The 144,179-nt window shown below is 37.1% G+C and overlaps 4 protein-coding genes and 1 long non-coding RNA gene across 12 annotated transcripts; 2 read left to right on the top strand and 3 right to left on the bottom strand.

Moving 5' to 3' along the window:
- Window positions 1-14,298: 14,298 nt before the first annotated feature.
- On the bottom strand, window positions 14,299-21,949 carry fbxo8 (F-box protein 8). 2 transcript variants are annotated; one of them, XM_067441327.1, is made up of 6 exons: window positions 21,810-21,949; window positions 19,184-19,532; window positions 18,571-18,697; window positions 17,897-18,015; window positions 17,376-17,572; window positions 14,299-15,860 (listed from the first exon to the last, which is right to left on the bottom strand). In XM_067441327.1, the coding sequence occupies exons 2-6, from the start codon at window positions 19,522-19,524 to the stop codon at window positions 15,673-15,675; spliced, it is 972 nt and encodes a 323-aa protein (XP_067297428.1). In that variant the 5' UTR covers window positions 19,525-19,532; window positions 21,810-21,949; the 3' UTR covers window positions 14,299-15,672. The 2 variants fall into 2 exon arrangements, with proteins under 2 accessions (XP_067297428.1, XP_067297429.1); XM_067441328.1 differs by lacking the exon at window positions 21,810-21,949 and adding an exon at window positions 21,594-21,717.
- On the top strand, window positions 21,824-32,928 carry cep44 (centrosomal protein 44). 4 transcript variants are annotated; one of them, XM_067441324.1, is made up of 11 exons: window positions 21,824-21,950; window positions 22,611-22,701; window positions 26,678-26,825; window positions 28,234-28,380; window positions 29,744-29,860; window positions 29,949-30,107; window positions 30,995-31,207; window positions 31,646-31,706; window positions 31,800-31,894; window positions 32,051-32,085; window positions 32,193-32,928. In XM_067441324.1, exons 2-11 carry the CDS (start codon window positions 22,613-22,615, stop codon window positions 32,239-32,241), a joined length of 1,113 nt encoding a protein of 370 aa, XP_067297425.1. In that variant the 5' UTR covers window positions 21,824-21,950; window positions 22,611-22,612; the 3' UTR covers window positions 32,242-32,928. The 4 variants fall into 4 exon arrangements, with proteins under 4 accessions (XP_067297425.1, XP_067297426.1, XP_067297423.1 ...); XM_067441325.1 differs by lacking the exon at window positions 21,824-21,950 and adding an exon at window positions 22,300-22,425 and having other exon boundaries at window positions 29,762-29,860; XM_067441322.1 differs by lacking the exon at window positions 21,824-21,950 and adding an exon at window positions 22,300-22,425.
- Window positions 32,929-55,108: 22,180 nt separating this feature from the next.
- hpgd (15-hydroxyprostaglandin dehydrogenase) lies at window positions 55,109-64,956 on the bottom strand. Of its 2 annotated transcripts, XM_067441320.1 has the most exons (7): window positions 64,812-64,956; window positions 64,483-64,606; window positions 63,823-63,929; window positions 63,284-63,380; window positions 56,830-56,906; window positions 56,398-56,561; window positions 55,109-55,659 (listed from the first exon to the last, which is right to left on the bottom strand). In XM_067441320.1, exons 1-7 carry the CDS (start codon window positions 64,902-64,904, stop codon window positions 55,536-55,538), a joined length of 786 nt encoding a protein of 261 aa, XP_067297421.1. In that variant the 5' UTR covers window positions 64,905-64,956; the 3' UTR covers window positions 55,109-55,535. The 2 variants fall into 2 exon arrangements, with proteins under 2 accessions (XP_067297421.1, XP_067297422.1); XM_067441321.1 differs by lacking the exon at window positions 55,109-55,659 and having other exon boundaries at window positions 56,403-56,596.
- Window positions 64,957-65,175: 219 nt separating this feature from the next.
- glra3 (glycine receptor, alpha 3) lies at window positions 65,176-132,772 on the bottom strand. 3 transcript variants are annotated; one of them, XM_067441334.1, is made up of 10 exons: window positions 132,338-132,772; window positions 100,327-100,454; window positions 98,902-98,969; window positions 86,250-86,473; window positions 85,270-85,352; window positions 81,586-81,723; window positions 72,080-72,294; window positions 71,470-71,619; window positions 69,296-69,412; window positions 65,176-68,469 (listed from the first exon to the last, which is right to left on the bottom strand). In XM_067441334.1, the coding sequence occupies exons 1-10, from the start codon at window positions 132,406-132,408 to the stop codon at window positions 68,194-68,196; spliced, it is 1,470 nt and encodes a 489-aa protein (XP_067297435.1). In that variant the 5' UTR covers window positions 132,409-132,772; the 3' UTR covers window positions 65,176-68,193. The 3 variants fall into 3 exon arrangements, with proteins under 3 accessions (XP_067297435.1, XP_067297436.1, XP_067297437.1); XM_067441335.1 differs by lacking the exon at window positions 69,296-69,412 and having other exon boundaries at window positions 132,338-132,771; XM_067441336.1 differs by lacking the exons at window positions 98,902-98,969; window positions 100,327-100,454; window positions 132,338-132,772 and adding an exon at window positions 86,745-86,874.
- Window positions 86,999-89,852, top strand: LOC137073141 (uncharacterized). Its single transcript, XR_010904736.1, has 3 exons — window positions 86,999-87,100; window positions 87,250-87,392; window positions 88,665-89,852. It is a non-coding gene; the product is annotated as an uncharacterized lncRNA (long non-coding RNA).
- Window positions 132,773-144,179: the final 11,407 nt, after the last annotated feature.

The following is a 144,179-nucleotide window of genomic DNA, read 5'->3' as shown; positions in this document are numbered from 1 at the left end:
CCATATGGACTACTTTGATCATGTTTGTATTACCTTTCTGGACATGGACTGTAAAGTGTGCATAGACTGTCGGACTAAATATAAAATATCTTAAACTGTGTTCAGAATGGAGGTCTTATGGGTGTGGAACAACATTAGGGTGAGTCATTAATGGCATAAATTTCATTTTTGGGTGAATTAACCCTTTAACGTTAGCAGTAGCAAGCAACAGTTTTGCATGTCAGACTAGTGTGTATTTTTACATAGAAAAACAATGGAATAGTAGTGCAGTTGAATGAAGAAGCGTGCTATGAACAAAAAGTTCAATATGAAAAAAATGATTTAGTTCATATTTTCACACTGTTTGTGTACTGTTGTTTAGGGAGGTTTTAATAAACAAACAGACACCTATTGCTCTAGTGGTCAGCGAAACCAAATTATCTAAACACACCATAGTGGCTACATCATATGCTCCATAGATAAATCAAGTTATACGTGATATTGAAGATGTTTCCTTGAGGTGCACTTACCTGATTAACAACAAAAAGAGATTTGAAGCAATTTTACTCACCGCCTGCTGTTCTACCGCATGACCGTGAACCTCCATGGAACCGCTCCACCTTTCAGCATTTGAGGAGCTACAAATCTGGCGTCGAACTGGGCCTTGTGCAGCCGCAAGCACTACATTGCGTACATTTGCTCTCTCGCATGCTCTTCCAGAAGTCCTCGTATGGCCATTCCTTCCAAGGACATTCATACTATGGATAACCAAATTACTCAAAATGAAATAATTAAATAAATACTGAAATCAATAAAACAACAATTAAATGTAGCTGTTTATTCTGAAATAATAAAATAATTAATTAATTTAATAATTAATTTAATTTAATATTTAAAAAGTAATAATAAATAAATAAATGTATCTATTTATTTTGCAAAATTACATGAAATTGTTTAATATAATTCACAATAACCTCTTCCACACACACTATTGCTATGTTTAAAAATAATTTATTTCATTATTTAACGTCCTTTTTCAAAAAGACGTTTTTCATAATACTATGCTGCATTTATAAATGACGCCTATTTGACGAATTATGCATTTCCAAAGCACCATTTTCCCAAAGATTTTTTTCATAATAATAGAGCACATTTCTAGCCTGACAAGCCAGACCCACATCAAGATGTTTGGTCTGGAAAACTCACCATAGGGTTCAATCTGAGGGGCGGATAAACAGTTGTCTTTCAAACTCCCTCTGCAGGCGATAGGATAGCGCTACACCAACCAGAGAACGAAGGTGAAACAGAGCTTGTTGATAGATTAAACATACACCTTATCGACAAAACTCTGAACACATCTTCCCTTTTTAAGAATGACTTCAGTGTCGCTCTTTGTTCTTTTCTCAGAGAAAAGCTTAACTCCAAGTCTTCCAGAATCGCGGTCAAAGCTGATTCGAAAGACCGCCGCCGTTCACCAGTTTTTGTGTTTACTAGACAACAGAAGCACGCAAGCAACTCGGCAGTCGTCATTATGGCCCGGCCCACCGACTCTATACACGATGTGATTGGCCCAGCCAGATTGTGAGGAATACAGCTCAGAAGGGTATTGAGAGTTCCTAGACGACACTTGCGGGCAGATTAAATTTGCTGCCGCTAGGGTGCGTCTAGATTTCTAGGCTAGAACATTTCACAAATGCCAACCAACCGGCAGTGGGCGGAGCTTGTCTCTGATTGGTTTGAAGTTGAAGAGCATGACAGAACGATCTGTGTGAGGTGTGGTGACATCACGCCACACCAAGGGTGCTTCTCATTTCTTATTTATGACTAAAAATGTATTTTGACTCTATTGTTTTTTCTAAAAATCTGAAAACTATGAGAACTGTGGCTGTGTTTAGGCTGTGTTTTTATCTTGAGCAATTCCTACCGCCATATTCATTTTCAATCAATTTCCCAATTTTCCCCTTTGCCCCTTGCCAGACCCAGACAGAAAAAAGTAATCAATCTGAAAGGATTGAACAATCAGAGCCAAGCTCCACCCACTGACTGTTGATTGGCATTTGTAAAATGTCCTTTATTATTATGAAAAAAAATCTTTGAGAAAATCTTGCTTTGGAAATGCATGATTCGTCAAATAGGCCTATGCTTCATTCGTAAATGCACGTAAATGCATTATGAAAAACGTCTTTTTGAAAATGCACATTAAATAATGAAAAAATAGATTTTTAAACATAGCAATGGTGTGTGTGGAAGAGGTAATTGTGAAATATATTAAACAATTTCATGTAATTTTACAAAATAAACAGATTTATTTAATTATTTATTTAATTAATTTAATTAATAATTTAATTAATAATTTAATTATTTCAGAATAAACTGTTACATTTGATTGTTGTTTAATTGAATTCATTATTTATTTAATTATTTCATTTTGAGTAATTTGGTCCTCCATATGGTTTGAGTGTGCAGAGTACGTTTACATGACAGCGGTGTACTAAACTTTGCATACAGATGACAAGATCACCAAGATATCCTGGCTTAATCCCTTATCCTAGTTTTGTGCAATAGGCCCCAGGGTGACAAGTGCATGAGTTTAGTTTGAGAACATATGTGTATTATATTGCCGTCCTCATTCAGTAAAGAGCTATGCTAGGCTAATGCTACCAAAGCATTGTGCAGCCAGTTAGCAAGGTGGCATTTATTGAATTAGCTAGTTAAAGTCAGGTTTCCACTACTAAAATTATAATTTTTAAAATTAATTTATTATAATTTTAATTCTAAAATTAAAATTTTAATGTATGAATCAGTCAATGCTATCTCAGGACCAATTCGAAGGTATTTTGTGAGGTAAATGTGTACGACCGAATTTGTACGTTTTGTCTAAACCCCAGTGATGGGTAGGTTTAGGGGCGGGGTTAGGGGGAGGTCATTCGTATGAATTCATATGAATTGGGCAACTTGTAAAATATAAATTGCTGTGAGATCGGGTTGAATTACTCAAATATTCAATGTACAGAGCAATTAAAATAGATGATTACAAAACAGAAATCTGCAAGTTCTGCTTTCTTAAACTTGAAATTTCTTAACTTACAAAATTTGAGACAACTGATTGCTTCAATTAGTTTGAATTTTGCCAATTTATTTGGGTTCACAGTGCATGATTATGGTCCAAGGTCTAATGATTTCAATTGATTTCCATTCTATGTTCCACAGAAGAAAGAAAGTATTCTGATATATGAGAGAGTAAATGATAACAGAATGTTTTTGTTGTTTTTTGGGGAGAATTATCCCTTTTTCATGTTTGAAAGTCAAAGCTAAGACATAAACTTATACCTGCTTTATTATTGCAAAGGCAGGTTAAAAATGCCCTGGCCTCACTCGTTCAAATGCTTGGATGGGTTTTATTTCAGCTAATGAGGTGTGAAGCCTTACCCAGAGTGTGTGTGTGTGTGGTGCCCATAAACCAAAAGTGAGAAACAGCTTGTTTGGTAGGAATTAGGGGTTTATGTTTTCCTTTTTCCACTCACTGAAGGCTTGTCCATGTCTTCTAATGTAAAACTATGCAGAGTGAATTTGACGCACAAATGGTTTTTCAAATATACCATTGCAGTTTTGAGTTACATATGTTACATTAAGACTATCAAAACAAAATGTAATGGAATTCCAAAGTTTTTTTTTTTTATATGTCTATTATAAGAAGGTATCGCTCTCGCTCTCGGTGGTTGATTAGTTGCCTGGGCCTCTCTTATTGTCATCTCATTCCTGTCTGTGTCTCGCAGACATGGGGCCCCTTTGCAATGCAGCCATTAACTAAGGTCATTACAGAGAGAGGTTTGTCATTAAGACCACATGGGTTCTCTTAGAGTCATGCTAATGACTTTTTGCATTTTGCATTTAGTGCATTGATTTATTCTGTATCTCCATTACTAGTGATTTTCTACATGCATGGGTTTAGACAAATTTGAAGTGAACAAAGTATCACCTTCAAGTGCCTGGAGAGGTGTCTAGGTCAATGGCATCCTCTCTTTTAGCGGCCCTTTCAATAAGACATGGCTATTGTTCTGTATTGACAGCACACACTTGGACCTGTCAGTTAAAGTGTCACAAAGGGCGTATTGACGAACATGAGGTTGCGTTATCACTGAGAGCAATAAATCTGATGCAGTTTAATGCGGTGCATTTCAAGTATTTTTACAGCTATGTAATCGGTGTGACAGAAACTGCCAGAGCTGTTATGACATGGGAAAGTTGCCTTACCACCCAGGTGCTAACACCCTTTTGAGCAGCTCTGCTTAGCATTGGCGTCTCCTCCAAAGCTTTCAACAATACCGTTATACTTTACAGACTCGCAAAGACCTCTGGGAGATGTAGTCCTTCAGAGCCTTTCGGAAACCCAATGGATGCAGATCGGCTTCATTCACAAGAACCGAAGAATCTGTCTCGCATAAAATGTTGCTGTTGTGTTCAGAGTTTAGCCTTGAGCACAATCACAGGCTGAAAAACACAACAGATCCCTCTCGTTCATTGTAGCCGAGCTGGTAAATGCAAGTCAGCATCTGTTTTTTTTCAGTGAATGCCAAAAGTAACCCAAGGGGATGGGCGAAGCCTGTGACTGGGTCGGCACCCTGTTGCTTCAGAGGCCTGGTCTCTGTATCAAACAACGCCATGCTGGAGGAAAGACCCATGGCACAGGGGATACTGTTATGGAGGTAGTGACCTGGATGTGTGTCAGTAGGGAGTGTGGTTTATCTCCTCTCTATTTGTCATTTGTTCTTTTCCTTTTTCTATCACTCCTCCCCCATTTCAGAAGGGCCGTTTTGTTTCCCTTCTCTACTCCTTCTTGTTTCCCCTCTGTTTTTCCATGAAATCACCCGTCTGTCACCAGATCCTAGCCATCGTACGCAATTCAATTGTCTCGGCGGACGTCGCACAATGAGTTCCTTGTCCTCTTCGATGCTTTTGTCTCGCACGAGGCTCAAGACCGTTTGTTTTATTTTAGTCTGAATTGAAAGTTGACCCAAGTCTCGTTCATATAGCGCCATAAAACGGACCCATGGACTCCCGGATTTACAACTCATGGTGTTCCCCCAGGGTCTTGGAGGCCATACCTGACTCAACTGATCCCCCCCCCCCCCCCCCCCACCACCACCACCACACAAAAAAAAAAATTAAACCCAATGCATTCTAAGCCACTAGGCGGTCAAGGCCCATAAAAGCCTAACAGTCTCTGCTGTGGCTGTTGGTGGTCTGTCTTGTTCTTTGGCCTTTAGATGGCAGAAGGGGCCTTTTTGACTGTCTGTGTGTAAGTGTGTGTGTAAGTATGTCTTTTAGTGGGACGTCTGAGAGAGAAAAACATCAAAAGGCAACATAATCCAGGTACAGGACTTCACTTTTAACTTTTCAGCAGCTAGTGTCTGAAGCAGCTATAAAACTGTGGCCAATGGGACGAAAAACGTGATTGATGCTGAGCACAGCTTGATTACTAAGAGATTTAGCTGCCTGTTCATAATATGCTGAAAATATAGGGGCTTTGGGCAGTGCTGAGACTTATTCACAGCTGTATCTCCATAACTCAGCTAGCCGTTCACACACATTGGTGTTTTGAACTGACCATGGATATATTTGAGGTTGTATACAAGTTGCTGTTGCAGCTTGCATCTCTTCATCTCTTCCTTTTTGAATTTTTATTAACGTTTTAACAACATTTTATTAACTTTTCTTTTTCAGTTATACATTGTACATTCCAAACAGGTGGGGGACTGCAGCTGGTTAGACTTCAGTTGACCACCTGGGTTCTTCTCTTCCAGAGCACCCATATAGAGGTCTGGGTGAATGAGGGCTCCTTGGAATAACTTTTCCTGTAAGTATGCAAGTCTTGTTGGAAAACATCGAGGGAGCTGTGGGGGGGGGGGGGGGGGGGGGGAAGAGTTACACTTTGGAGGTTTCTCAGGCACTGTCATAATCTTTATTGCATGATGTGATAGAAAATGAATGTCTCTGGATCATTGAGATTGACGTGCCAGGGGAGCAGCTTACAGTTTAAGGGTATATGACTGCATAACATCCAGTTTTATTTTTCTCTTTCAGTGTCATTCACATGTATGTGGTTTTATGGTGACCTGGTTTTATTTCGATCCAGTCTAGAGGCATGGTTAAGACAGGCACTTGAAAGACTTCCACTAAACCATATGGTTGAAGGGGTTTTTATCTCCACCTAGCGGTTTACTGGTCTTAGTGCTACAGGTGAAAGATTAACTGTGAAACTTCTGTTATACTGCGTCAGTGCATGCTCTCGAAATGCATTTATATACATTATGTAAATTCAAAAGTAAAATTATATACACTGACACTGAAGAAAAAAAAATGTTAAAACATAAAATTTGTGCAAGAAGAAAGTCAACTCAAGCTTTGTGTATACTTATGTACTTATGTATATATATATATATCTATATATATATATATATATATATATATATATATATATATATGTATATATGTATATATATATATATATATATATATATATATATATATATATATATATATATATATATATATATAATATATATATATATATATATATATATATATATATATATATATATATATACACACACACACACACACACACACACACACACACACATACACGCACACACACATATGGATTTAAGATGTTACGTCCAAGATTATATATTTCATATGTAGCCTATACATTTTATTCATCCTCATTAAGGGTCAAGTAAATGCTATTTATGTGTTTCTTCGGGATTCCCTTCCCAAGCGCTAGTGCATGGATATAATAATTCAAATACATTAAAATAAAATAATAATAGTCTACTGCTACGATTACAGATTCTAGAACCAAGGACTTTATGCTTGCAAACAAAACGAAAATACAAAATGATATAAAGTTATCACAAAAACACGTTTTTTTTATAACAAACTTTTTTAATGTACTCAAAACCAATGTGCTAATGCAATAGCATATTTTACAAATAATTCAGCACAAATCAACATATAGCCTAGCCAATAAATATCGATCTAAAGAAAATGTTCCTTTTCACGACATGGAATTGCTTTATTGCTTTTTTTAATTTATTTTTTCCCCGTCTATCACGAATTCACGGACTATGCGAAACCTAATACATAAAGGGCATTTATGTAATAATTTCCACTAATATCCTGCTCCCGCTCGGGATATTATGTAGGCTACAGGCAATATGTTTTATTTTGTCGCGTTTTCCCCCCATATTGTTAAACCTTAAGAAAATTGCACGGCCACGCATATATTGCTCACATTCATGAAACAATAAAAATATGATTAAATCAGTTTGACATTTACAGAAAGAAAGAAAGAAAGAAAGAAAAGAAAAAGAAAGAAAGAAAGAAGAAGAAAGAAAGAAAGAAGAAAGAAGAAAGAAAGAAGAAAGAAAGAAAGAAAGAAAGAAAGAAAGAAAGAAAGAAAGAAAGAAAGAAAGAAAGAAAGAAAGAAAGAAAGAAAGAAAGAAAAAGTTGTAGTCTCTTTATTGGATCTCCAATTACTTAAGCCTATATTTTATTACAATGTTAATATTGTAATATTGTAGCAAATCAGTTGAATGCGGTGATCTTGCGATGATCTTGTAGTCTTCATCTTTGGTGATAAATGTTTTAGACAAGGCACTCTTGACATTCTTACTCAATATCCTCGATGAATCCATAAAGGAGAGCGCTGGAGCTGCAGCAGGACCTGTTCTTTCTCAATGCACATCTGAGTCACTCTCACTTCACGATGATGGATTTCCACTGCAAACTTATTCACTTCACATTGCGTCCCAAATATAGATTTGCAGGTGTACAAAAATATAGGGCAAATATGATCAGATCGCAATTACTAGCTAATTATGTGGTTCACCACAAAATGAAGGCTATGTATAAACCATTTATGACGTAATATTTTGAGTAGCCAATATAAACGAAAGACAGAGCGACTTGATTGTTTTGCGAAAGCCTTTTTTTATTTTTTTATTTTAATTATATATTTTAAGCTATTTTATATAGCCTATATTATAAACAAAATAGGCTATAGTGTATATAGGCTATTGTTAAATATGAACGCACGAAATAATAACCCAACGCATACTATTAATTTTTTCCCCTTTTTGTGTCAGTTTAACAATGATAAACACCATGACAATTTTTCTGTCTAATAAGTAGCACATAACATGATTATTACTAGCTAGGCTACGTTTATTTTGAACAGGATGACAGTAATCGCGATCAAACGTGAAAGAGAAATGGCTTTAAGAGCCATGTGCCGTTATTGGCGCTCTGTCCTCTGAAGTCATTATGAACGTGCGCTTTCCGTGTATAATGCACACACACCTCTGAGTTTTATTAACTTGGTTTCTTATTTTACAACGTAATAATGTGTGAAAATAGGGAGGGTTCATAGTCAATTAAGACTTGAAGCAAATCTCCACAGTGCATACGAAAAAAACTGACGAAGATAATAATAATAATAATAATAATAATAATAATAATAATAATAATAATAATAATAATAATAATAATAATAATAATAAAACCATCACACCTAAAACAAACGACACCGAAAACCTTGGAACTGCCTAATTGAAATCCGTGCACTGATAGCAGATTAGATAAGCATAATTGTGATAATCAGCTTGAGGAGAAAATTGGTTAGGCTATAATATCAAATCCTAATTAGATGAACAAAGTTAAAGACTGCGATTGAGCAGATAAAATAGAAAACAATGATGCATCAGTAGTTGGTCATGTGCGCAATTTAGGGTCAAAAATATCTAACAATAACAACAAACGTGCAATACTGGCCATACAGTATCAAATCATACGGCTGTAGCCTACTCAACAATATAGCTGCGGAGGTTTTCCAAACAGTGGACTTGCGAATGTAGTATGTTTCTCCAGCAGTGTTGCCACCAGAGATCAAACAGTTTGACACTGGCGCAATGAGCGCAGCTTATGAAGGGGATCCGAGTGCTGTGTTGGGTGCTGGCTGGGGAAATGTTATGATCTTGTAATTACGGGTCTTGGACAGATGCATTATCCAGGCTCAGCGTTGGAGCCACTGGATATTATTGTAGCCAGGGAGCCGGAGGGCCAGACACCTACCATCGGGGAGAGGGGCTGACCCTGCTGGCCCTACGGCTCCTGCGCCATATTGCACATTTAAGCACCAGGGTTTTCCAAGTTCACCGGCGTTGTTGATTAACAGGCCAGCATTGAGGGGAGATGATGTCTGCATTCTCCAAACGGGTTCCCAACAATCCACACGCGGTGAGGTCATGCTGATCTAGGGCGTGGGTTACTGGGAATGGCAGACATATATAGGCTATTAACCCGCTTTGTTTCATGTTGGTCCTTTAGCATATCATTTATTTAGATGCCACTTTGTATTGTTTCTTTATTTCTTTATTTTTATTTAGGCTATTATTATTCATTCTGCCATTTAAAATATATGCTAGGGCTTGAGAAAAATAAAACATTATTTTATTCGTTTTTCTTTCTTCTGATCTGATAGTGTTGCAATATTTTTTGTTTTAACATCTGTTTTGTGCTCTTTCTTCAAAATTCGATGTAACTAATATTCCCATATTGTCTGCAACATAATTTAGAAATATTACATTCGCTTAAACGTCGGATATATCTGTCATATTACTGAGTAGGCTAGTAACACCAATCAAAACATATTTAATGTTACGAGTGTCTCGTGGTAATTAAATCTACGTTAAAAAATAACTGTCATTTCACACCAAATAAAATCTAAAGAAAGTATATCCTGTTTTGTGCATTCTTGCGGTTCCAGAATTGAAACATTAAAAAGTGCTGCAACCTTCCCCTTGGTCAGTTCGTTGTATTTCATTTTTTTTTTCGAATAAAATGTTTACTACATGCAGATGAAAAGCTTATATAATTACATACAGTCTACCAAATTATTTAAGAGAACCCACTGGCCGATATAATTTAACATAATCTACAAATCAAAAATACAACTCAAATTGTATACGCCTAAATGAGAGCGATATCTGATATATGAGGGTGATTGTGATCTTTGGGTTAAAAAAAATGACCAAAAAAAACAAAACAAAAAACTCTCTCTGGATATCTTCAGGGCAAGGCCCTATAAAAAAATATGGGTTAAATATAAGAGTTATGTGGATTCATTTGAGAAGTACATAAACATTTTTAATCACACACCCTTATCAAGGACTGTACGGGATTCCTTGTCAATCCCGAGCAGATGATGATGGAGCTATCAATTAAAATCCACAAAACACGAAGCGGTTCGGCAGTTCGTGCAGTGGTTGGCTTTAGGCCTACAGAAGATGACATGTTGTCTTCCATCGGCTCTGCGGTCCTGGAATAACTCTTTTCTTAATCCCACAAGTGTCAGACACCCGCAAACGGCAAGCATGGCAAGATGTGACAGTGGACAGCCCCTGTCAAAGAGATACGGCCTCGTGCACAAACAAACCATAAAACAAGCCTATGCGATCACGACCGTGGTAATATTTAAGACGGGGTTCAATAACTCTACGTGCTTGTGAAGGACGTCAGTCCGACTCCGTGCCTCATCTCGGACAGGTAAAGAAACGGCTCTCAGGGCGCGTTTGATGCTCCTCGGCTGGTTTTGGCACAAGCTCACAGCTGTGGCACACCTGTGCCGTTTATAGTGTGAATGACAGAAGACTCTATCTGCGCATCACGGGCAACAGGAAGCTCATATCCATTCTACTGATATCTTAGATCTGATCTTATGATGTGCGCTCATAAATAAGAATAGGCTACTTTTGATCAAAGGAACACAATGTTAAACACACGAGCAAACACGAATGAGATGCAGTCCTGTAGCCTTTGATATGCTTTTATAAAAAGTCGAACGTTCTGTCAAAAAGGCCTCCTGTTAAGTCAAACGTGAATTACTCACTATGCTGTTTTCACTGATTTTCAACATTATTTAGAGAGATCAATTTAAACTGCGCAGGGTTAGGATCAACTATCATGCACATTATGTATATTATATAGGCTACATAAACACACATAAATAATAATAGGTGTAATTGCCATATTTATGTTTTTTGTGTTTTTTGTTTTGTTATTGTTTACCTGGATATGAATGCCTGTTGACCTTATTTAGGATATTTTTTACGAGGGATATATATGCAGAGTCTGTTTAAGGTTAATTTAATGCAGCATCATGCACGCAAAAGGAAATGCTGCAGTTAAATGCGCGTCCATCATCAGCACCAGTTGATTTCATACTGGCCTAAATTCCTGCATCCAAAATGAGCATATCTATGAAAACACGGGGTCAAGACATTTTAGTAAACTAAATTATAGCCTATATTAAATCCTTCTCTGTATGATTTTTAGAAACGTCACACTGTTGATGAAAAAACACACAAGGAGCCTATATGCTGGCTGGTCTCACAGGTCTCAAACATGGTTAAATAGGCCAATCAGCCAGACTAAACTGATGTTCAAAAGTCATCTAGCAGGTCTCAAAATCTGACGCCCTAAAAGTGCCCCAAACCTTTGTAAACCCAGCCTGACATGTGGCGCGTTTCCCATTCCCAAACGCAAGTTCCGTCTTTATCCGCAATGGAACGACCACGGCACTATGCTTTTGGGAAATGCACCCCAGGTTGGGAAATCAGCAGACCAAACTGCATTGCAAACTTTGTTCAGCACAGGAAAAAAATAATTAATGGCATTGTCTCAACGATGACACATGACTGAGGAAGCCAATCAACCTAAATAATCACTCACTCAGAAATTCTTGATTATTTAGTACAGAAACCTTGCGTTTGAGGCGGTGGTCGCTGGGTGATGGTGGGGGTGGTTTGCAGGAAACAATTATAGGAACAGGGGCACTCCCGTCCTCAAGCGCAGGGTCTGGGTTATACCCGCGTTATAGAGGAGGACACCTAGAAAGAGGACCAGCCTAAACAACCTGCCGTCATTACACAGAGCAGCTAGAGGACTAGGCTACCTCCACATCCATACCCTACTTGTTTCAAAACTCAGTGACTAGTGCGAGATCATTAAGACATGCAGTAAAGACATATCCAGAATAGCTTTTTGATATTGTTTATCGAAATGTTTAAAATCAAACTCATTTATTCGAAAAATTAAAATAAATAGACGTATATCAGGGCAAAGCCGGGGAAAAAGACACTCATTGCGACCCTGTCCCCATTGATTCTGCATGGCCCTGTCTTTTAACACAGAAAATACACAATTTATCGACTTCAAAGCAGCATATGTCTTCTCCATGGCCCATAAAACGTTAATATTAAAGTAAAACCAAAAAGTCCAATTACTCGAGTCATTTCTATAAAAGCGCAGACCTTTGGGTTGGCAGTTGTGGTTCAATTTTTATTTATTATTATTTTTTTGAGCATCATGACGTTTGGCATCTGCTTGGCTTTCATGTCGACGTATGAGCTGCGTGAGAGTAACACTGTTAAAATAACCCAAAGCACTTTCCCAGGAGAAGAAGCATATCCAAAATAATTATAAGAGAGCATTTGTGATCTGTTATTCCTCTTAATGTCGTGCAGATCAGCTCCTGCTTCCGATATAGGCATATTTCCTTCATCTTTTTTTATCAACTCCATAGCTATTTCATTTATTGTAGCCTACGGTTAATAGCGAAAATAAAGTGAATGTATAGTCGCATCTTTTATATATTTAAATTATATTGTATTTATATATATATATATATATATATATATATATATATATATATATATATATATATATATATATATATATATATATATATATATATATATATATATATATATATATAAAGGCTATAGTGAATGTAGTCGCATCTTTTATATATTTAAATTATATTGTATTTAAAAAAAAAAAAAAAAAAAAAAAAATATATATATATATATATATATATATATATATATATATATATATATATATATATATATATATATATATATATATATATATATATATATATATATATATAAAGGCTATAGTTCCCATCTCTGTCATCACAGTATTGTCAAAATCACAAGGCCTTTGCATTTTCTCTGGGTGTCAGGTAGACCAGACGCAATTTCAGGCGTCAGAGAGGCTCGCGCTGTTGTTAAGCAGTTGTATTGATGAAATGCAGCCATAGCGAAGGCAAGGACTTCATCAATCATGCCAAATTATAGCCAAAACTCTGCCATTAGACCTGAGAAACATAACGTCACCTCAGATAAACAGCATTTTAACGACATGCCTTTGATAAATCCATGGACAAAAAAAAAAAAAAAAAAAAGCAAGAAAAGTAGGACATGGGTTATAGCTATACTTGCAAAAATGACATGTATTTTGACTGAATAAAACATTTATTGTTTTCACCACTGACTTTGTTGATGACATATTAGAGGTCGAGCAAAGTAATAAAATGAATCACATGTAGTTTATTTTATTATAGAAGAAGGGGGAAACCGAGACCAGTTGTCACTTTTTACACCAGTCAGAGTAGGTTTATTTTTAAAGATAATTTATGGGCGCATATACATTAAAGGGTTGGCTACAAATACAGCTACTGTTCCTTTTTTATTATCCTAATATATTGCACACTGCACACTAAATGTAGTCAGCATTTTAAAAAACAAGAACAAATTGCTCCAACCTGAGTTTTAAACTAGAAAACTAAATCTAAATCTTATTTTGTGTTCACTTTGTTTAATCAGATATCGTACCCAAAAATAATAAGTCATTGGAATTTTTATTTGGATACAGTTTTGATTTGGATACATTTCACACCAATTTTATTTTATAGTTAGTGAGTTGCAAACTTGTTGTTTGTGACAACAACTAAAGCCGTCTACTGACTTTTTAAAGAACCCACATACGGTCAGATTCAATTTCAAGTAAAAATGTGTAGCAACTTCCATCAAAAGTAGATCCTAATCTTTTCATTTGCCCGCCATAGGAAACGATAATTCTTGCGAAGACACTTGCAGCGTCTTTCTCATTCATTTTGAAACCATTAGCCTATATTTGAAACGATGGTATTTAACCTGAGAACATTTTTATTTTGTCTGTCCAGTAAATGTTTGCTCTCTAATTTCTAGAAATGCACCAGCATTATTATTAATAGCTTTGTTTTGAAATCGCACAATTTATACAAATTCCGCATTACAAAACATCCTTCCTGTTAGAATTAAGGCATAATCTTGGTTGTTCAATCAAATGTCACATTTAAACAAATGCATTGTTTTTTTTTTAATGTTTAAGATCAGCCAGTGAACACACATGCACACGTGACTATGCAAACAGTGATTTTCAAAGTTTTATTTTTGATACAATCTATAAGTGCATTAGCCCAGTGTAATCATTCTGAAAACTATTAAACAGATTATTTCTGCTGTTTGACCAAAATAGTTGAACGTATAGTAAAAATAAATACCAAAAGAACCAGGGAAAATGAGCTGTAATCTATTATTAAAATTACAGTTAATTCAGCACTGGATAGCAATGTTCAGAATTATCATGGTAAATGCCAAAAAGTGCAAACAAGATTTCAATCTTTTAATTGAGAGAAAAACCACAACTCTTTGTTAAAATACTCCAAAATAAAATTTAATGGTTATAAATCTCTATACTTAAATATATACATTATGTGCAAATTAAATGTTCAACATTAAATTAAGCAGAGCGTATGAATAATAATATTGTTCCTTATTATTGTGTATATGTGGTTTAGTAATTATTCCTCTTTATTGGCACCCTATTGTAGAAAATCTGAATAAAAGAAAGAAAAAAATACCAATTTTTATGAACTGGCAGTAAATACTTAACTAAAAGAGATTCTCTCGATGAATGTATTCAGATTTTCTGATGATAGCTGATTTCTTTTGCTTGTATATGAAGTATTTGCATGTATATAATTTATATAGGATGGGAAATTGGTCAAAATGAATTTGGTATATATATATATATATATATAAAAAAATAAAAGAAAGGAAGATGACCAAAAAAAAGGTACCAAACCCATGACCATATATAATAAAAATTCAGTGCATACAATGTCTCACGGTTTTACTTTTCTCAAGGAAGATGAGACATATGTGCCAATGCAAAAACAAAGCCTCCTTAAACAATAAAGTAGACAGAAAAAAAAAAAAAAAGCTTTTGTTCATTTTCATTAGTTCTGCTGTTTTAGTCTGCTGTTTAATCTGATATCACAGTGACTCGACTGAACGTCTTAGACTTGCCTGGATTTTGTAGATATGGCAAAAAAAGCTGACATTCATTTGATTTAAGATATTATGAGGAAGAAAATAGATGTCTTTGTAAATATGAGCCCCGTTAAGTCTACATTCAGCTGTAACTGACTTCAGCTTATCTCATAATCTTCATGTAGCTACATAGTTTTGCATGTTTAAGCAGTTTATTGTGGGTAAACCTTGTTGCTACCATTGCTAGCCTGCTAACAACTGACTTGCTTCGCTGATTCTTCACATTGTGGCTGTCCTCCACGTCTTTGTAATGCAGCACATCATAACAAGAGCTTAACTCATAGCTTCATTCAGTTTAAAATGAGTTCTGACAGTGTTTCTTCCAGCTTCAAGCGTAATCCTTTCTAGTGCATTCGCTAATGTTTTTTTACGTGGCCAGCTCTCTCTGACGTATCAAGCGCTGTAGTGCCTAGGCCGCCACGTGGCCGATTAGATAGATGTTGTCATAGAGGTGGCCAACAAAGTCCTCGCTGATGTTCTGAGCAGCCCGCCGTGTGTTTCGGATAAACTCTCTCTTGGACATCTTGTTCTTTACGTGAGGGCTGGTCAGATCGATGGAGAGAAGGATGAGGGAGTAGCACAGCACGTACACCGCATCTGCAAAACCGCAAGAGATAGAGAGGTGTGTTATGTCATTTTTCATTGTAACGTTGTAATCCCCCCATCTTAAATAAAAATGTTTGCATTATGCAAAAATGCATTTCATTTGTTACGTAATTTATTTGAGCAAAAATACAGTCAAAAACATAATATTGTGACATATTATTAGATTTTAAAATAACTGTTTTCTGTTTGAAAATATAAAAAGAAAATGTAATTAGTCCTGTGATCAAAGCTGAATTTTCAGCATCATCACTCCAGTCTTCAGTGTCACATGATCCTTCAGAAATAATTCTAATATGTTGATTTGGTGTTGAATTATTAATAATGGTTCGTATTATTATCAATGTTGAAAACTTTTTTGCTGCTTTATATTTTGTTAATATATATGTTTTTAAACTGTGATATATTTACTGCATTTATTTGAAAGAGAATTATACATGTCTTTATTGCCACCTTAATCAAATTTAATTTATCCATGTTAAATTAAAGTATTAATTTATATATTTTTAAAAAAGATTTTAATTATCTCAAATTTTTAAATAATCATATATAATAAATAGTAATACAATATTACTGTATTATAATAGTGTATGTTTCCACAAAATATTAAGTAGCACAACTGTTTTCAGCAATAATAATAATAATAATAATAATAATAATAATAATAATAATAATAATAATAATAATAATAATAATAATAATAATAATAATAATAAGAGAAAACGTTTTTTAAAGCAATAAATCAGCACATTAGAATGATTTCTGAAGGATCATGTGACACTGAAGAGTAATGGTTGCTGGAAATTCAGATTTGCCATCATAGGAATACATTTTTAAAATACATTCAAACGGAAAACAGTATAAATTATAATAGTCATGATAGTTTACATTATTGTTGCTTTTACTGATTTTGACATGTATTTGTACATGTATTTTTAATTCATTATTAATGAATTATCCCAAACTTTTGACTGCCAATATGGAATAATGTGAGAAAAGCACAACTTGGCTTGAAGAGTGAGCTCTGTCAGTAATTTATAATAAATCTTCCTGCTTGTACAGTAGCACACATGCACTACAAGTCACATGTTATTGCAGGCGGTAACTCTGATTGGTTGGACTTGACACAGGGTCCTCTTTTGCTAACACTTTAAGCCAGTGGGCTTAGTTCGGCTTTAGAAGCAAACGGCAGTGTTAGTACAAAGGATTTCTCACATGTTGTTCTATACAAAGACAAGATCATGCAGATCTGCACCTAATAAAAGATGGTCGACCTAAATCAATACACGATAATACTAATCCTGCAATTTGTGATTTGAATTTACCATAAATAGAGCCAGTACTTCAACTTTAATCTTTGCCTATGGCAAAAAATCTGTGAACGTCATTTGTGACCAGCTGTACATGCTTGACACCCAGCAAAGCAAACCACCTTGATCTTGATGTCGAAATTACACACTAGATCACATCGTAGTATAAGTGCCGTTCTGGTATCTGTAGTTCACTTACCAGGACTTAAGCCCACATCCTGGACCAAAGTGGGGTTGCAGGCACAGAAACGATGAGAAAACTTAGTGATGAGGGTCTCCAGGTACTCGCCCCTCTCCTCCGGGGCATGAATGTGCCTGAAGAAGTCCCTCAGAGCATTGGGGAGGAACTGGTTACTAAAATTATGAAGTGTGACCAGCTCATCCAGGACATCTCGCCTGCAACACAATAAACTTAAATCAACATTTCCATTTTTTATCAGCAGTGGAATATTATATACATTGAGATTTGCATGTACACACACACACACACACACACACACACACACACACACACACACACACACACACACACACACACACACACACGTATGTATGTGTGTGTATATATATATATATATTTAAATTGTGCCCACAATTGTTTCCCTGCAAATATGACTATGGTTCATGGTATTGATAAACGCAATGATGTAGCTTGGTATAAACTAAAAAAAATTGTCTTGTACAATATTAAAAGGAAATGAAAAAAATGAAGAAACGAACCGTTCATCAAGGTAAATCCGCAGCATCTTCCAGTTAAGCATTCTGGTATAGAATATAAACTTGGCAATTTCCTTCGGGTGGTCCACAAGAATACCTCTGGACATGAAGTAACTGATACCCTGAATGAAAGAACCCACATAAAACAGGGTGTGGGGATTAGGGGAAAAAGTGAAGGAGGGGGCGAGCTTTTTTTGCCAGACACCGCGGTTTAGTCCGGAGCAAGGCTATCGCATGTCCTTTAAGTGGACAGCTAAAGCTTTGCTAATCTAACCTAAGACACGAGCGAGGGGGAGTCAAGACATTCAAATGCATCTTTGAACAGAAATTATGTTTTAAGAGCAGCTTGCATGAGAGAAAAGCCATTCATTTCGTTTTAGTCCGGGTTATGGTCTAAAAGCCTATGTCATGCACCATTATTCATTCTAGGTGAGCTTGTAAAAATAATATATTTAGTCTGCAGTATGAGCATTGCTGGGTTATGCGGGAATTTACAGGGTGGAGGAGGAAACCGTCATATTAATCATAGCTAAGGCTGTTCAGAATTGTGTTTCCAAAGCACACTGTGGTTATGATTATTTCTCAATTTTTTGCATGTTTAAACATTAAATGGCTTGGCCTCTAATTACAGAGATATTATTGTGGCGAGACAGAACAAAAGCTTGTATTTTTTGTACCTCTTGCGGGTTGGCGTTGAAGGTTAGACTTCCTTCATCTAATTCCATGTAGAGCTTTCTATAGGAAAATCCATAAGGAAGCCTTCGATTGTATATGGAACAGTGACCCCAAGTGGACTTACACAGGCTAGAGGGCAGACGAAGAAAAACAAGCAGTTGAATAGGAGGAATGCTAAAATACAAAACATTTTCTTCATTAGTGGAAAATAGATAATATTTATATACGGACGTATATATCAGAAAAGTAGGAAATCCAAGAGCTGAAATAATGAATACACTTTAGTTTGCATCAAATCCATTGAAAGAAACAGTATCCCCGGTTTCACAGAAGCTTAAGCTAGACCCACACTTTAATGTTGAACTGTTTTACCTGAAACTTTCCCTGACATGTATTAAATTAAGTTAAATGATGCCATTGTTTTATCAAAAGAAGCATAGTAATGTTTATAAATTAAATTTAAATGTCCTTATTGAACTACGGCCTAATCCTGGCTTAATCTAAGCCCTGTCTCTGAAACCGGGTTTATGTTTCCTTCCTCCTTTATATATTTTCTCAATTATTACTGAGAAACTACTGGGACGATATTTTATATAAAGCTAAACACATACTAACCCCTGCCACAGGTACTCATCATTGCCCAAGTCCTGCCACACACAGGAGGCCAGGCACAGGTCGGTAGCATTCAGGTAGGAGAGGATGGTGATGCTGAGTTCGGGCGGCAGCATCTCAAGATCGATGAAGCCCTGCTCCTCTTTGTCCCTGCGGACACGCAGCAGGTGGCTGATGTCGCTGCCGGGGACCTGGCACTGCGGTGTGCGGCGCTGCTGCAGCGGATCAACCAGTGGGGGCCCCAGCCTCCGGCCCCGCTCTCTGTCCCGCTGGAGAAAGTACTGTTCACTGTACTGCTGCTGCAGCTGCTGGTTCCTCACCACCCTCCACAGACCCTGACCCATCTGCAGATCTGAAAAAATTTAAATAAAAAATTAAAATGTACATACATATTTACATACACATTTTATATATATATATATATATATATATATATATATATATATATATATATATATATATATATATATGTGTGTGTGTGTGTGTGTGTGTGTGTATGTAAATATGTATGTATATACTTTAAACTACATGACTTTTTAGCAGCCATTCCTCAAGTCTTCAGTCACATGATCCTTCAGAAATTATTGTAATTTTCTGACTTGCTGCATAAACACTAACAATTTTTTCAATGTTAAAAACAATTGTGCTATTTAAAACAATTGTGGAAACCATGATACACAACAATTTAAAAGAGTTTAGGGTAAGGTTTAAAAAAAATATATAGATTGTTTTATTCAGCAAGGTCATTAAGTGACAGTAAAACATTTGTTAGTTAAAGACCTCTTTTTCAAATAAATTAACTATGAACTTTCTATCCTGAAAGAAAATACATCACTGATTCCACAAATAAGCAGCAGAATTAGTTTTCAACATGATAATAATAACAACAATAAATCTGTCATTAATAATTAAGTGCCAATATTTGAGCACCATCCTTGATTTCTGAATGATGTCACTCAAGACTTTTCCATCACAGGTAATACATTTTAAAATATATTACAATATATTACACAAGTAACATTTTATAATATTAAAATCGAAAAGTTATTTTTATTAAATTGTAATAATATTTTTCAATATTGCAGTTTTTAATCTATTTCAAACTTTTGTTCAGTAGTGAAAAAACATGTTTTTCAACTGTAAATTCCAGTTTGAAATTGAGTCAAATAATGCTGTAGTGATGCTGTGACCATCAAAAAAACAGAAGTATGTTATACATACAACAGATTTTGATTGCTGAGAGTTCTGGTCTTAGATCAGTTTCTGTTTTTGTTTGCATATACATTAACAGACATTTGATACAGACAAACTGCTTTTATTTCCAGTTTTACTGAGAGCTTTGGTAAATCATATAATCTATTATTGTATTTATTTATTATTAAGGGAAAGCTTTGTGCATTAAGCCTTTTATCTCTCTGTCTTCTGTTCCTACAAACTAAACCAGAGTAATCTAGAAGCCTCAAGCTCTCAGCACTTTATTTTTGATTTAGATAATTTTTTGTTAGGTCCCAAAATCATCCAGCAGAGGAAAACAGCACAAAGGAAACTGTTTTTAGTGCTAGTGTGCAGTGGTCAGATGGGAAATAAAACCCCTGATGGCAGCTTTATCTCCACTGCAGTAGCACTAATCCTCTCCCGGAGATATGCATTAAGCCTTTTTATGTAGCTCTGTCTGACTCCCTCCAAGGGCCTCCCTCTCTAAAACATATCTCACTCTATAAGAAGCATTGTTATTCTTGTCTTTAGTGGCCTTTTCAATGCTCTCTGGTCGCTCTATGTCACAGGGTCTCTAGCATGACAGCTTTTCTCATATGATCTTGACATACTTGATCAGGACTGGCGCAATGCTCTTTGGCATTCTGTAGGAGGAGCTTGGGAATTCTTAGACCTGCTTAAAACATGGAACGGAAATATGAACAAGGTCAATGAACTCTTACAAGCAATTTCCCTCTGCTTTGCCTAAGGGCAGTACAGCCTATGAATCATTAAAAAAACATGCACTTATGTAGTTATATTATAAAAATTCTTATGGTGTATAAGCTCATCTAACGCTTGACTTTTAATTAAAAGTGAGAGTAAACAGGCCTGGAAACTGCATGTTCTGATTGTGTTACTCTTAACAACAAACAAGACAATACAAGGACAAGCTGGGCAGAACTGCTATATAAGAATACCACAAAATCATAATTTTCAGTCTGTAAAATATCTATTTTTGGTCAATTTTAAGTACTTAAAACGTAGTTTAACTCTGACCTATTTTTCCTGCCTTTATTTGCATATCAGTAGCCTTTCAGATTTCTGCCCTAACAAAGAAGAACTCATCTGACACATTATAGAAGTATAAAAAACATTAGCTCAAGCTCTCAGACTTTATAAATTATATAATTATATATTATTAAGTGTGATGACTTACATACAAATCGAGGTTTTCAACAGTTTATATTTTAAGCTATGGGTCTTCCATCATGTTTGGCTGAAGCACAGCGTCCCGCCTCGCTCTAAAACTATTGGTTGGAATACCAAAGTGACACATAAACCCGATCTCTGATTGGCTGTTCAGCAAAGTGACGCATCGAATGCTTCTGTTTTTATTTTTCCAGGGTCAATCGCTCAAAGCAGCACCACCCACCTCTGTGTATATGAAGTACTTCTACCGCCGCCGCGACGAAATGAGTTGCTGATCTGCCAGTGTTTCACGGATGAAATTATCTCAGACTTTTAACAAGAGCCCAGGACAGCCATCTTGACAGCTCCAACGCTGCAGATCGAGGTGAGACAAGTCCTGTGACACTATCATTCATCAGTCCACTCGCCCCTCCTGGCTGTCTCTCCGCCTCCTCGAACACTCTGGTCAAACTGACGTTTCTTGTTATTGGTGGAAGTGACGCAACTCGCTTAACGTAAATCAATCACAGGTACATACAGTTGCACTTTCGATCGACAAGTTATCCGTTTTGTTTTTATGCTTATATAAAATAAAATAAAATACATAAAATTAATGAAAAATAAATACAAACGTGAAGGAAAGACAATACAAAAGTAAATGAATCAATGCATTAAATTGCATTACCGAATTTGTAAATATGTGCAGGCTAAGACATGAATGTGTAGAAGTGAAACAATGGTTGAACTGTCGTATTGGTGCATAGAAACCAATCAAAACAAATCCGGATATTTCAGCGGCAAAAACAAAACGGGGGAATTAACAATAACGCTAGCTGTTTAACTATAAAATACATCCATCGGTAAGACAGTTCATACTGTATTACAAACGCAAATATGTGGTAATAATAATAAATTAATACAAAGGACTTGTTGCACGAGCATTTTACATTGTATGATCTATGAATGCTAAATTGACAATGATATATATTGAAACACAGTAATACAAATGTAAGTTAACTCCTGATGCAATCCTCTGAAATTACAGAGATGGCCACTGGTGATCTGAAAGGATGTCTGAGAAAGCTGGAAGCCTCACTCCGTTCTCTAAAGTATCCAAGAGATGTGGACTACCAACGGTAACGTTATGAAATATGATGAATCTGAAACCAGTTGTTCAATTTAACAATCCTTGCATTATATATCGGGTTGGGCAATGAAACTGAAACATTGGCCAATATAGTGTTGGAGGTTTCACGACCTGGTGGCCAATCTTCACTGATTTTACATCTGTAAAAGCAGAGTGTGAAGATTAAATTAGCAGAGAAACTGGCTTTGAGGAGTTGGAATAAGAACATAAATGTAAATATTAGTAAGTCAGAAGCTAAAGTGGTGATTAAAGGACAAATAAAAAAGTTGTGGCAAAATCAATGAAAGTAAAGGAAGATATCTATTCAAAACAATCCATTAGTTAGGAGTAACGTTACAGGGTGTTGAGGACGAAATAGAATAGAGGAGAAGGTTATTACAAGAATAAGGAATGGGCATACGGGGTTAAACATTTCTCTCTACATGATTGGAAAACATAATGGGAAGTGTGAATATTGTGGAGAGCAAGAAACAGTGGATCATCTTTTATTATATTGTCAGAAGTATGAATCAGAGAGAGAATTTTTAAAACATGCTCTAAGAGAAAATGGAGAGGAAAATATCAGTAATAGTAGGTGACAAGGGTTGGAAACTTCTTCTAGAGTATTTAGGATCAACAAGATTAATAAATACAATTTGAGATTTAGAATTATATTTATTTATATTTGTTTATGTGTTATTATTTTATTTATAGGTGTTTTTTTATTTTATTTTTATCTCTTTTAAAATGTAGTTCTCTTTGTCCTTATAAATTGGGTGTTTAGATCATTAGTCCATACTCCAGATCAGTGGGTGGGGTAATGCATCTGAAAGTTGTTTGCTAACCACCAATAAAAACAAAATAATAATAATAAGAAATTAGCAGAGAATTAGCACATGGCAAAGCATTATCGAACCATTCTGGGGGACCATGTGCACCTAACGACTCAAACATTGTACCCTAAAGCTTGATAATGCACCAAATACACACAGCAAGACTTGTGACAGAATGGTATGACGAACATTAAAGTGAGGTTAAACATCTCCCATGACCTGCACAGTTACTAGATCTGATTATTATTATTTTTATCCACTTTGTGATATTTTGTGGGACCAAGTCCGAAAACGTTTTCCTCCACCAGTATCACTTAGTGACTGGGCCATTGTCCTGGAAGAGGAATGGCTCAAAATCCCAATGGCCACTGTGCTGGAGGACTTGTATCTGTCATTCCTAAGTCAAATTGATTCTGTATTGGCTGCAAAACGAGGCCCTGCCTACATGCACCATACTATATAATATAATATAATATAATATAATATAATATAATATAATATAATATAATATAATATAATATAATATAATATAATATATTATAGTGTGTGTGTGTGTGTGTGTAATGTTCATATGCTTGACTTGGTTGTCTCAGGTTTATTAAAAATTTAGAAATGCATCCAATGACTAAACATTAATACAATTCAGTTGTCAAATTATTAAGGAATGATGGAAATCCTTGTTCAGGTGACCATTGTGTTTAAGATATTATCCTAAATCATTTACATGACACTGATCACACCTATGTAGTAAAAGAAAAAAAAGAAAATTGTGCACTATGGCAGAGTGAGCATTTTATAAAAGCCCATTCTTTGTACTGCATGCATGTTAGCACATAATAAAGATCAGTGTTTGCTTTAAATCTCATCTTTTAAGTCACCATGAAAGCAAGTCTTATTTTTTCATGGAACATTGCTGTATTTATGATAAATTATTTTATGTGCGCATCATTTATAAAATAAATAAATAATGTGCCCTCGTAACCTTTATTCAAAATAATTCCTCTTGCAAAGACATCTGTTCTCTTCTCTGATGATGTCTTTACTGGCCCTGGGGCGGGATACTTATCACTCACATGAGATCACAGCAATAGTGAACCACAACCATCCAATCAAATCCTGATGGACAAAATCAAGTTCTGCCCTACATTTTTACTTTGAAGCTGTAGTATTCTCACTTCCAGCTATGATCTATCTTACAATTCCACATTAATTAAACAAGTCTCTTCCTCTTTTGGTCGTCTGATGTGACGGAGTTCCTAAATCATAACTTGACTTTTGACTTTGTCAACCAAGATTAAAGTGAACAAAGCAATTTACTTATCTGCTCTTTTGGGCGGCTGCAAAACCCTATCGCCAACCCTATCGCTTGGAAGTCCACCGGTCTTGATGCCCAGGAAGTGGCCATCTTTTGTGTACATTACGTTTACATTTAGGTCTCTGGCAGACACTTTTATTTAAAGCAACTTTTATTTAGAGCAATCAAAATGCAGCAAATCACCTTTTGAAATGAACATGGCACTTCAAATAACACGTATTTGTTTCATAGCCAAAAGTGCCGAAAAGTGACTGTTAAAAAGTGTATTTGTCAGTTGAAAATGTATGTGCTATTTACTTAAAAAAATTATCGTAGGTAACAATATTACACATAATATTTTTGAGGAGTTTTTTTAACGCTTGGTTCTTTAATGCAATCTACATAAATCATGTAAAATCACCTAAATTATTTAATTTTGAAACATTTAATTTCATATTTTTGGTGAAATGTGCTAGTTTATTTTAAGTTGACTTTAAAAAAATGGTTTACATTAGGAAATTACCTTTTTATATTTGAATTTGAGTTTAATTTGTAATTATATGTTGTATAATTAATAGTTTATGTTGCTAGCTCAACATATAATTATATGTTGTATAATTAATAGTTTATGTTGCTAGCTCAGTACAAGCAGAAACAAACTTGTTACACTGGCATTAGCAAAGTTATTACTCATTGAACAACATGCATCATAATATTAGTCTGCAGTTATCCCCAACTTAACCATAAGATATACTCTTCTGCACAATAGTAATGATAAACTTCAACATAACAGAAACGCTTTCAAAAGTGAAACATAACTGATCATTAAACATTAACAGATGTTTCCCTTCATTCAGAAACGCATAAAAAAAACACTTAATTTCAACATTAACTCTCCATTTCCAGCCATATGCAAAGCATGCTGGGAACCAACAATGGTGTCTCTAATAAAACTGCACAATTGAGCCAATAAAAATATATAGGTTGCCTTTCCCCCTTAATTTTATCAGCTTAATCGGTCCCTTAATTCAAGCTTCAATATTTCTAACATTTCCTTTCAAAAATGTGGAAAATGTAACTCGTAAAAATGGTTTTATTAGTGAAATGTTCTCAATATTTTCTATACAAAACTGAACCACATTTTTTTTAGGAAAATATACACACTATTTTTAATTATCACCTTCAATTATTTTGTGAAAATTACAAGACCCATGATCATTTCGAACCTCAATCAAGTACAAAAAGTCCTCCTGTAGTAAAATGTGACCACATTGACAAAAACTTTATGAATGCATAGCTCTTCTGAATTCAGGTTTCACATGCCGTCAGCAGAGATGATATATGCGGGATGTAATTCATTAGACATTAACGTCCTCCAATTCCACCCCCACTTTTTTGGCCTGGGCTTTAAACATCTTGACTCATATAAACATTCAAAATGGGGGTCTGCCAGTGTTTCATGTCCCATATTTTGTTTTGAAGTTTTGAAAGTTGAAGACTTGTCCCAAGCCTATCCAATACTGAGCTATTTTGTAAACAGGCTTTACAAAAACCAGCTCCGATCCTCTACCAGGATCTCAAGCTGCACATCAGATGCTCAGTGAAGAGGTTTTGATGTGAGATGCATCAAACACAACATTCTTCTCAGAAAGACAGATCTGTTTGGCTAGTATATGCTGGACATGATCCAGAAAGATGACTTAATTTGTCTCCAGCACGATACTCAAAATGGCTTACAGACATGTTATGAAACTTTATTTGATTTAAAACCTTTATGGTGTTGCATTTGTGACACTTTTTAATGAGTTGCTTGTTAGTACAAGTGCTTTATAATTTGATGTTGTGTTTTACTCTTCCAGATTGGCTGTGGGAGATCCATCAGCGTGTCTTCCTATCGTGAGCTTTACCTTCACGTCCTTTTCACCCTCACTTACAGAGCACCTGGTCGATTATGGTGTGGAACTAACCGGAATGAATGACTTACGATTTATTGAGAATGTTTACAAGGTGAATCTTATGAACGTAGCTTATTATATGTTATTTTTAATGTATATTATACTGTATTCACAATGGTTGTTATTGAATAGGATTAATATATTTTAAAGGGATAATTCATTAAATATTATAACATATTATAAATATATTATACATATTCATAACTTATTTTAAGTTAGTGGTCACGAAAACTGGCTACCAATATTCTTCAAAATATCTTATTTTCCATTCAGCAGAAAAAAAAATGCATATAGTTTGAAACGTCATGATTGCGAGTAAATAATTGTTATTTTGGGTGAATTATCCTTTTAAACCCATGTGTTTAAATAACTGATTCATAGTTAAAAGGCTATGTAATAATATACTGCTAATATGGTTTATGAATGATGGCATTAGATATTAGATAATTTTCATTGAAATCAACAACAGACCCCTTTAATTTGAATTTTATAAACTGCTGTTTTTTTTTTCAAGAGCTAGTGGTTTTGAGTTTTATTTTAAATGGAGTTATTTTAAATGAATCAAAGTTGTTGCAATTGCATTATTTCAGTTATGAGGACAGAACATTCATTTTTGAGGTCAAAAATAATAGTTTAGAGCTACAACCGAGTCAATTTTAATAATGTTTTTCACATTGTGAAAATTTAATGAGGTGGATTTTTTTTATTTTTTGTAAAGCAATTTTACATGTAATGACATTTAAAAAGCCATGCTCTATAATAGCCATTTTATTGGCACTGTCCCTGATCTCAGAGGGTTTTAACCCCCAAATCAGAAACGTAGGTTTCTTCCAGAGCTCTGTGATTTGGAGCATCTGTAGGCCCATTCTCCTGCATTCAGATGTTCAACTGGCAGCTCTTCTCCACCAAGTCATGAGAAATTAAAATCCTCTGCTAGCCTTCATGTTGGTCCAAGTCATCTGATCTCTGATTAACTCAAAGCCAATTCTGTACCTTTATCCATGCTCTGCCTTTCGACACGTCATCCTATGCATTGACCTTTCATGCAGTTTTAAAAGTTCTGGCCTACGTCCCAGGATCATCTGCAGCTCACGTGAAATATTCTGGGGGGAATTAGTGGTCCCAGTATTTTACCTTGAGGGCCTCGATGGCATTTGCTAAAAATTAGAGTTGTTGTAACAGGAAAGTAGTGTTTCTGTTTAACAGTTATATCATATTTTTCCAGTCGTCATTTTCCCCTTTGCTCTACAGCTCATTGTTTACATCTGGCTTAGTCCTCCTGTGATTAGTCTTGGTGGCTCTTCTGGAGTTACTCTTGTAACAGAGATTCTACAAATCAAATTTTTGTTTGTGATTTTAATCCGCTTGGGGGGTAATTTCCTTCGAATTCATTTAATATGTTAAACCCCTCAAGTTTTTGTTGTGTATGCATTTTCATGGGAACGTCTCTTAAAATGTAGGTCTTGCGGGATGTGTTCAGCTTTAAGCCATTGTTGACCAAACAGCAGTTTCTTCAGTTTGGCTTTGCTGAGAGGAAAGTCACCATTCTCTGTGATATCATTGGCCTTGTTCTCAACAAGCACAAAGAACTCACTAAAGCAAATAAGGTATCTCAAAGATGTACCCACATACGTTTTTTCGCTAACACTTTACAGTAAGTGTTTTTTATTAGTTAACTACATTAGTTAACATGAATTAATAATCAACTGCATGTATAAAGCATTTACTAATACTTTATTAACATCTTGTTAACATTAGTTAATGCACTGTGAACTAACTTGAACAAACGGTATTTTTTTTAACTATCGTTATCAAAAATGAACAAATACAGTAACAAATGTACGGCCCATGGTTAGTTTATGTTAGTTAATACATTAATTAATGTTAACTAATGAAACCTTATTGTAAAGTGTTAATGTTTTTTTCTTATATAGAGATTTTGTTCCACTCAGTTATCAGCCAGTATTAGAGATTGTTTTATTTAAAGTGTTAGTTCACCGAAAAATGAACTCACCCTCATGTCGTTCCAAACCCGTTAGACTTTTGTTAATCTTTTCAACACAAATTAAGATATTTTTAATGAAATGAGAGATTTCAGTTTTTTGATGCTTCAAAAAAGTCATAAAGAGATTCTAAAACGAATCTATATTGAGCGGTTCAGTCCACATTTTCTGAAGAGGCTTGATTGTTGTGAATAATGAACAGATTCACATATAAACATTGATGAGCTATAAACAGAAGCTCAACGAACTTGCTTGACGTGTGAGAACAAAACTCATTGGTTCCTGCGGAAGCTCAAACGTGTTTTGCGTAACTCGAGAATGAACCTCATTGGTTCCTCTTTGATAAACCTTCGAACTTGCTCCATGTTTACTATTTCTGATGTGTGCAATGATCCCTAGGAATCGAACCCATGACCATGGCGTTGCTAACACCACACTCTACTGGTTGAGCTACAGGAAAGCTATGTTTTATATGTGAATACAAGCCCAACTTCAATCTGTTTATCATATAAACTGATTCACAAAATTTGGGCTATTCAATTAGAATAGTCTAGGAGATTAGATTTCATTTAAAACATCTTAAATTGTGTTCCGAAAATGAACGGAAGTATTAATGGTTTGAAACGACGTGAGTGTGAGTAAATTATGAAAAACTTTGGGCAAACTAACTCTTTAAATGTGATCATGAATATGCATTGTCATTTCCCCTTTTTTACATTGACGTTTTTACATTTGCTGTCACCTATCACTTAAGTTCATTTTTATTAAATAACACTGTTAAATATAATCTTTAGCTAATCTCAAAATGATTATTTATTTTTCATACTTTACATAATGTTGTGCTGCTTAAATTTACTTGATATATTATTTGACATCTCACTTGACATTTATTGGTTATTGGCCATATTGCATTTATTTATATGTATTATTATGTATACTATATATAATATGTTAATTGAATTAACAGTTTACAGTTGTCTTACAGCATGTCAATAAGCCAAAGAGACGGCCTCAGTTGAAGAGCTGCATCAAAAATGAGATCCCTTCTGCTGAGAGTAACTCACTGGTGTTAACAGCCCTGACAGTGAGTGTTCATGGACATCTCTTGTTTTATAAAATAAAGCTCATTGATTTAATAATAATATTCATTATATCTGCTTCTTTCCTCTTAGGTACCTCAGAAGCAGCCACTGGTAGAAAGGCATCTTGGCTCAGCACCAACTCAGATCAGACGCTCCTCAGATGAGCAGCCACAACAGGAAGAGGAAACAGAAAAGGAGGAGTTAGACAGTGAACATTTTGAGGATTCGCCTCTACCTACAGATTCCACTGTGAGAATGCGCATCCACACAGTGAGGTGGATGAGTAATGGACATCATTTAATGGTCAAAAGAATGTGTAAAGTGCTATGAGAAACTTGGCTGCTTATCATAGCAGTAGCAGTGCTATTTTCTCCACAGCTTATTTTCCACTTATTTTTAGAAAGTTGACTTTTTTGTGTATATTTTTTAGAAAATGTAGGTTGTTAATGGTAGATTTTTTAAACCATTATTGAAGATAATAAATATATGGTGATTAAAACAAAATATACATTTTACATACACTACAGTTCAAAAGTTTAGTGGTCAGTAAGATTTTTGAATGTGTTTGAAATAAGTCTATGTTGACCAAGGCTGCATTTTAGGATCAAAAATACAGTAAAACTAATATGGTAAGCAATATTGTAAAATATTTGTACAATTTAAAATTTTCATTCATAATAAATTGAGATAATATTTATTCAGGTAATTTATTCCTGTAATGGCAAAGCTGAATTTTCAGCAACATTACTTCATTCTTCAGTGTCACATAGAAATTATTCTAAAATGCTGATTTGGTGCTCAGGTAATTCATTTTTTGTGTGTGTTCAGCATTATACAGGTTTTCAATACAACAGCACTGTCAATACAACTTTCCTTTCATTTTTGAATGCATCCTTGCTGAATAAAAGTATTAATTTATCATGTATTATTATTTTTAAATCTTGCTGACCCCAAACTTTTCAATGGTAGTGTACATCATACACGTAACTTTCATTAAAAAATGTTGGGTAGTAATTTTATTCTAAGTTGTAAAACTAAACTACACAACTACTCAAATTGCCAATTCCTAGTACACAAAATCTTCTGCAAAATTCTGCACTTGTTCAATCCACTCTAATGCACTCTTGTCTCTTTAGGAGTGTGTGTTAGAGAGCCGGCTGAGGGGCGTGGAGGTAAGTCTTCTGGAGAGTGTTGGCAGACTAGAGCAGCGATTGGCCCTCATGGAACACAGGATACATGCTCTGGAGAAAAGCTTGGCTGGCAAGATTATCATCGAGAGCAACCAGTGGGAGAACTTGGAGAGTCGTGTGCTGCTGCTGGAGACCAGGCTGGCACTGACTTCAGCACAGGTAGTGGAGTTTAACATCTGTTTGGAACTGTACATTTTAATTTCTATTGCAATTGTGGCATAAATGCTACTTTCTCCTAAAATTCGCTTTGATGATCAAGCTTGTGTTACATGATGAAAAGCAGTGACAGTCAGCACAGATACACACACTAGCGAAGCTCTCAAGTGTGTCAGTTTCGAAGTCGGAAAATTCATATGGAAAGTGCGCTGTTTTATGAAGACTGCAAACCTATTTAGAGCTCAGATGTTGGTATATAGCAACTGATTTGTTCAGGAAAACAGAATTTTGGAGAAATGTAATATCCTAACAGTTCATGAGTGTTATTTTGTTTTGTGATTTGTTTTAAAATAGCAAGTTGGCTTTGCATCTCTTGATAAGTAATGAATATTAACAAATGTGTTATATTGTGCTCTCAAAAAGTTTTCTTTACTTCTAAAGGGGCTAACTTCACAAGATGGGGTATTCAACTCAGGCAAGGTTAATTTTAAAGAGAACACAGGTACGTTGCATCGTTTTAGCTTTTTAATGTTTAAATAAACAAAACATTTATAAAATCTAAAATGGTTAGATTTTCAATTTGTATCTGTTAAAGTATCTGCAAGTGGCTTTTCTACTGTGATTCAACCACCATCTGATATTAGTGACAATGGGCATCTTCTAGCCAGTTCTCCTCCCACAGATACCCAGGTGAGCATCCATCCATCCATCCATCCATCCATCCATCCATCCATCCATCCATCCATCCATCCATCCATCCATCCATCCATCCATCCATCCATCCAATTATTTTTAAGAGAAATTTATGTTTAATAACTACTATATATTTTTCTTCCAATTTCTTAGAATTTTAAAGAAAGGCTGGACAGAATAGTTTGCATGTAAGTGTTATTTTGTTTTATATAAATTAATAAATAATTTAATATTTCGTCACTTAGGCAAAGACTGCAGTGCACATCATTACATTTTTGTTCCTTTCCCATTTCAGGATGAAGGATACATCTAACATTCTGCAAAATATAGAACCGACAATGTGAATTTGAACAAGTTTAATACATAAAAAAAAAAAAACTGTCCTTATTTAATCACCCTCATATTGTTCCAAACCTGAACAGAGTAATTGCTGTTTTTCAATTTTCTGAGATACAAGAAAATACAATTTGAAAATAAAAATAAAACGTTTGCTTGGCTCTTTCTATATATAAACCCATATAGTGATCAAAGGTGGTCAAACTCCAAAAAGGGGAAAAATATCATAATAACCATGTGACTTGTGTGCTTATTTTTTTTAACTTTCTGGCAGACTTTATATAATCAACAGAACAAAATTTTAATTTATTGAAAATCTCGCCCAACAATAGCTTTCAAATCAAATATGGCAACTTAACATCACTTCAGATTGGATGTCAATGACATCATCAGTGACACTGTTTCCGTGAGTCTTGTGAACAAATGTCATTAGTCTCCATTTGTCACCATATTTGATTGAGGATTTGATTTGAGAATTTAGATTTTCAATGTAAAACACCTTAATGTCAGTCCGTTCCTCATACAAAGGTTTTATTTTATTTTTTATTATACTATTTTTGTCCATTTTGGAGCTCGACTTACATGGTCACTTTAAACAGTATGGAAAAGAGCTGTGTGAAGTGCTCCACTAAAAACAACAACAACGACATGAAAGACTGGAATGAGTAAAGGGTGAGGAAATTATTATTTATTGGAAGAACTTTCAATATATATTTATTGGGGGTGGCAGTGGCTCAGTGGTTCATGTAGGTTGTCTACAAACCAGAAGGTTGGTGGTTCAATCCCCGGTTCCACCTGACCAAGTGTCGAGGTGTCCATGAGCAAGACACCTAACCCCAGCTGCTCCCGACGAGCTGGATGGCGCCTTACATGGCTGACATCGCCGTCGGTGTATGAATGGGTGAATGTGAGGCAAAAATGTAAAGCGCTTTGGATAAAAGCGCTATATAAATGCAGTCCATTTACCATTTACCAAGAACAATATTTTACTTTAATGCCTGCCAACTGATCCTACAGTTGCATTGAGTGTCTTGTCCTCTAGATGTCACTGCAACCCAAGTAAAATCTAATGGTGAATTAGTCAATGGCGCCCTCTGTGGTCAGTTTTTCTGTAATTGCACTGTGTGAAAGCAACATCAGTCCATTGCCACAAAACAGTTGTGCATTCACTTAAATATCAGATAAAGTAAAGGTGTATAACTACTGGGCTATCTAACTGTGCATTAATATTAATGGCATGACATTTGTTATGATTATTTCTTTAGTACATGCTTTGAAAAAAGAGAAATAAAATCTGAATGTATGACGTATAGTTTTCCTATGAATTTTTACACTTACACATTCCTTTACACTCCCAAATTCTCCACCCCCCAACACACACACACACACACACACACACACACACACACACACACACACACACACACACACACACACTCACACACTCACACACTTAAGTACTTAGCCAACAATTAGGTAATTCTGGGTTTAGGCTAATGTGTATGATTTTTCCACAATGTAAAGGATTATTAGGAACACCATACTACTACTACTGTGTTTGACCCCCTTTCACCTTCAGAACTGCCTTAATTATACATGGCATTGATTCAACAAGGGGCTGAAAGCATACTTTAGAAATGTTGGCCCATATTGATAGGATAGCTTCTTGCAGTTGATTTAGATTTGTGTGATGAACATCCAGGGCACGAAGATCCCATTCCACCACATCCTAAAGATGCTCTATTGGGTTGAGATCTGTGACTGTGGGGGCCATTTTAGTAGAGTGAACTCATTGTCATGTTCAAGAAACCAATTTTAAATGATTTGAGCTTTGTGACATGGTGCAATATCCTGCTGGAAGTAGCCATCAGAGGATGGGTACATGGTGGTCATAAAGGGATTGACATGGTTAGAAACAATGCTCAGGTAGGCCGTGGCATTTAAGTGATGCCCAATTGGCTCTAAGAGGCCTAAAGTGTGCCAAGAAAACATCCCCCACACCCAGGGGCGGATTAAGGTGGTCAGGGGCCCCTAGGCTGCTCTTTGTGTGAGGCCCCCCTTAATCATTATGTTTTACTGGAAAATTGTATTTAGTGCCATACATGGTCCATACACATATGGTGTTATAATGTGGCGAGGGCTAGTCCTAGGGGGGTCCGGGGGTATGCTCCCCCGTGAATTTTTTTTGGTAAAATAAATAATTAAATGGCACTTTCTGGAGAGTTTTGTGCAAAGAAATGGAGAAATTGAGTCTTACATGATATGTGAATAACTGAAACAGGCCAATCAGGATGCATGCGCTTCATGAGGCACGCGCACTAACGCGCAAGGTCTCTCGCTTATGGCGAGTATCTTGTCTCGCATACGTGCATGATCGTTCGCATTAGATTTCGGGAGATTTTAACTAATTTTGCGGGCATCAGGGATCTGCCCACTTTCAATATGCGGGAGACTCCCGGAACTTCTGGGAGACTTGGGATGTCTGCAGTAGGCAACTGACTGCTGGCACATCAGGACACAAATGAGTAGGCTTATGTGCCTGAGAGCTCCGGTCCAATTTAACCACTAAACTGGCATACACACACATTGAGACGCCTATTATACTACCATGTTTTAAAGGAGCTCGTGGGCTGCCTGTTTCCTCACGTGTATCTGTGATTATCTCAGAAGTGATTTACTGCGCATGCAAGCATCATTTGTGTGCTCCAGAATTAATGGCATTTAAAAACGGGATTCAATATTATCCAGTAGAATGCGTGTAGTGATTATGCTACGTTTTTGTGCTCAACTATCGTACTTTAGCAATAGTGATATAAATGAAAACCAGCAGCTGATTGGACAGATGCACAGACCCAAGTCACATATATCCAATCACCTGCTTTTTTATTTTTCTTATGGGCCAATGAGGGTCTTTTTTTGTTCGCGCTGAAGTAAATACATATCCTAGTAAAAAAAAAAAAGGTCTGGCCAATCCGGGGCCCCCTCTACACGTGGGGCCCCTAGGCTGCAGCCTAGGCAAGCCTGTGCGTTAATCCGTGCCTGCCCACACCATTACACCACCACCACCAGCAGCCTGCACAGTGGTAACAAGGCATGATGGATCCATGTTCTCATTCTGTTTACGCCAAATTCTGACTCTACCATCTGAATGTCTCAACAGAAATCGAGACTCTTCAGACCAGGCAATATTTTTCCAGTTTTTAACTGTCCAGTTTTGGTGAGCTTGTGCAAATTGTAGCCTCTTTTTCCTATTTGTAGTGGAGATGAGTGGTACCCAGTGGGGTCTTCTGCTGTTGTAGCCCATCCGCCTCAAGGTTGTGCGTGTTGTGGCTTCACAAATGCTTTGCTGCATACCTCGGTTGTAACAAGTGGTTATTTCAGTCAAAGTTGCTCTTCTATCAGCTTGAATCAGTCGGCCCATTCTCCTCTGACCTCTAGCATCAACAAGGCATTTTCGCCCACAGGACTGCCGCATACTGGATGTTTTTCCCTTTTCACACCATTCTTTTTAAACCCTAGAAATGGTTGTGCGTGAAAATCCCAGTAACTGAGCTGATTGTGAAATACTCAGACCGGCCCGCCTGGCACCAACAACCATGCCATGCTAAAAATAGCTTAAATCACCTTTCTTTCCCATTCTGACATTCAGTTTGGAGTTCAGGAGATTGTCTTGACCAGGACCACAACCCCTAAATTCATTGAAGCAACTGTCATGTGATTGGTTGATTAGATAATTGCATTAATGAAAAATTGAACAGGTGTTACTAATAATCCTTTAGGTGAGTGTATATACACATTATTAGTATAGTGTTTTTTTTTGTTTGAAAATCCGGACCAGTTTGCAACATAGTCTCAACCAATGGCACTAGTTTGGGACGTTACTCTCTTGTTCGACCAACTTAAGATGAGGGAGTGTTTGAACTTGACTTTGAGGAAATGTGAGAACTTTTCTGTTTGGTGATGTTATTAGCACAGAAATAGTTAACCTGACAGTCCATCCCATAATTCAAGATTCCTATACTCCTGGTATAGGACAAGCAGTTTTAATAACAGTTTCCATATTAATGTTTGGCAGTAATTTGAGCATGTCCAGTTGACCTTTGGATGGTCTCCTGGTATTAAGCGGACGTCATTGCACAACTTTTCACATTCATCAGATTTCAGTTTGCGTTAAAAAAAACATGAAAGATCTGGCGTTGACCTAGCAATGTCTCACAACAAGACATCAGAGGTCTGACTTGTTGCTCTCACAAGACAGCTTTACCCTTCTCACATTTCTTCTTCTTGGCAAGGGTGTAAAACTAAAACTGTTTTTCATCAGTGGATTTTCTCTCTGCAGTTGACAACATTTGGTCACTGACCTGGTTGTTCTTCCAGACATTCCCTTCATTGCCTTATATGCAGACACAATGAGAATTACTCTGTTGAGATCAATCGAACACAAAGCAGTCATGGAGAGGAAAAGAAAGTTCTGATAAACGCTGTAATTATGTTTAAGGAGAGTTTGTGTATTTGGTCAGCATGGCTGTGACTTTCTTGTGTGTGTTTGTGTGCGCGCGTGTGTTTTGAATAGCAGTTAGAGTTGGAAGAGATGCTCAGATTTTTTTGGGAACTGATGGACTGATGTGTGTCCATCTGGAGAGTTTGAGCTCTCTAAACTGAAGGAGATGCACACTGTCTCTAGACACAATAGAGGGTTCTTGTGCTGTCTTCATTTGAACACACTGCATTGCTTTTTATTAATATTTGATTAGTCAGATAAGTCAGCTTTTGACAACTTTTTTAAAACCAAACATTAAAAGAACTTGACAGACAGATACATTTGTAAAAGTTTTATTTTCATTAGGTTATGTCATTGACCCATATACGAACTCTGCTATATAACATCATAACCTGGGCCCCAGAAACTCCATGTGTCAACAGGCAAGGGGCCAGATGTGAATGGAAAAGATTTTTTTATTTTTTTGACTTTTACGCTGCTTTTTCTCAGTAGCATGCAAGTATCTCAGTAGCCACAGCAAGTAGAGGTTTTTAGATATTTAGCGTTTTTTTTTTATTTTTATTTTTTTACTAGAGACCGGAATTATAGAGTGACTGCTTTTGGGAAAAAAGTGTTCTTTGAGCCACTTAAGCCTCGTTTAGACAGTCAGTTCAAATACTATTTTTGTGCATACCTAATCCAATCGTATTTAGCAAGTGTGAACGTAAAAAAATAAAAACATTCACATGAAATTTTTACAAATCCGTTTTGAGCTACAAGCATATGTGGTTTGAAATACTTTTCAAATCACATTTCTGGAAATATTTTCCAGTCTGATGGCTCTGACAGGATTTTGCATGTTTTATATCACTTTCTCACACCACGTTAAACATAAACATGTCGGACGTTATAGGAAACATGCTGAAAGTCACTGCAGAGAGGTTGTGTTGTTGAAAAGTGATGCTCAAGCAGACAATCATAATATAATGGAGACATGTTGAATTTTAAAAGTGGTGGAGATTGCAACACGGAATAAAGTCGTGCACACCAGCCTGCTACATTTCGTCCAGCGTGGTGGCTACACATTGCCTTGTTGTAAAAAGTCTGTGTTGCAAGCCCCTCCATGTTGCTGTCGTTGTTGTTTTTGGCGCATGCCTACTAACGCAACATTGCTGGCATACAAAAAAACAATGCAGATATTCCGGGAAATGAAAGGGCTCCATGGGACACAAAAACACGAAAATCAATAATTTAGATCAGATTCCAGTCGGATACACAAATAATCTGATTTGGACTGACTGTGTAAACAGAACAAGGAGCAAGTTAACTTTTTAGATTTATTTATTAAAGAACTTTTGCTTTTGAGCGAACAGATTTTTTCTTTACATTTTCAACTGGGGTTGGGCACTTTACTTTCAAAGTTTGCGGTCAGTATTTTAAATTAATACTTTTATTCAGAGAGAACACATTGATCAGTGACAGTAAATGCATGTATAATGTTACAAAAGATTTAGTCCAAATAAATCAAATTTTCTTTTCTTTTTAACTTTCCATTCATCAGAGAATCCTGAAAAAAATGTATCAGTTTCCACAAAAATATTAACTGTATCCCACATTGATAATAAGAGAGGTTTCTTGAGCACCAAATCATAAAATTACAACTATTTATTTTTGCAGTATTTTCATCAATAAATGCAGCCTTGCTGAGAAACTTTTGAATGGTAGTGTGCAGTTACAGTTCGCTACATGTCGGTTAGGAGTTCTCATACTGTATAAGAAGATGATTCTTGGCCAAAACAAGATGCACTATAAACCAGAACTTGGGTAATTTGTTCAATGGTCTTTATGTGGAACTGAAAATGAATGAATCTCATCTTATTTTAGTAGGCTCATCAAATCTCCATGGAGGGGTCATTCAGAATTCAGCAGTTTGGTCTCAGCTTTATATCGGCATCAAATCAACCTCAAAACTAATATCTAATCGTAAAGACAAAGCAATTAATCAAGCAAAATTAAATAAAATCTGTTTAGTCATTTTGACGCAAAGATTTAATGTGGAATGTGTAGTGTCCCACAACATTCAAGACTAGTCTTTAAAACTGAGAAGCTTGCTTTGCTTTTTGACTGTAACTGGATAGTTTGGACCTGGACCCTGATATACTGTAATGTGTTGCAATGATAGATCCTAGATGAACTAGACCAGTTCTGATGATTGCAATAATAATCCTGCTCAGGTCTTTATTTAAAAAAAAGGAAATGGTGAATGAAAGATGAGAACAGGGATCCATTCATAATGAATGTGTCATTAGGTTCTGTTGATTGGCCATTGAGCGCACGGCTCTGTTGCTCTCCAGTGCTGCTGTAATCCCCTGCTCTCATTAATCATTGTCCTGAAAGTGGGGTGGGGGAGATGAGAGAAAATACTTGGTGAGAGGGAGCACTTTTTGCATTCCTCTTTCTTAAAGCGTGTATGTTTATGCAAGGTCCCCTCATTTCTTCCCACCAGCCTCTGCATTTCATATCCCTCCACATTAGGTTCATTTTCACTCCTAATTAGCAGGACCTCATGCATGTCTATGAACTCTTTACCTTCCTGATTGGTTTGTCGCGGACATGCTGGCATCTGCACCTCTCGAGCAGCACAAGGCTAATTGAGCTAATCACTCAAGTTAATGAGAGCATTTTTAAAGGTTGGAGGGCATAAGTAAATGAGATGAAGAAAGTGAAATGAGAAAGAGATATAATTAGAATCACAGATGAGTTTACATGACTTTCAGCCATGAAGCTGAAATGAGTTTTTAATAAATTAAAAAGCTACCCAGCAAACATGGAACTTCTCAGAATTTTAGCTAACATTCTGGCTAGGCACTCTCAAAGTTCTGAACAAAACGTTCTTCCAGTAATGTTAAGAGAAAATTTGGCTGGACTTTAAAGGGATAGTTCACCCAAAAATTAAAATGTGATGTTTATCTGCTTACCCAGTGCATCCAAGATATATAGGTGACTTTTTTCTATAGTAGAACACAAGTTAAAGCTGCAGTCTGTAACTTTTTGCACTCTGGTGGTTAATAAACAGAACTGCATGCGTCTTGCGGAAGAACATTGCAGCCGGAGCTACTCTCTGTTCATCTCTATGGGCGAGTCACGCAGCGGCTGTGCTCCTCCGCAGCGGAACCTACCAGTCTGACCTGAAATAGTCCCAATATAAACACTTATTATAAGCGTACCATTATTATTCAGGGTAAGACAAAAACACGGTTTGGAAAATTGATTGATGTGGTACACTCTCATTATATATTTTATATACATTATATATCATTATATATACAGCAGCTTTAAGATTTTTAATTCCAATGGTTGCTGTCTGTCAGTCGAATAATGCATGTGAATGGTAGCAAAATCTATCATAGTAAAAAACAAACAAACATGCACATCATACAAATCCATATTAAACCCTGCGGCTTGTGACGACACATTGATGTCTTAAGTATATAAATATAAATATTATATAAATATAAATATAAATATTTTTTGGTTTCTCACACAAAACGATCGTTTTGTAAGACAAGACATCAATGTGTCGTCACAAGCCGCAGGGTTTAATATGGATTTGTATGTGCATGTTTTTTTACTCTCATAGTTCTTCTAATCTCATGTGTTACCATTCACATGCGTTATACGACTGGCAGACTGCAACGGTCTGAACTGAGTTCAGTCCAGAACTGATTTAGATGTTTTTCTTGCCCAGCAATTTTCAATGCTGCCAATACCAGATGCACCAATTTAGATTTAAGGTGTACAGGTTCCCAATCCACCGTAATACTATACCTAACAATACTTTCTGAGTTTATTAAAACAACAACATAATCTTGTTAACCCCAAGCTGAGTATTTAGTGAGAGTTTAGATTACAATATTCACATCTAAAATGAATAACATTTAAAATATCACTAATATAAAACTAATTGCATTATGTATGTTGCCTCATGGGCTAAATATTTGTTCTCTGTGAGTCTCTTTTGCTAACCTCTTAAATAAGCGTTCATTTTATTTCAGTGTTTTTTTCCGAAAAGAATTTCCTCAGAGTCTCTTGATTACAAATTTACACCACTCTCAATGCTTATTTTCTTTGCCAATAGGAGCCGAGTTATTATCCTTGGCTAGCCGCCAAGACCTCATTGCCTGCCAGTCAAAACAGTTTTCACATGCTCATGGGAAGCCCTACAATAACATCTTATCATTAGAAACGAGCACATAGGCAAGTATTTGGGCCACTTGGCTCGCCTGATTTAAAATAAACATAAGGGCACTCGGTTAACCTGTGAGCTGATTGAGTCTTAAGTCCTTAGCAACACCAATGGGAATGTTCACAATGATACTATCCACAAGTCGCTCTCTCTGCTGTATATGTCTTATTTTGTATCTGTGAAAAGCGTCTTTTAGAATTGTTTGTCGCCTTCACCTGCGTATATAGATCTCAGATATGCTTTGTTCAAATGTCCGGAGTATTTGGCAATGTGTGCAAATGCAGCAGAGTTTACAATGCCTACAGACACAATCCCAAGAGACTGTCCCTGCTGTGTTTACATTGAAGATATCTCCTGTATGCACTACTGGAACTGGCAGAAAATAGAATATTGTGTTCGATTTTCCCACCATAGTTCGTAAAGAAACTAAACACCTCTTGCTTATCTCAGATTTGTCTTCCTCTCTGCCAACAAAAATGGCCTGTTTGCACATTTCCTCTTCCCTCTGACCAGGGAGGACACTTTTGGGTCATCTAGATTTTGGCTTCTGAGGAATCATTTATGTTTGTTCAGCTATTTTTGCGACTTTTCACCTAAAACCTTTTTACCCTTTTTTTGTATGTGTGTATATATATGTATATATATATATATATATATATATATATACACACACACACACACACACACACACACACACACACACACACACACACACACACACACACACACACACACACACACACACACACACACACACACACACACATACAAATATATATACTCCGGACATTTGAACAAAGCATATCTGAGATCTATATACGCAGGTGAAGGCGACAAACAGTTCTAAATATATATGTATGTGTGTGTATATATATATATATATATATATATATATATATATATATATATATATATATATGTGTGTGTGTGTGTGTGTGTGTGTGTGTGTGTGTGTGTGTGTGTGTGTGTGTGTGTGTGTGTGTGTGTGTGTGTGTGTGTGTGTGTGTGTGTGTGTGTGTGTGTGTGTGTGTGTGCTTATTAGGAGCACCATAACACTCTTGAATGATTCAAAGCCAACAGTTAATTGATTGTGTTATTTCACTATTCCTTTTTTAATCCTTTCCTGTCCTACAGATTGCTTCATACTGTGACAGGCTTTGCTCTCGGTAAGAACCGAGCTAGAAACCTACAATTAACTGGACGGGTGACTCAAGGGAGTGAGGCATTCTAGAGACTATGCAGGCCGGCCTGCATGGCTTCATGTATACCATTTAATCATAAGTGAAGGGGTTGTCTTTTATAACCATTTAGCCTTGCTTTGATGCAAATACTCCATTCTATTTTTGTTTTACATTGGACCAAGGTCAACAGGACCCAAAAATGAGATTCTTGAGAGAGAGAGAGAGAGAGAGAGAGAGAGAGAGAGAGAGAGAGAGAGAGAGAGAGAGAGAGAGAGAGAGAGAGAGAGAGAGAGGTGGAACATGAGTCATAGTGATTAACGCATTTAATCTGTAATTTCGAAGAAATTATGTGAGAAGTTTATATGTAAGCCTATAGTGTGTGACAGTCAGAGGCTGAAGACACTGCAGTTTCAAGATTTGGTCTAAATGATATAGGAAATAACATTGCATTGCTTGCTGCAATACATTTTTCAGAAGGCACATTTAATGCTGCCACATTGTTTATTAGTCTATTTCAACTTTTTAATTGGTTTATTTCTTGGTGTAAGGCGACTTAGTCCACCATGGGCCTCTTAACTTATAGTCAGAGACCTTGGTGTACTATAGCGCCCTTGGCCCAGTCTGTAATCTGTCCTGGGTGACAGTTGCTTGTAGTTGTCAACGATGTTTGAAACACTTAAGCCCCTCCAGGACTGCCGATGAATTACACACAAAGCATCTAGGCAAATAAACAGTAAAGTAGTAGGTCTAGACAGCTGCACAATATGAAACTCCCAAAGAGATGCATTGTAAGAGATCATTACATTTTGTTGCTTTGGCAACTTCCACAATAAAGTTTATGGCTTTTTTTTGCATTTAAAAGCACAAACAGAAGGCATATTTAAAATGCAAAAGTGAATTATTATTGTTATTATTAATTTAATAATATTGAATAAAAACTGTGGAGTTTGAATGCTTAGTTGGTTCTGTACTAAACAAACGTTCACAGATGTCGTTGAATACAGAATGCAATACTGTCCAGATGACCACACAGAAGGTGGGAATCAATATGACGCAATGGTATTTGCATTAGGCACATTTTCACGGTTTCTGAGGTTCTTTCTGTTTTGATTTGATCCAAAGTAGCCTACTTCAAAGTATCTCTACGAGAACTTAGAGATTTGTTTGGAGAATTATTTAATGGTTCTTTACCTTTTGAATTTAGTTGTTAGACAGCTTAAGGCATCTACTAAGAATATAACGAGAGAAATGCCAATGCCATAAGTCATATACCTCTTGCAGAATCTGTGAAAATGTGAATAATTACCTAAATAAGAGATCATACATAATTTTTGATTTTTTTAGTACTGTTCTTGTTGTTTTGTTATGGTTGTTCTTGAGTCCCTTGTTTGTCCCGAACAGGTAAACTGATCAGTGTTTTTCAGAAAAAATCCTCCAGGTCCTACATATTCTTCAGTTTACCCGCTTCTTTTGCATATTTCAACCCTTTCCAGCAGTGAATGTTGAGATCCATCTTTTTACTCTGTGGGCGATTGGAAACATGATGCATTAAGAGGCAGGGGGTGAAAACTTATTGAATTTTGAAGATCAAGGTAAATTGTACTTAATTTGTCTTCCAGGAAACATCATCTGTCTTCAAGTATCTTCTATTGTTTCTGAAGGGCTGTGCTAAATAAAAAAAATGATAATAATAATAATAATAATAATTACACACACACACACACACACACACACACACACACACACACACACACACACACACACACACACACACTTCAGAACTGCCTAAATTCTACGTGGCTTTGATTCAACATGAAATGTTGGCCCGTATTGATAGGATAGCATCTTGCAGTTGATGGAGATTTGTGGTATGCACATCCAGGACACGAAGCTCCTGTTCCACCACATCCTAAAGATGCTCTATTGGGTTGAGATCTGTGACTGTGGGGGCCATTTTAGTAGAGTGAACTCATTGTCATGTTCAAGAAACCAATTTGAAATGATTCAAGCTTTGTGACATGGTGTATTATCCAGCTGGAAATAGCCATCAGAGGATGGGTACATGGTGGTCATAAAGGGATGGACATGGTCATAAACGATACTCAGGTAGGCTGTGGCATTGTTTAAATTGGCAGTAAAGGGCCCTAAAGTGGGCCTAGAAAACATCCCCCACACCATTACACCACCACCACCACCAGCCTGCACAGTGGTAACAAGGAATGATAGATCCATGTTCTCATTCTGTTTATGCCAAATACTGAATGTCTAAACAGAAATCAAGACTCATCAGACCAGGCAACATTTTTCCCCATCTTCAACTGTCAAATTTTGGTGAGCTTGTGCAAACTGTAACCTCTTTTTCCTATTTGTAGTGGAGATGAGTGGTACCCGGGGTCTTCTGCTGTTGTAGCCCATCCGCCTCAAGGTTGTGCGTGTTGTGGCTTCACAAATGCTTTGCTGCATACCTCGGTTGTAACAAGTGGTTATTTCAGACAAAGTTGCTCTTCTATCAGCTTGAATCAGTCGGCTCATTCTCCTCTGACCTCTAGCATCAACAAGGCATTTTCGGCCACAGGACTGCCACATACTGGAAGTTTTTTTTTTCCTTTTCACACCATTCTTTTTAAACCCTAGAAATGGGTATGCGTGAAAATCCCAGTAACTGAGGTGATTGTGGAATACTCAGACTGGCCCGTCTGGCACCAACAACCATGCCATGCTCAAAAGTTCAGGAAATTTTCTTGACCAGGACCACAACCCCTAAATGCATTGAAGCAACTGCCATGTGATTGGTTCATTAGATATATAAAATATATATATATATATATATATATATATATATATATATATAGAGAGAGAGAGAGAGAGAGAGAGAGAGAGAGAGAGAGAGAGAGAGAGAGAGAGAGAGAGAGAGAGAGAGAGAGAGAGAGAGAGAGAGAGAGAGAGAGAGAGAGAGAGACTAAACTCAGAGAAGGAGAGTAACTAAAATCAGAGAAGGAGAGAGCGCAACATAGGGAGCATTGTGTGTATGTGTTTGGGGGGGCCTAAACTCCAACTAAGTTTGTCCTGAGGGGGGCGCCAATAAACTACCGACACGTTGTCAAAGATAAAGACATGCATAATCATGGTTTGCAGGAGTTGTCGTGATTCCAGCTTTTAAGGAAACTGGAAGAGTGACAGACTGACAGAGCCACAAAATCTCTCACACTTGCTGTTTAATCACAATGATAAATCCCCCTACCCACTTTTTTGAACGTTATAATAATAATAATAATAATAATAATAGCTGTGTAAATTCAATAAACGTTTATATAAATTGCCAAACTATTCATAATTAGGGATGCCCCGAAAAAAGTGCATTTTCAGTTTTAATAAACTGGCCACAAATATGAAATGAAAATTTATGCCACCCTGCCCCCCAGTTTTTAGTGCTCAAGTTTCAGTCAATATTCCACTCTATGCACGGGCGCGGGCGGAGCTCAGTTTCTCATGGCACATGCGAACAGTCCGCTTATATGCCACTCATGCTCACTGGAAAAGCAAAGTCCGCTCAAATAACGACATAAAATGTCTATAGTAGTATATTTGTTTTCCCCATCTGTCAGTCACTATATCAACTGAAAATTGGGGTCTCACTTAGGACCCCCAATCACCTCCGAGTTTAGAAAAAAACTACTAATGGAATTGGGGAGTGGAATTTGCATGCTGAACCACTCCCCTGTACATATGGGTATATAAGATGACAGCACGCATCCACTCTTTCAATTTCTTGCCTCGGAGCCGAGTGGTTTCACAACGATCACTCTTTCAATCAACAAGCAATGAGTGTTCTACGGAGATCATGCCACGCTGGTAGAGAGAACGCATTCGGTGGTGTCGCCATTGTAAAAGAGCAGTGCACAGTTAAGTAAAGTGGAATTCCCTTGGGAGCTTCAGTGCAAAGAACAGATTTCCTTAAAAGACCATGCATGGTCAGCGAGTATCTTTCCATCTGTGTGTTTCCGGATATGGTCATTTCCTCTCTCAATTTAATCACGGTCTCACATGTCTGGTGCGAGAGCATACTGAGGCGGGGTTCATGGATGGTTCATGCCATCACTGCGAGGGCATGTTAACACTGCGGTCATGACTCTTCTTCCTCGTGAAGGCTGGAGTCCCCTCTGCTATGCCCCAGCATACTGCCTCTGTACAATATAGAGTCACAGGCATGGTTAGTTCACCCAAAAATGAAATTTATGTCATTAATGACTCACACTAATGTCGTTCCACACCCGCAAGACCTATTTAGTCCAAGAGCTTTTCTGTTTCTTCAATGAAAGTGTATGCACACTATACTGTCCATATCCAGAAAGGGAATAAAAACATAATCAAAGTACTCCATATGTGACATCAGTTGGTTAATTAGAATCTCTTGAAGCATCCAAAATACATTTTTGTCCAAAAATAACAAAAACTACGACTTTATTTAGCATTGTCTTCTCTTCCACTTTTGTTTTTAGTCCTCAAATAAAGATTTTAACGGTCACGAATCAGCTTATTAATTCATGATTTGGATCGTGTGTCAAACTGCCAAACTGCTGAAATCACGTGACAGTGGTGACCGAATCATGAATCAATACGCTGATTCATAATTGTTTGAATCTTTATTTGAGGTTTGAAAACAAGCCCGGAAGAGAAGACAATGCTGAATAAAGTCAAAGTTTTTGTTATATTTGGACCAAGTTCCGAAGATGAACGGAGGTCTTACAGGTGTGGAACGACATAGGGTGAGTCATTAATGACATACATTTCATTTTTGGGTGAACTAACCCATTGGTAGCATTTCAGCTAGGCCAGTGCAGACCACTGCAACGTCCATGTCTGATTGAATGCAAAGGACTTAAGTTGCCTACCACCAGCAGAGGACACTATCACTCAAGTAAGAGTTCCCTCTACAAAGTCAAGCTTTGAAGTGGAGTCTGATTGCTGAGTGGTGCTCTTCCCATCAAGAAGACCCCCGGAGATGGCTGATGCTTTCCTTCTTGCAAGATGGGTTGCAGTGAAGTCTGTCCCCTCCCCCTTGGAGGTGTATATTGCTGCCATTGCAGCCAGGTGGTGACCTTGCAAGCACTGTCCCGGGAGGAGACCAGCCCTGCTGTTGCTGTGTCCCATTTATGCTCTGTGTGTTTACATGTACTGCACGCGTAGCATCAGAAGCTCTAAGCAGCTCTTTGTCTTGGGTGACACCTAATACATAAGATTCTACAATTTGGAGCCAGTTTCTCCCTGTGTGTTGGGTACAAACAGCTAATGTGCTGGAAGGTTATTCCCGCAGAGTTATTTCCATATGTAACACTGCCCCATGGCTCAGTCCAAATGTGTGTTTCCACATGTTTCTCGGGTAGGATGTGGCCCCCTATAGCGTCCCTCTCCATTGCACTAGATATGCATTCCAAGCATTCATAACACTGGTTATGGCAAAAAAAAAGGGTATTGAGAACAATGCTCTCTTCCTGTAAATAATGTAAAAGACACAGCAGCTATGAGCGGCAGTCTTCATGGTAAGTCCCGTCCCTTCCATCCCGTTGGCATGGAGGACTATCATTCTGGACTTACGTAGGGTGCTGAGTAGGTTACGACTCAACAGGAATAGTTGCTAAAAGGGCAAACTACTGCTTGCCCGCATCTGCATCTCCATCACTCCAACTCAGTTCAGTGGTTGTGCCGTTTTGCATAGGGACCCCATCTGTCATTTGGCTGTTTTTACTAAAACTCAGGGGATTGGGGCTCCCAAGTGAGACCCCATTTGTTAGTTGACATAATGTCTCTGTTCCCTCCATCAGGAATTGATGGTTGCTTCAGTAACCAAAACATTCTGTTTGCAATAGCCCTACTGTGCAGAAACTTGATATGGTATAGCCTTGCTGGGCGACGCTGGTAAAATTATGCTACCCCCTCGTTCACTGATTTGTTCACTGCTGCTCTGCTGACATGCTCTGATAATAATAGATTTGTAGGACTAAATAAATATGTTAAATCTGGTGCATAGAACCAAATAAAGAATAATATATACATATAGGGTCATATAATTAGTTGTTAGTCAACTAGTTAATTAGTCATATAAAAAGTTGATTCATTAGACATTAATTAATTCAAAAAGGGAAACTTGTGTATTGCATTCATTCATTACACACTGTGGCAAGCAGCGAGGCGAGGGACCATGAGAGCGGGCCGGTGGCGAGTGATAAGCGCCAGCTGCGCGACACAACGGTCTCGTCTCACCATGGCGGAGTGACGGGAGTACAAAAGGAGGAGCAAAGTCAGTGGAAGACGAGAGAGGACCAGGCCTTTATGTTGAGTTTTGTTTATGGTTTGTTATGTGCGTGCGGGCAGTCGTCCGTGAGGGGCTGCCCGCGGTTTATTTTCGTTTTGTTTATTTAATAAAAGTTGTTGAATGTTCGCTGGTTCCCGCCTCCTTCCTTCCCATCTAAGAACTTAATTACACACACACATATATTTTTAAATGTTTATTTCTTTTCATTTTAATTATTATAAGGAAAATCCCAAATTTAGTATCTCAGAAAATTAGTATATTACTTAAGACCAATACAAAGTAAAGGGTTTTTAGAACTCTTGGCCAACTGAAATGTATGAACATGAAAAGTATGAGCATGTACAGCACTCAATACTTAGTTGGGGCTGCTTTTATCTGAATTACTGCAGCAATGTGTCATGGCATGGAGTCGATCAGTCTGCAGCACTGCTCGGGTGTTACGAGAGCCCAGGTTGCTCTGATGGTGGCCTTCAGCTCTTCTGCATCGTTGGGTCTGGCATGTCGCATCTTACTCTTCACAATACCCCATAGATTTCCTATGGGATTAAGGTCGAGAGTTTGCTGGCCAATTAAGAACAGGGATACCATGGTCCTTAAACCAGATGCTGGTTGCTTCGGCACTGTTTGCAGGTTCCAAGTCCTGTTAAAAAATTAAATTTCCATAAAGTTGGTAAAATCCATAAAGCATGAAGTGCTCTAAAACTTCCTGGTATACGGTTGCGTTGACCTTTGACCTCAAAAAACACAGTTGAACCAACACCAGCAGGTGACATGACACCCCAAACCATCACTGACTGTGGAAACTTTACACTGGACCTCAAGCAACGTTGATTGTGTGTCTCTCCCCTCTTCCTCCAGACTCTGGGACCCTGATTTCCCAAAGGAAATGTAAACTTTACTTCCATCAAAGAATATAACTTTGGACCACTCAGCAGTCCTTTTTGTCTTTAGCCCAGACAAGACGCTTCTATGCCCTTCTTGTGCAAGGTGTCAACGGTCCTCTTTTGGACAACTGTCAAGTCAGCAGTCTTCCCCATGATTGTGTAGCCTACAAAACTAGACTGAGAGATCATTTAAAGGCCTTTTCATGTGTTTTAGTGGGTTAGACTAACAAACTCAGGTGAGTTAATTAGCTAATTAAAGTGTGGCACCAGGTGTCTTCAATATTGAACCTTTTTACAACATTCAAATTTTCTGAGATACTGAATTTGGGATTTTCCTTAGTTGTCGGTCTCATTAAAATTAAAAGAAACTAACATTAGAAATATATCAGTCTGTGCATAATTAATATAATATACAAGTTTCATTTTGAATGGAATTAGTGAAATAAATAAACTTTTTGATGATATTCTATTATGACCAACACCCATACACACACGCACGCACACACACAGTACATGATTAAATCATAAATTCACTCTCAGAAAAATGTGATAGTGTTGTCACTGGGTTTGTACCCTTAGGTAGAAAAGTGAAAAGGTACATCTTTGTACCTTACTCACCCGTAAATGGTAAATATTAAGCTGTGTCGAAAATCAAATACTTCTCTACTATATAGTATGCAAAAAACAGTACACCAACAGAGTAGTGTCCGAATTTAAAGTACCTGAAAAATAGTAGGCGAAAAGTACCCATGATGACCTACTACTTCCGGCAAGATTCTTAAGTGTACATACGATGGACACTTTACTATCCCATGAGGCAACGAGAGATGATTAATGAATGGAGGTGAAGGGACGTAACCGACACTGTTAGGTCACATGATAACGACAACATGGCAGTATTTACGTTCATACTACACTCATTAATAGAACATACTTTTTTAAGGGTTGCGAAGTTCGTTTAAATTCAAATGTAGTATACCTACTCACATACACAATTTCGGATGCAGCCATAGTACCTTAAAGGGGTCATATAAGGGTGCATGCACTTTTACAAGCTGATTGTATGGGAATGTGTGTTGCCAGTGCCTGTACACAACCATCCTATAATGATTTTTAATTTCCTTATATGTTTTCCCGTCTCAAATCGAGCCGTTCGATGTGTGACGTCACACGGTCGGAAACCCCTCCCACGATTGTTAATGGTCAAGAAGCGTTTCATCTCAAACCCGCCCTGAGCGAGCTGCTCTTCTTACAATTCTAATGATAATTTTTAATTAAAGTATATTACAAAGTTTTCATTTAGACACTAAAGAATAATATTAACTTGTATAAAAATGGCATTATATGACCCCTTTAAGAGTACATATTAGTACCTTAATGGTACATATTGGTACCGTTTCGGTTTTGTACCTTAGGGTACCATCCCAGCGACAGTGCTCAGTTTTATTAAAATTATTACATTTAATTAAAAAGTCTACAACTATGCCAAAAATAGCTAATTTAAAATGATAAATACTTCTCTTTTTTAATCAGGTTTTGGTTTATAACATTATATAATAATTCTAAACATTATTATTATCATTAATTATCCCTCTCCTACTTAGAAATGTCAGTATGAGCAGAACATTTAGAACTTTTAGAAACTGATATGATGTTTTGTAGGTTGCATGACAGGTTAAATCACATTTGTTTGTTCAAAAAACAAATAAGATTAGACAAAACCTGATCCCACAAAATGTTAGCAGAACAAGGAAGCAACCTTTCTCCCCTTTCTCAGAACTATTACTCATGGAGGAGTTCCAAAACACTTAAGCAAAACATTTCTGCTGCTTTGTAATGAATCTGTTTGCATTGATTGCCAAAGTCGACATGAGTTACATGCTTCAGGATTAGGAAATGATCAAGGCCACTGGAAGATTTTGACCAATGGTCAGATATCTGTATTCACTGTCATGGTAAAATAAAGTGGTCTTTCATGACCACGTTTTTGAAGAAAAAGGTTGCAAATTACTCAATATTTTACTGTGACATACTGCAATCAACCAAATAAACTAATCAGATTTTAATTATCTAATTAAGATAATTTAATGTATATTTATTTATTTTTAATTAACAACCCTAACTGACCAGAACTTTAACTAATAGTTTAAGTACATCAGCACATTGCGTTTTTATGTTTAGAAAACAAAAATCTGCTGCTGAAAATCAGTTCCAAGGATCATATACAGGTATTTCCCCTTCAAGAAATAATTTGTGACATGGCAAAGTACGTCATTCAAAACACTGCTCAGCTCATGTCACAATTTCCTACTTATATGAGCTAACAAAGATGCATATCTCTCAGCTGAGATACTTATAGTGATTATCAAAACTTTTTGGTATCGGTTTAACCTGTAATCAAACCCCACCCAAGTCTTCTCAGGTGATCTCAGTGGCCTGGCTCAACTGGTCTCCACTTACTCAAATTACTGATAAAAAGTGTCAGAGTGTTTACTCTGAATTGACAATAATGTAAAATGTGTACCTTGAATGCAATGTAAGTCGCTTTGGATAAAAGCGTCTGCCAAATGCATAAATGTAAATGTAAATGTAAACATACTCTGATTTTTTTCCCTTGTTGGAAAGACCTAAAGGAGAAGTCCCTCCAGTCTATGTGTACAATAAGTATACATAAAGTTTCTGTTTACGCTAACATTAACGACTGGGTTGGGTATTGCAAATTAACTATATCAATATTATATACATTATATTATATTATGTTTTAATGTTATATTGCTATATTTCATGTTAAATTAATATTACCCAAAAGATTAACAAGTGTTGTGCATTGTGTGTCTGTATTGCGTTAACGAAACTATTGCATACTGGCTTTTTACTAATTATATGATGAAAACACGTTTGTGTTTCAGTTGGCTATTACAAGAATTCAACGAGGAACTGTTTGCAGAATATAGAAAACATACTTCATTCAATAATTCCTCAGATTCTTGACTATACTCTTGTAAAATATAATTCTACTTCAAGTTAATGTTATTAAGTATACTTAAGGCAAGTTCAAGTATACTATATTTTTATGTATACTTTTTGTATTAAGTAGAAGTAAACATGGAAGTACTGTTTCAATACTAATTGGGACTAAATTGGCCCACTTTTTAGTATATAAATGTATATACGTATACTATATAAGTGTATCAGCAGTAAGTACAACGTTTACAAGTGCTTGTTTACAAATATGTTTTTTGTACTGCAAATATACTACAAGTGAACTTATAGGTATACTACTAATAGTTTACTAGTCATATACTTGACTAGTGCACATTGTTTAGTTTATGAAAGTAAACTTTGAAGTATATTATCAATCAACTACTTTATATGCAATATCTGTAAGTGTTCTTTAAGTGAACATATCATATTTTCAATCACTTGTTTCTGCTGCTTCTTCACTTGTGTTTTGATCAGGTGAATCTGTTCTAGATGCTTAATAGTGGACCCAATGTATAACAGTGAAAACATGGACACCCGAAAATTCAGTCAATGGCTGGGAACCATTACCATTACCGTTACCATACCAGTGGACTAGTCTACACAAAAAAACGTAGATACTCAGAATTAAAAACATATCTGTTTTCTTTATAAATCAATATTTTCAAACAATGTAAGTTTATAAGACAGTATGTAAAACTCTTTTGAAAAAGAGTATATTTAATAGGCTACTCAATCAAAAGAGTAAACACAACTACAAGCCAAGTACTGTATACTTGATTGAGATTGGCTATACAGTAAAGTCAAGTATATGTAAGTATAAGTATATTTAGTACATAAATTATATTTCAGAGAGGTACATATAAGTAGACTCAAACAAACTATACTTTATTAAGTTTTTGTTTAAAAGAAGTATAATAGTTGCACACGTGAATCAATTTTTCGTAAGTGTAGCTCTGACTACCAAATAGTCATCATTAAAAAACATCTCCCTCCCAGCCTTCATAGACTTATCCTTATCTGTTGTGTCTTTAGTACTTATATTCCTCTGCTGTGCAACATATCCCTGACACAACTCTTTGCAGCAATAAAGTTTATTCACGGCCGGGAGATCTCAGGCAGAATAACCGAGTCTCCTGAACAGTAAGATATACACATTTAAATTTTACACTTCAGTGAAAATCAGTTTCACTCAAGTCTTCTTCACTGTGATTTGTTCTGGCGATTTGTTTGTAATGATCTAAGATAATCATATGATTGTTAGTTCTACTGTGTTAAGCACATTTTGTGTAACTAAGTCTACATGGTCTATGACCTGAGCATCCATAGTCTGCATTTTATTATGAAAATACTCTTTTGACCACTTCTGAATGCATTACATAATATATTTATATCATCATATCAAAGCAGAGTCACATTCTTGGGTTTCATCAAAGGAAATGTATGAAGGTACAGTGATTCCCAAAATCTTTCTTTTTATCCTTGACATAGTTGGACACAGTTATTGTCAAATGAACCCTTATGAACCATAGGGCATTGTATTATTTTAAAATGAATTTAGTGTAGACTTGTTGACTACTGATGCCCTGATACAACTAAACACGAGTCTTATAAAGTATTTAAACAGATAAGCCATGTTTTGATTGATTTCAAGATAACGTGATGTTCTGTTCTCTCACATTATGTACAAATACTGCACCATTTGCAATTGATTGTGTTGTTGCTTTGGCAGCATTTATGGAAAGTTCATAGAAAATATTTATTCTTAGTTTGTACTGTTTCTGTAAAAAATTAAAAAACGTCGACCGATATGTCATGACAACATATTTTTTTGCTATATACAATTATTAGTATTATGAGGTTCAATTATTTATTTATTTTTTAATCATTTCAATATAATTTATTTGAAATGACTTGTGCAGCTAATTTGATCATACTTTAAAAAAAAAAAAAAAAAAAAAAAAAAAAAAATCAGGTCTCCAATTGAAAAAGTTCTAGTGAATGATCACATCAATTTTCCAGTTGGCCAAATTTAATTTCTTTGAATTCAACTGCATCAATTCACAGAATTTTAATTCAGCCAACTGAAAAATGTAAATGTGATCAGTCATTAGAAAATGTAAAATTGGAAACATTTTTTTTTTTTTTTTACAGTGTACGTAGACAAACAACTTGTTAGAATGAAACAACATTGTTTACACTTAGATGGTCCACTTTAGACATTCTACTAAATACCGGTAAGTAACTTTGCAACTAAATAAATTCTCAGAATTTTAATAGACTTTCTGCTTAATATCTGCTAACACTATTGTGATGCTTCCGCAACAGACATTCTATTGACAAAGTAACTTTCCAAATATGTCAACTTATTCGAACCCAAACCTTATCCTAACAGTCTACAGATACACTAATGAGAGTTAGATGACATGTGTCATGTAGTTACTTACTAAGTAAGTTACTAAAAGTTAGTAGAATGGCTAATGTGTACCATTGAAATAAAGTGTTACCAAATATAAAAGTGCAGGGCTTATCTATTTCTGGTAATGTGGTAAGTGCAGGCAAATGTGCAAATTCCTGGACATAAGGACTTCATGGATGTAAACACAGCTGCCAGGTGACACTTGTCTCTGGATTTGCATTCCAGAAGAGTACATCTTATAATGTAGGAAGGAAAACATAGAAAAAAAAGAACATTACAAGAAACAAGAACATGTACTGTAGATTTGGGGATTAGCTCCTGTATACAATGTTCTTCTGTATAAGACAAGCTGCTGTAAATAAATATGTCCTTTATATTTTACATTTTCAGAACTTTATTGTTTGATTTACACATTAAAAGCCTTGGATATTCTTTGTCACAGAGATGTATTTGTAATATATTATACAAAACAAATAGTATAAGGAATGGTTGGTTGAGTGCTGTTGAGGTATGATAGCCACAAAAACAGTAACAGAATTAGTAATAAATATGATTCTTTTTTTCTCAAAAGCAATTACCGGTACTCACAGTTAAAGCAGTTATGTACAAATTAATTATTCAAAGGCATTACAAAATAAGGAAATTGCACACCAGTATGCAATCCTTTTTGTTTTTCAAAACTGATACATGATAAACAGGAAACTCTTCTCTTACAAAATCCATACACTCCCTATTTATTTCTTGCCGTTTGTAATAATTAACCAGGTATTTTGCACTGGAATTATAAATAACAAATGTCAAGCTGAAAGAGGCTCATAGGTGTGGAAGTGGATGCCTTTAGAACAGGTGATCTTCATCACGGCTCCGTTTAGGCTTTCGTCTGTTATGATTCGCAGCATTCCTTCTGCAATCAGAGACGGCCTGTAGAGATACACACAGACACAACACCATCTTACTATTTTGTTCTGTAGCATTAAGTGAAATCAAAACATTTCAGCAAAGAAAGTGGAATTTTATTATGCGAACACTGATTTAACAAGGTGATTCATTTCATTGCATTGTAAAAAAAAGTCCATTGGCCTCAAACCCATTGGCCTCAAACCTATTTTTCTATGTTCTTGTCAACATAATGTAACTTCAAATAACACATCCTTCATGTGTCTACAGAGAGTTTGAGGAAGACATAACAAATTTCAGGAGAAAAAAGAAAAGAAAACACATCTTCAGATACACCACCAGTACCAGAAGAATAGTGAGTGAGCCAATTTTAGAGGAGTGAAAAAAACACGGACAAAAAAAAAAAGAAAAAAAAAGCTATGTAATACTGTAATTGATTGTTTGGGTTTGGTTGTAATTTACGCACATGTCAAAAATACTGCCAGCACAACATGCGGTCTAATCCACATTTAATCAGTGGGTGGTGCAAAATGGAATGTCTATAGATTTTCCAGTAAAGGCAGGTTTAAAGATTTAAAAGCATTTGATACACTATTTATTTACTCGGAGATGTACAGGTCTGACCTAGAAACAGATTTGTGCCATTATCTATAGAACACTGTTGCTGTCTGCTGAAACAGACAGTTTATTTAAGGGAAAGCATACCACAAACAAAGCAAAACAAGACAGTCCCACACAGAAGAAACAGGTAGTTCAGCTTACTTAAGTACGCCATACTTGTCGATCCTTTGTTTGAATTCATCTTTGTACTTGACAAACTTGCCCATTGTTTCCTCATGCTCCACAGTGTGAAGTAGTTGGGTGTCCACGAAGGCTGGGCACAGTGTGTTGATCCTCACTCCATAATTGCCCTGTTCAGATGCGTCCTGCCGACAACAAAACGTGTCCAAACACGGTCAGCCTAAATTACACACACAGCGCAAAGAATGTGTCAACACACGAGTACGAGATCCTATCTGTGAGCAAACACAACTACTCTCTCTCGAGGGAAAAGCTGGGCTGTTAAAACCGCACTGGGTCAGCCGGTTTGGTTGTCAGGAGCTGGAATGTACTATATTCTAGGGAAAGCATTTGCATACGGTTGCAGTCAACTTTACATAGAGTGAACTGGTGAGACGGGAGTGATGTACTTACTGCTATGGCTCGTGAAAATCCAATCACCCCATGCTTTGTCGCCGTGTACACTGGCTGGTGAGGAGAATGGAGAAAAGCTGAGGAAAAAAAAAAAAAAAATGTGTCATTTATTCACCTTATACTGTTTCAGACCTGTGCTGTGTGGGAATTTATTAAGGTTCTTTTCCATATGACTGTCTTGAATTGAATATTCGGAGTCATACAGTGCAGCTGTGTGGGAATGTAAAAACATTCAGCAAAGTTGTAAAGTCGAAAGTGCACGATAAATACAATTATTTGCCCTGTCCAAATACCCAATTGCAGTCTTGGCTACTTGAGAGCGAGTGGAGGCGACATGTAGTATGCAAGACTGTCCCATGTCTTAAATGCAAAAGCGCAGTGCCCTTTCTTGAATACCGCTTCGGAGCATCACATCATGTATGTTCGGAAACTCACGTTCCCTCGCAATTGCATGATGTTATATACACGCTTGCAGTCTTCACGCCTACTTGAACACTTGGGATAAATACAGGAAATGCATCATGTAAGTAGACAAGTGGTCAAGTGCAAAGACTTGTTCCCGCATGTTCCCTCATATGGACCGCAATAAATTAGAAATATACACATTGGTTGATGGACATACTCTTGTTAATGCTAGTGGTTGAATAACTTTTTCCATATGTTAAAATTAATGTAATCGTTATCTACAGTGTAGTGTGTACAATCACTAAGCTTTAGGAATCTTCCAGATGGAGGCCAATCAAGAGTAGCTTGCGGAAAGGAGGGATTTAGAGAGACTTCATCCATCGAGTCATTTGAGAATGATTGAAAAATGTGGTGATGTGCAATGTATATTATGAAACCGTTTTTTGACCTTTGATGCATGTAAATCTGTTGTAGGAGATTAGGAGACTAAAACAAAATTAGGAGCCTTTAAAATACCATAATAGGGGCATTTTAAGCTCCAGAAATGCACCAATAAAGTATCCTATATAAGTATAAGTACTATATAAGTATTCTGAAAACATGGTAGATTTGTGTGAGAAATTTTAAATTTCAGTAGAAATTAGGTAGGAGCGAGAAGTTGGCGAGCGAGAGACGTGGGAGAAGCGAGCGAGACCAGTGTCTGATTGAGAATGAGTGTTATCTGAGGAACTGCCACCTTTACTTTCAGTCATTATAGTCTTTCTGATTATGTTTTTGTTGCTTTATCGGTGTTATTTTTATTTATTCTTTTGAAAAAGAGACATACTCTATGTATTTAAAAGAGTTGTATGTTTTTTTTGTTTCTTTTCTTTCATAGACACGTGCTGAAAACATAAGTGGTAAGTACATATTGACAAAATTAGCATGATTTTTATTTCTTTTAACTTTCATGACAACTTCTTGACCTGAAATTATCATTTCAGGTGATTGAATGAAAGGTTTTGTAACCAGAGCAGTGCTACTACAATCTGTTATTTGAAAGCGCAAGGGTTTCATCTTATTGAGGCTGTAGTAAAACAAAGCCTGTGATTGATTTCTAATACCTTCGTCATGGAAAATATCTGGATCTCCTTTAATTCAAGTATGAAAATCTGAATGGTCGTTGAGTCTGTTCAAACTTATGCGGCTCTTTGCAAACATTAAGAGCTGAGGAGGAGCATTTCTTAAACTACTGCTTAATTTTATAGGGCAGTTTTTTTTATGGGCCTATATAAAAATACAACTTTCTGTGGAAAAGACACCTGTATTTTCCCCTATACAATGAATATTAAATGTACAGTATGAGTATTACTTATACTTTATTTTATGTGGAAAGTTATTGGAGAAGTCAAATGAACAGAGTTTCCTCATAACTTTGAGGCTGTTATAATAAACAACATTTACAAGGCACATCAACCCGAGGCAGCCAAGGACGCCAGGGGCAAATAGCTGAGACAGTATTTACAATTCAACAATTCTTGTGTGTTCTGAACAAATCTAAACACAACATTAATGCACATCCAGAGAATAACCCTCCTTCACACAAAAGAAGACTCTTTCTAATTCTGGCTGTATTAACAACATCTATTAACAGACAGTTGTCAAGATCTCTTGTCTGTAAACATTTTAATTAAGGCGTAAGATTGTAATAATTAAATCAAACAATGAAGTCATCCTACAAAGACATGTTTCCATTCAGCATGGTCAAGTTACTTATTTCAGCTCAAGCCCTATTTGCTCTAAAAAACAAATGCATACATGCTATATATGATTATTATATTTGCACAAGCGAGAGTATGGTTTGAATAATAGAGATCCCTGACAACATTGTATAGCAATTCCCCACTCACACAGCCTAGCTGTATCACAGAAATATAAAATACTAAAATTACATTTGCTCCATGTATCTGTTCTGTTGGATGGTTTGAGGACAAATTATAATTATATAATTCATATTATATTTATAATGTTCTATTTTTAGGCATATCAGGTCTGTTTAATTTTGTGGATGTGAAACTGGATCTGACACAACTCAGGGCAACCTAGTTTTTGTCAGTTTATGAGACAAAATATATTTATCTTAATATACAAGACCATTATTCTTTTTTCCAGTTTCTGGTGAATATTTTATTCACCAGAAACTTTTATTCACTGCTTTAATTGATAAATAAAGCAAAATAATAAATATTAATAAAATATTTTATTCTGGTGAATAAAACAATATTTTATTCACCAGAATAGTATATTGACAGTATTTGATATGCGGTCAATATACTGATTTAATGGTGTCAGTTTAAGAAGGGTAAAACAGGCCTATAATTAACTTAATGTTAACATTACTTTCTGATAAAACATATTGCAATTTAATATGTTGTTAAGGAGCAACAATATCAAGCTTTCCGCTTTAGAGATGAGCGCAATGAGAGAAAGTGAGTTGCCTCAACAAAATTCATAACAGTATAAATCTCCAGTTACAAGAACAAATTCCATTAACGTAGTCCCAAAGTGAGAGTTGTTCCACTCATAAAAAAACTGTATAGTCACTTTTGCTACATAAGTTAAAGAAACCTAAAATGTAGCGAGGGAAATAAGCCATCCTTTATCCCATCTCTCTGCAAAATTAAAAGGCTGTTTCAAATTCAAAGCCTTAAAACGTGTCTGGAGCATGTTGGGGGTTATAACAAGGTCACTTGTCAGCCATGCATGGTCATCATCCACCATGTACACACACATATACAAAAATCATATTCATATGTTCAAAACAGTGCCCAGAATCAGTTTGTCTATGTCCAAACAACTGCAATGTCACCACAACACAGGTATCTAATGGCATATGGATAGATAGCCTACCCTTTGTTGTTATAATAGTTATCCTGTTGATTTACACTTCCTTTGGTCTTCTGAAGTCCTTAAATAAAAAGCTGGTGTTGTATCTTTTTAGTTGAAACCTGATTTGCTTGTGTGAATAGTCACAAACACAGAGATAGAGTACAGGCTTATACAATGCCAAAACAAGGAATGTCCCAGTAATGTAATGTAAATAATAAGTGTTAAAGAGATCTTCTTGAAATGTTTCACACTATATGCAATTTCCCAGTGACTGTTGAAATGGCTGTTCCCAAAAAGTTTTTTACATTATGCTTGCTCTTCTTTGATGCGGTGATCTTGGACTTAAAATACCCCTATCATGATCTCCTGCAACAGGTTTAAATCATGCATCCAAGGCAAAAAAACAAAACAAATAAACCTTGCTTTTTCTCATAATATTCATTGTTGCATCACCTCCTTTCTCACAGTGTCTGAAAAAGTTCAATGAAGGATTCAGTCTCTAAACCCCTCCATATCAAAATTTCAGCTCTGGAGGCTTCCTCAGCGCTTGTATGATACAAACAGCAACAATGGCGTAATTTTCACCATATAAAAGATTCGACTAATGCCTAGTTCAAACTGCATGATTTTCAAACTCGTCGAGTCACTGCTCTTTTCACACTGCATGACTATCTGGGGTAGCATTCAGTCACTGTTGTGTTCACACTGTGTTCACTCAGCATGAACCGATGGATCGGCGACAGAGGGGTTCACACTGCATGACTGTACAAGAGGGACGATTGCTGACAACTCTCTCTGGTGAGCGAACTGTTTCCCAACTAAACACATGCGAGATGTGACAAATAAACTACGCAAGATCACACATATTAAAAATGACAAACTGCAGAAAGTTTGCTCCAAATTGTCTGTGCTGATGTGTGGAGAAAAAGAAAAGATTATGGAGGAGGAAATTGTTGGAGACAGAGGGAGCAAGGATTGTGTTCTGCAAAGAGAGTTTGAGGTAAATAAATAATTTTGTAATGTGCTAATGCTGCTGTGGCTGGATGTGCAAAGTTTGTGCTTTGTTTCTGTTTGATAGAATTGTAAATATATCTTAAAATACTGATAATCTGTCTATAATTCCTCCCTGAACCTTCCGCTGCCCTGTATCTTGCTCTCTCATTGGCTGTCAGTCGTCGCCGATGTTATTTTCAGTCAGAACACATATCACACAGCAGGTGTGAATCGCCGACAGATCCAGATATTTAACACGCCAAATATCTCACGGGTGTACTCTGCAATATTCTCTCTGATTGAGTCTTTGATTATTCACACTGCGGGATTGTCACTCACATGCGCAAGCACCGATTTGCCGATGATTTCGGGCATTTGTCAAAATCGGGGCTAAAAATCGGCCAGTGTGAACTCGGCATTACTGACGACTCGTTTCAGCCTGGCAGTTCTGAATCGGATCATTTATCATGCGTTTTGATCTGTAAAACTTTGTACACATTTTACATTCACAAACACCTATAAAACACTATATGAAAGGTAATATCCAAAAAGAGCATAATTGGGGCACTTAAATGCTGACACATACTGTGGTGTATGGATTTAGTTTGTTCATCAAAGGCTGCCGCATCACACAAAAACATGCATTTGCCCTATTTTTCCTTTTCTTCAAACTGTATATTAACAACCTGGTAGGCCTATGTGGCTGCAGTTAATTTGTCCTGCGATCTGCTTCATTTAGAATAATTGTTTTTGTATATAATTGCAATCATATTTCTCACAAGTGTGTGTGTGTGGGCTGGTAATCCCTACGTTATGGGGAAAAAAATGTCCCCACAAAGATGGCAATTTGGGACAAGATGGGACATTTTTGGTCCCCATGAGGAAAACATCTTATAAATCATTCAGATGAGTTTTATTGAGAAAGCAAAAATGCAGAATGTTTCCTGTGATGGGTAGGTTTAGGGGCAGGAGCAGTATAGGGGGATAGAAAATACGGTTTGTACAATATAAAAACAATTACGCCTATGGAAAGTCCCTATAAAACATGGAAACACTACGTGTGTGTGTGTGTGTGTGTGTGTGTGTGTGCGCGCACTACTTTAGTTGGCCAAAAAGTCCTGAGTGCATTTACTTTTTCAGATAATTTTGTAGGTTAAAGTGTATACATTGTGGCATACTGCTATTATGTTTTGCTTTATGCTCTCATGTTGTTTTTCATATACATGCCTTCATTTAAAACTACATTCTTGAAAAAAAAAGGTGTGCCCAAATTACCTTTTATGCTAAAAGCTTCTGACTCTTTTGCATTTTAATCATCAAGGAAGTCATTTATCTGTAATCGTCAGTAAATGGACAGTATCTTAGCCTAGAAATCTACACGCACCCTAGCGGCAGCAAATCTAATTTGCCGCAAGTGTCGTCTAGCAACTCTCAATTCACTTCTGAGCTGTAAACAGCAAACTCTTGTTGGGCCAATCACATTGTGTATAGAGTCGTTGGGCGGGGCTTAACATAATGACGGCCTGCGCTTGCGTGCTTCTAGTAAACACAGAAGCTGTTGAACGGCGGTCTTTCGCATCAGCTTTGACCGTGACTCTGGAAGACTTGGAGTTAAGCTTTTCTCTGAGAAAATAAAGAACGGCACTGAAGTCATTTTTTTTTTTATAAGAAGGGAAGATGTGTTCTGAGTTTTGCTGACCGGATACGGCAAAAGTTTAATCTGTTAACGAGCTCTGCTTCACCTTCGTTGCTCTGGTTGGTGTAGCTCTCCTATCGCGTACAGAGGGAGTTTGAAAGACAACCGTTTATCCCGCCCCTCGGATTGAGCTCAGTCAATGGTGAGTTTCCAGACCAAACATCTTAATGTGGGTCTGGCTTGTCAGGCTAACATTATCTGTTATGTAATTTATAATTTAGGTGTAATTGCGCTTGTGTAATCACAAAAGTAAAGTCAAGTAGTCAAAAGTAGGCACAGATCCTTGGCAACAGACAGAAAAAAACAAATGTATTTGCTTTAGTGTGAGAAAACATTCGACTCATTCAATATGGTTTTTCTAATGACCATAAAAATACTATTATGTAACCCTTCTTTAAGCATAAACCAAGGCTGTTCTGAACTTTTAGGCTAACCTTTTCAAAACAGGCACATATGTTAGACAGACACATGATAAAGTTATCAGTAGCTTACCTGCCATAGATGAGACATTGATGATAACCCCTCCTTCCTTTCCGTACTCTTTACTCATGTGTTCTAGTGCTAAATATGTCCCCTTTATGACGGATGTCTGAGGAAGAAAACAGTTGTATAAAACTACCAGCACACAAAGAACAGATGTTTTCTTATGAGAGCGAGATTATGTTGACATTGGCCTGCAATTATGAACTAACATTCCGTAAATACACATTATTTTCATCCAACATGTCCATTATGAAATCACTCTTCAGAGCATGAATAATTGTAGATCTGTAGATTGTTTCATTACGTGTACTATTGTGAAATCTCTTGGACTAGATGCGGGGGGTGGAGTGTTTTGTGTGAATTTTTAACATCTTTCCTGAAGTGTGGTTGAATGCTGATCCACTTGTCTGTGTAAATCATGAGATGTGTTCAATGAAATGAGGCTGAGTGGAAATGGAACCGTTTGGCATTATCCATTCAAGTTGTTTTTTTTCCGTTTAGTTTTTTAATAAAAGCTGGATTTCAAGTTGCTATGATTTTTAACTCACCAAATTTACTTCAATGGTCTTTTCCCAGTTCTTCTCGTTGTTGATTCCAGCGTTATTGATGACAATATCCAACCGACCAAACCTCTCTACGGTGTTTTGAAAGGCATCTAAAGCAAGAAAAAAGGGTTTTAGTGTCTTGATAATTATCAGTAGCAACTTGCAATAGTTCCACCTTTGACAGCAGTACAACATGGCTGTGTATCAAAACCAAACGAGCAGTCCAGATAGGCAGTTCACTAGGTTTGGAAGTACAGCCAGTGTGAGCTTGCATGTGCCCTCACCTGACTCGCAGCTGCAGCATTCCACAAAGAAACATTTAATTAAAATCTATAGTAGAAATAAACAAGTCTAACAGGAATGAACTCTCCTCACCACCGACCCATGCATAAACTCTTGTCTTGAAATAATAACAGAAGACAAAACTTTTGATTGTGTTAAACATCACAAAAAACCTCCAACATTCTTGAGTGGCGGCCTGAGGCACTTCATGTCTAGCGTGACCTATTAACTTCCCAAACAATGAGACTCTGTTCGTAAATAAGATGCGATGCTCGTACAGGTGCGCAGATGAGAAGAGGACCATTGTTGTGTTTAAGAAAACGATTTCAACCTCAGAGAAGATTGTAAGTAAAATCCTAATTAAAAAAACTACGATTTTACCTTTAAGTTTACCCGCGTCCGTCACGTCACACTGGATAAAAATACAGCTATCCTCTCCAAACTGGCAATCTAGATCACTTTTGCATTCCTCTCCCACAGACTGGTTCAGATCCACCAATGCAACCTGAAAAAGTAAACTAAATTAACAACGTACCGCTAAAACGTGTAAAATAAAGCCATAAAGTGATGTTTGATGAAACGAGGGGAAAAGTCGCCACAAAACATGCATTTAAAATAGTTGTACAAAGTTTCCCCAACAGTTTACTGGATAAATCCGCGTTAATAATGTCCATTTTGAAAAGTAAGCAATTCGACAAAGCGTAATAAACCTTCGCTCCATTCCCCAGGAGATCTTCCACCACGGCTCTTCCGATGCCTTGCGCGCCGCCGGTGACTAGAGCCACTTTCCCGTGTAGAATCATGCTGCTCACCGCCGGACGCACCGCGCACTGCTTTATGTAGGCGTGCAGTCAGAAAGGGGGCGTGTAGATGAGTACAAGAGTAAACACAGACGGCCAGGTGTCGTTTTACAATCTACTATCATACACCCAAAATATGATTAGGCTACTAACAATTGTTCTAGAGCACCACGCTTTAGTTCTTTATTGCCCTCGGCAGCAGTCGAGATACAGTACAAGTACACACAAGTAAAGTGAGAAAATGAACGCACCTAAATGAACAAGAGACAAAGGATGCTTTTATAAACATCTTTATTTTTCAGTCTTTCTCAGAGGGCGCTTCTGTAAACCTAAAAAAGAGATCTTTTCACTTTACATTACAGTGTTCATGTTAAAATACCGAAATACGCAGTGTTTTGTGCGGCTTTTTTAAATCTTTTTTTTTTATTTTTATTTTTTATTTTTATAAATGTTACCTTAGCTATATTAATATGTAATATGTGTAACACGGACACTGTAAAGTAAAGTCAAGTGTGACCAGAAGTAGCACACGGAAGAACATAAGCTATGAGTCTCACCTGTAACCAATTCTTTTGATAGCAGCAAGAACATTTTGACTGACAGGTAAGATTCACACTTTTTTTAAAATGCAGTACAACAGACTTGAGTTCATGCATAACATTTAATACATTTATCTGTACAAAATAAATTACAACTGCTGTTGCTTTATGCTGTAAATGTCTATGAACCTCCTTAATCCCATCCATGATTAGTGTGTTTGCCAAAATGCTGATGGCAGAAGGTTTTCAAAACACTACATCAATGCTCTATTTACTCTTAGTGTGTGAGGCTAGATTTGCTTTGATCATTGTTATGGCAGTTTTTCAACAGATTACTTTTATTTGCAAAGAAAGGGAAATACATTTCTCCCAGACTAGGGTTTCACAACCATCATCATCATCATCATCATCATCATCATCATCATCATCATCATCATCATCATCATCATCATCATCATGACAAAACAAAACAATCAAAAAAGGTTTAATAAAGTCTGGTCCCATGTATTTGAACTGTTTTGAACAGTTTTTATATAACACTGAATATATATTTCTGAATGCTACAAAATAAATACTGATAATATTGTTAAACATTGTTTCGTTGTTTTTAAATACATTTGCAGTACTCTATGAATAAATAAAATATAATTCACCACCTTGGAATTATAAGGTGGTGGATAGGCTCATTCTGAGCATTTTTGAGATATTTAGCTTCTGAGATATTGAGGAAAAAGTCTTTGTGGATAGAACATTTTTGTTTTCTTAATAAAATGTCCTAACATTTACACAACTTACAAAATAAATAAAAAAATCACATAATTTAAATAGTCACATAATAAAAATATGTGAATAACTACATTTTGACAAAAATGTCAGATAGCCTTATTAGAGGCATAATTAAATGGATAGTTCACCCCAAAATTAAAATTCTGTCATCATTTACTCACCCTCAATTTTGTCAAATCTGTGTGAGTTTCTTTCTTCTGCTGAACACGAAAGAAGATATTTAGAAGTATATGGGGGTAACACTTGAAAAGCATGTTAAAGCATGACTCAAGTGTTACCAAATCCATTAAAATAATTACTATCCAAAAACTTACAAAAACCTTATAATGACTTCAGTCATTTCTAGAGAGTTATCACACTTTTCACTTTAGAATACTGATCCAAATGATTACTAATTCCTTTTGAAGTATTTGGTAATACTTGAGTCACAGTGGGATACCATTAACTTCACTTTAGAATCAATTATTATACATTATGCACATTAATTATAAACCTGAATATAGTAGTTCTAGTAGTAATCTGGGAGGTGTGAATTTTTGTTGTTGTTAACTGATTAGCTAATAGTGAACTATCACATTCAACTATAGCACTAATTTGTTAATCAGAGTTTATTGTTAGTCAATACTAGAGTGTAATAGTGTGTTGCTCATTTGTTCCTGTGTAGCTATTCATTAATGGAGTAACCAAACAGTCATGGGACCCCATTGACTTCCATATGGAAAGAAAAAAAACTTCCAATGCAAGTCAATGGTGTTTAGTTACATTCTTCAGAATATCTTTCTTTTGTGTTAGGCAGAACAAAGACATTTATACAGGCTGGGAACCACATGAGGGCGAGTAAATGATGGGTGAACTATTCCTTTCAATATGAATCTCTCTTTCTTTATCTCCGATTCAAAATTCATTGCCATATAATCACCATACATGCAGTTAAATGAGTTTAATACCACTGAAATTATTTTCTTAATTATGACACATTTAAAAGAAAATACTGAATATTTGATATGAGTACTCTCAGAAAACGCATTGGTTGAGACTCTTTCAATGTCCTAACACCCTTTTCTTCGTTTAATCATTTGCAACACATGTCTGAAAACATTCACTCCCAGCCACATTATTTTGCAGTGGCATCATTAGCTTGAAGTGATTTTCGAACAATAAATCTTTTGTTTGGGAAAAACTTTAGTTGGACTTGCAGGATGGTTTCAATTTCTGTGTGGTTACTGATAGTACACTATACCCATTACAATTCTGAAAATGTGTTTTCTTGAAGCAGTTAATGTTAAGGTGTTCATAGCTGTAAACAGAATAGTATTCTCTGCTGGTTCAGGGTCATTCTTGAGATTCTAGCTCAGAATGTTTTTGGCCTGGATGCTGGTTTCTAGAGCTGGTCAAAAGACAAAATGATTGTGGGTACAATACGCTGACCAAATGCTAATAAAAACTATTCAACGCTTCCTTATAAAATCATCAAGGTTATAGAGTGTGTTTGAAAATTTGTATAATATACAGTTCTGCTCTTGCGCTCTGATATATACTTGCCATTTTTTCCAATAGCTGTGTATCAAAAATACAACACATAACATTGGCAGTAAAGCTGTAAGACAACAAAGTTGACAAAACCAGTGCAAGACACACATATCTGTCTGGGGCTGTAATGTGTTGGGCTGTGCTCCTGTGTTAAACGTGTGTGGTAGTTCTGACCACTTTTATTGTAGTTTGTTTAAGGACAGGTGTGTCAGAGGCCTTACGGATGCCTATCCATTGCATAGTGAGCGCAGTGTCCTTTTATGGGTGCACAACACAAACAAACTATTGAAAGTAACCACTGGTCCTTGACGTCAGTTTTTCATAGTCAATTCAGTATATGTAGGTCATGACAGGAAAAGGAGTAGTCATCAGAGTTCATTGATGCAGTTTTGCTGTGTCACTACAGTATTTCCCAAGGTGCAACACGCCATGTTCGTCTATGGCTTGTGCACATCCTCATGGCGTAGGATTTTGTACAGAACCCAATAGAAAATATTGAAAAACAGAAAGGCCAGTGGGAATCCGGCACGGGACACAGTGTCGATCTTCTTGGCTCGGTCGATGAAGAGTTTTCTCATCTCCTCATGACTCTTGCTGGCAGCAAGGGCTGGGTCAGAGGGTGTTGTGGCCGCATTGTTAGCGGCTTTGGGCATGGCCCCATCTTTCCCTGCGTTGGGCGTGAAGCTCAACCGGCTCTCCCTCACATCTTCCTCCTTAATGGATACAGAGAGAGAGGCAATCAAGACATAGTCAAAAAACCTGCCACTTCCCTAATAGGAAATGTTAATAATAATAATGTACATTTGTGTTAGCGTTCTAGATGTCCAAAAGATTTGAAATGACTTTAGGGAAGTTTCTGCCAACATAGTGCCCTAATAGCCTGCAGATTTCACTTGTTTTCACAAAAATCATCCGAATTCTATCCTATTGTCAACAAGGATTTTCAGACAAATAAAGAAACCTTTGGTGTAAAGAGGGATTTTTTTTTTAATTCAAACAACACAAACAATATTTTGTACTTATTTTTTCCCCTCACTAATAAAACATAAGGAATATGGAAATGTTGCATTTACTACAAGATAATTTAGTAAGCATGCACTGACTGATTTGAACACATTTATGGGAATTGTAGTACATCATTATTTAACTTAATTTGTCATTTATGTACACCTATATGTATAAGTATACTGTATGTAGAAAACATTAACTTGCATAAATGCTGTGAAAGTAATATCCAAAGTTATCTCCACTAACTTGGAATGTATTATGTGTTATCCAATGTAACAAATTTAACTTACAGTAAAGTTCCAAAAATTTAACAAAATACAGTCTAATTAATCCATAATCATTATAAAAGACTCAACTGGCTATTTAGTTGACATCGTGATCACTAGTACTAAATGGCAAAATAATGTGACATTCTGTTTCATGAGGACTGGACAGTGAATGAACATGGACACAAAGAAAAAGGATAGCCTATCATGATCTCATCAGTCAACCGAAGGGACAGAGATAAAGTGCTGTGCGCTCTCTCTTTACCCTGTCATTGGTTTCGTCGAGTTGGCCCATTGATCCGTAAATGGGCTCTGCACTGCGTAGGCCATTGATACAACGCAATGACTCGGTAAGCTCCTCATCAAATGTTTGATCGGAAGTCTTTCAGCACAGCAGGGGATCGAAAGAGAGAAAGAAACACAAAGCATGCAAACTAATAAAATATAATGGCTCACCACATGCAGGATATCATGCGAGGTGCATAATTGAAAAATAAAATTAAAATAAATTAAAACATTAACCAGTAAGTGGCATTCAAAAAAGAACTGTATTACAGGCAAGTATTGTAAAATAAATTAACTGCATGGACAATTTGTAGGATTCTGAAATCAAGTGAAAAATGTAGCATCCAATATTTATATATGCATTATATGCATATTAAATATGCATTTTTCAATGCCCTTTGAACTTAATGCACATGACATTGATGCACATTCGTGCCAGAATAGTCCATAAGCTTCATGTCATGAAGTCAATAAACTTCCAGCTCCACAGTGCCAGGGGAAATAACATCCCTGCCCACATGCAATATTAATCCACTCCAATAAGACATAAATGGCAATCTGACCATTGTACTGTTAGCAGGTCCTTGGCCTTTGTTTGAAATACATTTGGTTATAAAGTTGCTAGATATGCCATACGCATGGACTGACCTCTTCTGTCCTCTAGGGGGCGGTGTTGTATATTAACAATTGTGTTTCTGTGCAGTGTAAACATGTGATTCCAGTTGCTTATTTTAACTGAGCGATGCAAATAACTACCCTTTTTACTGTGTTATATAATACATAATCAGTGATAGACTGTTGTCAATCTGTGACCTTACATGTTGCTCAAACCTGACATAGCTGTTACTGTAACATCTGCTAAACTCAACATACCTTCCAGAACATACAATCATTTAAACTGTTAGGCTGGATATTTATCTGAGCTGAGTCGAAAAGGCACTGCAAGTCTGTCCGTCTCCCAATCATCTGCTTCAGTTACTGTCAAGATCAATTGCAGTGATAGTTTCTCCTCATTCAGGGCAAAATCCTTCCCTTAGGATTTTCAAATTCACTTTTTTAGTGCTTATGGTACTCTATTGGATTCTGTTTTCAGAAGTTATACTGACCAGTGAAATTGTCTGGCTGTCCTCTCTTTCAAAAAAAGCTAGATAGAATATTTCATTTTCTTTATTTGTTTTTTGTTTGCAATATGTCCGAGATAATCTGCTTATAAGGCGAATTGTTATAAAGGGAGCTTTTATTACTATTCTAATTTTTACAAAGGATGTGCTTGTTCCTGATATTGCAGAGGATGTATTTATCTTTAAACCCCAAATACATGTTTATTAAAAGATTATACAAGAGCATATGTACAAGGTCCATTCATTTGATTGAACTAGAAAAAGATTACAAATATTTGTTTTGCTTGGAAAAGCAAAAATAAATCTGTTTCAGTAATATCAGTTATATTTTAATTTATTTATTTATAAAACAATTCAATCCTCTAATCTGATGAAGCTGTGCTCCAAGAACTTTCTACTGTTTGTATAATTTATCCTTTTTCGGGAATTTCAGACCACACGTCAGTCTGTGCATTTGTGGGGATTTGTCAGTGACTTTTTCTGCATTTAACATTGTTACGGCAGTATGGTGGCGACAAGTGGCTGCAAGTAAATCCTGAAAAATGAATTCAGTGATTGAGCTATTGAACTGATTAAGTGACTGTCTGCATGAGTCATTGAATCATTCATCCAATCGATTTGTAAAAAAAAAAAAAAAAAAATTGAAACAACAACAACAGCATTAGTGATGCTACAGTTGTACTGTGGCTTTGATTGGAACTACTTTTATGGACACAGCAAAGTAAATCACATTATTAATACCTTCCTTTCATTTAATACGAGCAATATCAGACTCGCAGTCATGCTGTTTTTCCTAAACATACTCGGTACCATCTTCGGCAAATTATTGCCTCAAAAATTCTCATGTTTTATAGATAATAGACAAAATTGTTTTACATTTGTTTCCACATCAACATGAAACGTGAGAACTCTGTATTGCCGCATACCTTCAAAACACGGGGATGCAATTTACATCTTTTCATAAATGTGGTTTCACATTAATCAGTGTTTTGCACAATTTCACGACAGACTGCATGTTCAGCTCAACCCGTACCTTTCCAGGCTTCTTCCTTCTCCGCCGGAATCGTAAGAGTTCTTTGTGTTGCCGTGAAACAAAGTTGACTGCTGCATACTCCAACAGGGCAGAAAAGACAAATAGCAAGCACACAGCCATCCAGATGTCGATAGCTTTCACATAGGAAACCTGCATGACAGAAACACGCACACACGCACACGTTCTCAGACACCTTAATTAGCCTTTGGCTTTTTCATTCAAGCATGCACAACAGCCCAGTCGTTTTATTATTGAACAAAACAGGGACCCGTTTGACTATAAGCCTCATCAATGCTGTGAATAAGAGATAATTTTCTCTCTGCCAGGTGAAAAAGCCTATTTTTGGAATGTTTAATTGTGTTACATAACTCAATGTAGCATTTATGAGTTTTTAATATGCAATACACTCTGCACGCCTGCTTTCACACATGGATGCACTTTACACATTCCACTGTGTACTGCATTAATAAATAATAACTGAGAATGAATGGCAGGAAAAGAGATGCTTAAAAGGGCTGAAAGAACTTATACCATAATACTGACCAGTGGTGTTCATATTTGTAACAAATATGCTGCAAAGCTCTTACTTTGATGCTTTTTGCACTCTGACCTTAGGTAAGGATGTCCTGGATCCAGAGCTCTGAGTTGTCATCGTGAGCACCGTGGTGATTCCCAGGGCAACACGGGCAGGAGCGGCATCCATGTTGATCCAAAAGGAGACCCAGGAGAGAATGACGATGAGCAGGCTGGGAATGTACATCTGGATCAGGTAGTAGCCCATCTGTCTTTCCAGGTGAAAGCGTACCTCGATGCATGTGAACTTGCCTAGCAGGAAGAAAAGTTGACAGAATAAAAATGAAAAATATAAATGAGGATTTATGCCACTAAAACCTGGGGCAGGTATCATGATGGTAGTTGAACAAACTTGGGGTTATGAGATTTTTAGTTGACAGAACCAAACCAATCCAATCAGGCTTTGTTGATGCCATGACACTATTCTTCAACTTTCTCTTAAAGGCTTTGATCTTAAGTTTATAGAGGGCATGCATATGAAATTATGACATCGGTAGCAAACAGCCAATCACACGTCTTAGATAAGCTGTGATTCAATACTCTCTTCTGCCAAAGATTAAGAGGTTGAAAAATGTGAAGTATATAAATGCATTTACGCCGCAAAAAGGGAAAGTTGTGAAGTTAGTTTAGGCCAATAATTATGTAAAGAGAGTCAGAGACTCAAACATGTAAGCTCGAAATCATAAATCCAAGTAAATAATTATAATAAATTATACAAAAATTATACAATAAATTATAATAATATTCATTGCTAAGAGTGTCACTTTGCTCACAGCTTATTGGTCTAATTTCATTTTGAGATCTCTTAACCAGAACATAACCTGCCCGGAGCTGGTTAGCCTTGGAGCATAAGTTAATATGTTGATGAACCCTGAAATAAGACAGCATTTTCGTGGTGCCTAAAACCCAGGGTCGGCACATGTCGAAATATATAAATATACACACTTCCATTCAAATTTTCAGTCCAATTTTTAACAGAGTCTCGAATGCTAAGCAAAGCTATAGCAAAGTATATATCGAAACATCGGCATAAAACAGCATGTTCCAGTTCCTGCCAATATCCAGCAACTTCACACAGCCATTGCAGAGGAGTGGACCAACATCCCACAGGCCACATCAACAACCTGTTCAACTCAATGTGAAGGAGATGTGTTGCACTTCGTAAGGCAAATGGTGGTCACACCAGATACTGACTGGTTTTCTGGCTTGCCTTCTTCCCATAGTGCATCCTGGTGCCATGTGTTCTCCAGGTAAGCGACGCACACACACCCGACCATCCATGTGATTTAAAAGTAAACGTGAATCATCAGACCAGGCCACCTTCTTCCATTGCTCCTTGTCCAGTTCTGATGCTTACCTGCCTATTGTTGGCGCTTTCAGCAGTTGACAGGGGTCAGTATGGACACCCTGACTGGTCTACAGGTATGCAGCCCCATATGCAGCAAATTGTGATGCACTTTGCATTCTTACACCTTTCTATCAGAAGCAGCACTAACTTCTTGAGCAATTTAAGCTACAGTAGCTTTTCTGTTTGATCTGACCACATGGGCCATCATGGATCTGACCACACTCCCCACGTGCATCAATGTGCCCTGGCCACACATGACCCTGTCGCCAGTTCACCACTGCTCCTTTCTTGGAGCACTTTTGATAGATACTGACCACTGCAGAACGGGAACACCCCAAAAAGCTGCAGTTTTGGAGATGCTGTAACCCAGTCTGCTAACCATCACAATTTGGCCCTTGTCAAACTCGCTCAAAAATTTACACTTTCCCATTTTTGTTGCATCCAACACATCAACTTTGAGGACAAGGACATGCTCTCTTGCCTAATATCCCACCTACTAACAAGTGCCGGGATGAAGAGATAATCAGTGTTATTTACTTCACCTGTGAGTGGTCATAATGCTATGCCAGATCGTTTTCCAGCATATATCGTAAAACCATAATGTCACAAACTGAAAATGTATACTATTTATTTAAATTTAAAAGCAGATATTTATTATATATGTGGTTGGTGAATGATTGTAGACAACCATTACAGGCGGCTATATTTATGCACATAATTCGCATGAAAGGTAGAGAGGAGCTACTTAAAAGGTCTGAGAGCTTTCAGCTGCAGTGAGTTTTTTGTTCTCTGCCACTGAGCCATTTCCTCTCTCAAAACAAATTTCTGCAAGGCTTGTCTTTCCTGAAAAGCAGGGCTTTCTCTTTTTCTTTCTCATTTTTTTCAAACTCCCTGAGAGATTTTTGCTTGGTACACTGTCCAACTCTCTAACCGGAGTGCACTTGGGGAAAAATACACTTAAAAAGTCACAAAAAAAATGAAAAATCTGTAAATCTAAAGAGTCACATCATAAATGCATGCTTAAAACTATATTATACAGTACATTTAGTATATTTATTTAATATGCGCCTAAACAAGTTGCTTCTAAATGGTGTATTTGACACAGAAATGCTCCCTCTGGAATGTAACCTGCTCACTCACACACAAACACACACTTTTAGTCTCCTCGGGAGTTTGGGTGGTTGGAACTGTCAACACTGTACTTGAGGTAACCTGAGAATAAACCCCATGAGGGACTAAAGGAGAGAGGTGGGAGAAACAAAAACTGGAGGAAGTGGGAAGGGAAAATAACAAAAACCAGGAGACCGTCTGTGTTATGGAGCCTGACAGCACATAACATTCCCAGGACGGAAGTGGGATGTGGTGCAGGCTCAGGATCAACAGAATAAACCATCCAGTGGACTGGGTTAAAAACAGATTGGACAATCACAGAAGTGCAATTTCTCCCATATCTTCCATAATTGGTCCTATTTCATGAGTAATATTTTAAAATTGATAATTGGGAAAATATTATCTTAGGGCCTACCAATTAATAACATAAATGGGCTCTGTAATCTACATACCTCCCCGGTTTCTCAGCCATTATGTCTACCAAGAAAAACACTGGAGAGGAAGGATAGTGCTATTGGTGTCCTCGTCATTAGCATTACCAGCTGATGTTAAAGGGGTGGTTGATTATGATTTCACTTTTTAAACTTTAGTTAGTGTGTAATGTTGCTGTTTGAGCATTAACACTTCTGCAAAGTTATGATGGGCAAAGTTCAAAGAAAAGACAGGCTTCTTCCGGGGTTAGTCACATCACTAGCCCTGAAATGTATATAAACCCTGCCCAAGGGGTGAGATTATCATGACAGAATATCCTAATCAATAACTTGAAGATAGTTAACTCCACATCAGCAACATAAATGAATCAACTGACTATTTAAGAACATCTTGTTGCATTCAACGTTGTCACTTCTTCCCGAGTCTCTCCATCATTGTCCAACTCTGGTTTGAACATAAAAGGCCGAACAGTTGCATTGCCTTTCTGCATGAGGTAATCAGAGCTGCTAACTGAGTTATTGAAGCTCCGCCCTGTGATCAGCTGCTCATTTGCATTTAAAGGGACACACAAAACAGCGCATTTTTGCTCACCCACAAAAAGTGACACTTTTATGCTATACATTTTTTTTTCTACACGGTAATTTGAGCTAAAACTTCACATACACACTCTGAGGACTATCAGATACTGTTTTATTTTACATACAGCTCCTTTAACCAATACTGATGTTTTGCAAGTAGTCTCTCCCCCAAGTGTGAGATAAATTATGTTCATTGTGTTTCCATATCTTATATACATAAATATTTGAATTTCATGTACAGATGTATCTAATAGTGTTGAAAACATGCAGTCATATGCTATAATTTGCATTCAACATGTGCATAAAACCCACATCGTGGCTGTCATTTACTTTCATTATTTCCAGAATGTCCATTAACACTTGGCAGATGCATTTATCTAAAGCATATTCAACATAGTGAAGCCTTTCCTCCATTGCATCCATAAAAAAAGAAATAAAAAAAGACACGTCCTTTTGTTTCCTTCCCTGCTCACCGCCACAGCGTTAGAAGTCGATGCATTTTTACAGCTATGCAGGCTTGCTTTCAAGTGGCTTTTTTTTCTATCAGTGGAGAGATGAAAGATTTCATTAAAAATATATTTATTTTGTATATTTGTTTCAAATATAAACGAATCAGGGTGAGCAGTTAATGACAGAATTAAAACTTTTGGGTGAACTAACCCTTTAACAATTTGAGCTAAACGTTGCTGGAAATATATATATAAAATTATTTTTAGTTTTTTGGGAAACCATGATTCCATGAAATCCATGATTTTTCACTGCTTTATTTGCATCCTTAGGAAACCCAAAGGATCCTCCATCCTTTCACTGACGGGCTTGTTCTGAGTTAGCCCAGGGATGAAAACCCACTGTGACATCACTAAAGCTGTGCCATGTGGTTATTTCATTCCTCATGACTCAACTGATGGAACATGCAGCTCTGAGCGAATGTATGAGGGGGCTGAACTACATGACAGAGCAGGAAGTCTTGTGTGGCAGAGGAGGAAATGTGTGAGCAATCATGCAGAAGGCCCTGTGCCCATACTGTCACACTAGAGAGCGGAGATCGCATTTAAAGAAGTGTTAATTAACCGATGGTGAAAGGAAAACGTCGTTGTGGTGTTTACAGACTAATGTGATTTTTAGCATCTATTTCGCTCCTATACCTGTTTGAGGTCATCCTCAAGGTCAACCGGGGCTGGTTGTATGAGTAATAAGATTGGAAAAAAGCCTTTAGGTAAATTTCAAGGGTGGCAGGTCTGCGTTACATTTATGTAAGAACTCCATAGGGAAAGCATGCTTGCAAAGAAATGTCTACTTGCATAAGGGACATTGATTATTATTCATTATGCTTATCTCACAGACTTATTTTGCATTTATAATACCAGCATATAAATAAAGTGTACTTTATATTCATAAAAATGAAAGATTGACAAATCTGTGGTTTGTCAGTGACTTGAAATATGCCATAGATCAAGTATTGAATTATTGATTCCTTACTATAAACGCAACACAGTGATTTGGAGAATAAGTGGTGTTCAATCAGAGACGCCTGCTGCAGATATGCTAAGAGATCAACATAATGTATACGGTTTGAATTAATCCTTCTAAAAATACTTCCAAACAAGCCAAACTGAGCCATCATTCTATACTAAACTCTATTTAATGCTAATGCACCACACTGAACTGTATTTAATATACTGTAGCATTTTAGTGCATAAATTGTAGTATCACTGCAATGGTTTTTACAAAGGTATGCCATTAAAGCATTTTGAAAGTGTGATAAAAGAATTCCACTCTTTCCTAATGCTGGTGCAGTGTTTTGGTATCCTTGTTCGGATGCTCCAACCAAGAAGCACTCAAAAAGGGGACCTGAAAAAGGTATAATCCCTGATGTCAAATATTGAGGCTAAATCACTGCACTGCGAGAGAAAGTCACGATTTTGTCGTCTCTGATTGCATTAGCTATTTAGTCTGCTCTGATTGGACATTTTGACAACATTTCAGCACTCTGTTGGCCTAGATTTACCATGCCTTCTCCACAAGCCTATTTTAAGTTTGCTGTGGTACAGTTCTTGTTTGCAGACGACTAAAGAGAGATAAACAAAGCATTGTACAGTAACTGCCAAAGAGGAAGAGAGAGAGAGAGAGAGAGAGAGAGAGAGAGAGAGAGAGAGAGAGAGAGAGAGAGAACTAAATAAAAAGTGAAAAAAAAAAAACAGAAAAGATAAAATAGTTTTAAGCATTATGAAATATAACAGAACAAAGAAAAAATCAAATTAGACTTTGGTTGATAGCAATAATAGCTTATGGACTTTATGCTTATGATGTAAATACCAATGAAACAATATGAATGACATGATACATGTTTACGATAAAATGATTTCATGTTAATTTCTCTAAATTGCACAGCACATTACACTTTTTTCATTACAATGCATATACAATATTGCTCTTCAATCCTCCTATTATTAATGGTTTCTCCTAATTTTACTATTATCATTATTATTTTAAATTATTTTGATTAATTTATATCTGACCAGTTTGGGGTCTATGATCTCTGGTTTCTCCTCTACTTGTTCATACTTTGCAGTTTAGAAAATTCAAGATATGTCCATACACTCTGTTCAACACATACTGGAAGTATGTTATTCATAAATTAAATAAATCTATAATTAATTTAAAGGCACAGATATCAGCTGGGTGCTTTGCGACTGTGTTTTGCCTTTTATTTGGACGCTCAACTCTCAACTCAATCAATATCAATATGCCTCTGTGTGGCAATATTGATTCAATTACTGAGTAAGAAATTTGAAAGGAGTCCAGGGAATTAATGTGACTCACATGTAGCTCTCTAGAGTCCTTATGTAGCCCCGTCCCTTTTCTGAGCTGTGCGCATTGTGTTCTGTCTTCTGCTTTGTATTTCCACAGAAGAAAGTTACAGTCTTACGTATTTATTAATGAACTGTTTTAAAATCTTCCCGTTCTACTGACATTTGTTATAATATTTGATTCAATATTGACCTATACAAACAGATACAATGCATGATAACTTTTGTTAACTCTACAATAAGTAAATCAACTTCACCTGCTAATTATTATTTGACAGCGATGCCATAGAAATATACAGAGCTACCTCAAAAGTAAAGACAAAATACCAAAGATGGCTTGTTTCTCTGGCGCATAAGGTCTATAAAGCATGCAGTGCCCAGAACACAACTGCAAAGAGATTTCCTTTTGGAAAAAAGAGGCCTTTGAATCTCAGTGTTCCTCTGATTCTCTGTTTTTTTTTTTTTTTTTCCCTGCGGTATTCCATTTCTCCATTTCTAGAGTCTTTTAAGGGGTGATCTCTCTCTCTCTCATTTTGTCCTCACACACAATTGTTTGAGGCAACCTGACCTTGACCCACCAGCATCTGTCATTCATCCTGTCAGAAAGTCCCTCTGAGGCAAAACACACAGGGAGACAAAAGGCCAGCACACACCTCTTCTCTCGGGATTTTGTGGTCTTCCAGTATGTACTACTGGAGCAACTGTAATATTGTTTCAAATACAGGCAGAAAATACAGTACTGAATAATAAACATCTGACAAGGATAATGACAGCTTGGTCTTTTAAGTAGCTGCTTGACAGAATAATGGGTACAATGGAGATACGTAGGGTACAACAGGGCTAAAGGCTCCATGGGGCAAAAAGCTCCTTTGATTTTATTGATGGCACAAAAACTTCTGTAAAAACATCTGCTTTTTAAGATGCACATGCAAATTTGTCTGATTTTTGACATGATCGCGGGCATCAGCGCAAAGTTGATTCTGCGCTAATTTAATGTTTTTACAAATGTTGTAGATTTAAGTATCAAATAAGAATCACAAAAATTATTGAATATATTTTGAGACAACGGTCTTCTTAATGATTTTTGTTCAAGGTAAATAAAGCAACAGTTGGTATTTTGGATAAAAAGTGCCCCTGCTGTTGGGACAAAAGGCACCATATTTAACATGATAATAAATATAGCTGACCATTTGTTGACATGACATGGTTAGATTTAGACTTTAAATATCACATATAACGTTGGGTGTCACCTTAGAGATGATTTACAATATTTATAATGAAACCAACATATTTAAAATACGATATTATTAATCATAGCATATAATAAAATATGATTATTGTTACTACTGTAAATACTCCTTCAATGATTTCATAATCTTTACTTTTCTAAATTATTGTGTTTCTATACTTTAAAATATGCTAATAAAGAAATATATTTTAAATGATGTTCATTAAACAGAAATGTATTATTTTATTTATTAAAAAAAACAGAAAATAGTGCAAACTTTGCTAAATAAAATTAATAACAGTAGTCGTCATAATAAGCATATTTCCAGTAGGCTACGTGCCTCAGACTTGCGTCGTCAACTCAATCAGCCTCGCCTTGGTAATCCTCGGCACACTTCGACAGATTTTTGAACCGCCTTAATCGGTTCTTTTTCAGTCGGACGTGCTACTTCGGCTTTTGCGTCTTGCGTCATTAACACGGAAATGAAAGCTTTAGCACAAGTTCTGCTGGGAAGACTCAATTACTATGTCACTTAATGCCTTCACTCTAATCCAATGATATTCTCATGCTCACGGTATAAAGGCTCTGTACTTACACATGTTTGAGTTCGCAGATACTGAAGCGACAATTACCCCCATCCTCCCCACCACCACCAGGATGGCCCTGTCCATACCCTGCCGGGGGGTCGGCTGCGCCCCTGCCCTCATCTTCAGGCAGGAATTGCAGATCCGAGACCCTCGGATTATGATCTTCGGACGGGGCCTACGCCAAATGACTCTGTACACTATCAGCTTGCTGAGCTGTCAATAAATGCTCTATTGTCAATATATTTCTCCCGAGTCTTTCTGGTAGAACTAAAGCTCGATTCAGTTCGATTGTGAACCAGCTCGACCGGTTACTTGCTGAGAACCGGCTCAAAAGAACGATTCGTTCAAGAACCTAACATCACTAATCGTCAGAGTCGTCACAGTTAAAATTCTCCACATTCAGTTTAATTTCCTACCGTATCGGAGAAAATTTTAGTCGCACTTTGATTTGCCATGTGCAGGTCTTTAATGCAGAGACTCTCCTTGTGTGTTTACAGTTTAATTATAATGATGCATAGTTTTTGCATTATCAATTTAATGGCCAAATGTGTCATTACAAAAGTTCACAATGCTGCACTGAATAAATATATTTCTGTCAGGTTAAAAACGTATAATTGATCACTCAAACCTTTATCTAAGCCTCTCTAATAACCTTCAGACTCGTACATCCATCATGTTTGTAGTTTTGTAATACTTTTTTTATCCACGTTTGTAGTTCTCGCAATGGGTTTTGGGCAATATCAGCCGTTAAGAGTGTGCTTCGATCTGCACTTCGAATTTTGCCCAGAAATAGTAGACCATCCGGGTATTTTTGGAATACTCTTTTCAGCATACTATGGTTTGGGACATACTAGTTCTATTTTCCAATACTATTTAGTATGAATAGTATGCAAATTTGGATGCAGGGCATGTCTGTTATTAACGTTGTAACCTCTGTTGGTGAGTTTTGTGGTTTTGGGGTGGGTTGGAGTATAATTGATTAACTTGGGTTTTCTGAGTAAGCAAGGTATAGTTTTGAATAGTACTACAGGCCAGATTTTTTACAATAAGTTAAAACATTAAGTAAAAACTAAAAGGTGTGGGTTAAAATCACTGTTGGATTTTACATTGTCGTTGTTGACATAAAAGACTATACGTCCAATTGATCTCTGCAGCATTTCATTTTGAAGAAAATTCATCTGTCACATGGTCGATGCTAGCCAAATTAGCCAGATGTGAACATGGACAGGTTGCTGGACATCCTCTCATCTTTGAAAACCACGAACAAGACTATGCAATGTGCTATTTGCTTGCCAACATGAAACCATCAAAATTCAATTCAACGTTTAGGTTTGTAAATCTAGGAAAGAAAAAGTTCAGCCTGGCGTCATGTTAATAATATATGTTTTCTGAGTGTATGCAGTTGAACAATTTATATCAGGTTGTTTTATATATTTAAAAACAAAATTACCTGTGTTGTAGTGTTTGGTGCAGTATCTTAAATCAGACTCATCCTTGAGGATGAACTGTGGGAGGGTCAGTCCGTCGGCCACTTGCACAGGTCCTTTCTCTTGCCACTCAAAGATCAGGTCATTCATTGTGTAGCCAACTAGGAGAAAGACCAAGAGATAACTTTTAGCACTTGCTCCTTCAGATTTTTGACCCACACAGAGTTTGACTACAATTTCTAAAATACAAAATATTTCGTAAAACATTTCTTACATTTGGTAATTAAGTTCTGTGATGACAAATTATAAAGAATTACTAATACTAATAAAAAACAAAAGAACACAACTACAAGCCAACTACACATAGTGTAGTAAACTACACTTAAACTTAGTCCAAATATACTTAGAGCTTTCTGTATACGTCAAGTATACTTAAGTGCTATTTTAACCACTTTAGCTCTGCACCCCTCATTGGACTCACCCGTGGGTCCAATATTGCATCATCATAATCTTTAAAAGAAATCTATAACACGAGCACCACAAAACTACGGAATCATTTGAAAGATTAGAACTTCAGGTTTCTTAATAACCCAATAACTTCTGCATTTATATTACATAGAAGAAAATAATAAGGTCTGAATTCTGAATCCCCCCCCCCCAGAAAATCATACAAATAATATGTCTAAAAAAATAAATAAATAAATAATAATAATAAAATGTCATATTTTTTTATCAAACAAACTCACCTAAAATAGACAATTCATATATCAAATAAAAGCTCTCACCCTCAAGAATATCGCTGAGCAGTTTATTTCACCTATCCAATAATTTACAGTAATTGTATCATCAAAAAGATCACAAAGATGGAAATGACTCATTTGAACAAGCCAACACGAGTCATATTTCTGTTCGGATCACAAACTCGTTGTAAAGCTACTAGCCTCAAACACTATATCAGCTTGTTCCTTAGGTTGTTTGCTTCAAACTGAGACTATTTTCACATGTCTGTGAGCAAGCATGGCCAAACGACACTGTAATATGTCACTAATGTCAAGATCAAAACATGTGATGCAGACAAATACTCTTAGGCCTTGTCCCAAATGGCACACTTCATGTGCACTTTCAGTCTTGTGAACTTACAATGGCCTCTGCGTGCATGTGTCCGTTAAGTCCACTAGACCGCAGGGTGTCCCATTTTCATTCTAGGTCTCAGAAGGGTGCTCGCGAGCGCCCCCTTTGTGGCCGTTATGCGCCCTCGATGCGCACTTCTGCCGAGCCCGCACTGGTGCGAGCTACGCATCAGACTTCTTCCTGGCAGTCAAAGCAGCATTACGTTGGGAAAGTGCAGACTCAGAGGAAGACCGTGAGGGTTTAGGGTGACATTTGGGACAGGGACTTATTATCCTTAGGCCCTGTCCCAAATGGCACCCTAAACCCTCACGGTCTTCCTCTGAGTCTGCACTTTCACGACGTAATGCCGCTTTGACTGCCGGGTAGAAGTCCTCTGCACAGCTCGCAAACTTAGGGCTCAACTGAAGTGTGCATCGAGGGCGCATAGCAGCAGCAAAGGGTGCGCTCACAAGCACCCTTCTTTAAGCTTAAATGACGAATGGGATACCCTACAGTCTGGTGAACTTAACGGACACGGACACGCACACGCAATGGCCATTGTAAGTCCACAAGACTGAAAGTGCACATGAAGTGTACCATTTGGGACAGGACCTTAGTTTTAATTGTCGATGTTAGACGCGATTTTTGATGACGTCATCACGTATTGCGTCATATGCCAAAAAAGCTCAGAATATCAGCTCTTTATAGACATGTTGATCATGCTTCTAGACCAATCAGAGCCCGGGATCTCCTTTTACACCGTTGAAGAGGCGGAGCCTTCTTTTCGATTTTCTAGTGACAGGCAGGCTTATGTCAATGCAGATGAGTACGAGTTATTAGATAGTTTGGACAGATAAATCTCAGTAACTTTTTTTTTTGGAAGAAGATATCAAGAAAATTATTCTCCCCCTGTTTAGTGCCAATTAGTAGAATCAACCGAAACTTTAAAATTTAAAATAAAATTTTAAATTTTATTAATTTAAATAAATTAATTTAAAATAAAATATTTATTTTTTATATATGTTTATCATAAAATGGTGAATAGATACAACAGAATATATGCATTATTCCACCACTGTGTGTTTAATTTAGAGTGTTTTCTGTAAAATGAGACCATTTTTTTTTTTATCAATTTACTCCAATGAATGTGGGTAGGGCGCTCTTTTAAATTCAGATATGCCTAATGCAAAATGTGCTGCAGAGCTGAAATGGTTAAGTATATTTCTGAGAAGTACATAAAGTATACTTCTGTAACACAGAAAGTAGACAGAGACTATACTTTCTTATTTTTAGTAAAAAGAAATATGCTAATAGCACACTTGAATAAACTACTTTTTCGTAAGGGTTGTCTTAAAGTGGCTTCAGTTGTAGTACAGAAGACGACGAGGACGAATCAGATGAAAGGGCCACTTCAGAGGCACCCACGCTGTCGAATCAAATATTAAAGCTGTAAACAAATTTTTAATCAATGAAAATAAACAAACAACCATAAGCTCTGGATTAATTCTTGTTATTCCATTACTTAAAAGAAATGGGGGAAAAGTTTCTTGTTTCTCTTTATTTATTTGTTGCATTGAAAATCAAATAATTAGAAGGTACACGGACCACTGTGAATTTTAATACAAATTTGTTGACTTAAAGCCGCATAAAGCTGGCCAACTACAGAACATAATAAAAATGTACAAGGCTTCAACGTGAAGACAGATTATATCACAAAGCATTAAGCCATTTACCAGCACAATATCCTTAGGGCTGTAACTGCACCGGAAAATGTACGGTGTGATGTTTTTTGATATAGCTCTGGTGTCACTTTTGCTTTTCTTGGTGGTACAACTTCACTGGAGGGAAGGTGAATCTGCTCATTCTATTCTATTCTATTCTATTCTATTCTATTCTATTCTATTCTATTCTATTCTATTCTATTCTATTCTATTCTATTCTATTCTATTCTCCTCATTTAACATTGCTGCCTATCATCAAGAGCCTCTCAATGAGCAACTACTAGCGACATGAACATGGCCACTCTAAAATATGTAGTTGTGCAGACAGATTCCCCATGACATGGAGACTTTCTTTAAAAGCCTCAACCCCAGCTCAGAGCAATCATCATGGGAGAGATCGAGGGAGATGAGGCATGTTTTCAAGTCGACAGAAAGCTCTTGGAATGATTTACCAAACACTTTGACCACTAGCTTCACTAATCTTTAACCAGGCACATTCAGAGAGAGAGAGAGAGAGAGAGAGAGAGAGAGAGAGAGAGAGAGACAGAGAGGGGGGGGGGGGGGGGGGGAGTGGGACTCCCTAAGTCACTGTCGAGGAAGGTTTATAACTTCTACATGATGATTTTAAGACAACAGGCCAGATGTCTTCAGGGTCCTTCCCACCTATAATGACATAATTTAGCACGACCCTGCCAGGTGAATGCTAATGCCAGACCTGCTCCACATCAAATCTACCATTGACTTCATCCTGGCTACAGGCTGAAGTTGCATTATCAAATGAGAAACACTGTCTGCTTTCCACACAAATATGAACGAGGGGTGGGGGGAGTTACATAACAAGCTCTTGATGAGAGGAGGTCATACGAGATTACTCACAACTCTCCAGCTGCATTATGCATGTCTGCACATCCATGGGGAAATTCTTCAGATCCATTGGACAAGAGAGTGTCAGCGTCAATCTAAAAATTAAATGGAAAACAAAGTATTGATTTTATAAATTATACACACACTTTTTTTTCTTCTGTAGAAACAGTAGAAAACATGTTAAGAAAATGCAAATGCAATTCCGTGTACAATTCCTGAATACATTATGTGAAAATCCACGGCTCAGACAAAGAAGGGAATCAAAGAGGAGGGCTTTGAGCTTCCGAAGCTGCTTGAGTGGTGGGATTTCTGAACGGGGCCATTAAAGCAGAGGAGAGACGAGTCTGACAGCCGCAGATTGGCCATGTTTTAATTACACTCTTTCTCCCTCAGGGCACCACGTGAATTTCAGTCAGAGTGAATCCTCTGTCGTCTCACATCTGCGCAGCTTTCCACCATATCTTCTCAAAAGCCTGACATAATATACCCCTCACTATTAACTCCAGCACTTCCCATCAACCCTCATGCTGCCACAATATTGTTGTCTTCTTATAGCTTCACTGCAGTGATTGATGTTGAATGACATTGTTTACCCTGCTATTTGTTGAAGGGTTAGTTACATTTTAGGGTTCAAAGGGAAATTATATTAAATGACTCAAGTCTCTGTCAGCTGAGATTACTACAGGATTGTGGATTGACATTTTCAGAAGCGTGCACAGCAGTTATTTCCGTAGGCATGGCCCTACCCACACAAATGCATTTGTCAAATGTTGAACATTGTGAAAAAGATCAGTTATAAACATTATTTATATCTCTGTTCATCTCATGGACGTCAAACTTCCACCAGAAATTTTCATTAGATTGCACTAATTTTGTAACTTAATCTAAATATTTTAAAATACTAATAAGGTATGTAACACAAAGGGACCACCAAACATACGAAATGCTTTCCATGACCAGTGATTATTCTGACTGTTACTGAAGAGGCTCACCTGATTGAATAGAGCACATTTCCATTTTTGAATATTCTTAAGAGTTTGTTGTCAGTTGTGACCTCGTGGAAGTGCGCTCCCTTCTCATTGGCGAAGAACAGATCAGGCTTCCAAATGGAGTCCAACATAGAGGGATCCAGATCCAGGGAGTCATCTGGGTACTCGCTGTACGCTAACCGAGGGTCGTTCCACTGCTGCCGGAGGAATATGTTCACTCTGTAATCCTAAGAGTAAGAACTTATCATCAGTCAAGGTAAATAGCACAGGACAGGTAAAACAAGCCTCTCTGTCAGTTTTAAATCAGACATAATGGGTATTGTCATGTGCAAGCATGCACAGCCACTAGTTAGTAATAAATAAGTATCATTACTAACATTGGTAAGTTAACGTTACAGTAAAATGAGTAAAATCCTTCAAGAGAAAAGTAAATAGCACGCAGACTACATTAAAGGTTTAGTTCACCCAAAAATGAAAATCATTTCATTAATTACTCACCATCATGTCGTTGGACACCCCAGTAAGGCCTTCGTTCATCTTCAGAACACAAATAAAGATATTTTTGTTGAAAGCTGATGGCTGAGAACTGCTTCAGATAGACCTCCATTGGCATTCAGTACATTCCCTCTCACAAGACCCATAAAGGCACTAAAAACATCGATGCAAAGTCCACCTCACTACAGTGGCTGTACAACAATTTTACAATGCGACGAAAATAGGTATTGTGCGCACAAAAATCAAAATAACGACTTCATCCACCAAGTTATTGACTTGAACTCGACGCATGCGCGAGAATATGACGCAACTCCACCGTTCAGATACATGACCCGGAAGAGGAGGAGCGTCGCTATCACGTGAGTCCGAGGCCTACACAGATGACAATAACTTGGCAGATAAAGTCATTATTTAGATTTTTTTTGCGCACAAAAACTATTTTCGTCGCTTTTCCTGAAATTATTGTACAGCCACTGTAGTGAGATGGACTTTGTAACAACGTTTTTAGTGCCTCTATGGGTCTTGTGAGTGGGAATGCACTGCCAATGGAGGTCTATCTGAAGCCTTTCTCAGCTATCAGCTTTCAACAAAAATATTTTATTTGTGTTCTGAAGATGAACGAAGGTCTTACGGATGTCCAACGACATGAGGGTGAGTATTTCATTAAATAATTTAAATGTTTAGGGTGAACTAACCCTTTAAATATAGGCTAAAAGTTTGAAAACCAGCATTTTATAAATAATTAATGATTCTGCACTGTGATAAGCTGTGTAATATCTACAGTAGGATGTTGTGACAGGCCATGGGGTTACATTGCCAACAGTTGCCAAAAATATCTTAGCAATTTTGCCTCCAAAAAGGTTAATTCTCCAATCCAATCATGTAGAAGATCTGTTCTGGCCTGCTGTATATGCGAAACGTGACAGACAAGGAAGCAAAATGCTTAAGGATGCAGTCATTCATTGTTGTAAAACTATGCCAGAATATAGTGGTATGTCTTAGGAACAGAATATTTTTTTCTCTCTGTCAATATGCCATTATATTTGCCTTAAGACACAGCTGACAGTCTGTATTAAATTAAAGTTCTGAGGAAAAAATGTTACACAGGTTTATATATGCCATAATTTCTCATGATATTTGCCTAGAAGCCTGGCGGAATTGCATGAGTAACGAAGACAAAACCTTAATGAACCTCAACAATAAGCTTGCAGACAGAGTTAGGATAATTTGAAACTAATAAAAGCTGAAGTAAATGTTATAAACGCATCCAAGGAGAGATTGGAATTTCTACTTTTTGACAACAATAGTTATTATGTTCAGAATTTTAAGAATATACTGTGTATAGTCAAACTGAATTTGCCTAAAAGCGATAAGATGCACAGCCACAATAATGAATGGGAGGTGACAGCAAGAAAGGGATATAGTTAGGCAGCAAGGGGGATGGAGAACCAGGCGGTTTTCATATCTAATCTGTGTCTTTCTAAAACATTTGAAGAACTTCATTAGAAGGTATGTGTGTCTGAGTGCATCAGTGGTGGGATATGGAAAGCAAGTTCTGCTCATGTAGCTCCACATGGGAAATAAACGCAACACAGTGATGAGACAAATCTTAACTGTGTCAGATCCCCCACTTCTCAGCAGTCATGCAAACGCCTCAAGGCTGAGGATGGACCGTGGCGATTACCAGAAACAGGAAAACATCACTGTTCTGCTCCACTTCCCAAAACATTTAACGGCAGTGGTTTGTTGTCAGAAGCATATAGCTGATGGTCACAGATTACAGATCAACGAACTGGCCAACATCTCAGCTGATGAAGCATGCCTTACTTTCATTATAGATGTCACACCACTTCTTTGTCAATCTCTTGCCTGCTTTGTCATCAACTTAGCGGCTAATTCTGTCCTCTGCACATTTCTTTGCAGCTGGTGTGGAAGCTGTGCAGCGCATCTGCGAATACTCAACCCACTGCAGGCCTTCAGTGGCTCCATGGCAATCTCCGCACAACTTCTCTATGATTGCCTACTCAAGCGGGACTCAATGGCATTGAGGGAGGTATCTGCACCCGTGCCAATGAGCCAGCAAGTAATCACATCTCCATATGTCTGTGGCTTCTCTAACAGTCAGATAGCCCTGTCAATACATTCACTGCTCTGGTGGTGACTACTGAATCACTCAACCTGCATGTTGTCAGCATAACTGTTGGCATCTCTAAGCCTACATGTTGTCAGCATGTGCCAAAAATGAGCAATGGCAGAAAAAAATTGTGGCACTTGCAAGCAAATATCAAGTTTTACACCAGTCCAGAATGTGGAGATGGAATTGAAAACCTTATTTTGGTTCACTGTCGTAACTCTGAAGCTGCCGATAATCTTGAGATTATCGTCCCTATCAGCTGGTGAACAGAACTGGTCTGCTCAGATCAGCGCATGGGCTGGCAGATGTGCCAGGATTCTGAAAGATCAAAGCGTAATCTATCTGTAAAGAGACGTGTTCAACAACAACCCCTTAAGATGTTGTTTTGAAACAGCGACTACTTGAGGTTAGACCTTTATAACCTCATAATCGGACAATAAAGAAATAATGGATTAAAGCAGGGGGGTCATCTGAGCAGCCCTTGCATGTTTAGATGCTCATCTCCTTTGATTTTATTTCATTTTAGAGAACAATTTAAGGGATATATGAATAAATATAAACATGTCACTTATCATTATGAATATCATATATTGTCATTATGAATATCAGTTGCCTGGGAACTGAGGATTGTCCAGAATAATGTTCTGTTAATGCGGTGTCCTTTGTTCCTGGATGTTAGGATTATCCCATGGCCTTAATGCTGAGGGAAAGCGATCTCCAAGGGCCAGATGGTATTGGCAATGCATCTAGGAAGGGTTAATCCACACGTAACATATGGGGAAGCATATCTAAAGAGAATTAATTGCAATGGTATTTCATCCACTTCTTGAACCTGTTCTAGTAAAGCTTAGACAAGGACAACAAATCTGAAGGATGTTGTTTATTACTGCACATCGAAAATCTCCTCAAGATGTGTACTGTGTACCAGAAAGTTGAGAACATATCCAGATATTTATACAATTATTTTAATATATTTCCTTAATAGACTTCACTCTCAGAAAAAAGGTATAGTGCTGTCACTGGGGTAGTACCCTAAGGTACAAAGGGGACTAACCCCTAAATGGTACATATTAATACCTTAAAAGGTACATATCAGTACTTTAAGAGTGCATATTAGTATCTTAAAGGAACATAGTAGTACCTTAAAGGTACATATTAGTACCTTTTCGGTTTTGTACCTTAGGGTACCGCCCCAGTGACAGCAATGTACCTTTTTTCTGACAGTGTTTAACAATGTGTTAACTGATTTTAAAGATTTTAAAGTTGAAAAAGAAAAAGCTTTAGAAAACTAGTTTATACCTGGATCGTTTGGAGCATTTGTTTCCGAACATGGCACGTGTCCCCCTCAGTTTGGTTCATTTAGGCATAAATAAACATGGAAATCATGCTAGAACCAGCAAAAAAAATATCAATCTGAAATCGCTTGTGATCACAAAAGAGGTGTTTTCAAGTCAGTATCTGTATGAGCTGATTTAAAATGTATTTTTAATAACTATATTATTCTGCACCTACTCCACCTAAGTTTCATGCGGCTGAGGCTTCTTATTTTTTTCAAAGCTCAGTTGTTCCCTGGATCACAAAGAACAGCTTGTTGATTTGAGTAAATCACAAGGGAATTGTATCCGGCTTGAAGGAAGGAATATTTATGAAGAGAAGTCCACTCTTGAGTGAGGGAAAGGCTTTGACACATTCTCTTCAGACATAATTATTTCAGAGTGAGTGTGCCATCTCACAGCGCATAACTTATTCAGAGCAAGTAGAGGGATGAAGGCGACAAGGCACTCTCCGTATGTGTGTGTGATGAGCATTTGCGTTCACAGACAGGAATGTTGGGACACTTGTGTAGATAAGATAAAAGCACATATCCGTGTTCCTGTGTGTAGATCTGTGTTGCAATTGGGTGAAATGCCAAATGTGTGTGGATGTCTATAGAGTATGGCATGAGCAAACATCAAAAAGACAAAAACAAAAAACATACAGAGTTCCATTGCTGAGCACACCTGGAGCCTGTTTCTATTCAACCGTGGTGCCATATAATGGACAAACAAGATCCCTACGGGGATGACCTGCACAAGTAAGAACAATAACTGCTTTCTGCCACTCACTTGCTGATTCCCTGGAGGATTTAAGATATGGCTACCTGTATACAAGCAATGCAGACCCTATAGTACAACTAGAGGCTTGGATGCTTTTGCATTAAATAATTTGAAATGTTCTTCTTTCTCTACTCCTGATGTGAAGTCTATGTTTTCATTCTACGTGTTCATATTTTCTGTCTTTGATTTTCACCCTCGGATTTAAAATGGCCAGGCCTCTTTTAGGATTTTAATGTAAACACCCACTGCTGAAATTGGGTAACATCTTTGCATATGAACAAATATTACATGCGGAACACCTATGAAAACGTTTACTTTGTTTTTCATATTACAGTCTGGCGAGTCCACAAATGCAATGATTTCGGCACTGCAACTCAATTTCTGCATTCACAAATGCATTCATCATAACTAACACAGAGCAAACACAATGCAAATAAGAGATTCATTGAGCAGTGTAGCAGTTACACTGATTGTAACAGAAGTTCTGACAAGAGTGCAGAATGCAGTGCTTGTGCGATCGACAGCTTAAGCCATTTAAAGAGCGCTTTCCTCGCTCACGTTCTGTATATGATTTAATCAAAATTGAAATAACAGTTGATGCTACTACGAGGAACATTGTGAAGTTGACCATAGTCACTGACTTCCTTTACTGATGCATAAACAGCAATAAGCAAATGTCTGACTGTACACGACTCCTTACATATAAGAAATCACTGATCACAGATTAGTTACATGTTTCTGCACTATTTCTATGTCTTTCACATGTTTCCGTAAGTCTGTTAGCAAAACCGTTGATTATAGTTTACCCAAGAATCCTCAGTGAAATGAACCAACCAAACAAACAATGCTCTACTGACATTCACAGACATTGCAAAATTCTTTGGAAGATAATGTTATTTTTAGTCATATGATCCTATTTTAGTATTTATCCTGTCTGTCCATAATGTTTAAGTGGGCCAATTAAAGAGGCATTGATCTGTGTCTGTGCAGGCAGCCTTGTGCTGATGTATTTATCTCTATTACATAATGAAAACCTGGGAGTTATGATTTCACTTCAGATGAGATCTGTGACATCAGATCTGTGGGGAAGCTCATGCCGCCAATAACTGGATCTATTGCTGACTAAAGAGAAGGATATTGTAACGAAACAAAAAGTTAAAGGGGCTATTAGGTGCTGGTCATATATTAGAATATCATTAAAATTTGATTTCATGATTTATTTAACTAATTCGATTCAAAACTTGTATGTATATTAATTTATTACACACAGACTGATATATTTTGAAATAGGGGTGGGCGATATAGCCTCACAATTATATCACGATATTTCAAGAATATTTGCGATAACGATATTTATGACGATATAGAAAAAAAAATATACACTGATATTTAATATAAAGTGTAAATCTACTGTCATAAGGTACAAGTTACTAGTGTTTTCACTAGAAATTAAAAAAATGAAATTATATATAATTATAATACATATAAACTAAATGTTTGTGTGTATATATACGCACATACACGCACACGTCACTCGCATACAGAAATCACGCTGCAGATTCAGGAGCAAGAAAACTAGTTATCAACGCCACCCCGCAACTTTTGCCAATAAAATAGATAAGCTAAAGCTACTGGATTACATCATTATATTTCTCAGCAATGATGGGGTTACTCGCTATTTTAAAGTAATAAACGCACATCTGCATTGTTAAAAGAGACGCAGTCACGCATGTACGAATCTCTCTCTCAGGAGCAGGTCTGGCATTCACCTGGCAGGGTCGTGCTAAATTATGTCATTATAGGTGGGAAGGACCCTGAAGACATCTGGCTTGTTGCCTTAAAATCATCATGTAGAAGTTATAAACCTTCCTCGACAGTGACTTAGGGAGTAAGTCTCTCTCTCTCTCTCTCTCTCTCTCTCTCTCTCTCTCTCTCTCTCTCTCTCTCTCTCTCTCTCTCTCTCTCTCTCTCTCTCTCTCTCTCTCTCTCTCTCTCTCTCTCTCTCTCTCTCTCTCTCTCTCTCTCTCTCTTTCTCTCTCTCTATAATTCAAATAAATGCTATAAATCCATTCATTCAAATAAACGTATTACTTTACGTACTACCTTCTTTATCTCTGTGTCTCATTCAAAGCGTGCACAATGCGATCTTAGATCTAACTAGCCGTAACTGACGAAAATAACTGTCAAAGTTAACTGTTACCCTTCTAGTCAAATATTGCGCTGCAAACATCAATAACAGCTTTAAGTTGTCAATGTTATGTCAGATGTCAAGAGAACTGACCTCTTGTAACCAAGTAGCTCCCTTTAAGGTACTAAATCATCATCAGAGGCTGCCATGCTGGTCTTTGTGCTCTTCTCTCTCAGACAGGTGTTATTGTTTAGGGAAAGTAAATGCGCCATACGTCACCGCGTCGCTATATCATTGATATCGCGATATGACACTTTTTTATCATGTAAAAATGTATACCGATATTACCGCGGACGATATGAAATGGCACACCCCTAATTTCAAATGTTTTTTTTTCTTGTAATTGTAATGATTATAACTGAAAACTAAGGACAATCCCAAATTCAGTATCTCAGAAAATTACAATATTACTTAAGAGCAATACAAAGAAAGGATATTTCTAAATCTAGGCCAACTGAAATGTATAAACATGAAATGTATGAGCATGTACAGCACTCAATACTTAGTTGGGGCTGCTTTTATCTGAATTATTGCAGCAATGTGGCGTGGAATGGAGTCGATCAGTCTGTGGCACCGCTCGGGTGTTATGAGAGCCCAGGTTGCTCTGATGGTTGCCTTCAGCTCTTCTACATTGTTGAGTCTGGCATAGCACATCTTCCTCTTCACAATACTCCATAGATTTTCTATGGGGTTTAGGTCAGGTGAGTTTGTTGGCCAATTAAGAACAGGGATACCATGGTCCCTGTTTATGAAGTGCTCTAACACTTCCTGGGATACGGCTGCGTTGACCTTTGACCTCAGAAAACACAGTGGACACCAGCAGATGACATGACACCCTAACCCATCACTGACTGTGAAAACTTTACACTGGAATTCATGCAACATGGATTGTGTGTCTCTCTTCTCTTCCTCCAGACACTGGGACCTTGATTTCCAATGGAAAAGCAAGATTTACTTTCATCAGAGAACATAACTTTGGATTACTCAGCAGTCCTTTTTGTCTTTAGCCCAGGCAAGATGCATCTGACGCTGTCTGTTCAAGAGTGGCTTGACACAAGGAATGCGACAGCTGAAACCCATGTCTTGCATATGTCTGTGCGTAGTGGTTCTTGAAGCAGTGACTCCAGCTGCAGTCCACTCTTTTTGTGAATCTCCCCCACCTTTTGAATGGGTTTTGTTTCACAATCCTCTCCAGGGTCTCTTAGGTATCTTTTCCTGTCCTTCGCCTCTCTATTAATGTGCTTGGACACTGAGCTCTGTGAACAGCCAGCCTCTTTTGTAATGACCTTTTGTGTCTTGCACTCCTTGTGCAAGGTGTCAATTTTCATCTTTTGGACAACTGTCAAGTCAGCAGTCTACCTTATGATTGTTTAGCCTACAGAACTAGACTGAGAGATCATTTAAAGGCCTTTTCATGTGTTTTGAGTTAATTAGCTGATTAGAGTATGGCACCAGGTAACTTCAATATTTAACCTTTTTACAATATTCAAATTTTCTGAGATACTGAATTTGGGATTTCCCTTAGTTGACAATTATAATCATCACAATTAAAATAAATAAACATTTGAAAAATATCAGTCTGTGTGTAATGAATGAATATAATATACAAGTTTCCCTTTTTGATGATATTATAATATATAATATATTATAATTATATGACCAGCACTTGTATTAGGGATGACCCCAGATTGTCAAAGATTCGATGCATCAATATATGCGGAGCCGGATTCGACCACAGATCTCACGGTCGAATCTTTGCGGGTGTTAAGATCGCGTCCTGGTGTGCGAACCCTTTAAGGGCGCTGAGATTTCGCACTGGACGCGGCACGCCTTTAAAATTCGAACACCTGTCTGCGGCGACTCAGGAAGTTAAATCCTGCCACGCCAATAGCTGTTACATGTGTACCCTGTCTGCTGTGTTCCTTGTGTTTTGACTTCAGCCCCCGTGACCTAGGGTGCGTCTCAATCAGCTCACTAGTTCAGTTGTCAGGGCACTGATCAGGGAGTCAGCCCATTGAATTATGTCCTGATCAGTGCCCTGACTAGTGAACTAGGGAGCTGATTGAAACGCAGGGCTAGTTTCTCCCCAGTCTGTCTAATTAGTTATGTCCATCACCTGTGTCTTGCCAATTACCTTGTTTGCCCCTGTGCATTTAGTTCTCTGTTTCCCCTCAGTGTTTTTCTGTCGACGTTCATGTATTGTGGTGGATGTTCCTGAGTTGTTTCTATTAAAAGTTTCCTGTTCTCCTTCGCCTTCGTGAGTTTCATCTACACCAGGATTTGTAACAAATCGATGGACCAAAACAGGTTTTTTTGCGACGTTTTCTTTGTGTTTTTTTTATTTCTTTATTAAAAGTTGTTGCTTTGTGTAGTGTGTAAAGGAAAATAAAAATAGTTTTACCCAGCTGACTAGTGTCGTGCCCCTCCCAACCCATTCACACACACACATAGACAGGCGCGCTGGAAGCCGTTTAATTCCGGGGGGGCTGAAAGTTGGGTCGGAAAATGTGTGACGTCATTATGTTGTCGGTGGCGACCAGACAGGTGTTGTAGTAGAACCCCCCTTTACCGTCAAAGAGCACAGACGGACCCACCGCCCCAGATTAGTTTTTGCTGGAGTAACATTAGATACAAATTTTACTGCAGTTTACTAAACGATTGATTGCGCCAGACAAAATTACGGAAATCACTGAGTTATTTGCCCTGCCTTTTGCCGAACTCGCTCTACTCCCTTTTCACATCACAGATCAGAAAGGCATTTATTTTCAACAAAAATTGAGAAAATATTAGAAAAGTGAAAAAAAAGAGTCAAACACCTAATACGTTTTTCTCGGTTAGGGGTAGGTAAACAGACGTGTTGTGACGATAAAAGTGAGTTGGTCCAATATCATTGGTCTTAAAAAAAGTGGGTGAGTCTTGTCCTCACGACACACAATGGTTCCGACGCCCATGGATCATACACAGACACACGTAAATCATCACTCATAAAGCACTCTTTTTATTTGTGTTCATAGGCTACATACAATATCCAGCATCTGCCAGGGCTTTTAGTCCATCATGTGCGCATATTTGGAGAAATAATGATTTATAATCACATGTTTGTAAAATATCATGTGTCCTGACCTCAGCAGACTGGTGAGACTAGGCTACATGTTAACGTCCAGCTCACAAACCTCGCGGATGTCTGAACACAGTTTGTGTCGGTGTCAAGGTCAGCGTCGTTGTTGTTTACATACTTTATTTGAGAAGATTTCCCAATTTTACTTTTCTTAACCGTGTTAGTAGTAACGTTACTCAAAAAAAGTCTACAAATACGTTTCTGCTGCTTATTGCTAACCATGACCAAACGAGAGTGAGCGAGGTGACATGATGGTGACGAAAGCACTTCCTGAGGAATTATTAAAATAATTATTAATTAGTTTATATCTTATCCACGGCCCATTATTTTAATCCCATTAAAACACAGTATGTTATGTCATTCTATTTTAATTGATTTTATTTCATTTCATGTTTTAAATACAATACAATTTTAGTCCACAGCCTCCCACCAGGGTCACTATCAGTCGACCATAGAAAGATTCAACAATTCTGATTAGAATGTGTAAATCCTCATTCGGGGACAACCCTAACTTGTATGTAAGATTTTTCGGTTACACTTTATTTTGACATTTCCTTTTAGACATTCTGTTGACTAGTCTGTAAGTAATGTTGCACCTACATGTCAACTAACTCTCATTAGAGTATTAGTAGACTGAGGTAGATTAGGGTTATTATTATAAGGGGTTAAGGTTAGTAAAATGCGACATCATGACTTTGCGTAAACATACACTTTCTAAAGGCAAGTGGCATGTTATCTATACGCATTTTGAGCTATCCGCATGTATGTCTACGCCGTGTGATTCCGCATGTATGTCTACGCCCAAACAAACCATCATCTCCGCGTGTATATCTACGCCGTGTGATTCCGCCAACCTGATCTGACAAAATTAAAATTTATAGCCTAATTTTATATTTTGGAGCAACTAACTCCACTCCTACCCTAAACCTACCCACTCTCAACAAGATAAAACACGTAACAGGCAAAAATGTACAGTCAAATGTATTTATTGCAAAAACGGACCAAAAACAGTATAAAAGTATTAACTCATGTTGCATTCCAAGTCTTCTGAAGTCATACGATATCTCCATGTGAAGAACAGAGTTGATCTTAATGTTTTAGTCGTTGAAATGATGATCGCGCCCCTTTGTGAACAGAACACACACGCATTCGATTTCTGTCTGATTCAAATGATACACGCGAGACGACAATGATGAAAATGATGCGATTGGTCACGAGAAACAGGACAGCCAATGCTGTCAAAGCTGACCTGGCGTTTCTTCCCGCGGCAATATCTGAAATTTATTATAATCTTTGGCGGATGTCGACGTTCTGATCGCTTTTGGGGATTTTCTTCACACAAATCAATCGTTTGGCCTCGGAACACTAGGAGTATTTGTACTTTCTGAATAAATTGTGACTGCAGTCGTATCTGCCTGTTATCCTGTTTTTTATAATACACAAATGAGTAGGTTTAGGGAAGAGTTTGAGTTATGCATTCAAAATGTGTCTGAATATGTATGTGTCCACAAGGTAAATGGATTAATAAACATACTAAATTATGTTTTATTGAAAATGTAAAAATGCAGAATGTTTCTTTTGATTGGGTAGGTTTAGGGGCTGTGTGTGTGTGATGGGTAGGTTTAGGGGCTGTGTGTGTGATGAGTAGGTTTAGGGGCTGTGTGTGTGTGATGGGTAGGTTTAGGGGCTGTGTGTGTGATGGGTAGGTTTAGGGGTAGGGGCAGTGTAGGGGGGTAGAAAGAAACGGCGTTGATAAACACGCCAAAAAGCGATTATGCGTCTTTATAGCATGCCAAAATGGCATACGAATTGGCGTGTCATACATACGGCATTTCATGAGATCAGTCTGGTAAAATAAGTTGACATGCACTTGCAAAGTTAGTCAGTGGAATGATTGTTGGGGGACCATCAAAATAAAGTGTTGACATGTGGGTGCACTGCTACTTATAGTCACCAAAATGTCTAAACGTGACCATCAGAATTTTTTGTTATGGACATTTATGCGCGCTCCTCAGAGCCTCTTTACCATTCTTTGATGCGTGAAACAAATGCTTGTGTGTCATTCAAGTGCATATTTAACGTTGCTATCATCAGTGTAGGTGGCATCAGAATGTTCGTTAACAGAACTTTGCCATGCTATATATATTGATTATGACCTTGAATGTTTAGTCTCCTGTATGTTACCTGTGCGCAAATGCGAGCATCTGTGTCACTAATAACAAGGTTTTCTGAATTCTACATATAGCCATTTTAAGGGGAAGATTTAAGAGCTGAGATGAAAGACAAAGGGTCAGGGGGGACGGAAACAAGTTTGCATCCCCCCTGACATTCAGCCGATGGACATTTCCTAACAGTGTCCTACAGTCTTTCTCACAATCTGGATTTAAATGTAATATGACATGCATGCAAGCAGGAAACGTTTCCTTCATACAAAACACACACTTATTAGTGTGTGCTACGTTTCTGAACTGCATATTTGACAAAATATTAGTGCATTAATTACACCCTGTAGAAACAATCATCCCAGTGCTAATATAATTGCTATGATTTGTAATTTGTAAACAATACCATGGGGCATTTGTGCATGAAAACTCACGCATCATCGCCAGATTGTGAATACATACCATAGTTGTCTCTGCAATTGAGCCGAAACTGTTAATGAATATGTTACATGATACATTCACTGGAGGACCTGTAAAAAAGAAAAGTGAAATCAATCATGATATGCCAAAGCCTCTAGAAAGACTTAATCATTGGTTAATCAAGGTGGTTATACATATGACAATGTTAGCTATTTAATGTTTCAAATAATATAATCACCATATCCAGTTTAATCTAGTTTGCATATGCTTTGCTCCAGACAATAAAAGTTAATTCAAGATCAAGAAAAACAAGAGAAGAAAACATTTTGTCCCACATCCTAATAAGTGTTTTTTTTTACAACAGTACTGACAATGAAATTAATCATGTTGTACTTATATTTAACAAATTTCTACATGTAATTACAGCTGTAATTAATGTCTGTAATTAAATCTATAATTATACTGTTGACCCTTCTCTTACACTCTAAAAAAAAGCAGTTCTTGGCTCGTAATCTAGGGGAACCACTTTTGCTGCTATATAGCACCATTTTTAAAGGTGCTCGTAAGAGGTGCCATATTGCATTTTATTTCTTCAACAAAAATGGTGCTAAAGAGCTCCAACAATGGTTCTCTGACTCATAAAAAGGGGGCTTAACAGGGTCTGGATTCACAAAACATTCTTAAGAATACATTTCTTCTTAACTGCCAGTTTCTTCTTATTTTCTAGCTGAAGCACCTTAACCACCCCAGAGAACATATATATGGTATGCTCTAGTACCTCAGTCATGCCAAAGAACCACTTTTAGTACTATATAGCACCATTTTTTAAGAGTGTCCCCTTAGTGATTTGACTGTCTGCTTCAAACTTTTCTTTTTCTTTGTACTTATAATATTGATGTTAACATTGAACAGCATAAATGTATTTATGCATTTATTATGCATCTGTTTGTAAGATGTCTAAGTCAGGTTCCTGTCATTCACCGTTGTCTCTTATTTTTTCAAAGCTTTTCAAACTCCATTTACTTGACATTTAGGAATTAGTGGCTTCTGTAAATGAGCTTCTGAGGGGAAGTCCTTTGCCAGTTTAATAATTTAAGAAAGCTCAGGCTGATTTATGGTTTGAGATGGTTTGGGTTCAGGGCAATTCTGTAACAGCATAATGGAAGAATGTATTCAGGATCACAGCAGAAATCTCTAGAGGCAACAGGAACCAGGAGCTGTGCAGTATTATTACATAATCATTTCATAGCATGAAATGAAATATGGAGTCACATCTGCTTCAGCTTTGTACCATAAAAAGATAAATCTTGTAGGCACCAATGATCATTATAACTAATGTTTTTTTTTTTTTTTTTTTTAAAAAGATATCAAATCAAAAACAAGAAATGGTTGCAAATAATAATTTAATATACCATAATGTATTACATCTAAAGAGAAAGGTAGAGAGAAAATAATAGTTTGTACTACCTTTAAAGTTGGGCCTAATTCTGGCATCATAACCTGAGATTCTTCCCATGAGCTTGTCAAGGAAGACAGAGGGTGACATGGCATCTGCTTTTCTTCGAGGGTTTTCTTGTTCTTTTGATGCTACCAAACTTAGAAGTAAAGAGAGAGCGAGAGAGAGATAAAGGGGGAGGGGGAGAAGGGAAGAGATTTTAGCAGATCAGCCACGACATTCACCAAAGCTACAATTATAAAGGGCTATACTGTCATCTAACATCAAATATTCAGGTTTTCCATTTGGGGCATTAGACAAGGCTGTATAATAAGCAGCTTTTATTCACTTCACATATGAAGGTGTGTGCATCCAAATTTAGCAATGTATACAGATGCCCGTGGATAAGATTTGTTATTGTACTGCATTAATGCAACCAATAATACCAAACAGGAAAAAGAGATTTTATAAAAGTAATATGTTGCATAACAATAACAATAGCATTCAGAATAATTTCATTTTGAAATACATGTCATATACTTCGCTGAGACTTATTGTGTCATACATGGCTAATATGCAACATAAACAGATGGTGTAAAATCAATGCTGCTGAACTCCTTAGAATGAACTCTGTATTGTGATACACAATGAAAAACTGTGCTGCCATATTTCCTTTTAATATTGACTGAAAGACAATCGATTTGTCAGGCATTCTTTCTCTTGATTCTGATAAGGAGTAAAAAAAGTTCTATTGGCAGCTGCAGATCAGGGATAATTTATGTCTTGATTATTACTCTAGTGTTGATAGGTGCCATTCTTTGTGATTAGTTTTTATGTGTGTATGCTGAATTTTTTGCAGTTGCACCCCTCTGTTTCTCAAAGAGAATATAGTATACGGCAAGCAGCGAAGGTGATGAGACTGCTCAGACATTGCTCAAAAAGTTGCCCCATGTATCATCACCTTGATAGGCCATATAGGAGTAACTTTTTGAGCAATGTTGCTATCAATGGCAACCAGGTGAGACACAGGGTCCATGACCAATCTAAAATATCCAGATTTGTTGTCCATTCTCAATAAAGTGCCCAATGTATCATCATCTTATAAGGAAACCTAGAAATCCTTGCCAGTGAATCTCAATTAGAGGCTGTGGGAAGGACATGCTATTGATCTGTTTGGCTTAATGAACACACAAGGTATATTTTCAGGAATTTGTAGACTTGCAATTTAATTGATCTTTTTTACTTCCTAAATTAATCAGGAGAGTGATACTCACTCTGAAGGTAGAAAAAGCTGTGGACAAATTTCCACAAGGAAAAAGCTTGCTTTTAAACACCGAAACCCTTTTGGTTTTGATTGCAGTTTATTGCATAAGCACTATGCATATTAACTCACAAATGTATTAAATACTTGACATTTTCATTTTCATATTTTTTTTTTCTTCCCATGATATGTGAAAAGTTACACACCTGTCTACTAGTGGACATCTAAGGTGGTGAGATAAGCAGAATGATGTTAAAATTATGCACAGGGTGCTGAAAATACATGGCAATGAAGAGGACCTATTGTTCAAAATTTCTTTATATTTTTAATGTAATATCTTTTTATCATTGAGCATATTTCTCCCACTCTCTAAACTCGTTCATGTCCAGTTTATGCATACCCAGTCAGTTCTGCTGGTATAATTAACCAGGGTAACTTATTAATCATGCAAACCCCTTTGACACAATCATTATCAGTAATCATTTGGAAATGAGGACACTGGCAACCCGAAACAATGTGCACCACAGGCCAATTTTTGCAAAATGTGAAGAAGTCTGGAATTAAATGAGGAAATTCTTATTGTAATGAGGTTGTGATGTAGAATACAGCAATATGAAAAACAGAAATAGCAAATATTAATAATAATTAAAAAGCAATCATTTGGCAGCAGGCTGGAAAACAATGTATATCAAAATAAATGTTGAAAATGTGAGTGAAAAAATATAAAGACACATCTTTAAAAATATTAATATTAATAACATTTATAAATAGAAATTTGAAATATAAATCAATACAAAGAAAATAAATAAAACACAAGTAAAATTCAGTGTGTGGGTGTTATGCCAGTGCAATGAACTGAGCATGAACCATGATCTGGTGTAGTGTAATCTGTGGCATTTCGACCAAGTCGTGTATCAAGTAATGAGACAAGATTGTATCTACAGAAATGCTTCTTTCTAGCTGCTGAAGCACCTCGTTAAGTTTCTGATGAACATAAGTCAAAGGTCAGGCAGTAAGATTAGGATTAAAAGCATGTGGCACAAAATTACAGCATTACTGACACTCACTACGTCATGCCACAAAATCATCTTGTGAGACAGACACACACACATTCCCACACACGTTCACAACTCTGAGGCTGCTTTGCTCAGCACGGATCAGCTTTGCTCACCACTGTTGACACTGACATTCCTCAGAGCGTTCTGTTGCCAGTTATTCTCCAATATAAATTTTCTCTTTCTCATTTTTGTATGGCTTTGAGTTCTGTTGTTTTTGTTGTCAAAGCTCTGAGACTAAGCAAAACTAGATCAGTTTAGAGCAAAGCAAGAGTGACTTGAGGGGGCTTTAGTGTTTCTCACAATTTGGCTGGCGCAGCATAGAGGATAATGTTTTTACTTTCTACCTTTATTCCAAAGCGAACTGCAGAGAATAATCACAGTCTGCAATCAAACAGAAGGACCACCTTTGATATTTTTCCACATCTGGGAACACTGAATACACTGGATTTTGTCACACAGTTGTCACTCCATTTAGGGTCGTAACCACCATAGACACTGAGGGTGACAAGTCCCCCTGAACAAATTGTCCTATATCCCCAGCCCAATAATTAGATAAGGCCGAACACCTTTTTCAACTAAAAACTGAAATCATTGTATGGGTGTTGGCCATTCATTTACACAAGAACAAGTACTTGGAAGCCTGAAAATGCAAACATTTGACAACGGGTGTCAAAGTGCAAGTTTTTGAAAACTACTGTTATGTAAACTACAAAAACGTGAATTTGTGAAAATAGTGAAGTTAAGCACATCCATGCCATGTCGTGTGTTCAGTCTATAGGCACAGAGCATTTCATTACCAACTCGCCAACTACTGGCCTGGCAGGCATAATACAGAATTTTCAGTTGTTTTCACAGATTTGACAATGCTGTTATCTGTAAGCAAGCATTTTCAGAAACGCAAAGGAAACACTATATGTTGTCTAAGCTGTAACACCCCCCCCCCCCCCAAAAGGCACTTTTTGATATATATATATTTTTTATAAATACATTTTTGAAAGTGTGTAACTCAGGCCATGTGTGTTCTAGGACCCTGCAGACCGTTTGTTTCCACTAAATTCCAGAAAATAGTGGAAAAAAGAAGTTTGTCTGTGTCATCTTGTATGCAAGATTTATTCAAATGAGTCTGAAGGGATGACCCCCCCCTTCTTTTTTCCCCTTCCCCCTCCCCTTCCCCTGCTACCCCCCTCCACCAACCCCTCCCACCACCATATACAGTGATATAAATACAATATCCCAGTGTCATTAAATTAATTATACATGCTGGAAATAGCCCAAACTGTCTGCAGGGTGCTATACAGCACACTTTTAAAAATTAAAAAGTGAAACTGAGTTACACACTTTCAAAAATTAATTTATATAAAAAAATTAAAAAATAAAAATGTCTAATTTTTTGGGGGTTATAACAGCTTAGACAACATATACTTACATGTTTTTCACTTTTAACCGTGTTTTATGTAACTTTAAAGGTTTTCCTGTAAAAAACACCAACATTTTGAACTTAGACCACTGTATGTGTGTATGGGAGGCTTTTCAATTTGGGTAGGCCAAATCCAGGCGGAATTGGCACCAGAGTAATTTAGTGTAAATACATTACTTTGTGTAAAACAAATGCCAAAGTGATGCATATCTCCAGAAAGCAGAAACTCTAAGCTTTGGTACCACAAATGGTACCACACATGACATCATAGCTCCTCCACAGACATTTAAAATTGAAATGACAATGTCATTCTGGACCCTGTACAGTGTCCACAGCGTTTAAGTCGTTATGTAAAGATCATGTTTCATGAAGATATTTTGTTATTTTCCTACAATATATATATATATATATATATAATATACATTTTTTTATTATTATTATTATTAGTAATATGTGTTGCTTAGGACTTCATTTGTACAACTTTAAAGGCGATTTTCTCAATTCGATTTTTGTATCCTCAGATTCCAGATATTCAAATGATATCTTATCGGCCAAATATTGTCCTACAAATCCTATTACACAGATGCAAAGCTTTTTTATTCAGCTTTCATGATGTAATCATTTCATATTGCAAAAAAAAAAAAAAGACCATTGTGGTCCAGGCAGGGACACATAATATAAAATAAAACAATTGTTTGCAAATACTTCAAATATTACTTTACAAAAAATAAAACAAAAAAAAAAATTCTTTAATCCTCTTTAAAACCTTGAATTATTTAATTATTTTGAAAATAAATAAATAAAAATAAACTAGGACTATGGCTATACAAACCATAAACCAAACACACACACACACACACACACACACACACACACACACACACACACACACACACACACACACACACACACACACACACACACACACACACACACACACACACATATATATATATATATATAATATATATATATATATATATATATATATATATATATATATATATATATATATATATATATATATATATATATATATATATATATATATATATATATATATATATATATATATATATGGTTTATATAGCCACAGTCCTAGTTCAGTTTTTAAATAACAAAATACAGACTACTGCGACCTACAGGTATGGAAACGTATTTCCTCACACACAGAACGTATGTGCTAGTTGGCCGTTGGCTGTGTCTTTGCTGGCTTTTTTATTTCTTTTTTTTGTCGGCTTGGTGTGTCACATACTGGACTTAAACCAGCACTGATGTTACTTCTGAAGCTGACAGAAACGTCTGCGTCTTTGTAAAAGCCCCTGGCTATGAGCATTGTGTCTTGGTGGTGGGCCTTCCTGACTGTTCAGAATTGTGAAGTCAACAGTGCACATCACACCTTTTCTCCCAGGAGCAGTAAGTAAAGTGCAAACCTCCAATTACCAAGCTCCTTCTCAGCAGAAAGAGCCCAGCTTCCAGCAACACAGCTCTCTCTCTCTCTCTCTCTCTCTTGCGCTCTTTCCGGAAACCCTGGTCAAGGCAGAAACATCCAGAGAATGTCATCAGCCATGGATTTGCTCTTGCACTGCCTAGAAGGAGCCACCTCTGGGTCCAAATGTCTAACTGGTTTCCTGCAGTTCCAGATATATTGTCCTTGACACTCTCCCATTCCCTCCCACCAATACCAAGGGAGGCCTTGAGACAGTTACCATGGAAACCACAGGCCAATGAAGCATCAATGGTGGTCAACAGAGCGAGGCAGTCACAGAGGATGCTCATGTTGGAGCCGATCGAAAGGGATTGAGGAAATGGCGTGAATGTGCATGTCTGGAGCCAGAAGAGAGAATACTGACATCCGTAGATTGCATTCTACCTCAGTGCACAGATGAATCAGTGACAGAAATAACATATGGTTTAAATGGTAAATGGCCGGCCTACTTTCTCTCACACATACACACACAACCTGCCTCTATTCTGTCTTCTGCTGTACTTAGTAATTATTACTAATTACAAGTAATTATTAGTATTTCAAATTCTACAATATAACCTGATAATTGGTTGTAAGTCACGTAACTGTATACAGTGGTGTGGTTATATGGTTTATCTTTGCATAATATAGCATACATGTTTTTTTGCAAGTAAACCTGTATTATTATTGAGGTTCATTTTTATTTTAGTACTTCATACTAATATAACTTTTCAATGAAACAAATGGTTATAAGCCACCCAATAGTACCTGAAATTGTCACTGTATTTTTAATTTCTTTTTGTTACCACACAAACTTTTTTATAGTATTTATTTATTTATTTATTTTTTTACAGAATAGATTTGAGATATTATATTCATTGTTAACAACATTGCTTTGGTCCAACTCTCATTAAGAATGAGCTATCATAGCATCAGAATATGACTTGAAAAAACTTTAACTGGTTAAAAAAAGATAAAAATGATCAAAGATAGGGTCAGATTGACAGATAAGTCGAGAGAAGGACAGGGCAGTACTTCAAAGTCTTCACTTGGCCACATGAAGGATTGGGAGATGAAGGAGAAGACATTGGATATTTGAAGAGAGGGAAAAAAATGAAAGAGACAGATTGACGGAGCATATCAATGATAGAAAGAAACGGGATGGTTAAGACAATTAACTGAAAACACCAGCTCACAGTTCAGTCATTATAAAAGAAGAGTTATGGCTTCACCTTTACACTGTGACAGCTCTGACTTAAATAAAAGCACTTACAATTCACACACGGTTCACTTCACATTCAGTCCCAGGCAAGAATAAATGCCGGCAGACATCCTATGCTCAAATTCACACAACACATTCATCCCACTGTATCTGAAATATGTCAGTTGCTTATTGATCATTGTTTAATAGTTTTGTATTTTTCAGTTACACAGATTAGAGCACAATTATAAAATTGCTTTCATGCGTTGCACACATTTATTATTATCGGCTGCGCTCTGCTTATTCACCGGCACCACACACAGACAGCATCTGTGTTCTGTGTTTTTTAATGTGAATAATCAAAATTGATTCATATTATATAGGTATATATTATTAATTACTTACAATTTTTTTATGTGGATACTTATGTATATGTACACTACCATATTAAAGTTTGGGCTTGTCAAGGTTTTTTTTTAAGTCACTTATTCTCACCAAGGCAGCATTTATTTGATAAAAAATACAGTCATATTGTGAAATATAATAACAATTAAAAATAACAGTTTTCTATTATAACATAGGCCTGTTGTTAAATACCAAGTTTTGTCATGAATTTGAAGATGGCTCAGGCTGATAGGTCCTTAGCAATCTGATTACTGTATAAGTAGCCAATGAGCTCACTGCTAAACCTTCAAATACTTAGTCAGCATTTGCTGGAGCAAGTGCAGTGTGCATTCAGTAATCCTCCACCCTCCCCAGCTCCACCTGTATAGATCTGCTACAGCTCACAGCAGCGTGTATGTATCCATACTTGCTCTGCAGCAACAGCAATAACCAAAAGCTGCAGCAATAACAGAAGCAGCGAAGCAGATTTTTGTCGCCAAGACCAAAGATTAACAACAACAACACTGCCCATTTCATTATGTCAAACACTCAGAGAGTTGTCATCACAGAAATATAATTTATGACTGTGATGACTATGCTGAATTTTCAGCAGCCATTACGGCAGTCTTCAGTGTCACACGATCCTTCAGAAATCATTCTAATTTGCTCCTCAAGAAACATTTCTTATTGTCAGTGTTAAAAATAGTTCTGCTTTAATGCTTTCCCTGCCATTGGATGCGTAATTACATGTCTCGGATGCGTAATTACATGTACCTGATGCATAATAGCCCCCCCTACCTTAACAGTGATAACACGGAAAGCTATACAGTATTGTCAATGGCAGGTAAGCGTTTTCTCATAAAAGACAAGATAGTCCGCTAGAGGGTGCCTATTCAAAACAAAGGCATAGCTTGATGACGCCAAGTTTGAGCGCAGCATCTTGGGACAATGAATCGGGATAGGACTAATGTAGAAATCGTGTTCATTAATATGATTATTAACATTACTGTAGTATGAAACAAAGCAGGACTTAATGCTGTAGAGCTGAGCAAGGCAACCTGAGCGATTGTTAAGCAAACCTCCTGGCTCGCGAGCTGCGGGACTTTTATTATGACAGGACACAGTCGGAGGCGCCATTTCCACTTTTCCGGTCATGAGTATGAGGTAACGCAGCTCTGTTTATCATATTAGATATATTTAAGTGTGTTTAAAATGATGTTATGACGTTACGCTGTGCGTTCGCTCAGCAGCTGCTGTGACAATTGTACACACTGCTAAGAGTAAAGCACTTCTGCAGAATAAAACCCGGAAACTGAGGATAATGCAGATATGACGCAATTGACAGACGACTCCCTCAGACGTCCCAGTTCCTTGGTTAAAAAAGCAATTTTATCCCAATTTACAAATAGTTGGAAACATTTCAGATATTGTTAGAACTCAATTGAATAAAAAATATAACATTGGCCTGGTGGTCTTGGATATTTTACTGCAAAAATCCTAGTGCACCTTTAAATCATTATCAAATATGTATCCAAATTGTCTCCAAATAAGTATAGATTTCTTTAAAAATAAACACTTTTGAACAGTCATGCAAACAGACATTTTGAAAGGACTTCTTTGTTAAGTATGAATAAGGTTTTTAAATAGGTGTTAAATAACAAATATTTTGTAGGATTGCTTTATACATCTGGTGATTTTGATTTCAAACAATCAGCTGCCTTTTATCATAATCTTGCATCACAATAACCATACAACCAGCATATCTTCCAACTCATTATGCCTAATGATTCTGTGAAATGCATCCAGTTAGTATGAGGAGAGTATGGCTGCAGTTTTGTTGTCACCCCCTGTAGGCTTCAGTCTCATTGGGTTGTCATTGCTGTGGGACAAACAACCCGCTCCCCCACTCCTCGTCTGCTTCCCTTAACGTGAATCCACAGCTAAAATGCTGGATCAGTGTGACCTGTCCTGTCAGCATGGTGTTCGCTGTGTTGTCTTGCTTTGCTAATGCGAGGAGGCTGGACACAATTTGACTCCTTTCTTTCTAGTGGTTCACCATCTCTAAATGTTGCCCACTGTTATTGTTGTGTCACATACTGTGTGAGATGCTAATGGAACTTGTGTTGTTTAGCTGACGGGCATAGACTGGCCATTAGCCTGAAGTGTGCTAGCTAATGTGTCTTTCCTTATTAAGGTGCTAGTTAGTTTTGTATCGTCAGTGAGTAATGAGTTAATGTGTATTGGAATGTGTTGCCACCCTGTGCCACACAATCTTGGTCTAGATGAGTATTACCATGGCAGCTGCTATTTATCTAAATTAAAAATCTAGTGACATCAGCCAGATGAAATAACACCTCATTCAGAGATTGATTCCAAACCACGGAGTCAATATTTTTAAATGTATCAGATAAAAAAAATAAATAAATAAAAAAAAAAAAAAAAAATATATATATATATATATATATATAAATCTATTAATTAATTAATGTGATTTTTCTGTATGTATAAATACACTGTAAAAAAAAATCAGGCGTCCAATTTTCACATTTTCTAGTAACTGATCACATCTAAATTTTTCAGTTGGCCAAATTGAATTTCTGTGAATTGATGCAATTTAAATCAACAGAAATTCAATTTGGCCAACTAAAAAATGTGGATGTTATCAGTCACTACAAAATTTTCAATTGGTGACCTGAATGTTTTTATAGTGTATTATTATGTACAGAACAATGGTATTTCAGCAATAATGATTTTATTTGATTTATTCATATAATATAATATAATATAATATAATATAATATAATATAATATAATATAATATAATATAATATAATATAATATAAAATGTTTTTGCAACATTTTATCTCGCAAATCTGATGGTCTCAGAATTGCATGATATAAACTGGCATTTGTGAGATACTCACAGTTCTTTTGTTTCCTCAGAATTGGACTTGAATTTGCAATTGTAAGTTTATATCTCACAATTCTGAGATAATAAACTCGCTATTGCGAGAAAAAGTCAAAATTGTGAGGGGAAAAATTCACTTGCGAGATATAAACGTGCCATTCTTACTTTATTTTAGTTTATATATGTGCGAGAGAAGAAATGGCAGAAACAAGCCCCCATACATGTCGGAGTTTAAAAAACAGCTCACAAATGGTTATTTTGCATAGATTATAAATGAGCAAGATCTGTGAGATTTATTTTATTCCCCACAGAAACCAACACAAAAGGCTTTTCATTTCTGTCTGCAGTGCAAAATATGTTTCATTTTGTGGTCATTTGGAAAAACAAAACCACATTCTTAAAGCATGTTTGGATACTCACTGTACCTTCTGTATTCAGAGTCCCTAAGTACTCATTAGCTTTTGTGTCATGCATCACCATTTGGAATGAACTGTGTTGTTGCTTTATCTGCAGAAAAGAAAATATTCTGTCCTTCGATTCCAGTTCTAAAATGAATGTATTGGATTATGTCAGTAAATTCCGTGACAAGCGCTTACATAAAGCTTGTTCTATGGCGAGAGATTCATTGACTATTGCTCAGAAAAATATGAAATGTCAGTTTGATCGTAAAGCTGTACAGCGCTATTTTCAAGAAGGAGATCAGGTGTTGGTGTTACTCCCGGTCGTTGGTTCTGCTTTATCTGCACGTTTTTCGGGCCCTTACGAGGTGTCGAGGAAGTTGAGTGACACCGATTATGTGGTTTGTACCCCTGACAGAAAAAGAAAGTCTCGTGTGTGCCATGTGAACATGTTAAAAGCATATCATCGCAGGGAATCTCCTCAGATGGAAGTTTCTGCTGCTGCTGATGTCCCAGCTCCTGTTCCATCTACCGTTGCTACAGCCTGTGGTGAAGTGACTGCTACTGGTGATGTTGATGCTGAGGATGATGGTATAGGGACCCGTCATGCTTATCAACAATGTGCTAGACTCAAGAATTCTGAGGTATTAAGTGTATTACCATCTCACTTACAACATTTATGTGAAGAACAACAGAGTGATATTATGCATCTGATTAATGAGTTCCCTTTTCTGTTTAATGATGTTCCTTCTTGCACTTCAGTTCTGCAGCATGATATTAATGTGGGTGATGCTACTCCGTTAAAACAACATGCGTACCGTGTAAACGTCACGAAGAGAGCGGTCATGAAAGACGAGGTTGAGTATCTGCTGAAGCACGGACTTGCTAAGTTCAGTTGTAGTCCTTGGAGTTCACCATGCCTGTTAGTCCCGAAGAGTGATGGCACCGCTCGATTTTGTACTGACTATCGGAAGGTAAATGCAGTTACCATTCCAGACTGTTTTCCTCTGCCGCGCATGGAGGATTGCGTGGACAATCTTGGCTCTGCTCGCTATGTCAGTAAGTTAGATCTACTAAAGGGATATTGGCAAGTGCCTCTTACCTCCCGTGCCTCTGATATCTCAGCTTTTGTGACTCCTGATAGTTTTTTACAATACTCTGTGATGGCTTTCGGAATGCGCAACGCTCCCGCTACTTTTCAGCGACTTATTAACATCGTACTTTCTGGGGTACCAAACTGTAATGCTTATTTGGACGATTTAGTAGTGTATTCTACTGACTGGTCAGAACATGTATCTCTGTTACGGACTGTATTTGAGCGTCTTGCTAAAGCTTCTCTGACCTTGAATTTGGTCAAATGTGAGTTTGCCCAAGCAACTATTACCTATCTTGGTAAAGAAGTGGGTCAAGGTCAAGTGCGCCCGTTAGAAGCGAAAGTGACAGCCATAGCTGAGTTTCCGACTCCAACTACCCGGCGAGAACTTCGCAGATTTTTGGGTATGGCTGGCTATTACCGTAGCTTCTGTAAGAATTTTTCAATTATTGTGGAACCTTTAACATCGCTCTTGAGTCCATACTGTCAGTTTCAGTGGTCTGACAATTGTCAGCATGCGTTTACTTCGATCAAGACTCTTCTGTGTAACGCTCCTGTCTTGATGGCTCCTAACCTTGCTTCTGAGTTTAAACTGGAGGTGGATGCCAGTGCGGTTGGTGCTGGAGCCGTGCTTTTGCAGGAGGATGCGGATGGGATCGACCATCCTGTCTGCTACTTTTCGCGTAAGTTCAACAAACATCAAATTAACTACTCGACGATTGAGAAGGAGACACTAGCACTGCTTATGGCCCTTCAATATTTTGATGTGTATGTTGGGTCTAACTGTCCAGTTATTGTATTTACAGATCACAACCCTCTGGTATTTTTGTCGCGTATGTACAATCAGAATCAACGCTTAATGCGTTGGTCCCTGATCGTACAGAGTTACCATTTGGTAATAAAACACAAGAGAGGTGCGGAGAACGTGTTTGCTGATGCCCTCTCTAGGGTGTAATTGTGCTATGTTATTGGATGAAACAACATATATATGTAATTTCATATATAATTTCATATATAGTTTGTTTTTATGGGTGGGAGTGTTACGGTCTGCGAGTGTATTAGATGTTTTGTCTGCCTGTCTTCTCTGTGGTTGCTCTGTCTTGCTCTTAGGTCTCTGCTGATTGGAGGAAGCGACTGTCACTCTTCATCAAGGTGCCGTCTCTGCAGCCAATCAAGTGCCGCCCTGGTGGATAAATTCTCCCAGCGTGACCTGATTAGGCAGAGAGTGTGTGTGTGTGTCAGGTGTTTCAGTTGGAGTTTGTTATTGTGAATCCTTCGTTATCTTGTGTTAAACTTCACACTTGAGTTGTCCTGTGAGATGTTGAGAGTTAAGAGTAATTCAGTAGCCTACTTTCTGGGGAAATAGAGAACAGGTAAGCAGGTCGCGCGATATACATCTTGCCCGCAGTTATCAAATGTTAAACACATCAGGTAAGCGGTGAGCGCCCTCTTTGTATTTCTTTGTTCTTATTTAGTGTAGGTTTAGTTATGGCGTCGGATACGCTGAAGATTTCGGTTTTACTTTCTACATTTTTCTTTGGTTAAAAGGTTAGTGGGTTTTGGGGAATTTAGTTTAGGAACTCTTTTTGTTTTATTCCTTTCTTTAATTTGGCGCCACCACGTTCCTTTTCCCCATTAGTTTATTGTATTTCTTCTTTTTATATTTCCTTAAATGCATTGTAATATAGCGCACTCACATATGGATTAGTGGCTTCGGCTTTAAGTAACAATAAATCAATTGGCCTTATCAATTTCTGTGTCTGGTCTCTTCTGCTGCCCGCTCCACTAAATGTATTTTAATATTTAAATGTTACGTGCTAACCCTAGACCTTTAAAAGTTCGTAACATGGATATTTTGTACTGATTATCTGCCCTTCTATAGGAATACTGTCATTGTTATTGACTGAAAATACTTTGCCCATCCCGTTTCAATATAAGTATTTTTATTGAGTCAGGTTTAAAGTTTAATTTACATTTATTCATTCAGGATAATCTTAAATCCAAAGGGCTATACAAATGAGGAATGGTGCAAAATAAATATAAAGATATAAAAAGATATAATAAACTTATATCTTAATTTAAGTGATTCTCCTTTTTTTGGACAAATAATATATAACACCTTGCCTGCCATTGTTAACTGATTTCCTTAGAGATACGAGCTTCTTGTGCTTTGCCAACTGATTGGTTGACGTTTCTGCCAAATTGGATCAAGACTGGAAGCGGTCAAACACCCTCTCCTCCCCCATTGCTCTCTGATATTAAGCATGCACACCCTTGCCAAATAAATGAAAAGGGTGTGCTCATGTGTGTCGATGTGTGATCAACCACAAAATTGGTAAAGATAACTGCAGTTTGGGTGAAATGGCTTCTATTGCTTGAAGGCGGTGGCACATCTCAACAATATGTCATTATAGTTGTGTCATCAGTTGTTAACAAAATCAAGATCTAACACACAGAACAAAAAATAAATAAATAAAATCCTTGAGGTCAACATAACTGACAATTATAATAATCATGTTCAAGTTCATCATAGTGGTATTTGCCCTCAGCTATATTCATAAAAAAACAATATATTTCTTATATCTATAGTTTAATGATGTCAGTCTAATTACTATTGTTTGCTAATTTAAAAAAAACTTATTGTTTTGTGCCATAATACAGAGGCTGTAATTAAATTTAAAAAATAAATAAATTTATATACTTAAAAGAAATTGTTTCCTTAAATATCTTCAACGTAAGTAGCTTGTAGCTCGGCATGCTACAGTTTCAAAGCAGCTGCCAAATTTAGAAGACCTATTTTTTTTTTTTTTTTTCAAAGCCACCCCGTGGAGTCTGGGTTTATTGAAATACGAGAAATCCTGGTTTTAGTGCTAAACATGTGTGAAAGCTCTCTTCTGTGTTTGTCCTCTGGGAGCTCCTTGGCAGGCAGATCTAAAGTACTGAAGTATGCTATCAGTCAGAACCCAAATATGTTGCATGTCTGATTAGGTGACAGAAATACTCTTTCTCTTCTTTACCTTGCACACATGATAAATGGAAGATGCTACACTCATGGCAACGAGAAGAATTTATGTTGACAGTGAATGTTTTCTGTGCTTGTAAACCTGATTTTTTTACAGATTACTCTGTCTCAGCCATTTTTCTAGCTTATCATTATGAGACGATAGTGTTGGCTAATGTACTGAGTAATATTTTGTGTTTCACATGGTGATTTAAATGCTCTCAATCTTTAGCACTGTGTCTTTTTGAACGTTAACAGGAGTCTTTGTCGTTTATTAAAGATAAATGCATTCACAGCTGTCATTAAAATTTAAACACTGTTTCTGAGTAATTGAATATGCTCAGCACTGACTCCTCGATGTACTTTAGTTTTAAACCATATCTGAAATGACCAGAGTCCCCTGGGATCCTCTGTTTCATTCTCCATATTTCATGTAAGGCCCTCATTTCTTTTTCACTCAGATAGCTAATACGGTGAATGCATAAATCTTCCATTCTGCAGAACACTGAACTGTCCTTTGCCAGATGTTTGAAGTGTGGCTGATAAACAGTGCCTCTAACATTCACTATATTGAAAAAAAATGTGGTTTCTGTTTCTCTATGACTCAACCTCCAGATCTTTGCCCTTAGCTGCACTCCCAACAGAGCTCCACTAGTGTTGTGGAATGCCAACCACAGACTGGAGATCTGGAAAGACTGCTGATGAGATTTATATGATGCATGGAGAACAAAGAGAAAGAGGAATTCAGGTATACCTGCTGAATCAATGGCTTAGCTCTGTTATCAGAGCTTTGAGAGCTGCCGTGTGCTCCTGACATGAAGGCAGCTAACAAATAAAAATATAATTGAAATTGAAATATTGTTTGTTTAAAGGTCCCGTTCTTTGTGTGTTTTCGAAGCTTTGATTATGTTTACAGTGTGCAATATAACATGAGTTCATGTTTCGCGTGTAAAAAAACTGTATTTTTCACACAATTTACTAATCTGTACAGCGCTGTTTCCTCTGTCCTAAAAACGGCCTGATGATTTCCTTGTTCTATGAAGTCCCTCCTTCAGAAAAATGTAACGAGTTCTGATTGGGCCAGCGCTTCCCGTGTTGTGACTGGAGAGCAGCTTAGCGGAAAGGTGCCCGGAAAGGTCCCGCCTCTTACCATAACGGGGAGATGCAAGCTGAATGTGTGCTCTTCTCCACGTGGGAGAGCAACAAGACCACGCCCCCTATTTTGCGTATTCTTGTGGGCGGAGGGTTAGTCAACAAACGGTTCTAGTGACGTCATTCCTGCAATGAAGTAGTGATGGGAAGTTCGGTTCTTTTCTGCGAACCGGTTCTTTCGGACAGTTCGTTTCACTGATCCGGTTAAAAAAAACGGATCACCGGTACATTTACGTCTTAACTTAATGATGTTATTTCTATCATCCCGGTGGATGAAAATACATTCAAACACATCCATATAAAGTATTTCTAATCAAAACTTAGTATAGTAATAATTATTATTGATATCATCATCATCTTGGATACAACAGCACTTTTGCAACAGCACTCAATACAGCCACTGTTGTGCCAACACTGATGTTTTACACGGATTAAATAAACTTACATTGACATAACATACTTACACAAATCCTCAGTTGACCCGTGCTCATGTATTATCAGCATCAGCTGTCCCAGTCCGAGAGAAACAGTTCGGTTACGACGCAATCACACATTCTCAGTATCTCCGCTCATCGGTTCTCAGTATCGAACGTGTCCGACAGAAACGGTTTTCGATTCTGTACTGCTGATCCAAGGATCCGAGAACCGCTACGTTCGGTTACACGCGCATGCACGCATACTCGTGAGCTCTCACAGCAAAACATGTCTCAAAACAAGCTAACGATTGGAGTTACAACATCTACTTCAAGATATTAGTTTATTTCTAGTCGGAGAGACTGTCACTTATGTCAGAAAGTTATAGTAACTTGTGGGATCAGCCCTGATTTGAGACGCGAACCTTTTAGAACGATTCAGTTCGATTTGGTGAACTGGTTCACTATAAAGATCCGGTTAAAAAAAAAGATTTGTTCGCGAACCGGACATCACTACAAGGAAGTGCAGGGGAGTAGTCCAAACCGGCTGTTCGCTGTAGGCTTTAAAAGGGAACTTCTGTTAAATAAAATATCTCGCTTGGCATTGAACTTTGAGCGTTATAATTTTACAGGTATTATTTATGCTCTAACAGCAACATTACACATTAATTAAAGTTTGAAAGATGGAATCACGAAGAACGGGACCTTTAATGCTAAAAATATTTTGAAACTATTGTGCTTATTTATGTATTGTAGCTCAGTTCCTCTCCACTGGAATTTGACTCAAAGCCGATTTCATGGCAAAAATTTCACAAGCTGACAAATTCGTAGGCAACAAATGAATACATTGTGAATCGTATGAAAATGCATGATTTTTTTTCACAATAAAAGAGTAAGCATCGTGATCCATCCCAAGTATAACTATCACTCAGTGTAGATCTTATGAAAACATGAATGAGATTGTATACATTTATATGAATTAGCCACCAATTTGCCTAAATGCAAATTAGTTACGAATTGCCATGAGATAGTGTTGAAGGAAGCCCACTCTTTTCTGGAACTGAGCTCTTGTGTCTCTGCATGGTCTTAGCCTATATGAACTTATATTACATTGAAAACACTCACATACTTAAAATTCTGTTTCCATCACCAACAATGGACTGATTGTCCGTAGCAAAAAAGCTGGACGAGGATACACTGCATCAATACTCGGATCAATGCAACCGCATTCCCTGTGCTCTGCTAAGATCTGCACCTTTCATCTCCATCTTCTAATGTAACATCCTTTATGTGAACATACACAGACACACACACACACACACACACACACACACTCTCTCACACACACACACACACACACACACACACACACACACACACACACACACACACACACACACACACACACACACACACACACATAATTTCTGCACAACATGTTCCTCATAAAGGCTGCAAAATCCAACATATTTCCACTTGGGGTCAAAGTAGTGCTATTGGGCTAAAAGAAATAATAAACCATACGTTTTTAAGAACTTTGCGTTTGCTCACAAAACATTTTATAGAGCCCTGCACATGACATGTGAACAAAAAAATATATAGATTGTGGACATGAATGAAAAACGTTTTAAGAATGTATTGCCAAAATGTATTAATTTGTTCCCTCGTTATAGTTAATCGCATGCACATTGAACTAAGTTCTTCATTTTGATTAAACTAAAACAAGGGAATGAATAATTGCAATAGGAATTATTGCCATGATTTAATGAATCAAGGGAAAACACATTGTTTATTCGTGGCCACCATATACTCTCCATGCATTGGCATTGTATTATGTTCCCCTGAGATATGTTTGCTTGCAAAAGCAGTGAAATATAGATTTCTGTCCCGTAAGATAAATGAAATGATCACTGTGAACCTTCACAATTTTTAATCATTAGAGTTTCAAACATTTCATTGAAAAATATCTTCAATTGTGTTCCGAAGATGAACAAAAGCCTTATGGGTTGGGAACGGTATGAACATTTCAAGATTATAGTGAACCAAATTATCATAAGTATTAATATTATCACGGTTTTGTTCAAATGAGGTGAAAGTGTTCAAAAATAACAAAATAATGCACACACTGAAAACCTTTCAGCAAGTTTTATATTTGAAAACCAACAAACAAAAAATAAAACAAGCAGCTCTATGCACTTTAAGCAAGATTCTATCCTGTGGCATTTTCTTCCTTAATGGCCGTCATCAATAGCAACGCATTATTGTTACATAACAGAGAAGGGACAGAGACAAGAGATACAGGTAAATGAGGTTTATTGGATGCAAACGAGCCCGGACGATGACTGACGCTGTGTCCCAATTCCAACCTGGCCTCACAGAATTCCGTGAAATGAACACGGACCCTTAACTCAAAAATCTGTGGTAGTTTCACGGAATCGCCGAAAATTCTGTGATGGGTTCACGGATTCCCAACACATGATTTTATGAATATTTATAGCCTACTTTTATATTTTGGAGCAACTAACTCCACTCCTACCCTAAACCTACCCACTGGCAACAATATAAAACACATAACAGGCAAATATGTACAGTCACAGTTATTTATTGCAAAAACGGACCAGAAACAGTATAGAAGTATTAACTCATATTGCATTCCAAGTCTTCTGAAGTCATACGATATCTTCATGTAGTTGATCTTAATGATTAATTGAAATTATGATCTCGCTCCACACACGCACTAGTTCATATTTCTCATGATTCAAATGATACAAACGTCAGCATGACGCGATAGGTCACGAGACACACGAGAGCCAATGGCATTTTACAATCAAAGCTGACGTAATGACGCAATTGGTCAGGCGACATACAACAGCCAATGCTGTCAAAGATGACGTTACGTTTCTTCCGGCGGCAATATTCTAAATGTATCAATATATTATTCGGCGGATAGACTCGACGTTACTGATCGCTTTTGGGGATTTTCTTCACAGAAATCAATCGTTTGGCCTCGGAACACTTGGAATATTTGTACTATATTTGTATAATAAAATGTGCCTGCAGTATCTGTTATATCCTGTTTTTTATAATACACAAATGGGTAGGTTTGGGGAAGGGATTGAGTTAAGTGTTCAAAACGTGTCTGAATAAAGAGAAGAAAAAAAATGTAAATAAATTATGATGACTGAATCAAACTGACGAATATAAGTTGTTGGAACAGGGAATCCGTGTGTGGACCACGGATGCTGCCCGTCATTGACTTACATAGGCATCACTTCCGTGAACCCATCACGAAATTTTCGGCAATTCCGTGAAACTACCACAGATTTTTGAGTTAAGGGTCCGTGTTCATTTCACGGAAATCTGTGAGATCAAGTTGCCCAATTCGCATACTTATACTACGTACTACGTTTGTGAAGAAAAAGTACATACTTTTGAGTGTGTAGCAGAAGAGTATGCAAGCTTCGGGACATACTACTTCGTCATCTATAACGGACTCTGACGCTTAGTTACGTGCATCCGGTCACTGCCCTGTTAATCATTGTCACAGTTCAAATCCTCCACATTCAGCTTCATTTCCTACCATATCAGAGAAAAATGTAGCCGCATGTTGATCTGCCATGTGTGGGTCTTTAATGCAGAGACTTTCCTCATGTGATGGCAGTTTAATACAACAATGCATTTAAAAGTTAACGTGTCATTACACAAGTTCCCAATGCTGCTGCAGGTTGAGATATAATGTGGACCACACTGAATAAATATGTTTTTGTCAGGTTAAATACTAGAGTATGCGTTGATCCGCACTTCGAAATCTGACCAGAAATAGTAGACCATCCGGTTATCTTTGGAATACTCTTTTCAACATACTACGATTTGGGACATACTAATTCTATTTTCAAATAATATTTAGTATGCAAATTGGGATGCAGGGCCCGTGTGTGATGCTGTGTCTCAATTCGCCTACTTATACTACGTCCTAAAAGTACTCTTTTTGTGAAGAAAAAGTATATACTTTTGAGTGTGTAGCAGAAAAATATGCAAGCTTCGAGACACACTATTTCGCCATCTTTAACGGACTCTGTCGCTTAGTTAGTTACGAGCATCCCGTCACCGTTTAACTGCCCTGTCAATAATTGTCAGATTCGTCACAGTTCAAATCCTCCACATTCAGTTTAATCTCCTACCGTATCGAGAGAAATGTAGCTGCTCGTTGATCTGCCATTTGTGGATCTTTAATGCAGAGACTCTCCTCATGTGTTTGCAGTTTGAATATAATGATGCATTTAAAAGTTAATGGCCAAATGTGTCATTATAAAAGTTCACAATGCTGCTGCAGGTGAAATATAATGTGGACAACACTGAATAAATATATTTTTGTCAGGTTAAATACTGATAGTTGGTCACTCAAACCCCTTTATCTAAACCTCTCTACTTAACCGCTGGTCTCGCACATCCGCCATGTTTGTAGTTTTTTAACGCTTTTTATCCGCGTTTGTAGTTCTAATCGAATCCTCGTCCAACTCGCAATGGTTTGTGGGCAATATCAGCCTTTAGAGTGCCCATCGGTCCATACTTCAAATTCGTACCGGAAATAGTAAACCATCCGGGAATCTTTGGAATACTCTTTTCAACATACTACGATTTGGGACATACTAAATCTATTTTCGAATAATATTTAGCATGGATAGTATGCGAATTGGGACGCAGGGTGAGTGTGTCTTTTGTATTGCTGGTGATGACTGTGTAGATGAGGTGCAGGTGTTTGTGATTAGTACTATGGAGCCTAGAGTGTCTGTGACAATTATAAAAGCACATTCATGCATCACAATGGACACATTCTCTCGTTTCATATGCAACTTGTGTCTTGCATCTCTATTTTTGATTTTACTGAAAAGGAAATAAGAGGTCTTTACTATTAAAACGATTTTTTAAGATAAAATATTTAAACTCAAATTTTTGTGTCCAATTATTTCCCAGATTAAGTTTTGTTATTGATGTCAAAGTCCACTTGCCATGCGTTCGCTATATAACTGCAGAGAAGTTTAGAAGGCTGGAAAATCTCCCAGTGCGGTCACCGCGATTTCTTCTCGTTCAAAAATAATAATAATTGGGCGCTGTGCCAGACTGGTGCTGGCTGGACAGGATTTACCGCAAGTTTTAAAAATCATGATAATCAAACACGTTTTTAATGATAACCACATTTTAAATGATATTACTAGCCATCAGTACATTTTACAACAATACACGGCTCGCGAGCAGCGGGACTTTTATTATGACGAGACACAGGTGCCGGCACCATTTCAGCCTTTCCGGTCATGAGTATGAGGAAACGCAGCTCTGTTTCTCGTATTATATACATTTAAGTGTGTTTAAAATCATGTCATGATGTGATACGTGTTGACACCGCTAAGAGTAAATCACTTTTGCAGAATAAAACCTGGAAACTGAGGGTAACGCAGATATCACACATTTGACAGGCGATTTCCTCAGACGTCCCAGCTCCTTGGTTAAAATAGCAGTTTTCTCAGATTTTAAAAATAGTTGAAACATTTGGGACATTGTAAGAACTCAACTGAACAAAATATATAACACTGGCCTACGTTTTTTGGATATTTTCCTGCAAAAATACTACATAGTGCACATTTAAGAAGAATGGTATTGTTAGAATTCCCTTAGAACTTCAAAATAATATATAATGAAAATGTGGTCATGATAAAATAAATATAATATGACGAAAAATAGGATCAAGAACAAAAGTCTGATACAGGTATAGTGAATACAGTGGTTTGATTATAATTATTTGGTAACACTGATTAAGGTCCAATTCTCACTATTAACTAACTATTAAAAGGTTAGTTCAAAAATTTAATTTCTGTCATTAATTACTTATCATCATGTCGTTCCAAACCCGTAAGATATTCATCTTCAGAACACAAATGAAGATATTTTTGAAGAATATCATAAAATAACCCATGTGACTACAGTGGTTCAACCTTATTTTTATAAAAGCGACGAGAATGCTTTTTGTGCGCAAAAAAACTAACAAAAATATCTTTATTCAACAATTTCTTCTTGTCTCTGTCAGTCTTCTACACAGTTCACGTTGGTCAGCTCCTGCGTCAGCATCACATGCATGCGTCGTGATGCTCACGTGAACAGCATCGGCCAATGGTAAGCCGGCGTTCTGGCATGGGTCTGACGTAACGTTACATGGACTATTTTAACAAGGTTTTTACCACCTTTCTGGGCCTTTCAAGTGTTAATTAAATATGTCTATGGAGGGTCAGAGAGTTCTCAGATTTCATCAAAAATATCTTAATTTGTGTTCTGAAGATGTATATCTTATGGGTTTGGAACAACATGAGGGTGAGTAATTAATAACAGAATTTTCCTATTTGAGTAAACTAACCCTTTAAGAATGACATTTGCCTCAATAAACTGCTAATAACTGCTAATTAATAGTTAGTAAGGTAGTTGTTAAGTTTAGGTGTTGGGTAGGATTAAGGGATTTAGAATATAGTCCTGCAGAAAAAGGCTTTATGCTAATAAGGACATTCCGTAACACTATTTTAAGGTTCAGTAATTAGCTATTAACTAGTTGCTTATTAATATGCATATTACTACACTGTAAAAAAAATACAAATTTGAGTTGATACAATGAAGGAAATTGGTTTAATAAATAGAAACTGACTCTGAACCACATAAAAAATTTGATAAATCATAAAAATATCACTATTTGGCATGTTTCACTGCGTCATTAGAAATAAAACACACACAATTACCCAATATGCTTACAAAATATTTTAATAATATTTTAATAAAGGTTGTCGAATTTAAAAAAAAAATCTTTTTATTAACTTAAAATTTTAATTTCAATGAACTCAAAATTTTAAGGCAACCAGGTAACTTTTTTCCTAAATATTTTTTACAGTGTAGGTTATTGGCGGTTTATTAGTACTCACAAAGCACATATTAATGCATTATTCTTCATGACCGTATTCTACATCCCTTAATCCTACCCAATACGTAAACTTAAATGCTACGAAAAACTACCTTACTATCTATTAATAAGCAGTAAATTAGGAGTTTATTGAGGCAAAAGTCGTAGTTAATAGTGAATATGTGTTCCTCATACTGCTAATTAATAGTTAACACTTTAGTGTTACCAGACGTTCTTAATAAACACTGTTGTAGACTAGTTAATAGTGAAAATTGGACCCCAAACTAAAGTGTTACCAAAATGCATTTGTTCCTCCACCATATAAAATTTCTTGAAATGGCATACAATGATTAGTTTGTTAGTTCTTTACAATAAAGTACAGTACTTTTCACACACATTGCTCTTTAAAAAAAATAAAAAATAAATAAAATAAAAAATAAAAATGCTCTGATGCCAAATTGCTATATACTGTAAATATAACAAGCAGCAAAAAAATGTGTTGGGCTTAACTGTATATCAGGACAGCCACAGTGGCTCAGGCTCTAATCTTCCCAGACTGGTGTAGATACATGCACATTTCTCAATTTACTGTTTGTGGATTTGGCTTTAGCTTTAGCTGCTCACAGAGTTGCATCATTGCAGCACAATATTTATAAAACGTGTCCCTGAAATTTCACAGTGGTCTTCAAACCTTCAGCATGTTCCCAAGCCAAGAATAGCTCTTATCAAATTAACACAGTTCCGTACTTCTAGTTTTTGTACCATCTTACAAGATGTACACTTCACCTTGGTTAGTCTGTTAGTGTGTCTTGTCAAGCCAAGTGGAAACAGGAAACAAGTTAAGTGGACAGGGAAGAGCTCTCCTGCAAGCCCAGCTAAAAGGTATTTTTATTGATGGAGTAGATGCAGCTTTACTAACCATGAGCTGAGAAAAACAGGAACACTCCACAGTATTTGACAGCAGTGACACTGATGTGTGACAGAGGTTTGCGCTTCGCACATCAGCTGCCACAGTGGCAACTTGAATGTTACAGTTATATTTTTGCCACTATATGCAAACTGTGACCAGCATGCATAACTCAGGTAACGGCTCCCAGCCTGGGAGCTCTTTTTGCTGTACATCACCACCACACCACTGCTTCATCACTTAGTAAGTTGGTATAACAGCTGAGAGATAATATTAATGGTGTTTGCTGTGATGTATATGAGGAATCATTTAGGGATTTTAAGACTTTAAAAGAGTTAGAATAGTTTTTTGTACAAAAGGCACATTACAAATACTGTTTAAAACTTTAGGGTAAGGAAGATTTAAAGAAATTAATGTTTTTCAAGGGGAAGGATGCATTAAATTCATATATAAAATTATAATAGCAACTGTTTTCAACTGTGTTAATAAGAAATGTTGGTAACACTTTATTTTAAGGTTCACTAGATTTACTAGTTGCTTATTAGCATGCATATTACTAGGATATTGGCTGTTTATTAGTACTTAGTATTAGTACTTATAAAGCACATATTAATGCCTTAATCTGCATGACTTTATTCTACATCCCTTATTCCTAGAATAAAGGGCAACTCGGCCATCATTATGTTAAGCCCCGCCCACAGACCCAATACGCGATGTGATTGGCCCGACCAGAGTTTGCCGTTTACAGCTCAGAAGGGTATTGAGAGTTGCTAGACGGCACTCGCGGCAGATTAGATTTGCTGCCGCTAGGGTGCGTCTAGATTTCTAGGCTAGAAGACTGGAGTAATGGCTACTGAAAATTCAGTGTTGTTTTCACAAGATTAAATTACATTTAAAACATATTTAAATGGAAAAACATATTTTAAATTGCAGTAATTTTTCACAATATCACAGATTTTACTGAGTTTTTAAGCCATGGTGAGCATAAGAGACTAATTAAAAAAATGAATAAAAAACTATTAAACAGTAGTGTATTTAGTGTGAAACATTTACACAATGAAGATTTTAAGGCACCAGACTATGATGAAATATCATGCAAATTTAACATAACATTTCAGACTTTGAGTACTCTTCTTTCAAAAAAATGGTATGTCAGATGTTTCACTTGATAAGGCATTTAAAATATCTTTTTAATAACTTTTGATGTCAAAATTTTATTTAGATCTTACTCCTCTACATTTTTCTCATACATAAAAGCTTTATGAAAACTTAAACATCTTAAGCTGCTTACAGAGGCCTCCCTCTGTTCTGAGTCTTTCTTCAGCTTTCAAAAACTCTAAGGAAAGTATTCAAGAGAAACGGGGCTGGCAGAATAACTCGAAGCGCAATCAATGCTTTGTGACAAAATCTTATCAATAATGCAACAGGAGCTACCTAATCTGCCTTTTACAATACACAAACTGGCACAAGAGGCAGAGGAGTGAAACAGGCTCAAAGAAAAAGACTAAAATACCCCTTGAAGGCAGAGAAAAAGAGAGCATTAGTACTTTGGGGAGCCAAGTGGTTTGTTAAAGTACAAGAGCCGGTTGGTCCTAATGCACATGGTATAAAGTACATGAGCAGAAAACAGAAACGATGAGGTGCTCATCCCGCTGTGTGTGTGTGTGTGTGTGTGTGTGTGTTGGGGGGGAGGGGGTCGCCACTCTCATCTATTGGAACATTCCGCTCCAATGAGCGTTTCAGCAGATTACAATGAAACCGAGAGCAAATATGAAAAAACATCTGGCTTTGCATTGTGCATGTGCATGTGCGTGTGTGTTTGCATTATCTTCAGTTATCAAGAGACTCTGTGGTTCCACTTTATATTAGGTGTCTTTAACTACTATGTACTTGCATCAGAAATACAACACACTTTTGTTTTAATGAGTTTTACTGAGGGGATATGGGTATGTTTAGGGATAGGTTTGGTGGTATAGTTTGGTTTAAGTGTGGGTTAAAGGGATCATGAACTGAGAAATCAAATTTTCCTTGAGAGTTTTACATATAAGAGGTCATCATACTATATGAATATCCTGTAAGTTTCAGAACAGAAAACTTCCTTATTAGTCCAAAAACAGCTTTTATATTAACCAAGTCCATCAAACGACTCATTGTGAATGTGCCCATCTATGGATAGGTGAAAGACTGCCTCTGCAGAAGAAAATGAACACCTGCTTCATAGTTAAAAATATGGCCCCTGCCTGCTGGCGTGTTAGTGAGATGACAAGGATTGCAGAGCAACACAGGATCACATCTAACCACAATATAACCACTTTCATAGCATTTATCTTTTGGAAGGAAATTTATTTTCAACAATGTGAGTGTCTCAGTTGAGCATTATGTATTTGTATTCACTACATTTCACAGTGGATGCTTTGGTAAATCATTCGAAATTTCAGCACAGGCTTTGCAAACAGACTTTTACGATATGGACTCAACTGTAATGCGAAAACATGTAAGTAACCGTGTTAATTATAATGGCTGATCTGTGATTTCTGATATATAATGATTCATGTAGTCAGACAGTCTTTGTCCATGTGTCAGTAAATCAAACCACTGACTAAACTGTCGAATTCATGGTCAGCTTTACATTGTTTCTCTTAGTAGGATAAAAATATTCTGTTATTTAAACTCTAATTAAATTATATACAGAAAGTGATCAAAGAACGCTCTCTTCAATCACTGGGGCTATCAATCAAACAGCGCCAAAAAAGCGTTTATGTTCCAAAACTCCCGCAATAATCAACGAATCTGTCATTTACACTGTGTTTGCATTGTTAGTTATGATAAAGGCATTCATTAGTGTGCAGAAAACGAGTTGCAATGACTAGATCACTGCATTCATGCGCTCAACATGTCTGTAATCGGCTACAATGATCACTGTAACCTTTCATGCCACGATCTAAATATAATTATATAGTCAACATTCTTCATGATGAGTTAACCTTGAGAGCTGTAATAGTAGAAATGTGCTAAACGTATTTTGAGAGAGTTCCACATGTAATGCTTATTAAATATGGAAAGGTGTCGGCCAATCACAGCAGTGAGCTTTCATATGGATGACATAGATGACATATCAAATGTTTAAACTGAGAAAAATGTATAATTTGAAGGGAAAAATAAGTTGATTTTTTTAAATTTCATGACATCAACACATCTCCAAAAAGGTTGGGACAATGCCATGTTTACCACTGTGTGGCATCGCCTCTTCTTTTTATAACAGTCTGCAAAATTCTGGGGACTGAGGAGACAAGTTGCTCAAGTTTAGGAATAGGAATGTTGTCCCATTCTTGTCTAATGCAGGCTTCCAGTTGCTCAACTCTCTTAGTTATTCTTTGTCGCATCTTCCTCTTTATGATGCGGCAAATGTTTTCTATGGGTGAAAAATATAGACTGCAGGCTGGCCATTTCAGTACCCGGATCCTTCTTCTACACAGCTATTATGTTGTAATTGATGCAGTATGTGGTCTGGCATTGTCATGTTGGAAAATGCAAGGTCTTCCCTGAAAAAAGTCTGGATGGGAGCATAACGGTACATTGTTCTGGAACTTGGATATACTGTTCAGCATTGATGGTGCTTTTCCAGATGTGTATGCTGCCTATGCCACATGCACTCATGCTGCCCCATACCATCAGAGATGCAGGCTTCTGAACTGAGCGCTGATAACTACTTTGGTTGTCCTTGTCCTCTTTAGTCCGGATGACATGGCGTCCCAGTTTTCCAAAAAAGAAATTCAAATTTTGATTTGTGTGACTACAGAACAATTTTCCACTTTGCCACAGTCCATTTTAAAGGAGCCTTGGCCTAGAGAAAACGGCTGTGCTTCTGGATCATGTTTAGATCTTTTTTGACCTATAGAGTTTTAGCGGGCAACAGCGAATGGCACGGTGAATTGTGCTTTCTGGAAGTATTCCCGAGTCCATGATGTTATTTCCATTACAGTAGGTTTCCTGTATGTGATGCAGTGCCGTCTAAAGGGCCAAAGATCACGGGCATCCAGTATGGTTTTCCGGCCTTGACCCTTACACACAGATTGTTTCAGATTCTCTGAATCTTTGGATGATATTATGCACTGTAGATTATGATAACTTCAAACTTTTTCTAGTTAAGTAAAAACATGGATGTACACAATATCTGTATATACATTTACTTTAAAGCTGCTTTAAAACAATATGCATATTGAAAAGCACTACAAATAAATGTGAATTGAAGGAAAAGTTCATTGTATCAACATATTAATTTAAATGTTAGTACATTGTTGTTAAGGTATTAGTTAGGTATTTCTAGGCATATACCACTTTATGTTATATGATATATGTCTGTATATTTTTGGTGGGTAAATGTCTGAGACTCAGTAAAAGACATTTTCACATTCCTTTCTCTTGGACAGATGACAATTTGATGCATGGTGACCTACACTGTCTTTGGTCCAGTGCTGACATTAGTCCGTCCTTGTCTAGTCAAGTTATTTGTGTTGGCACTAGCTGAACTGCTGCCACAAAAAGTCAGACAGAGTTGACAAAGCCATAATCTCGGTCTATCTTTAATTCATTACATATGCAGTATTTCCCCACTCTGAATAGTAATTGTGAATACAAATCATAGACACAAAGCTGTACTTAATTAAATCCAAGTCTTTAAACCATGAACCTGTAATGAAAATGTCATCTTTAATAATAACACACATTTCAATCCTTACAACAATAAGTCTTTGTGAATTGTCAGTGCAGATTACTGTGAACTGCCAGTCTAAATGCTAATTATTTATGTGCTGTGTCTCCATATCATGTTCTGAATGATTAAGTGTTCTCTCTTAACCAATTCAAATCAAAGTTAATATAATCAAGTAGGGGAGATTAGGACTAGTTCTCACACTTTTCACACCAGTGAATATTTCGCTTTACTTTTTTTTTTAGAGTTTACTTTTTTATAGTTAATTTTAGAAATTACACGAACTACAAGTAACTTTGCAAGTAATTCTTATAAATTTCCAACTACATGTCAACTAACTCTCATTAGAGTATTAGTAGAAGGTTAGGTTAGGTTTAGGGTTAGTAGAAGTTGAAATGTACTTGTAGAGTTACTTGTAAGGTCAGCAGAATGTCTGTTGCAGCAGAATCAAAATAAAGATAAAAATAAATATAAAAATAAAAATGTTGGCAGATATTAAGCAGACAGTCTACTGATACTCGAATGAATGCTAGGAGTAAAAATGCAACATGCAAAAGTTACTGGTAGTTAGTAGAATGTCTCAAGTAAACTATCGAAATAAAGTGTGACCGAAAGTTTATTTTTAAAAGTTAATTTCTATAAAGGCTCATACCTAAAAAGTATTTTCACAGTGTTAGCTTAGGGGGTAAATAAATGCAAATGTTGCCTTTTGTGACAACATGACCTAATGGCAGTTGTCACACTTTATGGGAAAGTTGTCATAATGAGAAGTTGCTATGTAAAAGCTTCACATAGCTTTTCAGTAATGTTTTTACTAAAATTAAAATGTTGCCAATATGACATTTACAATATATATATATTGTATATATATATATAAATTGAAATTTTACTCAAAAACTTATTGTTACTGAAATATAGCTCTTGTGACAACTTCTCCGTATGACAGCTAACCTCCACAACCCTTATTTGGGTTCCTAAAGCTATTGAGATATCAGCTTAGTCATCCGTGAAGCCACCAACAAGTTAGAAACTGTGACAATATTCAACGTCCAACAAAACAGGGTACGACAGAAAGACTCTGGGGCACTAAACAGGCAATTTTGATCCTTTATGTTCTTGAAGAAAACAACACATATTCAAATCCATGTCAACCTTGAGGCACACAATGACTAGCTAGTTTGAAAGCAGAGGCATGTAAACCTGTGCTGAGTGGTGTAGTATGAACACAACACTGTACTGTGCCATATTCCATTATCCTCTCTGAGGATAGACTGACAGCTGTAATATCTGTCTGTACTCATTCACAGTGTGAATTCCGAGCGTGTGCGTGATGGGGGGCGTTTTTCGATTGTAGTTGTTGATGTGTGTGCGTTGTCATCTGTGGCAATGGGGTGAGGACTTTGTGTTGATGTGTTTGAGTATGTGGCTTTGGTAGTTTGAATGGGCATTTTTTTGTTGTTCTGTTTTTCTTTTAGAAAGTAGGGGGAAACAGTCATGAAAATAATTTTTAATTCTAAACACAGTTATATGTAGTCTACATGTAAACGTGTAGCCGATTTTCTCCATATAGTTGTTGTCAATATCATCTCTGATTCCCACCTATGTTTAGCCAATTTACATACTGTTTGTACTTCTGTATTCTTTAAAACTGTATATTCTGGAAAAAAAAGTGTCAGCTAACTATAAAAATATGCATCAAATTATATTTTAAAGTTTTTCAAAGGGAACATTATAGGGTGCATTCCTGATTCATATATATATATATATATATATATATATATATATATATATATATATATATATATATATATAAGCAAAATGATCATATCAAAATTTAGGAAATAGTGAAATAATAATGCGAAAGAATGGTAGACCAATGTAAAGAATATGATTAATTATTGATTGGGGTTTTCTTGGGATAATTCTAATAGTTTTTAACTGTGGAAACTGTCATTGTCACACAGCTGGCATTGACTGATAATTTATTTAAATGCCCCTTATTAAATTATCTGAATTTTGAAGAAGATCTAAATGAGTTATTGTGTGCTGAGAGGATTTATGGTACAACAAAGTCTGTATATAATGCATTGAAAATAATGGTGGATTTTATTTTTTTTCATTCAAGAATTTAATTCAGATAGATCAAAGAAAAGAATCATCAAAGAAAATGGAAAATGTGCTGTGCCAGCACACATCACTATTAACACATTAATAAATCCGGACAAGATTCTATCAGCTGTGAAAATCATAAAGAGTCGAAGAGAAACTTTACACCGTCGACAAAGCCTGCAGATTCAATCTTTGCACAAATATCTTGGCTAAGATATAAGCACATTGAGACCACCACTTCTCAGCACCTTGCTGGCAATGAACCTGTTGTAAGTTCTGAGCCATTGTTGATTGATAACAAAAAGAGATGATCGTTGTCCCCCTCCTTTCAATACTATCCATAATATTTGCCCCTCTCTGAATATGCGCTACCAAAAAGTTATTTTCAAAATTTTGCATGACACATTCTAAAGTGAGCCTTGGTAGCAAGAATGAATATTTCCTGTTCACTGTAATTAATTCTGAGTTGTGGAATTGGGTGCATCCAGCTTTTCTTTGAAAACGACTTCCTCTGAGATGGCTTTAAGTAAAAACTCTTCCTCAGGGTGCACAGAACGGCAGCCAATACAAAGGCGACATAGACACTGCAAGTGCCAACGTATCAATAATGCAAGACTTTACGCTTGCGTGAACCCAAGGATCGTAGACAAATGAAACATTAAAAATTCATAGCATCATCAGCAAAAAAGAATGGCGAAGATTCAGTGCAGTTCAAAAGGGACCCAGAAAGCAATTTCATATTTTGGATCTATTGCAAGACCAGACAGAAAGGGTGATGAAAAAAGAGTATGGCAGAGTAAATATAACCACCCAAACTAAGAGATATATGACGGGCTTGAATGAATATCATTTGTGACTCATAAGAAGGTAAAGTTTTATTGGGATGTAGTCAATAAATTACCATAACTTGTTAAATCGTTTTGAAAAATCCATTTACTCCTTTCAAACTATTTTTTCTGTATGACTATGATGGAGGATAGTATTGTAAAACAAACATTCCTTTTCTTTACTTTGCATTTTTGTTTTTAATTTAAGTTATTTGATATGAATTAAACAGTATATTTCTTCAATATTTAAACATTTCTAATATTTTTTGCACATAAGCATTATTAACATATTGCCTAAAAAGCATCTTTCAGAATTATAGAAATGATGAAGAGTATTTTATTTCATAAGAACAATACTTTTCATTATGATCCCTGAGCTCTCAATGTTGAAAAATAAGAAGATATCACCTGTTACACTGAGAAAAAGCTGCTTTAAACTTTGTCTGTGCCCTCAATATTATATATTTTCCCTCAAATTCATAACATTATAGCTGATTGTGATAATAAATTATATTGAAGTAAATGATTCACACAGTACAAAAGAATATGTAGGACTACGACTCTGTCTAGCACAGTCTCTAAAATCATATTATACTACGAGGATGCATTGTTGCTCTGTAAGGGTGAAAGTGCACACTTTATGCGTTTTGATACTTTCACCCTCCACAGCACGTGACGACCACGGACTGTTCATGTGATACTGAATCCCGAGACAAAACTGTAGGGGAAAAAAAACTATCTTTACTCTCTTCTCCAGTATGAAAAAAAATAAATATATAAATATTTATATGCTCTTACCTCAACATAATTCCTATTTCCCACGCAATGAATCCCCAGACAGCCACAGAACGCAGCCTTTTCCGAGTCATCTCAAGTCTTGATCGGCATAGACATACACTCCTCTGTGAATGCCTGTGCTCTCTTCAGCACTTCTGGCTTCTTGACTTCAGGACGCTGGACAGCGCTCCAGCTGTTCTTCCTTCACTCCTATGCACTGAAGGCTCGTCGCGCACGGCAATCGCAAAGGAATCCTTCATAATCTTATGAAGCGAAACACTGGAGGAGATGGAGCGCTGTTTTAAAGCGTGCGGCAGCTGAAGTGATTCTTGACATATTCAGACATATCTGAGCAGAGACCGCCCCACACAGCGCGCTTGACTGACAGTGCGCTTCTCCACTCTCACCGCGCACATGCATGTGCAACGCTTACTTACAATTAGAGAGAACTGAATTTGAATACTTCCCCTTACTCGTGCCAGCCCTTTGACTATGAGAGAGCTGCTCACGTGATTTATAACCCACCGTTGAGTATCACAGGAATTGTCGTTGCAGTGGTACTATAATATTTATATTTGTAATATAGTGATATGTTTTTAAATTAATAACATTTTACAACATATGTTATTATATTTCATTTAATAATTATTATATATGCATGTACTCAACTAGTCCTTCCTTCCTTCCTTCCTTCCTTCCTTCCTTCCTTCCTTCCTTCCTTCCTTCCTTCCTTCCTTCCTTCCTTCCTTCCTTCCTTCCATCCTTCCTTCCTTCCTTCCTTCCTTCCTTCCTTCCTTCCTTCCTTCCTTCCTTCCTTCCTTCCTTCCTTCCTTCCTTCCTTCCTTCCTTCCTTCCTTCCTTCCTTCCTTCCTTCCTTCCTTCATGAGTATTCCTTTTTGGCCCCTCCATCCATTTGATTTCATCTTGGTGTATTAGCAAATAATGCACACTTTACATTTTGTGGACATTGTGTTTATTAAAAAGACTGTAAATTATTTTCCCAGGAGATGACAATGCTTGGCAACACTTTATTTTGATGGTCTCTTTTGAAGTAATAGTAGACTGTCTGCCTATTATTTGCTAACACATTATTGTGATGGACCTCCAACAGAAATTCTACTGACTTTAAGTCATTTTGCAAGTATATGTCAACTTATTCTAACCCTAATCTTACCAGTCTACTAATACTCTACTAACAGTCTAATGAGAGTTAGAATTTGTAGGTGCAATGTTACTTAAAGTCAACAGGGTGTGTTAAAGGGACCATCGAAAATAAAGCGAAACTCAATACTTTTACCATAAGTACCTTTTAGAGAAGGAAAAAACAACAACATTACCTTTTCAGGATGGAGTATATTTTTCATTTTATTTTGGCTGATTATTCAACCCTGCAACAGTGAACAGAAGAATACTGAAAATTAGGTATTTGTAATATCAGCATTGATTATTTTTCTAATAAACACCTTACAGTGTCAAAAAACACCTTTTCAAAATGGAAAAATATCCTTTTTTTTGTAATACTTGATTGCTGTCTTCAAAATGGAAAAAAAAAGCCTGATAATGATAGGGTAGCTCCAACTAGAATTTGATCTATTTTATTTAAATAAATGATAACCCATTTCAGGTTTGATTATGGCTAATTTTCAGTATATCATTGCATGGAGTTATATTTAATCTTTGTGGGTAATAACAGTCATTGCAAGCTGACTGTATCAGTAAGCAATGACGAAACTAAGAGCAATGTAACTTGTGAGTCATACATGATGGCACATGCTAGAGCACATGCTGATTCCCTCTGTGCTGGAACGTACCCGGTCCAATCTGGCAGAGGGGCACTATGTTGTATTTTGGTATATAGGCCTAGCACACTGGGCGTATACTGCCTGTTTTTGATTTACCCATGAAATCATCATTGTGTTACAGTGAGTGACAGTGTCTGGCATGGGCTGCCGTAGGCAGCGTGTATGGCACAGCTGAGACCGGGTGCATCTGAGCGGCATGTGTGTGCCCACTCCTGTTTATTGTGCCACGTTGACCCTGTTCCCGGCTTTATGCCATTGCTCTGGAATTGAGCGATAAGCTCAAACGCTCTTTGTTGCCAAAGTTTGGCATTAGGGAGCTTGGGTCTACTTTTTTACTTTTCATTCATCCTCTTCTTTAAAAGTTACTTTTGTGTGCTTTAAAAGACAGCAAAGACTAGAAAATAAAAATGATGTCCATTCTTGCATATACAAACCCGAATGCAAAAAAGTTGGTATACTGCACAAATTGTGAATATAAACGGAATGCAATGATGTTTTTTTTATTTCCATATTTTATTCAGGTAACAACATAGACAACGTCTGGGGACTGAGGAGACAAGTTGCTCAAGTTTAGGAATAGGAATGTTGTCCCATTCTTGTCTAATACAGGCTTCTAGTTGCTCAACTGTCTTAGGTCTTCTTTGTCGCATCTTTCTCTTTATGATGCAGCAAATGTTTTCTATGGGTGAAAGATCTGGACTACAGGCTGGCCATTTCCGGATCCTTCTTCTACACAGCTATTATGTTGTAATTGATGCAGTATGTGGTCTGGCATTGTCATGTTGGAAAATGCAAAGTCTTCCCTAAGAGACGACATATGGATTGGGAGCATATACTGTATTGTTCTAGAACTTGGATATACTGTTCAGCATTGGTGGTGCCTTTCCAGATTTGTAAGCTGCCCATGCCAATGCACTCATGTAACCCTATACCATCAGAGATGCAGGATTCTGCACTGAGCGCTGATAACTACTTGGGTTGTCCTTGTCCTCTTTAGTCCGGATGACATGGTGTCCGAGTTTTCCAAAAAGAACTTCAAATTTTGATTCGTCTGACCACAGAACAGCTTTCCACTTTCCACTTTTGTCCATTTTAAATGAGCCTTGACCCAGAGAAAACACCTGTGCTTCTGGATCATATTTAGATATGGGTTCTTTTTTGACCTATAGAGTTTTAGCAAGCAACGGCGAATGGCACAGTGAATTGTGTTCACCGACAATGTTGTCTGGAAGTATTCCTGAGCCTATGTTGTGATTTCCCTTACAGTAGCATTCCTGTATGTGATGCAGTGCCGTCTAAGGGCCCAAAGATCACGGGCATTCAGTATGGTTTTACGGCCTTGACCCTTACACACACAGATTGTTTCAGATTCTCTGAATCTTTGGATGATATTATGCACTGTAGATTATGATAACTTCAAAATCTTTGCAATTTTTCTCTGAGAAACTCCTTTCTGATAATGCTCCACTATTTTTTGCAGCAGCATTGGGGGAATTGGTTATCCTCTGCCCATCTTGACTGAGAGACACTGCCACTCTGAGAGGCTCTTTTTATACCCAATCATGTTGCCAAATTACCTAATAATTTGCAAATTGGTCCTGCAGCTGTTGTACATTTAACTTTTCCCGCCTCTTATTGCTACCTGTTCCAACTTTTTTGGAATATGTAGCTCTCATTAAATCCAAAATGAGACAATATTTAACATGACATTTCAAAATGTCTCACTTTCAAAATTTACCCAATACACCTATATAGGTTGTTTGTCACTTCCTTGAAATAGTGTTTACCCCTATCGACAATATTTTAATTAATTCATTATGACGCACAAGAGCGTTTTCTAAAGTTGTGCTCCTATTGACAGCAGGAACTTTCATTTTAAAATATTTTTCCCTTTTATCTGCTTAATAATTCAGGTTTTGCATAGCTCAGTTGGTAAGGCATTGCACTATACAACAACAACATGTGATCATGCGATCGTGAGTTCGATCCCAGTGAGCACATGCTCATAAAGTGTGTATATACTATAAATCACTGGGTAGGTTTAGAGATGGGGTGGGTGTAGTTGTAAATTAAAAACAATACTTTTACTAAATGGAAAAATGACAAATGGTGGTAAAATGTTCACACATTGCATTAAAATTAACACGCATTTTGATTGGGAATGTCAGTCATATGTAATTTCATGACTTTAAACGTAACACGACACTGTACTTATTTTTACGCCAGCTAGAGAACACACAAAATAAAACGTGGGCAGCCCCTCACGGACGACTGTCCACAAACACATAAACAAAACATAACATAAAATCCAGGCCTGGTCCTCTCTCGTCTTCCGCTGTCCTTGCTCCTCCTTTTATGCTCCCGTCACATGGCCGCGAGACGAGACCGGTGTGCCACGCAGCTGGCACTCGTCAACATTAATCACCGGCCCGCTCTCGCGGACCCTCGCCCCGCTGCCTGTCACACCACATACCCCCATCGCCCCTCGCAGGCCGGGGGGCACTCCCGAGACTGCGCTCTACTCACAGTCACGGCGGCCGCGGCACCTGGGGGTAAGGACAGAGAGGCGAGAGAAATGTAGACGGGAGCATGAGGAGCCCGCGGACGAGAGAGGGGAGAGAGGGAAAAAAGAAAGAAAGAGAAAAAAAAATTCTGGTCCGATTCCCCGACACACTGCCGCTCGGTCCTCACCAGCCGAGAGGCTCTTCCTCGCGGTGCTATGCGATGGTGCTGGACGCCCGGTGGACGGCCCGATCCTCCTCCGCCCCCTGGCGGCCGGCGGTGGCTCCTCCGATTGAGGGCATTCGGCAGCGAGCTCCGCGTTCCCTGCTCCTCCCCGTTCCGGCGGATGGCAGCAGGCTCCGGCCCACGGCGAACGCCGGCAACTCCTCCGCTCCTTCCCAGACGGCCGCCAACCCACCTCGACCCAGGGGCACGGCAGCGAGCTCTCCGTCCCACCGGTCTTCACTCGCTCCAGCACCACCGCCTCGGGCAGTCACTCACGGTCTTTCATCATCCGTGCTGCCCGAACTCCTCAGCACCGCGATCCCCCTCAGCAGCGAGGGCTCTCCGACAGCGCGTCCCTCCTTCCTCCCGGGCTTCGGCACCAATGTAATGAAGTTTGTAGATGGGAAGGAAGGAGGCGGGAACCGGCGAACGTTCAACAACATTTATTCAAAATAAATAAACAAAACGAAAGTAAAACCACGGGCAGCCCCTCACGGACGACTGCCCGCAAACACACAAAATAAAACGTGGGCAGCCCCTCACGGACGACTGTCCACAAACACATAAACAAAACATAACATAAAATCAAGGCCTGGTCCTCTCTCGTCTTCCGCAGCTCCTGCTCCTCCTTATATGCTCCCGTCACATGACCGCGAGACGAGACCGGTGTGCCACGCAACTGGCACTCGTCAACATTAATCACGGCCCGCTCTCGCGGTCCCTCGCCCCGCTGCCTGTCACACCACAGTTATCTATATTCTATTGTGAATAAAATATAAGTTTATGAGATTTGTAAATTATTGCATTCCTTTTTTATTCACAATTTGTACAGTGTCCCAACTTTTTTGGAATCAGGTTTATAAGTGTCTTTACTAATGACAGAGGTTACCACTAACTAATTGGAAAAAACCTTATAATAAAAAGTGTTATCCTTATTGTTATGTGTCTTGTTCCAATCCTTAATATAGTCAAAGACCCCCAGAAATGCTATGGGTTTTCATCGGGTACTTCTGTTGAAATTATAAGGAAGGTGCTTGATTTCAAACCCTTTATTAACAGAATACCAAAATAAATTATCTGTTTTTGTGTGTGTGTGTGTGTGAGTGTGTGTTTGGTAATGCATACATTCTTAAACTTAGATTGCTGTATTGGAAACAACATAATATATTTGCTGTTTTCAAGCAGATTTAATCATTAAATCTACTAAATATAGCATATTTTAATAAATAATCTTGAAACATTTTGCAGCAACCTTGGAAATTTACAGAGGCCTTCTAGTGCATGGGCCCCCAATTGAGAACCATTTATTTTAACGCATTGTTCCCTCAGTAGGTCACATTAAATACTTTTAAAATTAAAGTACTTCATATTCAACTACATATTAGAGCACTTTTTAGTTATAGGTTTTGAAAACCTAATTTATTACTGGCAGGTGAACCCATTGCTTGTTTGCAGCTGAAGTGTGAGCAGACAGGCGTTGTGTGTGGGTGGGTGCAGGGCAGATGGATGGGGAAAGCACTGACAATATCCTAATGTGTACTCTGTCAATTACAGAGGCCATGGTGTTTAGCCCTCAGATCAGTTCCCCTGCCCTCATTGAATGAACACTTCTGTCATGTAAAAAGAACTGTTCGAGTTAGAGCTCTGTGTAGACCAATCACTGTCGGCATGAAAGTAGCATGTTGTGTTTGAATGCCAAGACACTCAAAAAAAGTTATTTGCAAATTTAGTTTATGAAATCTTCTTTGTACAAAACATGTTAAAATTAAATATTTTGTGCCCTAGTGAATACAATTGCACACTGGTTTCTCTTATTTATTTAGAGAAAAGTCTTATATCACACCTCTAGTATTTTCTGTCTGTCAGGATGTTCTATCCTGGTTGTTTTCTAAAGAAGCACATTTTCTTAGACAAGCATGACAACTTTAACTCAGCTCATCATGACAACTTAATTCTTAGTGGATGTAGGTCAGATTTAGAGACTGCGGCAATGCCTTGAATCAATGCATACACATTCTGTTCCAGTCCAATTTTATATCAGAATGCAAACAACAATGATTTTAATTCTTATGGGATTTTATGGTATGCCAGATTTGCAGAGTACAGTTTCATCGCCAGTATTGCCTCTAGCCTCCCCTTCACTGAAACATTCTGTTTTATGCATAAAAGAGTCTGCCTAATCAATATTATAAGGATCAAACCTCATTATGCTTAACTTAACTAGTTGTCTCAGACAACATTAAGTAAATGTGTGGATAAAAAGATATACACAATCACCAGGCTCACTTTGGACCCTGGGAAAGACCCTCACCACAAGCAACGAGCAGTGTGGCATCAACACTCACTCTGTAGGTGCTCATCACATTATAATGCAAATGCATTTACTCTGTAACCAAAGAGTCATGTGGCATTTACTGAATCAGTTCTATATGGAGAAATTTTTGCACTCTATTGGCTGGGAAAAAAGATGAATTGCTCAATTACTGGTGTGTGGCGAGTCGTTATAAATCCTAACCCGGCACACTGCATATTAAAGGGGCTTATTTGGAAGACAGAGACTTGGGTGGACAGTTTAGTCTCAAAGGGAAGGCCGCTCTAATAACTTCTCATTATAATAGTATCTATGAGTAAAACATGATTTAAGATCAAATCACTTGAACTTAGTTGTGAAATTATTTTGTATAAATATTTTACTGGGGGATCTAGTGCTTACGTTATTTTTCTATAATGTGGTAACACTTTATAATAAAAAAATATTAACTAATTCATAAATCATTAACAAACATTAAATGTTAAACAGATCATTAGTTATATATATATATATATATATATATATATATATATATATATATATATATATTATATATATAATACACTCACCTAAAGGATTATTAGGAACATCATACTAATACTGTGTTTCACCCCCTTTCACCATCAGAACTGTCTTATTTCTACGTGGCAATGATTCAAAAAAGTGCTGAAAGCATTCTTTAGAAATGTTGGCCCATATTGATAGGATAGCATCTTGCAGTTGATGGAGATTTGTGGGATACACATCCAGGGTACGAAGCTCCTGTTCCACCACATCCCACAGATGCTCTCTTAGGTTTCTGTGGGGGCCATTTTAGTAGAGTGAACTCATTGTCATGTTCAAGAAACCAATTTGAAATTATTCAAGCTTTGTGACATGGTGCATACTCCTGCTGGAAGTAACCATCAGAGGATAGGTACATGGTGGTCATAAAGGGATGGACATGGTCAGAAACAATGCTCAGGTAGGCCGTGGCATTTTAACGATGCCCAATTGGCACTAAGGGGCCTAAAGTATGTCAAGAAAACATCCCCCACACCATTTCACCGCCACCACCAGCCTGCACAGTGATAACAAGGGATGATGGATCCATGTTCTCATTCTGTTAACGCCAAATTCTGACTCTACCATCTGATTGTCTCAACACAAATCGAGACTCATCAGACCCAGCAACATTTTTCCAGTCTTCAACTGTCCAATTTTGGTGAGCTCGTGTAAATTTTTGCCTCTTTTTCCAATTTTTTGTGGAGATGAGTGGTACCTGGTGGGGTCTTCTGCTGTTGTAGCCCATCTGCCTCAAGGTGGTGCGTGTTGTGGCTTCACAAATGCTTTGCTGCATACCTCGGTTGAAACAAGTGGTTATTTCAGTCAAAGTTGCTCTTCTATCAGCTTGAATCATTCGGCCCATTCTCCTCTGACCTCTAGCATCAACAAGGCATTTTCACCCACAAGACTGCCACACACTGGATGTTTTTCCCTTTTCACACCATTCTTTGTAAACCCTAGAAATGGTTTTCCATGAAAACCGCAGTAACTGAGCAGATTGTGAAAAACTCAGACCGGCCCGCCTGGCACCAACAACCATGCCACGCTCAAAATTGCTTAAATCAGCTTTGTTTCCCATTCTGACATTCAGTTTGGAGTTCAGGAGATTGTCTTGACCAGGACCACACCCCTAAATGCATTGAAATAACTGTCATGTGATTGGTTGATTAGATAATTGCATTAATGAGAAATTTAACAGGTGATCCTAAAAAACCTTTAGGTGAGTATATATATATATATATATATATATATATATATATATATATATATATATATATATATATATATATATATATATATATATATATATATATATATATATATATATATATATATATATATATATATATATATATAATGTGTTTGTTAATGTTTACTAAATAAACTATTAATAAAATAACTAACATATCAATTTATTTAATCTAAATATAAATGTAAACTTACATTTTATATCATTATTCACTTTTTAAAAATCTACTAATTATAATTTTTGACAGAGGATTTACAATGATTAGAAGCTTCATAGCCTAATAATTACTAAAAATGTATAATGCTTAATGGATCATTAGTTAATATATATTTAAATAGCGGTGAGATAACATGCTTGTTGAAGAGATAATTCACCCAGAGATATGTCACTAGAAATTAAGAAATCATGTTAATTTAAAATAATAAAATTATATCACTGACAACAGTAGTCCGGCCAGGCTATTGTCATTTAAAAGTTGTTGCAGCCTTTAATGGATGTTGATGTTGACATGTGTTTTGGCCTGAAGCTCCACCCTCCACCTATCTACCGATCACGAAGTCAGTTTGGGTGTCTCATGTTTGGGCATCCGGGTTGCCAGATCTGCTCTAGTTACCACAGCTGCAGCTACAAACGTTCCTGCTGGATCCTGCAGTTTATCTGGCAAGCTCGAGTCAGGGGGGAGGGGCAGAGGGGATAGTGATTGCAGTATGCCACAATCTTACATACAATTCCTTTAAGCATTATACAATGTTTGTTGATGATTTTTTAATGCAAGTAATTACTTGAGCTCAATGCTTAAAATAAATTATTTCTTATTAGTGCACTCATTTCATGGGTGGGGAACCACTTCTGTTCACCTGCATTGCTCACATCTTCTTTCCATATCCATATAACGTGCACTTTGTTCACATAAGAACACCAAAGGCGCACCACACTCCTCATAGTTGGTGTCATATTAAACCCTTTGAGTGAAGGCTAAATTAAGCATCTCAGAGCTAATGGTTTAGTTATTTTCAGCCAATGGGCTGCACATCACTTGCCAAATGGGTCACACCAGCAATGAAATGTTCCAATCTGTCTGGCAGATCCATCAAAAGGGACTTTAGCCATGACTGCAGTAATAGTTCTGAGCAGATAATTAGAAATGCACTCTGCTATGGCACATTTAGACGTTAACAAAGCCTTAGTAATCAGGATTGAAGAGAGCTGCATTCTGACTCAATCTCAAAGCATTACTGCCTTCTTTTGCTGGGAAATTATGACAAGTTCATGACGAAAGCTGTTAATCTTACATTTGTTTGGTCAAGAGGAATATGGGTAGGAAGGTAAGCACACGGAACTACATGCTACAAGCTTCAGCTTTATTTTGAAATGTGACCTTATTAAATGCCATTAATTGGGGCCAAAACTGGGATATTATTGAAAAACTTGTGATTTCACTGCCAATATTTAATCACTTTTTTGAGAATTATTTAACTTTTGTGATTTTGTGCTTTTGTGTGCATTATGGGGCCTAACGGCAAATAGAACATTTCCTTCCAGTTGAGAAAGTCTTTACGCTTCACTCAGCTTCCCGAGCTCCATTGAGGTTTGCGTTGGTCACAGAATTCCTGAATAACATATGCCCAGGCAAGGCATTGACTCATAATGTTAATGCTCGCTGAGGTAGTTTTAGTGGTGAAGGTGTAGCACCAAAATGATGGCATATTAATGATGCCCAGAGAGCAGCATTAAATGATATGTTTACACTCTAGAAAATGCTGGGTTAAAAACAACTCAGGTTCGGGGGGAAATGGACCAACCCAGAAATTGGGCTGTTTGAACCCACAGTGAATGGACCGATTCAAACAACCCAATTTCTGGGTTTGCCCATTTCCAACCCAACTTGAGTTGTTTTTAACCCAGCATTCTTTAGAGTGTAATTCAGCTGTCTCCCACTGGATTTTAATCCCTTTATTCTCCATTCATGTAAATATCTCCCTGGACGCCATGGCTTTTCTATCACCCTGACACAGCCACAGTTTTAATGAGTTATAGATAACAGTTGTATTTTGCATGATCACCAGGATGCATATGTGGAACATGCAAGCACTTCCAATCATGCACAAACAACAAGGAATAAGAGAAATGTCAATCAAGCAACATCTGTTTCTCAAAGGGCATGAATAAAATGGTGCACAGTCTAACAAACCATATGTTCAGTGGAATATGTTCAAAATCACGTTTTTCAAGTGCCGTTTTTTTTTTTTTAAGTGACTAAAGACTGTATCTTTATAATTCTATGATACAAAAAAAAGTCTATTGTTTTAGAACCCTGCTGTTTGTTTTCAATTAGAGTTGGATTCCTTGGAGTGCAAAGTTAGCAAAACACTTGATTACACACATTATGATGTCACAGATTATTTCTGTATCTGTTTAATTCGGTGATGCGTGCATGCGGATATAGTTAGATACACCATGGGACTGTGAGTACTATTATGTAATCTTATTTTAAAAAGGGATAGCTAGAATAGAGCAGCCACAAACAAATGCAATTGTTCCTTTCTTACATTCCATCATGCTGCAGAGATAAATGAATTCATTACCAACACATCTTGCCTGTTATGGCCTGACATAAATTAACCACATTCATCATAATCCACACTAATGAAGATCCCTGATGGATATATAGAAGCATGAAAGTGCTGAACTCTCAAACCCTATACTGAGCATCCCATAATGATAAACGTGTTTCCACATATCAATACCAAAGCTTTGAGTAAACTATATAAGGGCCGTCTGTCACACAGACATGCAGTTCAACAATGGGATATGTCAATGATATTAAATTAGAGGCAATTCTTATTTTCAATTTAATCGTGCATTTGTCCAGCAGCACAATCTCACCTCCTTTTTTTTTCAATTGGAAAGATGTTTAGTATTGCTCATGTAAGCTCTTTTCATGCAAACTGGCATGCACTGCTGCACACATGTGATGTCCAGATTAGAAGACACATGATGAACAATCAGCACACACACATACACTCCTGATATTACCCTGGAAAAAAGAAAACTATTTATTTCACTATGATAAAAATGTAATGATAGGATTTGAAGACCTGTAATGGTCAGCAAAAATTCCTGAAGTCAAGTAAAACCGAAGTCTAATCTGACAGCTTTTCTTAAAAAGGCAATGACGGATGGTTTCTGACATGTGCTTCCATGTACACAAAATAAAATGTCATTTTA

Source organism: Pseudorasbora parva, chromosome 4, assembly GCF_024679245.1.
Source record: "Pseudorasbora parva isolate DD20220531a chromosome 4, ASM2467924v1, whole genome shotgun sequence".
Classification (NCBI taxonomy): domain Eukaryota; kingdom Metazoa; phylum Chordata; class Actinopteri; order Cypriniformes; family Gobionidae; genus Pseudorasbora; species Pseudorasbora parva.
This window is presented reverse-complemented; position numbering and strand designations above follow the sequence as displayed.

What these genes read in the sequence shown, in the direction of transcription:
- fbxo8 (XM_067441327.1), bottom strand. Translation starts at nt 19,524, where the DNA reads ATGGGTCAGGGTCTGTGGAGGGTGGTGAGGAACCAGCAGCTGCAGCAG. An exon ending in GATGAGTACCTGTGGCAGGG is followed by an intron (nt 18,698 to 19,183) that starts GTTAGTATGTGT and finishes TCTGCCCTCTAG; the next exon opens with CCTGTGTAAGTCCACTTGGG. An exon ending in CGGATTTACCTTGATGAACG is followed by an intron (nt 17,573 to 17,896) that starts GTTCGTTTCTTC and finishes ATTGTGTTGCAG; the next exon opens with GCGAGATGTCCTGGATGAGC.
- cep44 (XM_067441324.1), top strand. Translation starts at nt 22,613, where the DNA reads ATGGCCACTGGTGATCTGAAAGGATGTCTGAGAAAGCTGGAAGCCTCA. An exon ending in AGAGATGTGGACTACCAACG is followed by an intron (nt 22,702 to 26,677) that starts GTAACGTTATGA and finishes TTACTCTTCCAG; the next exon opens with ATTGGCTGTGGGAGATCCAT. An exon ending in TGGCACTGACTTCAGCACAG is followed by an intron (nt 31,208 to 31,645) that starts GTAGTGGAGTTT and finishes TTACTTCTAAAG; the next exon opens with GGGCTAACTTCACAAGATGG.
- hpgd (XM_067441320.1), bottom strand. Translation starts at nt 64,904, where the DNA reads ATGATTCTACACGGGAAAGTGGCTCTAGTCACCGGCGGCGCGCAAGGC. An exon ending in AGACCATTGAAGTAAATTTG is followed by an intron (nt 63,381 to 63,822) that starts GTGAGTTAAAAA and finishes TTTCTTCCTCAG; the next exon opens with ACATCCGTCATAAAGGGGAC. An exon ending in GACAAGTATGGCGTACTTAA is followed by an intron (nt 55,660 to 56,397) that starts GTAAGCTGAACT and finishes GTATCTCTACAG; the next exon opens with GCCGTCTCTGATTGCAGAAG.
- glra3 (XM_067441334.1), bottom strand. Translation starts at nt 132,408, where the DNA reads ATGACTCGGAAAAGGCTGCGTTCTGTGGCTGTCTGGGGATTCATTGCG. An exon ending in CATAATGCAGCTGGAGAGTT is followed by an intron (nt 81,724 to 85,269) that starts GTGAGTAATCTC and finishes TCTTTCTCCTAG; the next exon opens with TTGGCTACACAATGAATGAC. An exon ending in GAAGGAAGAAGCCTGGAAAG is followed by an intron (nt 69,413 to 71,469) that starts GTACGGGTTGAG and finishes CTGTGCTGAAAG; the next exon opens with ACTTCCGATCAAACATTTGA.